Consider the following 144,179-nt stretch of genomic DNA (forward strand, 5'->3'; position numbering starts at 1 on the left):
TTTTAGTGGCCACACCACTCGACGCGGTATACGACGGTCGCTGTAAGTGCGAAGGCATTTTGAACAATACCTCACCCACCAAACAAAAAAAACAAAAACAAATTGCTTGTTGTGTTGTAGTTGTATCTGCACGGGTTTCAACTGCATAGGTTAGTATGGTCGAACGCATGTTTTATAAATTCGGACTTTGACTTTTAAGCTGAGGTGCTTATTTCGTCATATTACATCGCGTAAGCATCCTGAAATTCATGGTGCTTTATTCATGCGGTTGTTTACAGCAGCTGTTATCTCGTCCATAATCAGATTGAATAGTGTAGGACTTAAGCTGACGCCTTGTCTTATCCCTATTGCCACCGGTATTGGGGTTGGTATTTCATTATTAGTCTTGTCTCATGGTGTACTATTCCGAAAACACTATGGCCTCAATACGATAGAAACAGAACGCTTAAGGTGATGGGAATCCCCGGCCATTCAATTTCTAAACCCATTGCGGTATTCAATTGTCACTGGGTGATCGGTACTCATGCAGAGAAGCTTGGAATTCCGTATAACCCCTATTGCAGTAGCTGTGGGAATCGTGCAGAGGAAGATACTGTTGAACACTTTCTCTGCAAATGTCCGGCTCTGGCAACTAGGCGCTTGAGATTCCTTAGCGTGCCCTTTGAGGATAACTTGAAGAAATTTTCAGCCTAGATCCTTTTTCTTTCCTCCGCTACATCAACAGCACTGGATGGCTCTAGACGGTTTTGCTCTCCCCTAAACGTTTTCATAGGTAGTGGCCCACATTATGGTATCAAAACGGCACGTAAGTGCTACTTGTAGTGTACTTGGGGGGTACTCTTGCCATCTAACCTACCTACCTACCTTGACAGAAGTGGTGTTTTCGGATTTGAGATTCCATTCGGTAAACGTAACAAAGCTGGTTGTTTATATTCAATAGTCTTTTCGATGAGTTGGCGCAAGATAAAGAGGGCATCTACTGTCGAAATGTTCCGTCTGAATCCTTGTTGTTCTTCTGCAATGCCAGTTTCCGCAATATAGTCAGCTGGTATTTTAGTAAAAAGTTTTAGCACGGAGCTAGGCAAGGTAACTAACTCCCTTATAGTTGTCTAGCAGATTCTTTTCGCAGAAAGAACGCTTTAGAAAGCGTTTAGCTGTGCTTCCAGGCTGAAGGGACTGTGCGAATTCGCAAAATGGGGTTAAAAAATCAGCAAGACCGAAAAAAGACTTCCTCCACTGTACTTTATAATTTGATTTGCAATTTGATCTGGCCCCGGGGACTTTCTATTTCTAAACTTGGCGGTACTACGTTCTACGTCCTCTTCCACTTATGTTTTGTGTGTTTGTTGCTCTGATTTCAAGGTCTTCTGATGCTGTATTTTATTAAGCTCAAAATTTATGTAGGCACATATTTACACGCACCGAAAAAAGTATTGGCGGTGTGTATATGCATTTTCGTATTTATTTAAAAAAAATTATTTTTTATTTTTAGAACACTACAACTTAGTGTTATGTTATTTATTAAAAAATTGATCAACTTTTTGCGGAAAAAAATTCTAAATTAATTCCAAATATTTTTTTTTTTTTTGAAGAAAAAGAAGATTTAAATCAAAATGTCAGAAACATCTCAATGGTGCCGTCACACCAATGGAATGTGGGGCACGCTCCCACTAATACTATAGCTGTCCTCCCACCTCGACTAATTCTACCCTGGGACCACAAAAGTATAACATCTGGATAGAGCCGCGTTTATGTATGATACGAAGACACAACAACTATCTGCGTCAAGGTTCCTCTCCTGTAGGCATATGAGGTTATACGCCGTCGATAGTCCCAATTACTTCCACTGTGTTTATAGGAAGTTCTAAAGTAAAGGAGACATCGGAAAAGCTGCAGTTGTGTTATATTAACCCACTACGGTCTTATCTTCTGTACGATATTGTTTTGAGTGTTTCACTCAAAAGTCTGTGCTTGTCGTCGGTTCGTCAGAAACTAACCGCCTTCGCTGCTGCTGCTGCAACTGTTGCTGCTTTACGCTCCCAATCGTCGAAGTCGCGTCATGATCTCACTTGCGAACGTTTGGGCTGCCTCCGCCTTACTGCTAGTTGCGCACATATCTCGTATGAGGGTGCTGAAGGACGGTTGATGACCCAGCGCTTGTTTGAGAATAGCTCTTTCCTCCCTAAAGCGGACGCAATAAAAAGTCACGTGTTCTGCGCTTTCGTCAGTATTCGGGCAGTTCGGATAGAAAGCGCTGTCTGCCAGCTTAAAACGATGCAGGTATTCCCGAAAACAGCCATGTCTGCTGAGCAACTGCGACAGGTGATAGTCGGTGTCTCCATATTTTCTTAGTAGCTACTAATCAACACGTGGTATGAGTTTGTAGGTCCAACGCCCGTTTTGTGACTGATCCCACCGCTGCTGCCACCAGCCTATTATCAGCATTCGCTCAGTAGCTTTTTGTACTGGTGTTAGCCGTGCTCCCTGCACGTTATAGAGCCGATTTATTTCATCTACCAAGAGCTTCAGAGGTAGCTTTCCAGCTACTACACATTTTGCATCATCAGTCGCCGTTCTGTACGCGCAAGCTACATGCGGGTGACTCCCGTAGATTCGACTTGTTGACCCCCGCCTGGGCTGGTGCACATACGTGCAAAGTTGCGAGTGCCTTCTAGCCACGGCTAGATCGGGGACGCTCGAGGAAACTTCTAATGCTGACAAAGCCGTAGCTCACGAATTTGGTAGGTGTCCTTATCGGGCATTGTCTGTTAGGTTTCTATTCGCAGAAGCTTGTGATTGCTTCAGGTTCTTTCTGCAGAACTGTCTGGAGAGCAGGTGGAATTATTTTACCACCTTCCTCTCAGCTGCCCGTTCTCGTAGAACAAAGGTCCAGGCATCTGGGCTCTCACTTTTTCGTTACACCTGCGGATCTTACGGGTTTAAATATCACAAAGCTGGCCAAATTCATCAGTAGTAGTAGTAGTCGTAAATCACCACTATTGGTCGTCATCCTATAATCCAAAGACCCTTCATCGTTTTTTTCCACCTGTTTGGTTCTTTTCGAATTTAGAATTTTGTCAAACTCGGCCCTGGTTGTTTGGTTGATTTGAGTGGTGATTGTTGCCGAATCAAGTGCCTGAATTGCAGCTTGGCTAACCGAAAGCATAGCGATATTAGCCTTAAAAGAGAAATCTGCGATTAGTAGCCTACAGGCTTCCCCAATTGCCAGTACTTCCGCCTGGAAGACACTGCTGGTATTAGGGAGACGCACAGATTTCTCAATTTTAAGTCTATGAGAATATATACCAGATCCAATACCACAATCCATTTTACTGTCATCTGTATAGACTGTAGTATCGTAGTTGTTTAGTGAGAATCCCTTATTCCATTCCTCCTTAGGTGGGAAGAGAGTGGCAAAATTCCTATTGAATGTTATCTTCGGACGATGTAGTCAGACCTCACCGAGGTTAACTGAGTTTGCCGCAATAGTAGTCGGCCCTTCTACAATAGGAAAATTTTTTTGAAAAATAACAAAATGGCGGACTTTTGAAAAAAAAGGTATGTTTTTTCGGGTGGAAATCAGACTGTAGTATGGAAAGTTAGGGCTGAAAAGAAACGAAAAAAGCTCCTGCCAAAATTGCAAGCCTACAGAATAATAATCAGTTTAACTTTTGTGTTTCAGATGTCCTGAAGAGCCAAAATCCTGTTGATAAGTCACCTATCGTTTTTTAAGACTCTTACTTTTGAGCCACACTACTACAAAAAATATGCCAAAAAAAATTGTTTTTGTATACTATTTGATGTCAATAATAACATACTATAAAATCAAAACGATTGCATTTTATTTTCTTAAAACAAAAATTCCTAAAAAATATCTATAAAAACTGAGTATTTGACCATCTTATCCTAAGTAAAACAAAATTTACATGCAATCGAACTGTTCTCGCATGCCACATATTTCAAGCACGCGACCATGTCAGATCGGCCTAAATGGTGCATATCAAACCTTCTCCTAAGGGGTTGCCAAATACAAATCTACTTTTATATAAGAATAGCCTCTATAAATCTAAAATACCGTACATTGTTTTATAAGGCAGTTGTTACACATACATGTAAACTGTATACATACAAATATATTGCATTAGTAGTTGTAGTGGTAACGGAGTTAATAAAATATACGAAAGTCGTGTGTATCCACCGGTAGAACAACTGCTTAAACAAGCGTTAGCAATATTTGGCAACTTGTTGCTGCCACATGTAATCGCTTAGGCTCTTGGACCTGTTTTACTCAAATGGCACACACACACACAAACACATACTCAACCGCCTATTACTATTCTGCTGCTTCTAAGTGTTGGTGTCAGTCATCGTAGTGCCGGCCAAAGAAGTGTGACGGAAGGGCTGGACGTGTAGTCTACAATACCAGATTTTTCGTCTTTTTGTCTACGTATTTAGTTTTGTCTTTTATTTATTTGCCTTCCTACGTGACTGCACTGACATTCCTCGCAAACAGAAGTAACAAAAAACACGCACAGCCCAGCGAAAGACAACTGTTGAATGTTAATCGTTTTTGTACACATTTGGCCCATCGAATAGGTTTACCGATTGGTATTTATTGATTTCGTTTCTGTTTTGGTCTAAAGCATACGGGTCTGCTACGTTACAACTACACCTCGTAAACTGTGTATTTTGGAAAAACAGACAGCACCAGTAGATTTTACACGCATGACTTCATAGGTTTGTGTTCATATAGAGTTTGCTGCAAGACGAAGGGAAGTTTGGTGAATTGCATTTAAAAGGGTGTACATTTAGGAACTTTGTCAACTAAAGTGTTTTTCAATTGGAGCGGGTCGATTTTGGCGCCCTGTGGCAGCCATTTTGTTTTGGTGACATCTGTCACATCTTTTGTTTATTATTCAGTTGTTTATGCCAAATCATCATGGCAAGTTACACGATTGAACAGCACGTTCCAATGATACAACTTTATTGTCAAAATGAGTGTTCATTAACGCAAACGTTGCGCGCATTGCGCCCATTTTTCGGTAGACGTGGTGGCCCTTCCAATTTCTTATGGCCCAAATTGAACCATATGGACCTAGACGACATGTGGTTCCAGCAGGACGGCGCTACGTGCCACACAGCAAACGCCATTTTATTCCATTTCAACATCTACCCGCCCTTATTGAAAAACCCTTTAGTAATAAACCAAAGCATATATGAACCACCCTGTATAAGTAATGAAAGTCATAGACACAGCAAACGCCATTTTATTCCATTTCAACATCTACCCGCCCTTATTGAAAAACCCTTTAGTAATAAACCAAAGCATATATGAACCACCCTGTGTAAGTAATGAAAGTCATATTGTATAATTCCAACTTGCCGTCTACTTCTAAGCAAGTAAAGAAATATGGTTTATTTCAAGTTAAAACGTGCGCCGGGTACAAAAAGTTCTGATTCATTGTGACATTAATTTTTCCTGTATAAAATTCCATACTTTTGCTTGCTTTTGCGCTTTTTGTTTTTTACATAAAAAATTTGGTTATCAACAAGATGGTTTCAACTTTTTTTGATTATTCCAAACTATTGCCATAGTCGAGTGGGTTTGTACGTAATTACCACTCGGTACGTTCGGGTCTACTGTGGACATGAAATATGAAATTATGAGAAAAGAGTTTTCCAATTACGGTCCATGCTCGCCGTTTTGATGGCATTATGAGACCTGCAACACCTCTACTGCCAGCCAGAGCTGTTGATGTAAAGGAGAAGATTGGTGGATTTGGGTTGGCGCACTGCCCCAGGCTGTCAGAGAAAGGAGCTCCCAGTGACCTTAGACGTCTAGCTGCCAAACCCGAATATTTACAGAGAAAATGCCCTACAGTCTCCTTCTGTCGTCACAGCTTCTGCAATGGGGTTAAATGGTAAGCCTAGCTTTTCTAGTTTGTAAATTGAAAGGCTTGGAGTTCCCGTCTGCTGTACTGAGTCCTTTGTCTATTATCATTGGGCCATAGAAATTTGGAAATATCACACGAGGAAATGGAGCTCCACCTGTTCTGCCCTTTCCTGAGAAATAAGTTGTGAATTCCCTTTTAACAACAGTCCGGGGGATGCCGATGACCGGGTCGGAGGTCTCTCAAATCAATTCAGGGGTCGACTTCCTGGCAAGTTCTTCAGCAATTTCATTTCCTTCCCATCTCCTGGAACCCAATTCACAAAAATGTTACCTGCGTACCCAAGAGATTTGATCTCCTCCTTACAGGAGTTGACTAGTTTGGATCTGCACCATGGCGTCGTTAAAGCCTTGATCGCGACTTAACATATCTCATTCGCTCCCACGTTCCCTAAGCATTTTGTTTGCGTGTAGGATCGTAAAGACTTTCGCGTGAAAAATACTAGCAATATAGGGAATTTTAAGGAAATCAATAAGTTGGCTGGATAGAGAAAACTCCTGCTCCGACTCCCGATAAATTCTTAGTGTCGTGAGTGAAAACAGAGGTACCAGCTATCTCTATTATTTGACGATTGCAGATTCAACATAAAACTGTAGGCGGCTCCACGTTGTAGGACAATTTCAAGACACTCAACATAACTTAGCAGAATCAAAATCCTAGAACCCAACCGAGTTTATTCACAGGGTTGCCCATATTCGACGGACCCGACGGATTTCAATGACTCTTTGGGCCCATTCCAATCGACGAGGCTTGTCCGCAGGCAACAATCTTTGCGTCAATTGAATCTTATACGGGAATAAATACAAATCAATGCGGATAATTCGTTGTAAAGTGGTTAGAGCAATGCCCAACTGCTGAGAACGGCGATTTTGGGATGTCCTTGGCGACGCCTTGGTCGGTTTTGATTTGGCCTCTTTGGATTAGAAAGAGCATCACCAGTCGAAAAACTTTCGTACAAACGTTTAATGGTGTTCGTAGAAGGCGCACTTTTCACATTATTTAATTTTTTATACGCACGTTGAGCTTTCACATTTGACTTCTTTTGTTGAATGTAAATTTCAACAATGTAAAAATCTGCTTGGACTGACGCTTCCAACGCAGGGTTGCCAGATGGGTCCGTCGAATATTGGCAATCCTGTATGAATTTAAACCATTCAGGGACCCACTCAAGCTAGCCCAAAAATTTCATAGCAATCGGTCCAGCCGTTTAAGAGGAGTTCAGCTTCATAGCCATACGAGTATTAAGCAGAACATTTCTTAAGCAACACATATACCGGTACAGGTACGGGTACAGATATAAGCTTGTGATAGCACAGCTACGAGTATTCGCAAAAATTCTACACCAAAATGAGATCAAACCTCTCACAATGTGTGTGATGTATGAAAAGCGTAAATCACTCCAATTTATTTTACGCCAGCCGAAAAGGTTACGGGAAGAGCGGCTGTAAGGCGATAGGGAAGAATAAAAAATGTCTCACCGCTTCTGTAACTTTCCCCGCTTTCGCGCTCAAAAAAGTGACAGAAACTTAGTATTATATTTCCGAAATATTGATTACTTGTGTCGAATATTTGAAAACATGCCTCTGAAATCAAATTATGGGAATAAAAGGATAAAAGAGAAACGTAGCAGATGATATCGATATTAGCCGAGCTCTTCCTGTGATAGAACCAAAAATCGTCAATATGGTTTTGAAAACCTAAATATGTTGGAGGGATACTATCATACAAGTGATTCAAGTATTTTGGACAGTGTTGTGCGTATTTGAAAATAAATCAAAAATTTGTAGGATTTCAATTATAAAACTTTCAGAAATTACTGAGCATAGTCTCAGCTATTAAAATTAGAAAAAAAACTGTCTTTCAAAAATAACCAAACAACTGTTATTCCCAAAAATATTGAAAAAAATAACTAAAAAACATTAAACAATCTGAGCGAGATCTTTTTGAAAAATGCCTAAAAATATTGACTAAGAGGACTAAAAACCCTTCTTCCAAAAAATTTTGAGCACTGAAATTAGTTTTTGAAATTACTTTAAAACCCTTAAAAATGTATAAAAAAATTACTAACAAATAAGTTTTGTTTTGACAAATGTTTCTTTAAAGGTAAACTTTTTGATGACCAAGAAAGCCTTCTTCGCAAAAATTACTAAAAAACGTCTTCCAAAAAATTTTAAACACACACAATTAATTTTTGAAGTTACTCAAAATCAAACATCAAAAAAAAAATTTTTTTTTTCGATAAATTTTTTGATGGCCAAGAAAACTTTCTTTCCACGAATGTTTCAAAAAATTACTAAACAAAACTTCAAAATTAATATAAAACAAAAGTTTCAAAAAATTATTCCTAAAAGGTAAAAAAAAAAATGACTAAAAACAGTTTAAAAAATCAGTTCCATATCTTTTTCAAAAATTACTAAAAACAATTTCTTCCCAAAAATATTGAAAAATTGACTAAAAAACTTTTATCCCAAAAAATTTGGAACACAAAAACTTTGTTTTGAATTAATTGAAATGACATAGAAACTCTTAAAAATATTAAAGGAAAATAATTAAAAAATTCTTCTTCCCAAAAATGTTGCAAAAAAAGACTAAAACAATCTTCAAAAAAATAAATTTTTTTTGGCAGTTTTTTCTTAAAGGTAAGCTTTTTGATGACCCAAACGAGTTCTTCTCAAAAATGTTGCAAAAAATAAAAGAAAAAACCCTTCAAAAAAATTAATTTTGACGTGATATCGTCTTATAATTATAATTATAATTCGATGTAGCCGGCTGCACGCACCAAAAAATGCGTCGTTATGTTATGTTATGTTATGTTATGTTGTTATGTTATGTTATGTTATGTTATGTTATGTTATGTTATGTTATGTTATGTTATGTTATGTTATGTTATGTTATGTTATGTTATATTATGTTATGTTATGTTATGTTATGTTATGTTATGTTATGTTATGTTATGTTATGTTATGTTATGCTATGTTATGTTATGTTATGTTATGTTATGTTATGTTATGTTATGTTATGTTATGTTATGTTATGTTATGTTATGTTATGTTATGTTATGTTATCTTATGTTATCTTATGTTATGTTACGTTTGTGTAAATGTAACTTGATCAATTCCATTGCGATTCCATTTACCTCCTCTATATCCATACAAAATATCTATCAAACAAATAAAATTAAAATTTTCTTTTGAAAAATGCAACAATTCCATCAGTATTTTCTTATGACGTTGTGACGTTAAACTATCGTCAGTAAACCGACTTTACAGACAACCTCTTTTTTTCGAAAAATTTGTTTATCCAAAAATTTGTTTAAATATTAAAACGAACCGAAAATATTTCACTTTAAAAATATTTAAACGAACAGAAGACATTTCACTCAAAAAACTCTTTATATAATTGTCATCATTGAATAAATGTCAAAATAATTCCATTTTTTTTTTTTAGTTTTTATTTTTCAATCACAGCTTCAGCCTACAATTAAACCAGGTTTTAGGAGAATCGACGACAATGTCCTAAATACTTGGAGCATGCCACACGGAATGTCTCCATTGGCTGGCAGTATAGATTCCTGCAGGGCCAGTCAAGTTATGTCAGTTATATTCCACAATAGAACCGAAAGTTTTTTCTTTCCAATGAAACAAAAATCATTTAGATTAATCACCTTAAAAATGAAACCAACCTCGAAGTACAGTTAAGGAGTGAATGAATGTATAATCCACCATTAATCGGAAAGTATTCCTCGCTCTAATAAGTAAAGTAAGAGTCTTTGAAAGACGATTTTTATAGTATTTTTAACGGTTTTTTTTGGTATTTAAAAAAAAAGAACCAACCACACGCACACCCAAAGGTATAGGGTATATAAAACCAAATACATACTTATATATTTCATGCACTTTTCGCTGCTTATCTCGCAACAACTGCTGCTGCCTGCTTTTCTTCCCTGATTGAACGAAATCTGTGTTGCTCACTTGAATGTATTGGTGTGGCTGAAGACAGATCGCGTGGCCGGTTCTGTTCATGATTTTATACACGAAAAGTTCAATAAACTATCTAAACGAACGCCATGTACAAAGTTTTCTTGTTTCGATTTTCTTAGAATGCACACACACACATATGTATGTGTGCATACATGTAAAGATGAAAATTATACCTATTACAACGTATGTATGTATGTATGTATGTGTGCTGTGAAAGCTGCCATTTGTTGTCACTTGGGCGCGTGCAGCATCTAACGTTCGAAAGAACTCTTCCAAGAAGCATCTGGGTTGCTGTTATTGCTGGCTTTGGAGTTTGGCGATTGTCTCCGATTGCCATTGCCGGGAGTTGTTGCTGTTATTGTTGCTATTACTGCAATTGCAGCTACAATTGGCCGTGGGTGAATCTTGTTTTTCTTGTTTTCACTCAATAGGTACTTTTTGGTTTTTTTTTTGCTTCTTCATATTCATGTATGTGTTTGTGAATATGTGCTTCCATGCAAACATATGTGTACATATATACATACATACATACATACTTATACATACATACTTACACATACACACACACACCCATACCTATATTCAGTACAGCGGCGTTACATCTTTGCTGGCCATCGTTTGACAATTCCTTTGTTTTAAGCAATTTGGAGTTTTCGCTTGCCACGCCACTGTACACTGAGTCGAATATGAACGTTTATTTGTTGTAATTGCTTTTTATTATTCAAAATACACACCATTTGTGCTGCCGCACCGATGAGGTTCAAATTCATCACAATGCAGCAGCCTGCATATGCGGACAGCCACATCACACGCGATACATATATACACATGCACATACATACATACATACATACACACATACATACATACACACATACATACATACACATATGTATTTCACTTTGAATTCATCCCGAGGGCTCATCAACAACAACAGCACATCAACAATCAGCCCTGCAGTTGGCCAGCCACGCCGCAAGCCTTCTTGCTTGCCTTCTACAGCATCTCGTTTGGCTTGGTTTGTTTTTTCCCTTACTATATGTCCTCCGTCTATCCGGCTGTCTGGCTTTGCGTCTGCGTACTTTGTATTGTACTACTTCTGCATTGCATGTGGCAAGTTCATTTGTATACGCGAAACATGTTGAAGCATACCCATGCTCATGTGGGTATACGTTGCCCCCACTTCCGTTGCAAGCATTACTGCTAATCGTGTTGTTGTTCGTGCGCTTATAATTTACTTTATGCTCGATATGCTCATTCATGCAACATTTTAATTCTTGTTTATTGCATCTGCTGTGAGTTCTGCATTTTTGTTGTTCTTTTTTTTTTTTGTTTTATGCATCCGTCATTGAAGTGAGAGGGGAGTTTCGAGAGTAGAATCGACTCAACAGTTCGAATTTATGACGCAAGATGGCATGGTGGAGAGTGGAGTGGATTATTTGGTGAGTTCTGAAATGTTAGCTGAGTGAAACTTGTGAGTGATATTTCGTGAGTGACATTATTTTCTCGATGTTTCTTTGTAAGTTTGTATCACCTTTTGCGTCATGTATACCTTTTTGCGTCATGTTCTCCTAGAATGGGTCTTCAGGTGATGGGACCAACAGTTTTACGTCGCCTCCAAACGGTAGATGGTTTATTACGAGAAACTTTTTCATGACAGAAATACACTCGGTGGTTTCCCATTGACTGTGGAGGGGCGACCGCTGTTAGGGAAAACTTTTTTTTAATTGGTGTTTCGTGCCCGGGGTTTTGAATTCGTGCAGTTTCGAATGATAGTCACGCACCAACCCATTCGGCTAAAGCCTTAACCGCGCTTTTTAATCTTTTCCGACAATATAAAGTATTCAATAGGGGTATTCAGACCCAGTGCAGTAACATTACATAGATTTATTGGCGGTTTGCATTCGACCATTCCCTTAAGATAGAGTTGGGTTGGACTGAGCGTAGGTGCCTTTCTGCTGCCTGCAAATTTCCGAGATGTCTCAACTTTCTCCGGATAAGGTGCATTGGAACATCCGGGGATTAGTCGTAGAAACGGCAAGAACCACTAATCCATATCCCAAGTATGTGCAGATGACTGCGCAGTCTGCAATGTCCTGTGAGAATACATTTTCAGTTCATCAGAGAGTTATGAGATTTCTAAACTTTTGGTTGAACCCCCCAGTAAGGATTTTGCCTGGCGTTTTTGGTGCCAGCTAATCTCCCTTAGCCTTAGCACTTCATTCCTAAGCTTCTACTTGATGGTGTGTTGTCCCGTAGCAAGGAAGGGCTCGCGTCCACTTAATGACGAGGCCGCAAGCTTTCCTGTCAATGCGTTCGCTACTTCGTTCCTGTATTCTGAGACCCAAATGAGTTGGGTGCGACTATGCCTACCTAACATATTCAGTTTATTGATACACTCAAGGACCTATGAGCACTTAATCTGAGAGGACAATTAGGCCTTGGGTGTCTTCGAGCCTTCTGTGTACCTGTGCAGTGTACACTCCTGAAGTTTCCTTTGAAATGCAGGTCTACTACAGTTCACCTTGTCGTCCAGTTCAATTCTGAACTTCTTTTTTATGAATTTAATGATTCAACTTTGAGTAACTGGTCACCTCTGAGTAACTGGGTAAGGAGGGGCTGTAGGCTCAGTAATTCGTTGTGCTTAGATGGCATCACTTTTCCTTTACCGAAGATTTCTGATAGGAAAGACTTGGAGGAAAATTTCCAACTTTTAGTAACATTTAAGTCGGTAGCACGGTAAACTTTTTAAGTCTGGTCATTCTAATACTTAAAGCAGCAGGCTGGATAATTGGCAAATGGTGACGAGGATATACGATCAGGGTCTGCAGTATCTGCCAAGCTGCTCCGAAGGCCCTAGAAACCGCTCGTATTTCTTCAAACATAGTCCACGAATGTAAATTGAGGCTAGACTTCGTTACAAGTTTGAATGAGCCTTGGCTTATATAGGTGCAGCGACACTATGAGGGTTAAAGGCAACGAACTGGCCATTTAATTAGCTAACTGCGTTTACTTGGAGCGTCCAATTGGAACAGATCATAAATAAAGCTCATGCGAGCCGTTGGTGCAGTATTGACACCTGCAAACAAACCAAGTGCTTCCTGAAAGGGATGGCAGGATGGTAACGAAATTTCACCATAGGCAGAGAAGAAGCAAACAACGAGCCCTATAGGGCACAATCAAAAGGATGATCCACTGTGCAGATCTTGTTTGAGGGATGAGAATAGTACGTAAACCGTAATCTCATTTCTCAAGACTTAGATGCTATATGTTTGAATTGGATGTATTAGTGAAATAGTTGAAGTTTCAGTATGACACTTCCCAAGTAAAGAGCCGTTTTGGTACCATTATGAGACCTCCAACAGGCAGATATCTCCAGGCAGCCAGGGCTGTTGATATAACGGAGAAGATTGAGTGAATTTAGCTTCGCGCGCTGCCTCAGACTCTCGCAGAGAGGAGCACCCTAGTCTAGTTGCCAAAAAAGAACGTTTACAGAGAAAGTGCTCGACAATCTCCTTCTTTGAAAGGTCCCCACAACTTCTGCAATGGGGATTAAATGGTATACCTAGATTTTACGCCGATTGTTCAATGACCGGCACGCAGAGCCACGAGTTTGGAAATTGAATGACGTGGAGTTTCCAAGGCTTTCTGCGTGCTTCATTTATTGTTCTGATGTGAAAGGCTCCATCTTTTCAGCGCTTTCCTGAGAAGTAAGTTGTGCAATTCCTCCTTAACAACAGCCAGAGGGATGCCGATGGAACCCAGCTCAGAGATATTTTACCTGCATACCCAAGAGATTTGATCTCCTCCTTACAGAAGTTGACTAGTTTGGATCTGCATCATGGCATCGTCAGAGCCTTGATTGCTGCTTGACTATCGGAAAAATAAATATTAATATTGGCGAGCGAGGGGCTCCCACGTTCCCTAACCTTTTTTATGCCTGCACGATCGCACAGACTTCTGCCTGAAAAACACTAGCAATACTCGGCAATTTTAACGAAATAGATAAATTGGCTGAATTACAGAAAACTCCTGCTCGAAAACCCTATTCCATCTTGGAACCGTCGGTGAAGACAAAGGTACCAGCATTGGTGCAGATTTTTCTCTCGCTCCAATTCTGTTCTCCAGACTTAGATGATGCATTTTTGAATTGGATGTATTGAGAATGGACAGCTACTTTTCTTTTTTAAGAAAAAAATCTGTAAAGTTTTAGTCTTTTCCTCTATCTTTTTAATCCTCTCTCTGGGCAATATTGCTTGAGTGCTTAGAGAACTTTGGTCATCCACAATTCCATTCCATTTCCGAATACCGAACGGTAACGAACTCCTCTCGAACTCCTCTAGTATACAACGTTTGATTGTTTTTATATTGTTTTTATTATCTCATTAGAGAGAGTCGACTCAATAAGACGAAGGGAGTCAGTTAATGCTATCGCAAAGAACCTTCAACCGAAAAATATCAGATTTTGTTATCTCAAACTAATTGCACTTAGATAAAGACGCCCTAATATGTAAATCAACGGGAGGACTACTGTTCTTGTGGATAACCTCCTGCAGTATGCATTTACCCAACGAATTAAGAATGATAAGAAAACGAGGTCTGCTCTGCATGCCGATTCCTTTTAAAAAGCAAATCGGTACAGTTCTTTCTCCTTCTGGAGAATTCGTATCAACGCAGGCCTCCGACTAGACTTGTCTTATCTTATGGCAATGAAAAGAAGGACAATAACAACATCCGATGAAAGGGTCCTTGGAGTCTTCAAAGAAATCCTCTGCTGTAATGTCATCGACCTTTAATCTCTACGCTTTGGCTACAACGAGTACTGCAGAGGTTGGAAGAATGAGCTGTATGAGCATTTCACAGCCATCGAACTAAGAGGATGTAAACCGAAGCGGATTCTTATAAGGTGAAGTTAATAAAGCAGCTGATTTGCTTTTTTCTTGCGATTAGGTTATTTGAATGTGAAAGAAACCTAGGTTTTTGTTGTTGCTTTGTTTGGTTGTTTCAATTCTGTTGCAAAATATGTATAAATGTTTTGTTTTTGTAATAGTGACTTACAGAACTAGTTTGTTTTAGCCGTGAAAGAGACATCCTTTGTTGAAGACGGACCAAATCCCTATAAGTGGAAATAAACCTTAGATGGCGTAGGCCAAACTTCCAACTTCGTTGGGAGATTTCAAAATTTTTTCCGATAGTCAAGCTGCGATCATGCTTCCGACGACGCCATGGTGCAAATCTAAACTGGTCAACTCCTGTAAGGAAAAGATCAAATATTTTGGGTGAGTAGGTAACATTTCTCTGACCTGGGTTCTTAGGAACATAGAAAGAATTGAAATTGCTGATGAGTCTGCCAGGAAGGGGTCAACTGGATTGATCTCAGAGGTCTCCCGTCCGGCAACCCTTGACTGTTGTTAGAGGGGAACCCAATCTGGCACTTTCCAGATAGCACTAAAGCGCCGTTTTCATACCATTAAGAGACCTCCAACAAGCAGATATCGACAGCTAATCAGAGCTGAAGGTTGGAGCATTGCTTCCGGCTGTCGAAGAAAGAAGCACACAGTGACCTTAATCGTCTAGCTGCCAAACCCGCACATTTACAGAGAAAGAGCTCAATAGTATCCTTCCCTGAAAGTTCCCCGCAGCTTCTGCAACGGGAATTGAATGGTAAACCTAGGTTTTGTGCGTGTGCGTCGGTCGCCTAATGACCAGTAAACATAGCTACGAGTTTGGAAATCGAATGGCGAGGACTCAAGGGACTCTCTGCATCCTGCGTCTATTGCACTGGGGCCTAAGAGTTCCAAAATAGCACACAGAGAAAAGGAGCTCCATCTGATCTCTGATTTATTGAGAAATAACTTGTGCAACAGTCCCTTTAACAGCAGTCAGATGGATGCCGATAATCGGATGGAGATCTCTGAGACCAATTCAGTCGATCTCTTCCTGACAAGCTCATCAGCAATTTAATTTCCTTTTATGTTCCTATGACCTGAAACCCAAATCAGAAAAATGTTACCAGCGCATCCAAAAAATTTGATTACCTCCTTACAGGCCAATTTGGATCTCCATTGAGCAGTTTGGATCTGCACCATGGCGAGCTATAAACACGGCTTAATTATGGGACAAAATATTAATATCTCTCTTACTCCCACGCTCGCTAAGCATTCTGCACGCCTGCAGGAGCGCAAAGACTTCTGCCTGAAAACCACTATTCGATATTCCATCAACTATTTTTCAATTTTACTACCTTTTCAGAAGGTTCATTACTTCCAAGTTGCATCAATGGATTGAGTAGCATCCGATATCAGTTATCAAACTTTACACGGCCTTTTATTATTGAGTCATGACGAACTTTCGGAACTTGTCATTAACCCTCTGCTTTGGACGTGGATTTAACAAATTTCTCCCAAAAACGAGTGAGTAGAGAGAGAGAAAAGAGAGAATCTGGGGTAATTTTATTGTAAAAGGAGCCCAATTTGGTGACGGAGACCATCTGGCTACGTGACCGGACAAAATCCATCCAAACTCTGTCTTCTGGGCTAAGAGTGAACCTTACATATTGCATTTAACTCTTCCTAGAATAATAGTAATTGATACGAATTCTTCGTGTGTGGCAAGATGTTCCCTAACCCTCCGTTGAGAACCCCGGGTCTGACCAGACTGTTTTTTTCGACTTTGAATGTGAATTTAACATATTTATAAAGGGTTTTTCAATAAGAGGTGTTATTTTAATATTCAAAGAAAAATGCTGTTTTTTCATATAATACAATATAATTCGGATTGATTCGGCCGCCGTAGCCGAATGGGTTGGTGCGTGATTACCATTCGGAATTCACAGAGAGGTCGTTGGTTCGAATCTCGGTGAAAGCAAAATTAATAAAAACATTTTTCTAATAGCGGTCGCCCCTCGGCAGGCAATGGCAAACCTCCGAGTGTATTCCTGCCATGAAAAAGCTCCTCATAAAAATATCTGCCGTTCGGAGTCGACTTGAAACTGTAGGTCCCTCCATTTGTGGAACAACATCAAGACGCACACCACAAATAGGAGGAGGAGCTCGGCCAAACACCTAACAGAAGTGTACGCGCCAATTATTTATTTTATTTTTTAATTCGGATGTTTATTTCGTTATAAAGAAGAAAGCAAATGACCACCACGACCACGCTTACAGGACAATATCCTTTTCATGAAATTTTCCATAACCGAATTGCAAAGTGGCTGCCCTATGTCCTCGATAGCCCCACAAATTCCATCTTTAAGGCCTTGAATCGACCCTAGGCTGCTGGCGTAGACCTTCTCTTTCACGTGGCCCCAAACAAAAAGTCACAAGGTGTTAAATCAGAAGATCTCGGTTGCCAATTGTGATCATCTCTTGAAGAGATAACACGGTCCGGAAACTTTTCCCGTAAAAGATCAATGATTTCGTTGCTTGTGTGGCACGCAGCGCCGTCTTGTTGAAAATAAACGTTGTACAGATCAATACCATCCAATTCCAGCCATAAAAAATCGTTTATCATTTCTCGATCACGTAATCCATTCACCAATAACACCTGTTATTAGAAAACCCTTTATTAAAGCTGACGACTTGTGCTTCCAGTTAGCTTCCTAAAATTTAAGTTTCTATAGATTTATGGATATAACCTTTTAAAAAGGATACTCGAACAGGACGAAAAAAGGCCAGACCCGGCTGAACAATAGAAGGTTTTAAGATGTCTAACGGAGGGTTAAGTGTTAAGCATATGAAAAATTCATTAGTTCTATTTCTGCTCTAAACGGCAAATGACCTTTGTAAAAGATTTTTCTAAGTTTTATCATTGCTGTCGAAGGCTGACAATTTTAAAAATAAAAACTTGTACCTTTCGACCTCATAAAATTCCATCGAACTGACAGGCTTGCGCCGCCCTTGCACTAAATTGCATTCTCTTACTTTTTGAGTGCTTATGATTCATGTTTCCTGCGCAGTAATCTGGTGGGTGCTCGCTTAAAACATTTAATAAAAAGTAAGACCGGATCGTGACACTTCCTAGTTTGGTTTTCTATTCCCAAACGACAGGAAATTAGAAACAAAGTTAAGCTAAATTGATTGATGTTAGCCTCCGTAGCAAGTACAGCAACCCTCCTAAAATATGCCTACACACACACATGCATACATATGAACATGTGAGTGTAGGTTGCATTTTGCTGCCTACCAAGAGCGACCATATTATCCTTTCTCGCTTCAAATGTGTACGTGCGCCTCAACACGACGACACGCGTGGATAAGCCCATTGCAACATGCTGAGTAATTGATAAATGCATTTCGGATACGATCAGGCACTACGTGGCAATGCATCCAGCAGTCGGAGCTAAGCAGCAATAAGGCGGCCACATCAGCGTCATTAACGGCGGCGTATTACGTTACATGCCGCACATAGCCATTGAACCAACGCAGCAACAACACAAAATTGCAGAAGTCAAAGTGAAAGACAATACAAAACAAAACACAGACCAAACACCGATGGCACGAACGCAAGACAAATGAGGAGCAGATAACAGAACAAGAAGAAAATACAGAAAGCCAAAACAAAGATGAGAATGGGAATGAAATAAACGAAGCAGCAAATGCAAGAAGAGACTCTCTAACAACACAAATTGTTTAGAACGCTTGCATCGGTAAAATGTGTGGCAATAAAAATGACTTCAACTTTGACATAACAGTAATTTAAAACCTGACTTTGAGCGCTCCCCGCATATTGGATATTTTATTTATGGAAGACGCAGAAGATGGAAGAAGAAGAAAAATGAAAACAAAGCCGTCTTGGGTGAGATAAATTGAACAAAGAGAAGAGATATATACAAACATATATACATGCATACATACATGCAGACACACAGACGTACATACATACATACATACAGCCATACAGCCATACATACATACATACATACATACATACATACATACATATATACATATGTAAGTATTTGTAAGTAATCTGAGTTGGCCCAAGCGTTAGAAACCGGATTTTTTCTGCAAGCGAAATTGATGAGATGAATGCACTGATTTAAGTGAAAAGTAAATGCAGAGTTTCCCAAACTGTGAGCACCGCGACACTCTAGAATAAGATGTCATATGCCGGTGATGCTAATCCTATGGGCGTGACGAGGCAGCAGGCGCAGGTCGCGAATGCATGACGTAAAATTAAAAAATGTTTACTATTTTTGTTGTTACTTCTTTTTTTGTTGCTATTGTAACAACTGACACAGAGCCTATAAACGTTTGAGGAATGCTGCTGTATTGACAGTCCATAAGCGGATATAAATTCGGGTCGGGTCGGGTCGTTTCGGTAAGGTAAAAACGGTAAGTAGTGGGAAAATGTTATATATTTATAAATAAAAATAAATATTATCCTGTATTGAATAAAAAAATAAACAAAGCTCACTTTCTACAGTAGGATAAAATTGCAGAAAAATCGATTAAAGTGCAGCAATAAATTATCCCCTTGCATTTTCCAGTTTCGAAAGGCTTCATGCACAAAAAGTCTGATCAAGAATTGAGCCTATGTTTGCGGCTTATATTAGTCATAAGGTAAATATTTTCCAGAAAATATAGAGCAATTCGACTGGATTAAAAATCCATTCAGTTCTAATAAACGAAGAGGTGCGATTATGCTGCGAGAAACAGTGGCGAGCATAACTGAGCGCAAGGACCTTTACCATTTACAATGGTTTGTGAGTTTGTCGCGAATTTTTCTTCAATTTTTGCACATATATTTTTCTTTTGGTATAGACCAACCATGAATCGTCTTTCAAACGAACAACGCTTGCAAATCATTGAATTTTATTATAAAAATGCGTGTTCTGTTAAGAAAGTTTATCGCGCGCTTCTTCCATTTTATGGTCAGTTTAATCGACCCACTGAAGCGGCTATTCGAGCTATTGTGACTAAATTTAGAACCAAATTTACATTATTGGACATCAAACTACCAACACGCTTACGTAGAATGCGAACTGAAGAAAATATCGCAGCTGTATCGGCCAGGCGAGTTCTGTGAACATTTTATTTTACGTTCGGGACCTGTCAATTGGCCACCCAGATCGTGCGATATAACGCCTTTAGATTATTTTGTGTGGCCATGTTAAAGCTCGTGTCTATTCAGACAAGCCTGCTTCAATTAACGCATTGGAATACAACATTAAAGCATTTATATGTGAGATATCGGCCGAAACATTGGGAAGAGTATGCCTAATTGGATGCTAAGCGGATGGACCATTTGAGGCGCAGTCGCGGTCAACATTTGCATGAAATAATCTTCAAACATTAAATTGAATAAAAATGGACTCTACTATCGATTTAAATAAAAATTTCATGCATTTTTCTGAATTTTGCGTGTGTTTTTTTGAAAAACTTTTCTATAGCTCTTAAAAAATCACCCTTTATTTTAGCCGTCATAAAATATATTTGCCGTTCGGAGTCGGCAATTTAATTTAGTTGAGTTTAAGTTGAATTAAGGGAACTTTGTTTAATTTAATTTAATTTAATACAAATTAATTTAATATTTTTTCACTCTAATTATTATATTTTATGTCATATAAATTAAATTAATTTATTTTATATTATTTTATTTTTCATGGTTCGTTGGTTGGTGGGTTTAAGGGTGACCCCGCATCGGAGTGCCACATAGACCGCAAGTTGGGTCCGTTGTGTCGCCCTAGAGCTCATTATATTATATGATTTCCCCACCTAACCGAGATTTTTATTGTAGATTTTGGTCAAAGCTATTAATTCGTTTCGAGAATTTAATGAGAGATTCGATTTTCAGGTCAGAGAGTGCTGAAAGATTGTCAATTGTTGGAGAGTCTAGAAGAGCGAGTCGACTTTTGGCTAGGCCGGGACAACTGCACAGCAAATGTCTGCTCGATACTTCCTCATCTTCGTCCTCGCAGTATCTGCACAGGTCGTTTTGAGGAACACCGAGCCGACGTGCGTGAGTGCCCAAAAGGCAGAGGCCGGTGATAAGAGATATTATATGCCTTAGTTCGTGTTTCGAAAGACTTATAAGGGTTTTTGTCTGTTTCAGATTGTAGGATGGCCAGATTTGTCTGGTAGTAACGCAATTAGTTTCCACTCGCCACCTCCGATCAGCAATTTTTCATAGTATTTTATTTTTATTTTTTTAGTTTTAATTAAATCTTACTTTTGTCATGCTTAACTTTATTTCTAATTTATATTATTTTTACTTTTATTGATTAACTTATTTTTTCTCTCTTTTTACTTTGTTTTGTTTTATGAACATTTTTATCTTTCATTTTATTTTATTTTCTTTTTACTACCTACTATTCTTTTTTTATATGCGTTTCTTATTGTTTTTAATTTAAATTATTTTGTTATTGTTTACTTTTTTATTTAATTTTATTTTATTTTTTATATTTTAAGTTAATTATTTATATTTTTTTTATATTTTAAGTTAATTACTTATATTTTATTTTTTATAATTTTGTTTTTCTTACTATTTTATTTAATTTTTTTTTACATTTAATTTTTTTTTTTTTTTTTTTAATTTCATTTATTTTTTTTTCTCTATATTTTTATTTTATTTTGTTTTTTTTTTCTCATTAACTTTTCTATCTTTCATTTTATTTTGTTTCAGTTGTTATTTTTTTACTGTATTTTATTTTATTTTGTTTTTTTATAATATTTTTTTTGTATTTCACTATATTGTTTTATATTTTATGTAAAATAAATTAAAGGTTTATTTTGCTTTTCATTTATTCATTATATTATTTTTCTCTTTCTGTCTAATTTATTTTGTTTTGTTTCATTTTATTTTGTTTTACTTTTTATTTTTATTTTTTATAATTACTACTTTTAATGATTATTTTATTTTTTCTCTTCCTTTTAACGTTATTTTTTCATTTTATTTTATTTTTACTATTTTTGGTTTTATTTATTTCATATAATTTTTTAATTATTTTATTTTGTTATTTTTCTGCTGTATTCTATTTTTTTATTGCCCTTTAATTTTTTATTTTAATAATAATAATAATTATAATGTTTTTTGTTTTTAATTTATTTAATATTTTATTTTTCTCTTTTTTCTAATTTATTTTGTTTTATTTCGTTTTCTTTTGTTTTACTTCATATTTTTTCCTTTATTTTATATTACCTTTTCCTTTGTCTATAATTTATTCCCTCTTAATTTTTTATATTTCATTTTTAATAACTCTTATTTTATTTTTTGTAGTATTTTATTTACATCTTTTCCTAATTTATCCTTTTCTTTATTTTATATTTTTTATATATATTTTTATATTATCTTTTATTTTATTATTTTTGTCTTACTTCATTCCATTTCTCATTTATATTACTTTTTGTATTTATTATTTTATCTCCTCTTTCTTTTGCTTTATTTTGTTCTATTTGATTTCACTTCGATTTTTTATATTTGATGTTAATTAATTTTTATTTTATTTTTTTTGGGTACTTTATTTATATTTTTTAATTTAAATAAATTTTCATTTAATCTTGTTTAATTTAATTTTTAATTTATGTTATTTTTTTTATTTTGTATTATTTCATTTGTTACAGTATTTTATTTATAAAGTTTGAAGTTTAGTAAAATTTTGTTTTATCTTATTTAATTTTATTTTTTATTTATATTTGTATCTTATTTTTATTATTTATTTATTTTATTTTATTTATTTTTAATTTATTCCATAATTTTACTTTTATTTGCTAGTTTAGCAAGCTTTCCTCTTGCTTTCTTTTTGCTTCGTTTTATAAATTCTCTTTATCCTTTTACTTTATTTTATTCTAATTTATTCCGCTTAAATTTTAATATTGTTAATTAATATTTCTTTTATTTTGTATTATTTCATTTGTTACAGTATTTTATTTATAGAGTTTGAAGTTTAGTAAAATTTTTGAGTTATCTTATTTAATTTTATTTTTTATTTATATTTTTATCTTATTTTTATTATTTATTTATTTTATTTTATTTTATTTTATTTATTTTTAATTTATTCTATTTATTTTTAATTTATTGCATAATTTTACTTTTATTTGCTGGTTTAGCAAACTTTCCTCTTGCTTTCTTTTTGCTTGGTTTTATAAATTCTCTTTATCTTACTTTATTTTATTTTATTTTGATTTTACATAATTTTCGTAATTTGATTTTCTTTAATTTTATTTAGTTTGATTTTAGAATATTTTATCTCATACGCGTTTTTTATCTTTTATTTGATTTTTACTTTATTTTCTTTAATTTCTTTAATTTATTTTATAATTATTTTATTATATGGTTTTTTTATTTGTTTTACTTTACTTAAATTTATTTCATATTTTCTTATTTCACTTTAATTTTTCATATGTTTACTCTATATTATTTTTTTTTTTTTTGGAATATTTTATTTAGTTGTATTTATTTATAATGTAATTTATAATTTAAAAATTTAATTTTATAATTTTACTTCATTTATATATTTATTTTATTTTATTTTACTTCATTTTTTTCTGTTTTTACTTTACATTTCTTAATTTTTTTTTATGTTTTTATTTAATTTAATTTTATTTTATTTTTATTATTTTTTTTTTATTTTTTATTTTTTTTATTTTATACTACTTTTTCTGATATTGTTTAAATATTATTGAGTAACCCGTCAAATATCACTCATTGAGCGACCCATTCAGCGAGCAACTTTGTATGCTCACTTAGAGCGCAGAGCGCAGTTACCAACCGAAGAGCGGCTCAAAACGTTGGTTTGGGGTAAAATTTCGCATATTTCCAAATCTATGCACACTGCGCTACTAAAAGTTCTATAAAACAACAGATGTTGTGCTTATTTATGCATACATTCGCATTTGGCTGTCAGCGTATATATGTATGCATGTGTGTGTGTGTGTGTGTAGCTGCATGGTGTCTCAGCTGTTTCCACCCTCCATTAATCGCCAGCGACAGCAGCCATTGAGCGGCTTCTATTGCTGACAGGCGGTTGTTTGATACTTGAGTGTTTTCAAGCGCACGCATACAAACATACTTAACGCTCATACATACATACATGCATGCGTGTAAATACACCCTTATAGAAAGAGCATACAATGTTGGTCGCCGTTTGAAGTACTACGTAGTGAATATACTCGCGCTCAACTTAATCCTAAACAAAAACAACAAATATTTGTAAGCATGAATTTTCGAGTTTGACGTTGCGATTACTCTTCGTCTCCGCATTTGTGTACTGTATGGATGTATGTATGTGTGTATGTATGGATGCATGTGTGTGTGTATGTATGTATGTATATGTATGCTTAATATGTTGTGTTCTCATCACTGCATTTGGCGCTGTTTTAGTCGTCGTCGTTGTTGTTGTTCTTGTTTGTCAGCGATTTTTGTAGTACGTTTTGTGTTATTTCTCGTCTCGTTTCGAGCTTCTTCCACACCAGCCACTGTACAAGCAAATTAGTGTAGTATTTGTGTTGCACAGTACTCAGAGCTAGCCAGCACAAGACGGCGCGTGAATACACAGTGTCGAGCCAGCGTATGAAACAAGCTCACCGCAGCAGTCGTCAGACTAGCCAGCGAGACTCTAGCACAAAAATAGTGAACGATTACGAGATTTTTGTTTTTTTCTCATAATACAATAATAAGAATGATTATATTTTAGAAAATCTTTGTACAACGAATTTACCACAAGCAAAAAAAAAAAAAAAACAAAATATCAGTGTTCCAAAAACATGTTCAAATATTCAAATAAATAAATACGAAATATTGTGTTTTGAGGCGTAAAATGTTGCCATGGATTTTCGTGGTATTTAACGCGGCGATCAAGTGAAAGAAAAACTATAAAAGGTGTGTATTTGTATTCATAGTTATTTACAGCAGCTGTCTTGATTAACAGCTACGAAGTGTCAAAAATCGCAGCATGCAGCTTCTTACTGCCTTTGATCCGGAGTGAAAGCAATTGCGCCTTTTCGGCTACGAATGTTTGAGGAAGTCGCGCAACTTAATCCTTATCAGCCAAACAGCTTAGCTATCTACCAGCTTACACACACATACATACATATGTGGACGGTGCGTGCATGCATAGAAAGTTGTGAGTGAGTGCTTGTGTTTTGAACAACAAACAAACATACATACATACATACATACCTACAAAAGTGCAAGAAGATAAAGAAACGGTTGTGCGCGGTAAATAAATAATAAATAAATTGCATAGGCAAGGATTTATAGCTGCTGTAGAAATAGGAGAATCCCAAGCGCCAATATTTGTGCGGACAGCTGTTGTGTAAGTATGTTTACATGCTATATAAAGGGTGGTTAAATTTCACGGGCCGATGTTGAATGTGAACCACACCTAAACGTTTGCATTGCATTTTATTCCAAATCAACACCGGCCCTTGAAACTAACCAGCCTTTAGATAAGGAACTATTTGCATTTGGTGGTCTTTGGAGGTGTGCCGCCGAGGCCGTGGCCGCCATTTGGCCGATTATTGTTTCATACGTAATTGAGCCATACCAATATTATCATAATACAGAGAAATGACAATAATTTCCTGAAAAAATTGTATTTTATTCAAAATCAACACCGGCCCTTGAATCTTAACCACCCTTTACATACATACCGTAGGAGCCATATGTACATATGTACATATGTGTCATTATACAATATATTTAGCAAGCACTATGTGAAATATTTTAGCACCCAAAATGAGATATTTTTTACTCGCAATTTAATGCTACTAATAGGAATTCTGTATTTTAATGTTTATTCAAAGTTTTCTCATTCTCAAATGTCGGTTACTAAATCGTAATACGTTTATAAAAGGTGGCGCAAAATGAATCATCCCATAGGAAGATTTACAAGTAAATGAAGTCGCACGTCAATCATATTTGACACTTATGAGTAGACAGTTGCAGTATACATACATACAAACAGACAAGCAATTGAGCGCCTGAAGGTCAAAATAAAGATTTCCATTACTCAAAATTATTTCATTTTTTATATTATTTTTATATTTTTTATATATTTTTTTATACATTGTTTTACTCTTTCATCGGAAGTCAAGTATCTTGGTGTAATACTTGACCCCAAGCTCCACTGGAAGGTGCACATAGAAAATCGAGTTAAGAAGGCGAGTATTGCCTTCTACGCCTGTAAATCTATGTTTGGCAAAAAATGGGGTCTCAAGCCACGTGTCGTACTTTGGATGTACAACTTAGTGGTTCTTCCAATTTTGACATACGGTTGCCTAGTTTGGTGGGCAACTCTTCAGAAGGGCTACAACACCACTAAACTAGAGAGAGTGCAGAGAACTGCATGTGTGGGCATCATTGGTGCTTGTATAACATCTCCCACTGCTGGCCTCAACGTCATTCTGCACTTACTTCCTGTGGATCTGCAGGTTAAATCCATTGCTGCTCAGAGCGCTATTAAGTTGAAGGATATTAGCCTCTGGAGACAAATTCCTCTAGGACATAGTAGCATCTTGAAGCAGATCTCCCCTTCCTTCGCTGTGATTCGCAATTACCCCTCCATCCGCAAACTGTGCTTTGAGAGTTGTGCTAGGGCTATCTTTCCGAGCAGGCGGGACTGGAAGGAGGGGAGAGTCGGTACGGATATAGATACCTCTGGATCCAAAATGGAGTCTGGAGTGGGAGCGGCGGTTTATTCTAAATCAGCCAGCATTTCGGTATCCTTTAATCTGCCGGAAACGAGCAGCGTTTTTCAAGCAGAGGTCTTCGCGATCCTGCAGCCATGCAAAATGGTTCGGGATCGCTGTTGGGAGTGTTGGGTGATCGGTACTCATGCGGAGAAGCTTGCAATTCCGTACAACCCCTATTGCAGAAGCTCTGGGGATCCTGCAGAGAGAGAGACTGTTGAACACTTTCTCTGCAAATGTCCGGCTCTATCGGATAGGCGCTTCAGATTCCTTAGCATGCCCTTTGGGATGGCTTGAAGAAATTCTCCAGCCTAGATCCCTTTTCTCTCTTCCACTACATCAGCAGCACTGGATGGCTGTAGAAGGTTTTCTTTCCCCAATCATTTTTTTTTGCACAGGTAATGGTCCACATTATGGTATCAAAACGGCACGTAAGTGCTACTTGAAGTGTACCTGGGGTACTCTTGCCATCTTACCTACCTACCTGCCTTATTTTTTTTTTTATATAATGTTTTTTTTTTTTTTTTATTTTTTTTTTTTTTGTTTTTATTTATTTATTTTTTTTTTTTATATTTATTTTATTTTTTTATATTTATTTTTTATTTTTTTATATTTATTTATTTTTTTATTTAGTAAAAACTTTTCCAAAAACCAAATTGCATGATTAATTTTACGCCACTTTGAATTCCACATAGTTTACATTTTTTACATTTCACCCCTCGCATGTTTGCCGGCTGTCAATTTGAGCGACTGTCGATCTCTTTGTTGAGTTGTTTTAAAATGGCCGAAGAGCAATTAATATTAATTTTTGAAATTTTTTGAGAGCCAAAATTCCCACAGCAAAAGCGGCTAATACGAGGTATGATCAGAAAGTACCGGGAATGTTTACATAAAACAAAACAGAGTTAAATTTCATGCAAATCTATTTCATCTCCTTCAAAATATGACCCGTCTGAAGTAACACACAAATGACAACGTTTAACCCAGTCCTCCATGCCGGTAAGGTAAGTTTAGAAAAGTGCGAGAACCGTGCTTTACGTGTGATTCGAACCCTCTGGGATGGCAGGCTAGTGCACATACGCTAGACTACCGAGACCGCTTCTCGCTCACATGAGCTGAAAAGTCCCGGACCTAACAAAGAAAACATTTTTTTTTTTGCTCAAAATTAGCTTTATACATCAACGTAATTTCCATTAAGGACAATGCAATCATTACAACGCCGCTCCAACACTTCAATGCCACTTTTGTAGAAAGATTTATCTCTTGCCTCAAAATCCTCAAAGGGCTCAGTTTCAGCGATAACCTCTTCATTCGAGCGAAATTTCTTATCGGCGCGCAAAATTTTTCCTAGGTCTGCGAACAGCCAATAGTCGCTGGGAGTGAAATCTGGCGAATACCGGGGATGTGGGAGCAATACAAAGTTCAATTAATGTAATTTGTGTAACTTGGCCACCAACACCTTTTTGTTTTTGGTCAACAGTGCACAAACGCGGCACTCACTTAGAACAGCGCTTTTTCATAGACAAATGCTCATACAACATAAAGCCAACACGTTTTTTTTTTTGATATCTTTACTATGTCAGCCAACTCACGCAACTTCACTTTTCGATCACTCAAAACGATTTTGACGATTTTTTTGATGTTTCCTGGTGTTACCACCTCATTTGGATTCTACTGCCTTGCACATCATCGGCGTTTCTACGACCTTTTCTGAAGTCAGCAAACCATCGTTTTATTGTTGTTTCTGATGGAATACAGTCGCCATAACACTTTTCAAGCCATTCCTCCACTTGAACGGTAATTTTCCCCATCAAGAAGCAGTGTAAGGAAATTCTTTTTGATCCCTTGTTTGAGTAATAACATAAGTAGCGTCACTCTTAGCACAACAACTCACGAACTAATGAATAGAATATCATGAAATTTTTGCAACTGTCTTTTTAAGGTTAGAACTAACTAAAAAAGAGGTGAATGCAATGCAAGGCAAGTGCCATCTATGTGCTAGACCTGGGACTTTTCAGCCCATGTGTTATTACGATCAAAGCTGTTTTTTTTTTTTTTTAATTAATCTACAGCGAAGGCGAGCTCCACAATGTCTTTAATTTGCGGTCACCAGCCCCTCACTTCTCAGTTTGATTTTTTCCTATTTCATTTTCCACTGCCAATTCATTACATATTCAAATCTCTGTTACTCACTTCTATTATAGAATTATTTATTCACTTCAATCACCGGCAACGAGCTATAATTAATCATCATTCCAGCTGCAGTTGTTATTATTGCATATTTTATTTTTGTTTTAGCCCCTTTCCAGTCATACTTGAACAACTTAAGAGTTGGAGAAACACAGGAAATCAGCTGCATATTTGTGCCAAATTATTTGCCATTTTTTGTAAAATCCAAATTGAACCAAAAATTAAAGCGCTCCAATCACATTCACGAATATCTAAGATCATAAGTTTATATGTATGTATGTATGTATGTGTAATACTTATATTTGAATGTGCATACAAGTACATGTAAATTTATATTGGTTACACATACGCGCGCACAAACATTTTTATATACGCCCAGTGGGAAATTGACTTTGTTAGTAGATGAGGTCAGTTGAAAGAAGTTTCTAAACAAGATAATTGACCGACTCTACGAATTATTCAACACCAGTTAACGGTAATGCCTTGATGGTTACTCCAAACAATATTTCATAGTCCAGAATCATTTCTCAAGCTTAAGACTTAGAGTAACTGGAATGACAAAATTTTGAAGCATTTCTTTATTATCCAGAAAGTGCAGCGAAAGGGGGTGACGTAAGCGTTATAGTCATATCAAAAGGAGAATCAAACAGACTCATCAAATTAGGCAGAGCGGTCTTCGAAACCTGTATACTGAGTTCTCTATTATCATTTTACTATATAAAAATATATTCAGATGAAATTTTGCCCACCTTCTTCGAGTGACTCTCAGAAAATGCCAAATATGGAACAAATTCAGGCAAACTCACGAGATAAATGCGCCATACAAATTAAGTGAGAGGTTCCAGCGTATAAATTATGCCCTCACAGTCCTTCATTCGATGCGGTACCAGCTGGAAGGGAGAAAAGGAAAGACGTTGGAGAGATCAGGTGAAGAAAGACTTGGCTTCATTTGCTGTGTCCCACACATAACACGCACCGATTAGCACGAGAAAGAAACGATTGGCGCGCTTCGTTTAATCCAGTCAAAATCTCGTAAGCGATTATCGCTCTAATCAAGAAGCAGAAGAAGTCCTTCATCATCATCATCAATCACAGCACTACAGCTCGTTGTGAGCCTTAGCTTCCCCCACAATTCTTCTCCATGTATGTATCTCAGTTCATAGCCATACTATGATAGGTAGTCTCTCTTGTGCTTCTTAGATGTCGTCATCAATGTCGGCTAAACATCACTTAAGCGGCCGTTCTCTTCGCTTTTCACTATGCATGCGCGCTAGAGCTTTAAAAGATATTCCTTCATTTGATATTCTGCAAACGTGTTCTAGCCATCGGATGCGCTGTCATTTGTCAAACTCCATAATATTTGCCCCTTGTAGAAATTTCTTTAGCTCGCTGTTGTGTTTGACGCGATAGAGCCCTTGTTTTGCTCGTACTGGACCCAATATTATCCTCAGTATTCTTCTTTCGAGTATACTTAACTGTTTCATTCTATCCGCTTTCAATGTCCACTTTTCGCATCCATACGTTGCCAGTGTTGTATATACTTTGATTTTCTTTTTCCTACTCAAAAGCTTGCTTGCCACAGTGTCACGTGGGCAAAATATGTTCCGTTCACAGCCTGTACCTGGTCTTGAATAGAAATCGTTGTATCATCTGTTCTACTGAGTGGCAGTCCGAGGTATTTAATTTCATCCATGGTTTCAAATTCAGGATCCCAAAATCTAAGTTCTGCCGCTCAACGTGTTAAGTCATGCGAGATACTATGTATTATTTTCGTTGATCTTTGATCCGAAGAATTTTGTTTTTAATAGAAGTGCTTGGAACCCGTTTTCTGACAACATTTACATTTCTCACAAAGACGACCAGTTCATCAGCAAAGTCACATATTTGCGAAACTTTGTTGAATATAGTCTCTGATGGATCAACCTCTTTAGTAAAGGAGTCCTTCACTATGCAGTTTTATAAAAAAGTCATAGAAAGTTTATTATGATAACACCAAAAAAAAACACAATTTATAGTCATGTCTGTACCGCACGACAGACGAAGAAAAAGGTCAAAGCATTGAAAAGCGAGCAGGTGGGATGTACAACTCATGAATCTTACAACCTGGTGCCTTTTTTTCTAAAAAATTAGTACAGTATTCTCCTGTAAATTCACACCTTTTTCTTTGTAAATGTTCAGATGCCTGCTGAATCCCGAAAACCAGTAGCCGTCATATTTTCAGCCGATTTTGACACCTTAAACTTTTTGAGCGGAGGGGCACCGTTTTTGTGCTACAGCAAAGATTCCTGATTCTGGTCAGATTCATAGTGATGAAGGAAAGTTTATTCTCAAGTAAAGGGTTTTCCAATAAGAGGTGTTACTCCCGTAAAAAATCAATGGCTTCGTTGGTTGTGTGGCACGTAGCGCCATCTTGTTGAAAATAAACGTTGTCCAGATCAATACCATCCAATTCCGGCCATAAAAATTCGTTAATCATCTCTCAACAGCGCAATCCATTCACCATAACTGTGTGAAGCTGGAGCATCATTTTCGAAAAAGTAAGATCCAATGACTCCGCCGAACCATAAACCGCACCAAATAGTCACACATTGAGGATAGAGAGGCTTTTCAACAATAACTATTGGATTTTCTGAGCCCCAGATCCGACAATTTTGCTTGTTGACGAAGCCACCGAGGTGGAAATGGGCCTCACCACTCAAGATGAATTTTCGATGGAATTCCGGATCATTTTCATGCATTTCAACGACCCAGCAACGAATCAGCAAAGACACGACGTTGTTGATGATTGAGCTCTTGTGTTAACTGAACTTAATAAGCCTTAAGACCCAAATCTTTATGCAAAGTACCGTGTAGTGACGATTGTGGAGTGCCTAACTCTAAGGAACCACGAGGAATGGACAAACCTGGGGTTTCTTCAACACTTTCGGCTACAATAGTAATATTTTCGATTTTCGACTGTTCTTGAGCGAAGTGCACGGATTTTATTCCTCACATCACTAACTTGTCCCAACAGCTCGAGTTTTCGAATTTGTTCACTAATTTCTGTATTGCGGTCCGACAAGGTGCTTCATGATGACCCAAAAATGTTCGAGTTTTACGAACCATCTCTGCCAAATTTTCACCATTTTTATAATGAAGTTAAATAATTTCAATGCATTGTTTAAGCGTGAATCGTTCCATTTTTATTAATGGCGTAGTTTCTACTTGTCAAATATCAAAAAATAAGAGCTTCAAAGGTGACATCTACCGAAATAGCGGGCTATTCAAAATAACACTTGTTATTGGAGAACCCGTTACTTTACATTTATAGTTATTTTTGTTTATTTCTTGCTCAATGGAGGCAATGCATTATAAAAAAAAATTGTATACTTTACCGACATTTCATCTATTGGGTCTCGTTAGATCCCTTCTCGCATTAGCAGTTCCTCAACACGAATGAAGTAAATTATTAATAATGGATTGTCTTTACTGTGGAAATATCCATAGTGATAATATTTATTGAAGTGGGCCCAAAATCAGTCCGCTAGCCAGCTGTAAGCCATCTCGAAGGAACAGCTGACTTGTTGACGTCATACGAATTATGACAACGATTTGATTAAAAAAACTGAGATTGTGTTGGTGATCAAACATCATTCATGTTGGAAAATCACTCTTGAAAATATCTATTTATAGTGAAGGATCCAGTGTAGAAGCGCTCTGAAGTTTTAAATGCGCTGATACTATATTATCCGTTTACACAAATTTTCCGAGTGGGATGTAAAATACATACCATTGATATATATTTACACTCGGTATCAGGTATTGAATTTCCAAACAATTCTCTCATACATTTGCAACGAATCTAAAAAATGCAGGGTAATTATTTCTATATAATTACATAATTACTCATTTGGTAGCTTATCAAAGCATAAAATCATACCAGCTATGCATATTCATATGTATGTATATAAACATATGTGTGTATATGTGGACATATATTATATTCATACATACAAATCTTGGGGCAAACTAAGGCAAATAAGCAGACATTTCCAGTGAGTAGATATGCAAACTACAGTTGCACTAAGTTGCAAATATTTCAAAATTTGCTACTTCCGTCATACTTACACACACACGTTCTTGGCTATATCTGCACATACATACATACATACATGCATACACACATGCATTCTATATTATATTCCTATCTGCCTAATACCTCTGTTGGGTGTTTGCCATTGCCTGTCGATGAGCGACTGATATTGGAAAAAAAGTTTTCTATCAATTGGTGTTTCGTAACCGGGGTTTCGAACTCGGTCACTAGCGCATAGTAGTCATTCGCGCAACGAAAAAATTCGATATTCGACTACAACAATTATTGGATGACGACGCATGTCGAACCCTTGATGATATGTCTACAGAATTGAATGTTGTCAGATCAACCGTCGGTAAACGTTTGCACGTGATGGAAATGGTCCAAATAGCAGGTAGCTGGGTGCCACATCAATTGAAGGATAGAAAGGAGAGATATCGAGAGACGTTTGGTGACGTGTGAGAGGCTTCTTGAATGGCAGAAGAAGAAAAGAAAAGGCTTTTTGCATCGCATCGTCACTGGCAATGAAAAATGGATCTATTATGATAACCCCAAGCATCAAAAACGTTGAAGCCTGCTAGGAGAACCAGGTTCATCGATAACGGAAAAAAATGTTCATGCTTCAAAGATTATTTGGAGTATCTAGTGGAATCAGAAAGGGCGCCATCTATTATGAACTCCTTAAACCATCTGAAACCATCACTGACTGCAGCTAAAGCATTTGAATGGGGCTGTCAAAGAAAAGCGGCCGGAATGGGACGGTAGACATGACAAACTGATTTTACTGCATAACAAACCCAGGCCACACGTTGCTAAATCGCTCCAGCAATATTTAGAGGGACTGAATTGGAAAATCTTGCCCCACCCGCCGTATTCCCTAGACATTGCATCTTCGAATTACCATCTGTTCCGAGCAATGCAGTCAGCCCTTATTGGAGGGCAGTTCACTACTTACGAGAGCATTGCAAACTGGCTCAATGAATGGAATAAGTCAAAAGAACTCGAATTTTTCATCAGAGGAATCCGTATGCTGCCTGAAAGATGGAGGAGAGTTGTAGCTTCTAATGGCGCATACTCAACATAATATCATTTTTCATTGGTTGGAAATGGAAACTTATTCCTTACTTATTTTCTAAACTCTAAATTCTGACGGCCGCCGTAGCCGAATGGGTTGGTGCGTGACTCCCATTCGGAATCCACAGAGAGAACGTAGGTTCGAATCTCGGTGAAATACCAAAATTAAGAAAAACATTTTTCTAAAAGCGGTCACCCCTCGGCAGGCAATGGCAAACCTCCGAGTGTATTTCAGCCATGAAAAAGCTCCTCATAAAAATATTTGCCGTTCGGAGTCGACTTGAAACTGTAGGTCCCTCCATTTGTGGAACAACATCAAGACGCACGCCACAAATAGGAGGAGGAGCTCGGTCCAACACCCAAAGCTGATGTACGCGCCAATCATATATATATATAAATTCTGACTTAAAAGGTTTCAAATTTTGATGAGTATTTTCCGATTTTTGAATAAATATTTTATTTAATTTTTCAAAGTTCTAAATTCTGACTTAAAAGTTTGAAATTTTGATGAGAATTTTCCGATTTTTGAAAACCTTTTTCAATTATTTTTTCTACATTCTAAATTCTGACTTAAAAGTTTGAAATTTCGAGGAGCATTTTTTGATTTTTGAATAACTTTTTAAATTATTCTTTTATTTTTAAAAATTTTTTTTATTTTTAAATTATTTTTTCTAAATTCTAAATTCTGACAATAAAGTTTTAAATTTTGATAAATATTTTTTGATTTTTGAATAACTTTTTAATTTAAGTTTTCTAAATTCTAAATTCTGACTTAAAAGTTTGATGAAATTTTTTGGATTTTTAAATCACTGTTTTAATTATTTTTTCTCTAAATTCTAAATTCTGACTAAAAGGTTTGAAATCTTGATGAGTATTTTTGGATTTTTGATTAACTTTTTAAATTATTTTTTCTAAATTCTAAATCCTAATTGAAAAACCCGAAATTTTGATGAGAATTTTTAGAGAATTTTTGTTTTTTGAATAACTTTTTAAATATTTTTTCTACATTCTAACTTTTGACTAAAAACTTTGAATATTTTATGAAAATTCTTTGAATTTTGCTAAACAAAAAAGCATTATTTTGAATGATGGAAACCTCTATTTTCACCGTTTCTTGCTCCATTGCTTGTCTGCAGCTCTCAAGCTCACAGGTGTCTAATTTGATTGACGTGCCATTGATTGACGCCATTCGCAAAAATTATAAGTTTTCCGATACGATGATTAATTTTGCGCCACCTTGTATATATATATATATTTCTTTTTTCAACTTGACTCAGATCAGTAATATCGTCTTTGAACTCTAAATTTATCAAATACTAGTAATATTTTCCCTGTTGTCACTTACCCCGCTCTTGTCAATTTAAAGAATTTTCACACCTGCAAGATACCAAAGAAGTTTTATTTTTTCTAATTATTCAAATATTACATTTATTATAGTTGTTAAGCACTGCATTTTTATATACATACATAAATATTTACTTGCTGTTGTTATAAAAAATTGTAATTAAAATTTTCTTGAAAAAAAAAAACAGAAAACATATTATATTACCCTAAAGATGGGTACAAGAAAAGCCCATAAATGCACGGCAGCAATAGTGACTGACTACCTTAGTATAGACCAAAAAAACATAAATGAAAAAAGAACAACAAAAGAGATAGCAGTAACAACGCGAGCGCAACAACAACAGCGCAGACATTCCAAATTCCAAACAAAACAGCAACCCAAACATGATTTGGGAGTGGATGTAGTGCGCGTATTAAATATCAACAGCAGCTGCTGCTGCCGTCGATCGTTGTTTTTGTTGCTAACTTGATTTTAGTTTTCGTTGTTAACTTTACCATTAACGTTGTTCTTGTTGTTCCTATTATTAGTTGCTATGCTTCATCGCTGTTTGGCTGCTGTGCTGTCCAGCCAACATTAAATGCTACCTTTACAATTCATTTCCTTTGTTGTTGCTATTTTTGGTTTTTGTTGCTGTTGCTGCCGCTCTTTTCAAGCTTTTATTTTTTTTTTTTTGTTTTTCTACTTCATTTAGTGCAAGTTGGAGCAGCAGCATTTGTGGTCAATTATACACAGAATTCATACAGTAACTACAACAACAATAGGAATTGCAAAAACAAAAACAAAACCAGATAATGTAAGTTTGTATGTCCTAAAATGAAAAATGAGTGCAGCAAACTAAAAATGGAAAACAAAAAAAAGTTCATCACCAAAGACACAGCATTCGAAAAATGAGTACAACAACGACAACAACACGCTCGTTTTTGATAGACATGCAATACATTTCCGTTCCATTACCAAACGTTCGCTGGCGCAGCACACAATGAGGCCAGGTGGCTTGAAAGTTGCCAAAGGTGTAGTAGAAGAGAAAGGAATTTGAATTTATCTGCTTCAATGAATAAAATCGGTTGAAGGGGCAAATATTATAAGATTTCAAAACCGCATCCTGTTTTGTGTCTGCAAAGCATCCTTCAAAGCAGCCGTCAGCCGTCTAAACCACAAAAATCTTAAAAGCTATGCTGGTGCAAGCAAAATCAATTACCGATATGAAGAAATTTCCAAAGTTTGAATAGAAAAATATTTGTATTACTTACAAAACTGGCCAACTTCCTTGCCCCGGAGCCCGTTCTGCCACTCTTTTCTGCAGCCACCAAAGCCACGGTTAGTAAACGGGTTACTCTAACCTACAAAGCCAGCTTGGCAGGCTGAGAGAGGCTGCAGATGGACCAAACTAATGTTACCTGTCATGTCCGACCAACTGTCGCAGTGCCTCCTGTCAGTAAGCTGAGGGAACTGCAGGCAGCTGGTTGGACTGGTGACGGACTGAGTAGATCTTGTGGTGCCAAGGAGCCAAGGTGGTCTTAACACATCAGTGCCAAAGACCTTAAGCCATATATTGTAAAATTTAAAATATTTTACTCCATCTGTAGCCTCTCTCAACCTGCCATGCTTGCTTGTGGGTTGTAGTAACCCATTTGCTAACCGTGGCTTTGGTGGCTGCGGAAGGGAGTGGCAGAACGGGATCCGGGCCAAAGAAGTTAGCCTCAGAGCTCATCCTAGCTAAGGAGTCCGAGGTCGTATTACGCACGTGTCCCAGGAAACATGTTAGTATCAGGTTAACAGCACATTACCAGCTTTATCCGAGAGTTTCTAATCAAAAACAAAACGCATACTCATAGAATCCATCTGATATGACTATCTGCTATTTTTTCTGTTTGATCGAGTCCAAAAACCTACTACGGACAACGGGTTTTAACAGCCGAAAGGAAGCAATGGAAAAATCGAAGTCTGTTCTGATGGCTATACCGAAACATTTTTCCCCCCTGTTCGCTCCTCTCGGGAGCATAGGGCCTCGACAAGACTCCTCCATGGTACACGGTTCTGTGCTGTTGTTTTTTCACCGTCCCATAAGATGACGGCATCTGCTAGTTTGCGCAGCATCGACCTTCTCCAAGTGTTTTTTGGTCGACCGTGACCTCTGCTCCCTTGCGGGTTCCAGTCCAATGCCATTGTCGTGATTCTATCTGGTGGTTTTCTCAATGTGTGGCCTATCCATCGCATCTCTCTATGTTTGATTTGCCTAAGGATGGGTTCCTCGTTCGTTAATCTCCACAGTGCGTCGTCACTGATGGTGTTTGGCCAGAATATTCTGCAGATGATGCGGAGCCATTTGTTGATGAAGGATTGTTTTCTCTGTGTGATGGTGTTAGAGACACATGGCTGGTCGCTTCCATACAACAATACTGACTTGAACCGAATATTCGTAGTTTAGTGCGCCATATGCCGATGATGGAGCGGAGGTAGCAATATCGGCCTTGAGTTATTGTGGTTAACTCTCATAGCCTTGGTCTTGGCGATGTTGACCAGTGCGTGCTAGCGCGACTAGTTTGTCCGCCTTCGCTTGCATGTCAGAGAGTTTGAGAGAGATGACAACAAGGACGACATGACGACAACAAGGACGATGGCTAATAGAAGGGGTAACAGGGGACAACCTTGCCTTACGCCTGCGTTGGTAGTGAATAGATCGCTGATATCGCCTTTGCAAAGCACTGGCAGTTCGGTGTTCTCGTACCGAAAATAGAGTTCCAGAAATGCATTGAGACATGGATCAAACAATGGCATAAGTGCGTTGCGTTGATGGGGAGTACTCTGAAGGCGATAATATCACATTAGAAGAATTACCTTGTTTTTTGAATTTTTTTAATATAGTTGGGAACTTTTTGATCAAGGTGACATACATACAAAAAAAAATAATAATTGGCGCGTTCACTCCTCTTTCTAACTATTTGTGGTGTATGTCTTGATGTGGTTTCACAAAGGGAGGGACCTACAGTTTCAAGCCGACTCCGAACGACAGATATTTTTATGAGGAGCTTTTTCATGGCAGAAATACGCTCGGAGGTTTGCCATTGTCTGACGAAGGGCGAAAGCTATTAGAAGAACCTTTTCTTAATTTTGGTATTTCACCGAGACTCGAACCTACGTTCCCACTGAATTCCGAATGGTAGTCATGCCCCAAGGGGCTACGTATACCATATATAAAATAATCTGGAAAGTTGGACATGGTGCCACGTAGGCTTGTAGAGGAAATCATGAACCTTTGATGAATCTCTTCTGTGAGTATCCTACTTTGCTTACCCAAAACAAAAGTCCAACAAAGAAAATTTTACGCAAATTTAATTGGTTACCAACAGAGTTCAAGACATAGCAATAAAAACAATAACAATTTCCAATTTGCGAGTTCAAAAAAATTTGTTAATTAACAGTTTAAAAAATTTAATTACAAATGGCACACACACACAAATGCACTTATGTATGTGCCATAAAGACAATAACACAAATAAAAAACAAAAATGTTACAAAAAACCAAAATTTGTTTTTCTTTGCACAACTCATCGCGACAAGAATTCCATTACATCGATGCCCATAAAATGAAACCAACTAAATTTAGCAAAAATCAATTTAAAATAAAATAAATGCATTAAAGAAGCAGCAAAGCATGCATATGTATGTATGTATGTGTGTATGCAGTGGATAGTAAAAGCGAACATAAATTGCATATTCAATTGATTTCAATTAACCTTTAGGTGAGTCACTTGACCACATCATAACCATCTCTAGTCATTACTGGCCTAGCAAAGAGGGCACAGTTTTACTTTGCATGCAGCCACATAGATATTAATGAATGTTTAATAAAATGTGAATAAATAAAAATAATAAAATTAGTCACACGTGTGAAACGTTGGTGGTCAACATAAATTGTCAATTATGAAATAAACAAACAAATTGTCACAGGCATTTTATGATTTACCTAAAGAGTTGCATTTCATTTGTTTATAAATTAAATAACAGTAGTTCAACCGCAGGAACGAGCCATGCAAATGCCGAATCGCATGCCGGTATTGTAATGATTAAATAAATTTTGTGGTTTGCTTCGAAGGCAATTTGCGGATATGAATTCATACCTATGTGAGAAATAAAAGACGGTGGGCACTTTATTAGTTATGGTAATGGATATATATATGTATGACCATATGTGTGTGTGTAAAATATATATGCATGTATAAGTAGCTATGTAAGCACTTAAAACATAAGCGAAAAACAGCTCTCAGCTCACATTCTAAAGTGCGCTTCCCAACTACAGCGCAGGAACTGATTGACAAATTTTGATCATTTATTTGTTTCTTATTTAATTTTAATATTTTTGTAGATAAATATAGCTTACTCTAATACAAAAACTTCACGAAGTCAAGTTCCTAAGTTTGTGTACATTTGAAAAAAAAAAAATCAGCAACTTTTCAGCATTCCAAACTTTAGGTTAGGTTAGCCTGATTGGCAATAGCCACGCATGGACCTTTTGGTCCCTAGCGATACCAGATGGAGACCGACCTCTATGAATACCTAAAATAGACATCATGTAGAATGTCAGCGCTTCTGGTGAATCTAAGCAAAGCTGGGAGATCCGCTTTTGAGACATCCCCCAGACCCTCAAACAAAGGGGCTCCAAGGCATTTTGAACGCGTTTTTAATAATGCCGGATAAACGCACAGAAGGTGTTCTAAAGTTTCCTTAACCGCCTCTCTGCATTTTCTGCATTTCTCCGTGTTAGCAATCCTTATCTTGTACGTAGGTGCATCCAATAGATTATGACCTGTTAGCATACCTGTAATAGCTCTACGAATTGAGTCAGTTTGTTGTCGTTAGTTCTACACATAACTTTTGCTGTTTTGCAAGTGATAAAAGTAGTCCACCTAGCTTCCACTCGCTTTTTCATATAGTCGTCCATTTCGTTGTATATTGTATTTAGCGGATTTGGTATCTTCTCTTGTTCAAATGGTAGTCTAATAGCACTTTTTGCTATCTCATCTACTATTTCGTTCCCCATAATGCCTTTGTGACCAGGTACGCAATAGATATGCAACCTACTGTTTGCGGCTAGCCTTTCTATGGCCTCCCTGCTCCGTCGAACATTTTCGGACTTAATACAATATGATCTTATTGCTTTTATTGCTTCTTGACTGTCCACGTATATATTAATTATTGAGTTCTTTCTTGTTCTTGTGTAGGCTAGCTCCGCAGCTTTCCCCACAGCAAAAACTTCCGCTTGGAAAATACTGCTGTGGTCTGGCAGCTTAATAGGTAGCCTTATCCCTAGTTTTGAACAGTAAATACCCGCTCCCAATCCATCCCACTCCGTCTGTATAGATGTGAAAAGTTCTATGGCCAGGCTTCATGCCTTTGTGCCATCCCTCCTCTTCAATTGTAGTGCGAAACCTTCTCTCCCAATTAAAGTACGGCGTCATGTAGTCTGTGCAATCTGAGCTCCACTTTCCTATTGAGCTGTGACCGAAGGTTCGCTGCCAGGTTTTCCGCCATAAGGTCAATAGGCGGCATGCTGAGTATCATTTCCAGCGCCGCCGTTGGAGTGGTTTTCATCCCTCCTGTTATTCACAGAGCAGCGAGTCGTTGAATCCTTTCCAGTGGCATTAAGTATGCCAGTTTTCTTGTCGCAGTCCACCATACTAAGGCCCCATACAGCAATATCGGTTTAACTACTGCCGTGTAGCACCAATGCATCAGAGAGGGTGATAGACCCCAAGTAACGCCTAGCATTCTTTTACATGCGTACAATGCATTACTGGTCTTTTTTACCCTCTCCTCAGCATTTTGCTTCCACAGCAATTTGCTGTCCCGTATTACTCCGATGTACCTCGGTACCCAAACTTTAACTTCAATTTAAAAAAGATACTCAACAAATTTCCATAAATATTTCAAACTTTTTTATTAGAATTTTCAGAAAAATTTCTAGTATGTAGAATTATACTCCATTGAATTTTGTTTTAATAAAATGCAAGTTTTAAGTGGCTCATAAATCGCGTTGATTTTTGGCAATTTTTTTTCTTGGCCGTGTAGCGCATTTTTTCCATATAAAAAACTCTCCAGGTGAAAATGCGCAAGACGGGGAGCAAAAAAAATTGTGAAAAATCAACGCGATTTTTGAGCTACTTAAAGCTTGCACTTTATTGAACCAAAATTTAATAGACTACAACTCTGCATACTCGAAAGTTTTCTAAAAATTCTGAATAAAAAATTTGGACTGGTGTTAAAAATTGGTGGGATTTATTCTTTCAAATTTTTACAAACTTAGGAACTTAGGTTTATAGGATTTTTATAGTAGAATTAACTGTATTTTCATAAAAAAATATTAAGAAAGTGAAAAATAATTATATGCTCAAAACTTGTCAATAACTCCCTGTTCTATGGTAATAAAATCACACCAGAAATCTCAAAAAAACTGCAATATTCGTCGTATGGAGAAAATGCACAAGACGACGGTGAGGAAAAAAATGTGAAAAATCAACGCGATTTTTCAGCCACTTCAAACTATTACTTCGTTATAACAAAATTTAAAGGGTTATAAAACTACATACTCAATTTTTTTCACAAAATCTTAAAAAAATTCGAAATTTTTATGAAAATTTTGAGAATTTTTTTTCAAATCTAAATCAATTTAGGAATCTAGATTTATATAGTTTTTATAATAGAATTAGCTATATTTTCATTAAAAAAATATTAAGATTAAATAAAAAATAATTAAATGCTCAAAACTTGTCAATAAGTCCCCATTCTATGTAATAAAATCACTGAAGGAATCTCAAATCAAAAACTCCGGCTTTTGTTGTATGGAGAAAATCAGCAAGACGATGGGCTCAAAAAAGTTTTCAAAATTCGACGGAATTTTTGAGCCACTTCTAACTTGCACTTTAAGTGGCTAAAAATTCTTGTATATTTTTTGGTTTTTTTTTTCTTAACTGTGTGGCGCATTTTTTTCATTTAAAAAAATCTCAAGCAATCGTCACATGGAGAAAATGCAAAAGACATTGAGCAAAAAAAAAATCGTAAAAAATCAACGCGACTCTTTAGCTATTTAAAACTTACACTATCTTACACATTACCAAAATTCAAAGGGCTATAAAACTGCATACTCAATTTTTTTTTTACAAAATCTCAAAAAACTTCGAAATTTTTATGAAAATTTCTTGAATTTTTTTTTTTTTTCAAATTTTCACGAGCCTAGGAACTTAGACTTATATAGTTTTTGTAGTAAAAAGAACTATATTTTCATAAAAACATACTAAAATTAAATAAAAAACAAATCAATAAACTTCTCAGTAAGTCGCTGTTCTATAGTAGTAAAATGCACTCAAATTTCTTTTCACAACTTTTTAAATGTACGTAAGCATAAAAAAGTGGAACTAAAAACCCTAAAAAAGTACGCACATTGTAAAATATAAACCTATACATATTTGCACCTAAGTTTCAATATGCTCATACATACATATGGATATACATACATTCATTCGCAGTTGGCATGCGATTGCGTAACCTTGACATTGATCGGCGTTTAAACCAGTTTAGCGACAGCAACGGTTGCTAATCTGTTATACATATAAACATATAATATTATATGTTGTATAATAAAACTAATTTGTAAATTGCTGCTGTTTTTTTTTCATCATTCTCTGGCAACCTGATTGCACACCCACATAGCTGAGATAAATCAATGACATATGAAAGCTTGCACGGGGTAGATTAGCGTCTAAATGCATTGCTACGATCTACAGGTGCTTAAATACATACATGTGGATGTATAGGAATATGAGTGGAAACATTCATACATAAATTTATATTGCATAAGTATTTACTTGCATTACATAGTAGCAAGTACCCTGCAGGAAATTCACTAGTACTCAACTGGTGCGTTTCTAGTTGGTTAAGATCACAGTTAGTTCCCATTTTTTTCTATTTTCCGAGTAAACGCGATTGAGAAATATTTAGTACTAAATTCAGTGGATGAAATCGCATAAGCTGCGCAACCTCTTTTCAATAGTTGGGCACCCCAGCGCTAAATTCGATAAATTTTATCCTATTATCAAAAAACCGTCACCAAGTTCGCATCGATGCCATACTTATTTATCGAACCACTTATTTATTACTAGCGAATCAAGCAACCTTTGACGATGCAAAAGAAAACTTTTCATTTTTTTTTACTAACATTTTTTTTTGTATTCGAAAAAATTGTATTATTTTTGTATTCAAAAATTTTTTTTAATTTTGAAGAGAAACTTCTTAGGCGTCGATGGACGAGCGAGAATAGAGAGTAAAGTTTCAAGGTCATGCAACGTTTAAGGCATTTTCGTTCCGCGAGAGAGAAAAAAGATATAACGTAGAGGCAAAGGAGAGAGCGAGCTATACCTCATATACATATATCTTAAATACACTTTAGGCTTTTTTCCTGAGATTTTTCCTTGTGGTTGCTAATTTCTAGTGAGAAATAACATTGCCTACTTTTTGGCGCTTGTTTGTTGGTGCAAAGTTGTAAGAAATATATTTTTGGTGCCTACTTTTTGGCGTTATATTTCCTTGGTGCCTACTGTTTGGGGCGTTTTTTGATCGAAGTTTTTTGGGGTTTTTTTGTGTCGACTTTTTGACGCTTATTTCCGTTTCCTGGCTAGTGCTTGTGCGTACTGTAAAATGCTATCATTCCGGCGTCGGATTTATTGGTATTGCCTTGCGGTAATTTGTGCCGTTGCTGCGATCCTGGAAAAGCTGCGTTTGTGCGGGTGATAAACGCTCGGAGTAGTGCATACCTAATCCGGTAGACCCTTCTCCGTTTCTTGTAAATTTTGTCTGTTTGTATTCTCTGCAAATGTTGAGAAGTTACTTAGATATACATTCTTTCACTCTCTCTCATTCTCTCTCGGTTCTCTCCCTCTTTCTTTATCTGCCTTGAAAGTTTCACTTCTGTTATGTGTACTACGCTACACGCACTTTTTTTATTAAAAAAAAATGTTTGTATGTTTTTGTTTTTTTGAAGAAATATATTCTTATATTTCGGCTACGGTGACCGCCGTTTATATTTAATAACTCAAATTTGCTTTAAGCATTTAAATTTTAACCGATGTTTAATAAAAGAAAAATAGCTGTTCTCATAGTTCTTTTATAGCCTAGTGACTTAAGACTTCACGCTCGTAGGCAGATTTTTTTACTCGCCCTTAGCCCCCACAGATTCCACTGGCTACATTTTCATCAAAACTGGAAGCCTATCGATTAACACTCCGCAATATATTCCACTTTATTTCAAGGTTAAGTGTGCGCGAGACTATCAAAGATTTCAGGATGCGCCCTAAAAAGTTGCTCTGTTTAAAGCATAAAGCCGAATGTGCAGCAGAATCTGCATAGACGTATGCTCTTCAAGTGTGCTCTTATTTTTTCCGTGATTGTGCCACGTAATACCTACAACAGACAAAATCTCTCTTAAATCCCTACAAAACATGAACGCAACAACATCCCCAATGAAGTGTACTCAGAGGCATGAAGAAAATTAGTTTAATAATACAGGATCATTACAACCAATAAACAAAGGAAATAGTTTTGGACGAAGCTATAGCCATTTTGAGGAATGCTTCACTATCCTCAATACCCTGGGGATAAGGAAGACCATCTTACTGGCCTGGGTACTAGGACATGAAGGTCATGAAGGCAACGAACAGACGGACTGCCTAGCTAATTAAGCGTAATTTCGAAATTCCATAAACCAGAACCATTCTCGAAACCACACAGAAGTCATATGGTACGTTAGGTTAGGTTAGGTAGTAATGGGCCCACTTGGACGAAAGAAGTTTGGTTCATCCTTTGTGATACAATTGCAAGAGGGAAAAAAGAGGTGAAGGAAAAAAACAATTAAGTCGAAAAGTAGAGGGGTGGGGAGGGTTGAGTATGTGTGGAACATGTACGGTGACTAATTCACGGTTGTGTTAGCCTCTTTATGCTGCTGATGAAGTTCATCAGAGTTCGTACGACGCTGAATAAAAAAATCCAGGGCAGAGGCGAAGAAAATAACTCATCCCTCCTTCTATAGGACCATCAAGTAGGTTCTTAAATATGGATAAAGAAAATCTACGAACTCTTACTAGATACCAAAGGGGGCATTTCAGGAAACTAGGAGCAGTAGAATCAAGCATCTGTCATTTTTGAGAGCTGTACAATGAAACACCACAGCACATCCTCTACGAATGTGCAACTCTAAACAAAATTTAAATTTCAATTTAAGGGTAACTTTGACAGCTTCTACCACTGCTTGGTAATAGCTTGTTTTTGAAAATTACCAAAATGGAACGACTTTTAGTAAAAGCTCACAACCGAGAAAAAAAAATGAAAAATGTATGTTTAAAAAATCGCGGTTTCCAGCGAAAATATAAAATTTACTTGAAATACAGGGGTCACCGACTTCAAAAACTTAGAAAAACGCTTTTAAAGTTTATTCTTGGACATCTAGGGTTCGTGAGCTTCTCCCAAATTATCGGATATCCTTCAACATATTCAATTAATCGAATTTTTGAGGAAGGTTCAAAGAATCATAAGTGCATAGCTAAAATCGTTTAGAATCCTGGTTTCCCTGATAACCTGGTATAAGGCTTCGCTACATACCATGTGTTCAATGATAACCGAGTGTATCGGGATGCAAAACATTTCATTAAGATATCGCAAGCTCCACTCTTCAGTTCTATTTTTAATCCGTGTAAAAGGGACACGTTTTAATTAATAATTCGTTAATGACTTTAATATAATTTAGAGGAAATGTAGTAACTCATACAGTTCGGGATTTATTGAGTTCTGGAAAGTCAAAAAGAAGAAAGAAAGTCCATTTAGGTTCGAATCAATACTCAGCCTCGTGTGAACACAGCCTTAATGCGCGAAAAACGTGTCTACACTTTTTGGTTCTGACACTGGCTTCATCTAGGCGAAGTTTTGCTTCCTCAAGCCCCAGCAGGGAATGTTTGCCGCAACCTGTTGCTTGCACTATCATATCAAAATTGCACAATCTACTCATAACATTATTTGTTGCTATTAAATACTGTACGAGGGTCACTCAATAAGTCCTTAGAAACTCCAAGAGGTGTTAGTAGCATCAACGACGATCAGTTTTTAATGCTTATTCCCTAGATAGCACCTCTAATATTTTTATTACCGATTGAAGCAGAAGCTTTTGCTTATTTATAGGAATGCAAATAGTGAGTTTCCATGGTGAAAATCATGTAATTTTAGTTTGAACGATTACAACATCTATCGTAATCACTGAGTTTGACCCCTAGCGACTTCTTTTATTTCTAAACATGGCTCAGCATACAACGGCTGACGGTCAAATGCGGAGATCATCGCCCAAACAAATACCAATTTCGAGTACCTTTCGAATATCTTTCAAAGGTTCTTAGGATAAGGGAAGCTTGCAAGATAATAAGAAATCAACCACAACAACTACGGCAGTATATATTTTTTCAATTAGTCAAACAGCCATCTTAGCTTTAAAGTCACCTGCAATAAATTCAAAAATCATCAGACAATGCAAAGAAGAATTAAATGCCTTAGTGCGAATGTCAGACATCACCCTCCTCTGGGTACTTGACCATAGAAACATAGAAGAAAATAAGAAAGCTGATGGGCAGGCAAGACAGGGGGCTCTACAGGCTCTAGAGTATCCGAAGTGGGAACAGTGGGCTGCGTCTAGGAAGATGGAGTGGCCGTATAACGATAGATGTAAAAGCTGAAATCAAGAAGATTCTAGCGAGACAGTCTTCCTTTATCTGTGTGAGTGCCCAAGTCTAGGGTGCTCTACGCCGTACAATGCCAGGGGAAATTCTCAATGACCAAATTGATAGAAATTGCAGGAAAGAAAATAGATGGCATAGGCAGATTTATAGTCAAATCAAGTTGGTGTGATATAATAATGGCAGTGGTTCTACTAGTGGTGTCCCAAAATGGTACCTTTTGTGCTAATTGAGTCTAGGATGTGTCACTCAGACGGCACCTCCACCAACCAACCAAGCAACCGTCCTAAGTCTTACTTTTGGAAACATGTTTGGGGTAGTGTACAGAGCTTAAAAGAGTTTATGCTAAAAAATATAAAAATAAAAAATTCTATTGTAAAATATTTTTTTTTTAATTTTTAAAATAATTTTTTTGCTTCTAGCTTTTCATTAGAACTTATTGAACCGCTCGCGTACTTAAACATTTAATATCTATGCAAACATATTATCGCACTCCCGGCTTTGAATTCACTCTACCACCTATTACATACACACATACATACAAATATGACATGGATGTGTGTACTCGCACCTTCAAAATGCAACGCTGTCAGCACGCCAGACCCTATAACAATAGAATTTATATTATAATTAGCCTGTCTTCACTAACGTCACGCCTCATGCTTGGGCAGCATCACTTTAAAGCTGCAATTACTTAAATTTATACTCATACAGTGAAGCCTCGATATAACGAGAAAGTCTATAGAACAAAATTTTTGCCGAGTTCCTTGGTAAAACCTTGTTATTGCAAAATTTCAATAAATTTACATAAAAATTCTCCATAAATATTATAATAACGAAGAAATTTTGAGCATGAAGACCTTTTGGAATATATTGACAGTTAAAGTTCCGTTAGCAAAAGCCTCTACATGACGAAGTTTTGTGCGTTTTTTCTTTAGCTTTGGCAAGCTTCGGGTAAATGAGCATAAGAACGATATACCCCCTCAATAGACTGTAAACAGTTCTCATCCGAGGTTTCGTTGTGTCTTTCATTGGAGAAGGATTTTTACGTGGCGGGTCCCAAACCGAGCGCACAGCCAGATATCCTGGGTTGATTCGCATTCTCACATTAGCTCGCTCCGAAACGGATGTTTGGCAGCTATGCAGAGGATTCTTGGGCGAAGTCCGGAAGTTGTGAGATGCTTGGACGGTATGCAGAATAATCGTCCTGGCCACATCCAAGTGAATGACAATGAGGTACTCTCGGAATCATCCTCTGTAAGGCGCGGAAGCTTGGACGATAACAATATCCCAAGAGGCGTTCCTTGGGTTGTTTGAAAGAAAGATTCTGCGGAACATTCAATGGGTACCAGCTTGTGGTAGCAAAGGAAGAAGAAGGCTTCCTCTGCGTTGGAAAAATCCGGTGAAGAAGGACTTAGCTGCACTTGATGTTTTACAAAACTCGGCCAAAATCGCGTAAGCGGTTATCGCGTCAATCAAGAAGAAAAATACCGTAAACAACCCAGAAGCACTGAAACACAAAAACACAATTTCTTAATGGAAATAAACCATCAAAATTATTTTTTTTTTTTTATTCCTAAGTTTAGTTCCTCTTCTTCTCACACAAACCAGTTGGAAATCTAATTTGACAATTTCCGCAAACTCATCCGAACTATTTCTTGGTGTCTTCGAGCCAGTGAGAAATAAAATTACTTTGTCAAAGTAGCTCTGAGTAGAGAATAGCCACGGAGAACGAACAAAAGAAACATAAAATGGGCAGTTTCGGGCAAGGATGATAGATTACCACGGTTGACCTTCAGCTAGGGTGAACAACGAAACTGAGCGAGTAACTTTGGCTACTATCATACATCACCAGGTATTCGGCAGCAGAATGCTGCACGCTCATTTCTCACGTATTGACACCCGCGTCCAATCAGCCATTGTTCAGACGACAACAAAGCAACGAGTTAGCGAAGACTGTCTTAATTTGTTTCGTACATCACTAATACAAGCTCAGTTTATTCGTAAGCAAGCTGCTGTTATGACACCGGTAACGTCCAAAGATGATAGAATACAAGGTTGCGCCTTCCGAGTTCGCTGTGTCGTCAGGGTCCATGTCGAAATTGCGAAAAATAAAGTAAGTATTTTGCGAAGACGCCACCTTCAGTAGTCAATTTCTCTTTGGTTGCGTCAGCCAGTCAGCTGTTTCCTTCAAATTCGCTGAGAGCGGGTTAACGGTTTGATATTGGTCACACCTTCTGAATTTTTTCATGCGGTTTCGGGAAACTGCGGGCATTGCATATTTTTCTTTATTGTTTGATTTGGAAATAAAAACCAAAAAACCAATTATGGCCGTAAAACACTTGAACAAATTTAGCATTTTTCGTTGTATCGATATATTCTATAAATATAACGGCACTATTGTTAGATAAAACGAAGCATTTCTCCAACTCCTTCGAGGTTTCACTGTACTCTACATTATACTATACCGACGCAATTGCTTCAACTACAAGCGTTAGGGTGTGCATACAAGGTGGCGCAAAATTAATCATCCATTTTTGTTTTTTTGAAAAGTTTTTATTAAATAAAAAAAAATTATTTTGAGTGTCGGAAATCTTTATTTTCAAGCTTTACACGCTCCATTGCTTGTCTGTTTGTAAACTTTTTTTTGTCAGCGGAGGTTAAAATCTAAAATGTTAGAAGTATCATCAAAGGTGCCGTCACACCACTCCCACAATAACACACTATAACATTCCTCCCTCTCGGCTGATTCCACCCTGGGACTTCTGAAAGCAGTTTATCAAGATGGTGCCGCGTTTGTACTTTTCAAACACACCAGGTACCTACGTCCAGGTACCTCTTTTAGTTGCGTATGGGGGTTATACGCTATCGAAAGCCTCCAATACTAATTTGTGACCAATGAGACATCGGATATTTGCAATATCGTTGCTCGATTTCGACTCTGCGTTTGTTTGGGTTCGTCTTGATGCTTGCCTCAGGCGTTAGTGCTTGTCGTCTGTTCGTAAGTACAGTCACCCCCGCAGGAGATCTGCCTCAACATAGCTTGTTTGACGCATCTGTTGGATGTTCTCACTTGGTCGCTTTTGCCTAGCTTCCGCTTTGCGCTCTCATTCTCAGTTTTGGAGTTTTATTACGGTCCTTGCTGCAAACTCTTTTACTGCCTCCCATTTCCCATTCGAACTCAGCATTTGCGTTATCTGGCGTGGAGATGACACCGAGGACATTTGAGAGTTCGGAGCGATCTTCGTAAAATCTAGCACAGAGAAAAGTCTCATGTGCTGCACTCTCTTCTTCGCTGGCATTCTGGACAGATCGAATTATCTGCTAGATTAATACGGTTGAGGTACACAAAAAATCCACCATATCCGCTAAGAATCTGGGTTGGACAAAAATCTTTTTCGCCATGTTTTCTACTTATCTATTCATCTAAATTACAAATTTTCAAATTTTTTAGTCAGAATTTGTGTAGAATTTAGAAAAATTAAATAAGAAAGTTAAGAATTTAGCAAAAGTAAATAAAAAAGGTATTCAAAAACCATTCAAGCTTCATCAAAATTTCAAACTTTTCAGTCAGAATTTATTACAGAATTTAGAAAAAATTAATAAAATAGTTATTCAAAAATCAAAAAATCTCCATCAAAATTTATAATTTTTTTTGTCAGATTTTAGAAAAAATAAATAAAAAAACACTATTCAAAAATAAAAAATTCTCTCAAAATTTCAAACTTTTTATTAAGAATTTAGAATTTAGAAAAAAAAATTAAAAAGTTATTTAAAAATAAAAAAATCAAATTTTTTATTCAGAATTCAGAAAAAAAATAAAAAACATCTTGATCAAAATTTCAAATTTTTTAGTCAGAATTTGTTGTAGAATTTGGAAAAATTAAATAAAAAAGTTAAGAATTTAGAAAAAATAAATAAAAAAAGGTAATCAAAAACCAAAACATCTCCATAAAAATTGCAAACTTTTCAGTCAGAAATTATCGCAGAATTTAGAAAAATTAAATGAAAAGGTTATTCAAAAATCAAAAAAAAAAACTCCATCAAAATTTCTAATTTTTAGTCAGAATTTAGAAAAATAAAATAAAAAAAACACTATTCAAAAATAAAAAAATCTCTCAAAATTTCAAACTTTTTATTCAAAATTTAGAATTAAAAAAAAATAAAAAAGTTATTCAAAAATCAAAAAATCTTTATCAAAATTTCAAACTTTTTATTCAGAATTTAGAAAAAAAATAAAAAAGTTATTTAAAAATAAAAAAATCTTGATCAAAATTTCAAATTTTTTATTCAGAATTTAGAATTTAGAGTTAAAAAGTTATTTAAAAATCAAAAAATTATCATCAAAATTTCAAACTTTTTAGTTATTATTCGAGTGCGTCGTAAAGAGCACTTTTTTATGTAATAAAACAGTTATTCAAAAACATCATTGGTTTATTAGTTTTGCACCACCTTGCATGATATTGTTTAAAGTAACACAAAGTGCGTGCTGGAATTTTAGAACTTTTTTTGAAAATTGTTTGTTGTTGGCGACTTTTTGCATTTTCTCCATATAAAAAAAATGTTTTTCTAAAAACCTCAGAAAAAGTTTTAATGCAAATTTATTGATTTTTTGTTTTTAATTCTGTGCAAAATTCGAAACTTATTTATTTGGTTTCATGATTTTTGTTGTAGTATGAACTATATTTGCATAAAAACACTAAAAAAAAAATTAAAAAATAACAAAAATAAAAATTGTTTAAAAATTTTGCAATAAATCGCGTTGCACTGTGGAGACATCTTCTTCCGCGTCATATCTAGTTCTTGTTTATGACTACTTTCGATTTTCCAAAAGGAAAATTTTTGGAATTTATAGAACATTTTTTTCTAATGACTCACTATCACTATTTTAAGCTTAACAGTTAGGTTTTCTAACAAAATGAAATTAACACATGCTGTCAAATTTATTCGATCAGCGTGAGTAATAACGCGCCAACGCTTCATCGCCTTATTTGCATAAGACATTAACAGCTGGTGTATGTGGGATTTTCTCAGAATCACTTTCAGCATCGATTTTTTGTCACTTTCAACACAGATTTTTTGTCACTTTGAGCACAGATTTTTTGTCACTTAGGTCTGCAATGACACTTAGGTCCGCGAGTTCAAGTTCTGTTTTCCCTGAAATTGTTTTTGCTTTTCGTTTTTATGATTAATAAACTTTCTTATTATGCATACATACATACGTAGAACTTAAGCAGAAATAACTGCTGGTCGCCTACATAAACGAACATGCTCTCTACTGTGCAACTAGCGCACATCATACACATACAACTCTAAAGCATACCATGCAGTAACAGTGCAAGTGTGAGTCCACTGCTGTGAGAGCCACTGCAGTTAACACCAAAGATTATATGAATCGCTTGCAGTTACTAGGCAAGTATGAGTCGACTGCTGGGAGTTCTTTTCAAATGCACCAGCTTGGAGATGACTACGATTGCTAGCTTTGCTGAGCTTACAAGTTTTTTGTAAATTCTTTTGTTAAGAAATAAATATTTTATAATTTACATAGTTACAAACATCATTCGAAATTTTCATTTAATGCGCCTTAGCTTCCTCCTATTTCTTTCAGGTTAAATTATGTATATTTGTGGGGTTGTAACTAAACAGCCTATTTGACTTTAGCAGGTTTTGATTTTTGGATAATTAAATCACTTTCTTTCACAATATGTTTCACATTTTTATTAAATTTAATTTCAAATGATTTTCAACCTGGAACTATGAATAACAAATACTTTAAATATTGCATAAGAACCCATTAACACAATTACCCATGACTTAAGGGGATATTCTAGTGTAGAATTTTGAAAAAATCCAAATTTTTTTTAAATACTTTCAAAGTTTAGACATTTAAGAATATGTCATTAAGAGGATTTTTTAAAATTCCTATTGTTTCATGAGTTATAGCCATGACATGACATCGGTTTCGATCTGCCCGCTTTAACTCAACAAACGCGTTTTTCTCAAAACTCTCTTTTCGAGCTGGCGGTAAGGATATCTCAAGGTCTAATAGACCGATTCACTTCAAACTTCGGGAGAATGTTCTTTAAACATTTCTTCTTCGGATGACCTTAGCACGAAACTATAACTTTTCATTTAATATTTTCAAAAAAAAAAACGAAATTGTCAAAAAAATGGAATATTCAAAAAAACAAACCTTTTTTTCAAACAGCTGCCATATTGTGAAATTTTTTTTTTAACTTGTCCAAGGCTCTTTCGATAGCGGCATCTATAACAATTAAGGATCCGTTTGGTTTTTATTTTTCAGATCACCAGGAGGGTTGAAATCATGCACGCCAGGACACCCTCTTATTTTTTGACCCCTACTTTGCGGATGAATATAGAATACTTTATAAAAAAAAATCGTATCTGTATCAAATAAGGTGTGCGCGACTGTAAGTTGTTTGTCTAGTGGTTGTTGTAACAGTTTTGCGAATACTCATTACAAAACTTCTTTACGCACAGACTTCCTTCAAGACTGTAATTAGTTTTTACACACCCGATCTATTTGTATGTAACGGGAGATCAGATTGGAGGTAATGTTTTCCGATAGGGTACTTTTAATAGATCACGCGTGACTACTGTCACACTAAATACCTACTTTTTCCGTATATATATTGTGGCCGTAAAAGAGAGTTTTGCCGAAGATTCGAAAGAGTCGATTCGGTGCCGATCTCAACAACTTGGCCTATCTTATGGCACTACTTGGGCGATTTTCTGTAAAGGCATTGGTTTGAAAGCGTAAAAGATCCAGCTAGTCCAAGATTTGAAACCAGCCGATCTTCCAAAGCGTCATAATTACAGTCGCGGGCGCTTGAATAACTCGCCGAAGATCCGCATTTTGGTACTCGAATTTCGTTCAGCGATTAGGCCCACTTTTGGCTTCATGGCTACGTCAATAAGCAAAATTGCCGTATTTGGTCAGAAGAGCAACCCGGAGTCATTCAAGAACAGCCATTACACCATGGAAAACAACCGTTTGGTGTGATCTGTGAGCTGGAGGAATCATCGTTGTAGTTACGTTGTAGCGAACGTTATCGCGCCATAATAAATGACTTTTTGATGCCAAGAATTGAAGCCCTTAATCTCCACAACTTTTGGTAGTTGGTTCCAACAAAACGGCGCTACTTTTCATACAGCTCATCTCGAAGCAGTGGATTAGCCACTAAGAACGTGTGATATCACACCTTTGGACTTTTATCGTGAGGTATTTAAAGTCTAAATGCTTTGTGGGTAAACCAGCTTCTATTGAGGCATTGGAAGACAACACACGAAAGTTATTCACGAGACACCGACCGAAGTCCTCCAGCGAGGCGCGAGTCATTCAAAATTGGTGTTTACGGATGGCGGAATTAGGGCGCAGTTGCGGTCAACATTTGAAAGAGATTATCTTTAATAACAAAATTTCATGAATGGTTCCAAACAAAAATATTGTATATTAATAAAGATTGAATTTTCAATTTCAATTTGAACATTCGGTAACTCTAAATTGATCACCCTTTATTAACAGCAAATTTCTAATAACCTTGTGCACAAGTAAGTGGGTAAAAAAATTCACAGATATGCACCCTCACCCAAAAGTTTGAAACCAGTGGGTCCTGCACCGGTAGAACTACAACCTGACGCACAGCAGCGATTAGAGAAGAAATTCGTCCAAACACTTAAAAAAAGGATATATGAGCATATATGTTAATATGTGTATGTATATGCATGCGTATGTATTATATGTATGTGTGTATGTGTGATGTACGCATTTTATCCAAATTTCTTGGAATTTCTTTCGCAACTCATGAGAAGCCGCAGCAGCCAATTAATTTAAGACAATTTTTCATATGCAATCATTGATTACTCAGACATAAATTTTCCCTTTTTTCCCGCATGCACTGCTAAAAAGCGACTTTAAAAAATAATAAATATTAAATTAACTGCAATTTGCTGCAGAAAACGCAAAAGTAAAAAATTAAAAAAAAAAACAAAGTACCAGACGCGCTAAATTAATAAATTCATCCGAAAAAGGTGGAAAAAAACACGAAATTCTGATTCAATTTGCCATTCAGTTATGCGCAATCGCAACAATTCACTCTCGCCTGCCATTTCATGACAACAAAGTGCAATGCACTTTCGACTGAGACGCTACTGGAATTTTAGGCGCGCGAGTAAATTAAAAATGTTTAACGCGTTTCGCGTTTTTCTCTTCCTCTTCTCAATTCAATCATTCATTATTTATTTGCCGCATTGTTGTTGTTTTATGAAGTAATAAGTGCGAATTGCGGCAATAGAGCAGCCAAGTCGACCATAGCCGGCTGATTTGCATAGGAAAAAAGCCGGCAGTTGTTGTAGTAATAATTTTAATTGAATTCAGTTCGTATTTTCCAGTGAATTTCGCAAAAACACAGCGAAACGTGTCAGCCGTACGGCTTCGACTTTGACTTTGTCAACTGCTGCTTTTCGCATGGCAACCCACATATGTGTGTATGTATGTATGTATGTATGAGAGTGACTAAGTTGTACAATAATATTTTTAGTGTCATAATGACTTGCAGGTTTTTCTTTTTTAATGTTATAAGAGTACTCATTTTTGCCATTATTACAGTATTACATGCATGGGTACATGCATACATACATACATACATACATACATACTTATATAATATATATATTTTTAAAATATCTACATACATACTTATATAAAATATAAAAGCACATACAGTTTTCAAGAATATCTTTGCATAGTGAAGAAAAATTTTAAATTTTAGCTTTGATCGAGAACTCCAACAACAAATAAAAAAGCAAACAAAAATGTATACACACATTCCATTACTGTACTTATCTACGACTTATTATCCTTGAAAAACATACTTTTTTTAATACCACAGATGGTTCAAAATTAGATAATAAAGTTGGTGGAGGAGTCTAGTCCGAAAAACTGGAGATAAAGTAATCATTCCGCCTACTCGATAACTGTAGTGTATTTCAAGCGGTTACTGCTATTAAGGAAAGACTTACAGTGATAAGCACGAAAGTATTATCCAAACAGCCAGGCAGCAATAAAAGCGCTAGAGTCCAAAATGCCCTTGTCAAAAACAGCCATAGTATCTTATAAACTCCGAAACGAAAGCATTGATGCCCATGCCCATAGCCACTTGTAAATTACTGATAGACAGAGAAACTTTTAAATTAGTAATTTAAAAATGGTAAAACCTAACAACATGTGAATTAAGCAAATTGGCATGGCCGAAACTTAACAGTGGTCGTTCAAAATGCTTGCTAAAACTCAACAGAGAGAATACAAGAACTTTTATAGGTGTATTAACCGGTCACCAAGCTATAAAGCTGGGAGTTCCATACTACTGTAGAAGTTATACAATACACCTCTTTTGTGGGTGTGAAGGGTTAGCTAGAAGAAGACTTTACATGCTTGGTAGTACATTTTCAGCAGATGTAGCGGATATAAAGCATCTTAAACTAATGTAGTTAAGCTCGTTTATAAAAGCCAGTGTAAGGAAAAAGTTACAGTGGTATCGCAATGGGCCTACGACAGGTATAAGAGTGTCATATTGGCAGCTACCAGACTTGCCCTACCTACCAACCAGAGTAAATACTTAGAAAAGCATTATATTTCAGACTCTATTTCATAACTGACGAAATAATGAGTACTTTTCTGACGCTAAAATGAGTTAGAATATTTACAGGGATGGCTGTTTCTCCTTACGCTAGCATTCCACATGGCACTGTATAGAAATTTTTCTTTCACGATTTCTAGCAGACAAAACAATTTTAGACTGTTAAGATTTTCAAAAATATGTATGTATATGTATATGTGTATATGTATGTGTATGCAATATGTATGTAGTTGGAGCGTCGCATTTAGTAGCTGTGACATCCATGCATATGTGCGTAAGTGGTAATGGCGCCGAAGACATATGAATGTGACTCATTGTACTTAATCTGCTGAAAATATTTATTTTCGAAATGATGGCAGTGTGACTTAAATTCTTTGGAAATGTCTTACAAACTTGGCTTTAGACATAGATAAGTGCTGGAATTTTTATTACTTAATTGAATAGTATTTTTTTTTTTTTTTTCTTATCTACTTCATCGGATGTACGCATTTGTCTGAAGGGACAGCCCTCAAGTACTTTGAAGACGTGAAACGCAAGCATGGCGTCTTTTTCTGCTGCCACCACCAGCAGGCACCACATCGAGTACTTGCAGAGCTATAGCATTTGTTGCCATTCCAAGTTTCAACTATATTAGATTTCTAATATTTATGTAAAATCAGCTTTATAGCTCATCAGAGTATTAGAAAATCTACATATGTATGAGGGACTTCTATAATGTAGACAGAAGGAATAAAGTCATCTTACCAAGAACAAAACTACCATTGCCCACTTAGTCAAAGGTGTAAAATACTGGTCTGGCGAAGCGCTCGTATATTACGTCCAGAGTTGGGCATTTTGCACTATCACAAATTTTTTTAGTGTTAGTTAAAATAGGGGTTTGTTTTTTCACTAAGTCCTCAGTTTTTCAGTGTTTTAGCTATCCGCTTACTGCATTAATTATTTAGTACTCTATGCCCAACCTTGATTACGTCCCTTTGCAAATAGATCGAAGCGTCGCTCGTACATTAGCGAGCAGATGCAAGGTGTTTTCACTGGTTCGCTGTGCGTATTTGAGTATAACTGGGAAAGTTAGGGGAATCCTGCTATGCAACTTTCAGGGTTTATCAAGCATAGCCTCAGCTATTAATAAAAAAAATAAGAGCAAATCTGAGAAGTGGTGTTTTTCAGAGATGACTAAAAACAATTCCTACAAATTTTAAACAGGAACATAAAATTTGTTTCTAAATATTTTTTTTTAAGTATATTTCACCTAATAAAAATCTAAAAAAAAATGTACATAATATTTTTTTGGAAAATTTTTTTTAAATTATTTTTTAATCTAAAAAATTCCAAAAAAAATTTAACTACACATTAAAAAACTTTATACTGAAATTGGAGGTATGGGTTTTTTAAAAAAATTACAAGCAAAATATTCGTTCTCCAAAAATTTTGAACAATGACATAAAATTTTTTCCAATTTTTTTAAAATTATTTTTTAATCTAAAAAATTCCAAAAAAAATTTAACTACACATTAAAAAACTTTATACTGAAATTGGAGGTATGGGTTTTTTAAAAAAATTGCAAGCAAAATATTCGTTCTCCAAAAATTTTGAACAATGACATAAAATTTTTTCCAAAAAAATATGTTCAGAAAGTTTTTCTTATCTTAAAAATTAAAAAGAAACTTATAAAATTATATATAAAAAAAAATTGTAAATTTCCAAAAGTGTTACAAGCAACAACTTATAAAAGTGTATTTTATGGAACAAATTTTTTAAATGTTATTTTTATCCTAAAAAATAAAAATAAAAATATTAAACTACACCCTGAAAAATTGTATACCAAAATGGCAGGTGTAGTTTCAGATTTTTTTTTCAAAACTGACAAGCAAAATATTTGTTCTCCAAAAATTTTGAACAATAACATAAAATTTTTTCGAAAAAAAACGTTCTCAAAAAGTATTTCTTATCCTAAAAAATAAAAAAAAACCTTATAAAAATATTTTGTTGGAAAAAAATTCGTAAATTTCCAAAAGTGTTAAAAAAAACTTATAAAAGTGTACCTTCTGCTCAAATATGAACGAGACTTTATCAATAAAACGGTCCGCGGTTGACATATGGCAAAAATAAATTTTTTGTTGGATGGTAGGACTGTTATAAGCTTGCATGGCAAATTTCAGCGTGATATGTCACATAGTTTGTTTTCTGTGCTACTGTAAACAAGTCAAGCTCGAGTGTGTTCTTCGAATTTAACGATGGAAATTCAAGTTGAACAAAGAATTTGTTTGAAATTTTGTTATTCCAACAAAATTTCGGCTTCAGACGCCTTAAAAATGTAGCAGACAACCTATGGGACTCTGCTCTATCGCGTGCACGTGTTTTCCAGTGGTACAAATCGTTCAAAGAGGGCCGTACATCAACCCAAAAAACCACCCCAAAGTCGCTCAAAAATTAAGGTTATGCTGACTGTTTTTTCGATTACGAAGGTGTTGTGCACTCAGAGTTCCTTCCGCAAGGCCGATCGGTTAACGCTAAATATTATTTAGACGTTTTAAAGCGTTTGCGCGAGAATATTCGTCTTAAAAGGAAGGAATTGTGGGACAACAAGTCATGGTTCTTGCATCACGATAATGCACCAGCTCACACATCACGTCTTGTTCGCGATTATTTGAACAAAAAGAATGTTAATATCATTCCGCAAGCACCGTATTCGCCTGATATGGCTCCATGTGACTTTTTCCTGTTTCCCAAGCTCAAGTTGCCGCTCCGTGGAAAACATTATGAGACAATTGAAGTCATAAAAGAGAATTCGAAGAACACACTCGAGCTTGACTTGTTTACAGTAGCACAGAAAACAAACTATGTGACATATCACGCTGAAATTTGCCATGCAAGCTTATAACAGTCCTACCATCCAACAAAAAATTTATTTTTGCCATATGTCATCCGCGGACCGTTTTATTGATAACGTCTCGTTCATTTTTGAGCAGAAGGTAAATCTGTAATTGCATTCTCTCTGGGACTTATGTTGCTCAAGTTGATCTCTGTTTTTAAGTGAGAGTCTGTATTTGGATACTGACGAATAAAGTACTTTCATGCAAAATATCTCCTACTTCGTTACAATATTTTTTAGCTTATATTTGTTTAAGAACCAAAAACAACATTCACTCTGCATATGTTACAACTGCTATTTGTACATGGTGTTAAAAAGAATATAAAATATTTAAGTAGGTAATAGTGCGGATCAAAAGAAGCAAAAGAAAATTAAAGGTCTTGTAGATATTAAAAAAAAAATGGTCTATAATATTCCCGTAGAGCCACAGCTGCAAATTAATCAAAAATGCGAACCAAATATATGCTACGGAGAGGTTTTTTAAAAATTACTAAAATTGCAACTTCTCATACATATATCCAAAGCCGATCGTTTGCGAATCTATGTTTATTAAGACTTTTCTGCTTATTTTACCTCATAGCTACTGCTACTGTTGTTTATAAAAAAAAATGTTTAAAAGTACAATATATTTTATCCTAGGAAAGTAAAACAAAAATGTATAAACATTTAAGCTACTCTTTAAAAAACTTTATACTAAAATTGGAAATTTCAAAAATGACAATCAAAATATTTGTTATCCCAAAAATTTGTTTCTAAAAAATAAAAAAATAAAATTATTAAAATATTTTTTTTGAAAAAAATTTTTAAAACGTTTTTTCACTGTAAAAAATTACAAAAAAAGGTATTTTTATCCTAAAAAATTTCAAAAACAGGTATTTTTTATCCTAAAATATTTTGAAAGATATTTTTTATTCTAAAAAACAGTTTAACTACAAAATATTTGGTCTCCTAATAATTTTTTCCCTAAACAATTATAAAAAACAATTAATAAAAATATTTTTTTGAAAAACAACTAAAAAAATATTTTTTTGAAGGCTTTTCATCCTAAAAAATTACAAAAACAGGTATTTTTAATCCTAAAATATTTTGAAAGATATTTTTTATTCTAAAAAAAAATTTTACCTACAAAATATTTGGCTCCCAATAACTTTTTTCCTAAACAATTATGAAAAACACTTAATAAACAATTATGAAAAACACCTAATAAATATATTTAAAAAAAAAAAAAATTTTAAAGGTTCTTCATCCTAAAAAATTACAAAAACAGGTATTTTTTATCACAAAAAAATTTTAAAAGGTGAAAAAAATGTTTTAAAAAGTATTTCTTATCTTTAAAAACAAAACAAATTCAACTACAAACTACAAAATATTTACTCTCCCAAAAACAAAATAATAAAAATATATTTTTGGAAAAGAATTTTTAAAAGGTGTTTTCATCCTAAAAAATTGCAAAAAAGTGATTTTTATCCTAAAATATTAAAAAAAAAATTGCAACTACTACACTTACTGTTGCCTTAGTAAGTCTTTTACATTCGTGCTTTAACACCCTGTACATACTTGTCCTAACCACTATTGATACGAACACTTACGATTTCTTCTCATATACAGCCGTTGCAAAATTATAAGCACACCTCTTTTTTTATTTGAGAATATACACAGTTTATTTTACAATAAAAACCGCGTAAAAAACATAGTTTCAAAAGGTGAACAACATTTTTCAAAATTTTATCAAAACTTTCAACTTTTTAACCAGAATTTTAAAAATTTTTCTAGGTAAGCAGCGAGAAAAGAGTTGTGAAAAATTAACGGTACTTTGTAGTGACTTGAAACTTACATTTTGTTACACTAAAATTCAATGGGCTATAAAACTGCATACCCAAACAAATTCTAAAAACTCGGGTTAAAATGTTGAAATATTTGATTTGATTTGAAAAATTTTGTACAAAGTTTAAAACTATGCGTTTTGAGGTTTTTGTTGTAATATGAAATATATTTTTATAAAAATTAAGTAGGGCAATGGCACGAATTAATAGTAATTAGGGCAATAATAAATACTTCTAAGTACTCATTTATGCATTTAAGAAAATCATTTGCAAAACAAATCAATTAGTCATTGTTTCCGAGATTATTTTTCCGCTTCATGCCAATTAAATTAAAACGATATATTTTCTTCTTTTACAGCTGATATGAATTTGCAAGATCGTTTGATGTTTCTACGTCTGCCTACATACAACCATACTTCGATAGTGACTCATTTAACATTCGACTCATACAACAACAACGATTGACCTTCAGAATATTGCACTAAGAAACGAGGAAATTCATTACTTTGATTTATTTAGTTACTCACTGCCATTTGAGTTGGCGCTGCTGATTACAAGGACAAATATTCCAAGGATTTGCATTTACACACTGCCAATTTGCTATTCTATTTTATACGTAATCTACATTGAGAGAGAGCGAGAGACAGCTAGAGAGAGACCGAGAGAGATCGCAGAACATTACGTCACTAAATTGAAATTAATGCAACAAAATGTATAAGTTACTGGTCGGTTTGAAATCTTATCTGAAATGGCAGCCCGTTCAGACGGACAATGCCATCTTTCGACTGCACAACTCATTTACGACCGTGTTGTTGCTCACCTGCAGTATGATCATTACGGCCACACAATTTGTAGGTCAGCCGATTAGTTGCATTGTGAGCGGCATACCGACGCACGTGGTGAATACGTTCTGTTGGATTCACAGCACGTTTACGATGCCAGACGCATTCAAGCGACAGGTGAGTGCGAACAATTTTAAGTTGCATAAATGCTTATCTACCCACTTACTTCTATATATTTTTATTTGCTTTTGTGTGTGTGTGTGTTTGTGGGTAGTTGGTAAGCACCGCGACGATATTAAATTACCGTCACTCATAACAGGCTTCTCGAATTTAAACATAAAATTCGTATGCATTTCATAACACACACAGAGGTATTGAGTTGGATGTGTGTATGTGTGCCTTTACTCAAAAATATATTTATGTATGAAAAGGGTGATTCTCCGAGTCACAGAGAGCTTTTTCTTTCGGCCTGCAAAGTAAGTTCTTCAAGCATTGGCATCCCTACTACCAGGTTTCTTTTGGAATAACATTTTTACTAAATCAAGAGAAATGAGTTTGAGTGACAGAAATCTTTATTTTAACCTATACATTCATTGTCTGTATGTATACTACTGGTATCGAGTTGGCAAGTGTCAAATATGATTGACGTCTTGTGCCGTTTGCAAAAATTATAAATCAACCGATTGGGTGATTAATTTTGCGCCCCTCAAAAACACTTTTATTCATAAAAGCACTTTTATTCAAAATTAATAAAGGATTTTTCCAAAACAAAATAGACACTAATAAAAAAAAAATAAGAAAATAAAAAAAAAATAAGGAAATAAAAAAAAATTTTATTAAATTCATAAACCAATTAAAAGAAATTATTTTTAATTATAGCAAACCAAAGTTGGAAATGCATTGATTACCAGTTATTACCATTAAAATTAACAGTTAATAAATTCTCCACAATTACAAATAATACATTCCTACTTGTAGTGGTTGCATTTAATACTTAATCATTTTATATCTGTTAATTGTCGCTACAATTAAAATATTCCCAAGACTGACAAGCATATTTTTGCATTGAAAACGTTTCGCAAAAAACCATCTGTCGCTCAATGGCGTCTTATAAGATTAGGAGTCTGCATTTTGTAAACAAATTAACACAACTCGACCACAAATTTGGGGAAGGCTTGACCAAAACATGCTCATAAAAACCCTTTGCCATTCGGAGTCGAGCGCTGTAGGGCGCTCTATTTTTGGAACAACGCCAAGACGGTTGCCACAAATAGGAGGAGGAGGAGCGCGGCCAAGCACCTAACAGAAGTATACGAGCCACTTATTTATTTATTTATTTTTTTAGCCAAAACAGTATCGATTTATCAACTCATCAACTTCCATAGCCGATAGTAAGGAGAATGACATGAATGTTAATATAGGTAAATAAAAAATACAAATCTGCCTGCAATATTGTGTCGTCATTTTATTGCAGGCAAATTTGTATTTTTTATTTTATTATCAGAAAGTAAAATCAATTTTCAGATAAAAAAGTAATAGTTATAGTTACGCGAAAAAGAATAAAATTGAATGACAACTTTTTTTTTTATTACTTAGAGCTTTCAATAAAGGACTTATGTATGAGAATTTTTTAAAAATATTTTTCGGCCCACAACCTAATCTAACCACAAAATATTTAAATATCTACACATGATCAAATAACAACCTGGTGTTTATTTTTAATTTTAGGTTAACTGTAAACGAAATACTCTACTATATTTATGTAGTATACAAACATTTTTGGTTTTTTTCATAAAGCTGAGTAAATAAAAATATTTTCTCTTATCCGATTTTTGCCGAGTTCAACAAAGCACGCCAGCCGTCTCTTTCGCATGCTAACCCCCACCAGTTGGACACACCAAGTGCAACCAAGTCCTTCTCCACCTGATCTTTGCAACGCAGAGAAGGACTTCTTCTTCCTCTGCTACCGCCAACTCTTATCTTTCTCTTGTCGGTAGTCCTAAATGTTGCGACTCTGTAGTAAAGAGAGAATACAAATTTTTTGTGAACATACACACTAACATATACATATGTATACAAATTCATATTGTCTTAACTTTGACATGTCATTATTCTATTTTCAAAATTTTAAGTCGGTTACCTATAAAGCGATTTCAACACTAAAAAACTAATTATACAGCCTGATCACAAATATTACCGGGGACTTGTATTCTCTTGGATTTATTTTATGTTTACCCCCCAAAAAAAGTCCTCCAATTCTATACTCCCTCCATGATTTCGTGGGCTCAAAAAATTTATTTTTTTCTTATTAATTTCTACAACACCTCAAGAATATTATGCAAAATTTTCAAGTCGATTCGAATAATAGTTTCGGAGATGCAGCCAATGGAAGGTGTGCGCTCCAAGCCACTTTTATTGTTACTCAAAACTTTAAACGCGTTTTTCTCGGAACCTTGTTTTCAAAGTCGGTTGTCAAATGTTCTCGAAAACTACTCAACCGATCTTGGTTAAATTTTACACAGGTGTTCGAGATACAATTTACTCGTGCTTGGGCGAAGGATTTTTTTTTCAATTGTAACTATTTAAAAAAAAAAAAAATGTTAAGCAAATTTGACCGAAATTTTCATTTTTTTGGAAAAATGTCTGCCGAAATTTCAATTTTTTTTTCAATCGTTCAAGCACGAGTTTATTTTCTTAACTAAAACACTTAATTTTGTTTTTTCATTTTGGTTGATCCTGTCAGGAGTTATGCTGACAACGCGGACGCACCTTCTTTTCGGGGGGTCACCGGAAATGACGCCACAATGGAAGAGTTTTAATTTTTTTTTTTTTTTTGAAATTTCAGAAATTATTCTTTAAATATGTATCTACGAGTGTAAGACAGAAAAAAGTTTTAATTAAATAAATAATTTTTTACATAGAAAAAAATAATATTTAAAATTACCCTTTTTTTACCCGACGAAACCCATGTAACCCCTTAATTTTGGTTTTTCACCGAGATCCGTATGGTAGTCACGCACCCACCCATTCGACTACGGCGGCCGCGGTTAATGTAAAATTAACAAAAAAAGTCCTTTTAAATTATTCCTTTTTTACCATTGCATTGATTTTAAATATAAAAGAATAAATTAAACAAAACTTTCTCAGAAAAAAATATTATTACTAAAAAATTCAAATCTATTATTCTTAGTAATACTATATAACACATGTACAAAGATTAGGCAAATTTTACAATGCTTAATTTCCTGCTAATCTCCTCATTGCTGACTTCATAAAACCCTAACGCAATTCTAGTATTTCCCTGCCTCATGGTTGATTCTTGTTGTTATTTTTTGACTTAGAAAGCAATTTTTAGCATTCAATTCTATTGAAAAGTTTAAATTCTTACACTTTTATGGACTGCTTCCTCGCACTTTGCTGACGGAAAATTCCTTTGAAAATGCCTTCACATTCTCTCACACAATTTCTCTTTGTCGCAATTCCTTTGTGATAAGCATAAGGAGAAAGTGGAAAAAATTCCTTAGGAATTTTCATTTATATTAGAAAGAAAGGGCACAGGGAAAAATCTGCGGCAAAGTTTCTATTCAGAATCGGGCTGATAGCAAATAAGCTAATAAGTTGACTATGACATAATTTCTAATTCCTTTATAGTATAGTCACAAGGCATTGAGGTGGTACTTGACAGCTCAAACTTTACCTCAATGGCTTAGAAGTCAAAAATAGTTTCTTTCTTCAAGTCTTCAAGAAAAATGGAACCAAAAATTTCTTTCATTAATTGTTTATAAATAAAGCATTGGCTTTAATATTTATGAATTATTAAAAACACGTCGTCGTAGTCCACTGGTCAAGCACCGCGCACACTTAGTTACTTAGTACGTACGTATGCATGCATGCAAGAATATCTATAAATATATTCACATTAAGTATCGCTAGACGGAAACGAGCTGAATTTAAAACAGCTACACCGGCATGCCCCCATGAATGCGCCGCCGATAACAACAGTCGCTTGGTTAGGAGGCCGATTTTCGCCAACTATTCATGATTTTTTCCACAACGTCAGAAGTGCGCATACATACATGCATACTTATGTAAATATATATGTATACAATAAATATAGTAAAGAAACATGTGCAGCAGAAACATGAGAAGAAGAAAATATGAAAAGAGAGTTGTAGGCGGGTCGACATAAAAGCATTAATTTAAATTTTGCACGGCGCGCATTCTATGCCGGCACACAGCTACTGCGCATGCGCAATGATTCGTTTTGCAGAAAGTCGGTTCACTTGTTTTGTGCCTCCTTTTTTTACTTTACTTTAATAAATCGAAGAAGTTTGCAAAAATACAATACTTACACATAAAAAAATGTATAAAGCATTGCGGGTACATATGTACATATAAATATTCTTTTCAGCAACTTGGTTTTTTTTATTCAATGTCTGCAAGAGGAAACGTTAAACCGACAAGCAGTGGCCAGAATCGTAGGTTGTAGCAGTGAATGCTTCGCAGAATAGGAAATTGGAGAACTTTCAAACGTGCTTTTGTGGCGCGCATGCGTCTGGAGTTGAAAGGAACACATTTTTTTTTTATGTATATATGTATGTACAACTGTGTGCAAAATAATAGCAGTGACATGTATGTGAAAATTTTGTTATTTAAAAAAAAAATGTATATATATAATACACTCGGCTTGGCATATAAGAAATTGTAGCTTTACCAAAAAAGCCTGCAGTGGACGGCACTAGGTTGTTAAATAAATTTTGCAATTCGATAAGAAAAACAAAATTGTGTGGTTTGAAATGCACTTTGTTTCTCAGTATGGTCTCCCTGATCATCAATACAGTTCTCCACCCAAAGAGATTCCAATTTATGAACTGCATCGCTGAAGTGAGAATCTGGAAGCGCTGCAAAATACGCTTCCACAGCTGTTGTGAGCTCATCATTTGATGAAAAACGCTTTCCATGCATACATTTTTTTTATGTCTGGATACAGATGGAAGTCGCTAGGCGCCAAATCTGGTGAATGCGGAGGATGCTCCAACAATTCGAACTTTAATTTAAGGAATTTAGCCATTGCAAAAATGCGATGGAGACAAGGCGCATAGTTCTGATGAAAAAGCATTTCTTTTCTTTTGCAGCTGAGTCTTTCTTCACGAATTATTTTCTTGAGCTCATCTAAAACGTTACAATAATTTTCAGAATTTATTGCTTTACCAGTTTGCAACTAATCCACAAACAAAATTCCTTTCACATCCCAAAGAACTGATAACAAGATTCACACCACTCTTAAGCGTCTTGTTTTGATTTAAGATCATGGCGATAGACCCAAGTCTCATCCATAGTGATGAATCGACGCACAAAATATTGAAAATTTTTTTGGTTTTTATAAAACTTGGTATGATAAGGGATTTCGGATCGCTGATTACGAATGTGAAGTCATGTTATTGAAACTCAAAATGGTGGATCTAATACGGCGTTGCTGTTTATGAAATTTTTTATCTGAGGTCTTTGTAGTTCACTAATTATAAATCTGAAGTTAGATTTTAAAATTTCAAAACGGTGGATCCAATATGGCTGATGTTTTTTGTTCGGTTTTAAGTGTTTGAATTTATATGAAATTAATTATTAACATATTTATTTTTGAAAGAGCTGTACTTGGGCCATTGGTTTTTTTTTTATTTGGCGCGTACACCCTTTTTGGGTGTTTGGCCGAGCTCCTCTTCCTATTTGTGATGTGCGTCTTGATGTTGTTCCTGGAAGAGGATCACCACCTTTAAACCGATTCCGAACGGCAGATATTTTTTTTTTTTTTTGTTTATGAGGAGCTTTAATGGTACAAACATACTCGGCCATTGCCTGCCGAGTTTCCTTTATACAAATATTGAGGGTACACGCAGTGAAAAAAGTGAATTTAATTTAGTTTTAAAAGTTTTTAAATTTTCATTCCTTAAATGAGTAAGTTTGGGTTTTATTATTTTAAATAAAAATGTAGTGAAAGTGATGAAGTGAAGTTTGATGAATTGAAAAATCTCGAAATACTGATTTCTCAAAAAAAAAAAAAAAATAGTTCGGCAACCCTGTACACATACAGTGCCGGTGAAAATAATAGCACCAAAACAAGCAGCTCACTTTATTTCACAGTAAAACTTGACCAAAAGGAATTTGGTTTGCAGATACTTTTCTCTTGTCTTACTGACACTCTCTCTGATTTGGGAGAGTAAAAAATAGAAAGAAAATGATAACGGCTCTTTTCAGAAGAAGCAAAGCAGCCTCTTTCGTTGAGGGCTGTTGCCGGCCAATGCTTATCTGATTTCTTGGAAAGTGAGAGTCCATCAGCAAGCTGAATGTCTTACTTTGCTTCTCCGTGAAGGAGCCATCAGATTTCACAAGTGACCCCAGATTTGCGGTTGAATCCCTTTTCAGGATCCAAACCAATTTTGCCGTGTCACTCAGAGATTGAATACCGCCGCAGAATTCCCTAAAAGAAGCCCTTTTCGACTCACGAATTAGCTTCTTGTAGTTCCTCTGAATATGATGGTATCGCTCCCAGTCCTCAGCAAGATTAGTCGTGAGGGCCCGGTTTAGAAGTTTTCTCGACTCACGCCTCAATGTTTGGAGCACTCGGTTTCACCACGCAACAGGAGTCCGATCAAGGAGAGGTCGAATTGGGCAGGCTGACTCAAAACATTCAACTAAGGCAACGCTGAGTTTCTCAACTGCCACCTCAATCCCCTGCTCTTTCCTAAGTCTTGGTGGCGTCACGTCGAAGCACCGCAACGCCTCCCTAAACTTCTGCGAGTCTGTTTTTCTGGGGTTTCTGGAGGGCAATGGCATTTGTGCCTCCTCGCTACACTGAAACTCAATATACCTGTGGTCCGAGCACAAATCTTCGGCAAGGACTCTCCAGTTCCTGATTGACCACCCAAATTTTAAATTTGATAAGTGGAGATCAATCACCTCCTGCCTTCTAGCAGTAAAAAACGTGAGCTGTCTGCCCTTGTTGTGTATGTTTAGGCAAGAGGAAGCGAAAAACTCGAATAGCCGAGAGCCCCGCTCATTGCATTTGATGCTGCCGCAGATTGTATGCTGGGCAGTAGCATCGCAGCAGGGAACGAGGCCCAGACTGCGACGCTCATAGAACCTTACGAGACTGGTGGCCTTCCCAGGTGGTGGCATCGTAAGGAAAATAAGCAGATGCAATCACAAATCTCACCCATCCGCTTCTACCTTATAAGACACCTCAGCAGCTACCAGGTCCTGACAACAGAATTGCTCAAGACTCGTCACAGTGAGATGGGATAATACTATAAGACTGGTCCTACGTCTACTCGAACTCCTGTCATATAATACCGTGGCCCCTTTCAACGCGCTAAAGCCACAGAGGCGGCCCCTAAAGACCCAGGGCTCTATCTAATAAAGGATACTCAACAAAGTATGGATTAAAAGTACTATTGTTTTACATTTTTAAGTGAATTTTTTGTTTTCGTCATTTGTTACCGCCTTATTTTGAATAAAATAACTTATTAATTGAATATATTTTAAACTATATGCAAGAAATATGGAGCCTCGTCTTTTTTAAAATATGTTAATAGATTAATTAATTAAGTAAAATTATTTTATGTTCGAAAAATTGAGTTCTTTTCCAACTTTTTAAAGTTTGAATTTCGCAACACCCTGTGGAACTATATTATTATTTTCAGCGCAGCTGTATGTACATGAAGTACCATAAATGTACTTGCAAAGATTTGTATTTCACTTGAATTCACGCAGTTGACAGCTGCAAGTGCCTGCTTTCCCTATGTTAAATGACTTGTAATTTTTTATGATTAGCTTTATTCTTTGTCTCATACCTAGAAACTATTTCTAAAGTACAAGCATTCATATTTTATAGGTTTCTTTGTGCTTTGTGGCTTGGCACTCTACAAAATTTCTGTTTGCCGCTGAGCGCACGCAGACTTTTGCGATTCTAATAAAAATAATATATAAAAAAAAAATTATCTGCTTGCTTTTGATATACATTTTTTTTAAATTAAAAAAAAAACGTTTATTTATTGGAATTTTGATGTCGGGTAGAGAACCTCACCCTAAAAATCGCTTCAGCAAAACAGAATGCAGTCGATGTATTGCATGCCAGCCACGAAATAAACAAAAAATGTGTGCGCCCTAATTAAAGACGAGGCGCGCATGCGTAACTGATTGCGCGTATATAGAAAAAAAAACGAAAATAAAAAAGAAGACCAACGGGGATAGGCATGTCAATGCAATGGAGCCAGCAGACTAGTAATTATTATGCCACACAACAAATTCCCGCTGTCAAGCAAACACACAAGCAAATAAAGCCCTATAATTTCCCCTACGATGGGCGGATCATAGTATTTCTTTTTTAAATTTTTTTTTTTTAATTTTTTTTTTCTTTTTTAAATTTTTTTTTTTTTAGTTTTTTTTTATTTCTTTTTTAATTTTTTGTTTTAAACTTTTTTTTTAATTTTTTTTTTATTTTTATTTTTTTAATTTTATTTTTAATAAATTTTTTTTTTTAATTTTTTTTTTTATTTTTTTATTTTATTTTATTTTTTTTTTTATTTTTTTATTTTTTTTTATTTTTTTTTATTTCTTTTTAATTTCTTTTTATTTTTTTTTTTATAATTTTTTTTTTACAATTTTTTTTAATTTTTCTTTTATAATTTTTGTTTTTTTTGTATTTATTTATTTATTTTAATTTTTATTTTTTTTTTTTTTTGATTTCACACAAAATAGATTGCCCAAACTTCTAAGCCTCTAAATCACTTATTTACAAAATAAAAGCTCATAAATTTCCTTCCTCTCACCAACAGGTCGGCCGCGAAGTTGCTCATCCCGGTGTTGCCAACGATTTCAACGACGAGGATGCCAAGAAATATTACACGTACTACCAATGGGTCTGCTTCGTACTCTTCTTCCAGGTAAGCGAGTGCAAAAAAAAAGTTTAACAAAATAAATAAAGCAATGAAGTGAAGTGAATTGCATCCAACAATGCCCCAAATGTTGAATACAACATCTCTAGTAGCCAAACCACATCAGCTGCATCATCAAGAGAGTTTACCTTTTAAAGCTCTGGAAATTTTGTGTGCCTGCCAGCTAAGTGAGACGCCTCGTCCACCTCTTCAGTCACATTTTGTCTATCTAGAAAGCGCAACGAAACGATCTTGCCTCAATAATGGCCTGTCAAGTGGTCTGGTTGATTAGTTGAAGCGCTTGTTGTTGCCTTTTGTGGCTATTTGAAGTAAAAATATATCGCATGTCGTCAGTGCTGTTGTTGCTGCTGGCCATTTACTTACTTTGCTGTCACTGGTGAGTTGTTAGAAAATATCATCGGCATATTTGGTTAGCGTACACCAGCTGTGCATGTGCAACAAGTCGTGTTGATCAGGAGAAATGTGGTTGGCGAGGTACATAAATTATTTATACTTTGGCTGAAGGCAGTGCTGGAGGCAACTGTCCAATGACTTACTTGCTTAGAAAAAGAGCTAAAAAAAGATATGGAATTTTTTATGAATAAATATTCAATTTTTTTTCTGTGAATTCGTGAGCGATCGCGTCAGAGAAAGCAAATGAAAGTTTTGGAATCAAATCCTATTCAAATTCCATTCAAATGGTAATGGTAATGGAATAATCACATCCTCGATGCATTTGTTGCACCTGCGTATTCAAAAATAAGGCTTGACTTTCGAAAACTACAAATTTCCTAAATTATATAAGGAATTAAAATCAGAGACTTCTCTCTTTAGTCGATTGTTAAGTCTGTTCCGCTCCCTATCTCGGCCTGCCACGATTTATTTTTTCCTCCTCTAAACTAGTTTTTCTCTGATTAGACAAAAGTACGGCAAAAAATATGAGCGTTGCCTTTTAGATTTTGCGTCTAATATTGAAAAATTATCATGAAACAATTATGAAAATGAGTTTAGGTTAAGTTAGGTTAGGTTGACCTGGCTGGCTAACAGCCATCACATACACCTATTGGTCCTTAGTGTTACCAGATGGTGCTAGACCTTTACGTTTCTTTGTAGTAGACATCTTGTGATACGTCTGCGTCTTTTGCGTATCTAAGTAAACTCTGAAGCTCTAACCCTGAAACACATTCTAACCTCTCGTATTGTAGAGCTCCTAAACATTTCAATCGGGTTCTAGCTAACGCAGGACAGGAACATAGAAATTGTTCTAGCGTTTCCCTCTCTTCCAGTTCACTGCAAAATCTGCAGCTATGAAAATGGGTTTATTGTTTTTCAAAATATTCTCCTTGGAAGTCACTACGCTCGTGCGTTCGCTTGAACCAAATTGCAATTCACTTTTCTCTCTCAGACGAGGATACCTCCAAAACGAGTAGTATGAAGGCCTCAGAGGCTTCTTCACGCGTTGAAAAATGTTGACTTTGCATTTTATTTGTGATGATCGGGAATAAAAAAAACATTAGGTACCAAATCAGCGCTGTGAAGTGGATAAACCATTAATTCAAACTTTTGAGTGCTCAAAGAATCTCTTGTGTGAGCCGATACGTAGGAGCTCGCACTGTTTGTTCCCACGGCAGTTGGTACATTACCGGAACGACCCGGATTTATATCCGCCAAAAGACTGTCACTCCAGCAGCCTTCCCCGCACATGTATGGGGAATGTTTATGGCTACTATAACAAGAACAAAAAGTTCCCTTTGTTTTGGTAAAGGATGACTCGTTTTTGGCGATTGATTTACCTCCTGATTCTCCGAAAACTTCTGGCAAACAAATCGTTGTGTACCATTTAAAATCCGGGATCAAATTTTGTAGTAATTTCACATGAGACCCTATCCTGCGCTTTCATGGGACTTTGGAGGGTATTTTTTATATTTTTAGAGAAGCCTGATATTTCAAAATATTTTTGGACCTATGTTTAGCGCCCTACCGTATAAAAGCATGAGCCACACAAATACCTGCTTGACCTCCAGTGAATATTTTCCCTAAATCCGCTTGATAGTCAATGTGTTAAAACGTTTTCGACTACAAAAACCCGAATAGTGATCCGAATCTAGAAGATTGTACCAGTATAATTCCCTTAGAGCTTCTTCCTATTCTTTTGATAGCGTAGATGGTACCGGCTTGCCTACATACATCACAGAAAAGCTCTGCACCGATAAAGTGAATTGATGATGCTTTCTTTGCCAATTCATCAATCTCATTTCCTTCAATACCCACGTGACATTAGACCCAGAGAATCAATGTTAGGCTGAAAAAGCCAAGTGTGTTGAACTCGCTAAGATACTTCATCTTAAGTTTAAAGATTGTCTGATGGAATCTGAGGGTCTGAATAGCTGTCCGACAAAATTGCAACGTCAGGTGCATATTTTTCTATTGTGCATATTTCTGTGAGAAACTCGTTTTCCCATAGTTTCAAAGTATCTTAGTTTTAATCTAATTCCTCCAACTTCTACCTTCTTTCACCTTCTAACTCCAACCTCTGTTACTTCTTCATTTCCTGACCCATTTGTGTACGATAAAGTATTATAACTAGTAGGAAACCTGTTCTGCTACCACCAGCTTGTTCCGCCTCGAATATGATACTTTCACAGCCGGAATGTTTCGGACTACAAGTCGCAGCCAACGAAGCCGCTGGAACTTTTTTTCGCTGCACTATGCCTATGCCGCGGCCGCCGTAGCCGAATGGGTTAGTGCGTAACTACCATTCGCAATTCACAGAGAGAACGCCGGTTCGAGTCTCGGTGAAACACCAAAATTAAGAAAAACATTTTTCAAATAGCGGTCGCCCCTCGGCAGGCAATGGCAAGCCTCCGAGTGTATCTCTGCCATGAAAAAGCTCCTCATAAAAATATCTGCCGTTCGGAGTCGACTTAAGACTGTAGGTCCCTCCATTTGTGGAACAACATCAAGACGCAGGAGCTGGGTCAAACACTCAAAAAGGGTGTACGCGCCAATTATATAAGTATATATGTATATATACCTATATATGCCTATGCCGCCATAAAAGTCATACAACTCATGTTCCATCACCTACTATACTCGCCGTCGCCAACGTGCAAAGGCCCATAAATGTTTCGCAGAATCTTTTTCTCAAACATCCCAAGGGACGACTCAAATGCCTGCTTTACTACTCAAATGCCTACTTAGTCCAACGCAGCACTTGTTGGCAAGAAATATTCTACGTTGGATTTCAAGGCTGGCATTCTTTTCGGTGTTAATGCTAGTTCCTAGATAAACGAAGTGTCTTACAACCTCGAAATCATAACTCTAAACAGGGTCGTGAGTGCCGATACGCGAGTGCGCCGACTGTTTGTTTGATGACAAGAGATACTTCGTTTTGTCAGAACGACAGAACGAGACAGAACTAACAGCGTGTATATGATGAAGACACCCGAACAATAGCTGATTTACGGTGGTGTTAGCCGCTACGTATTACTGTTGAAATTCATCAGGTTTTAAGTATCAATGTCTGCTATATCAGCAGGCGTAGCAAGGAGATGAAACCGAAGATACTTAAATCTTAGCCCTGCGAAAGCAGGACAGTTAAGGAAAAAAGCTCAAATGATTCCACCTCATCTTCCGCACAACTGACGCAAAAAGGGCTCACAGCGTGTATGCCACGCGGCCAATGTCCCGTAAAGGTACCCACGAACTTTGAGAGCTCAGATTTTGTTAACCTCAGAAGATCTCTCTAGCGCCTCCGATCCACTCGTGGCCAGATTTCGCGTCGTTACAAGTTTGTGTACTTGCCCAGCGTGCGCTGAGTTGACACTAAGCACACCTCCACAGGAGCAGACCGTAAATAGGCAACGGGATTCCGATCCTCTCGTTTCGTGGATTAACTACTTCACAGGTCTCCTATCTACCCAGCTCATCTGCCTCGCCGCTTGGCTGTCGGAGTAGTATTATTACACAAGTGAGCAGCCAATCAGATTTTCTTTAATTGAAATGGTGTTTTTTTCGTGTTTCTTTAAAAGCGTGTAAAATGGAAACGAAAAAAGATTTTTGTTTTTGATTTCAGAGGTTTATTTTTTGATTCATTGTTAAAAAAAATAAAAATTTTTGTTTAGCCATACGAGGTTCGTTCAAAAAGTTGTCAGCCTTAAAAAGTTGCCACTGGCGATACAGAGTCCGGGACTAACAGGACAAACACCATTTCAATTGAGGCGAGGGGCTTAAATGCGGCTACCTCTGTTTGGAATACACTGCTGTGGTCTGGTAACCTGAACTTGCGTCTGATGAGGAGCTCTTTACAGAATACTCCTTCGCCAATCCTTCCCCTGTTCGTTTCTGCTCACTCTGATTTCAGTTTTCTTCTCTGTTTTTTCCTCTGTATGGTATCGCAATGGACGAATTGAATAATCAGCCATTTACCCTACCCTAAACTATAGGAACGCTGAAAGCCGCCTTAAATTTAGAATTTAAAAATTAAAAATTAAAAGAAAATGTATCTCGTTTTTTTTATTTTTGAACTAAGCAATTTTTAATAGTAAAGTAAAGTTGTTAAACAATTGAACCAATTTAGAAGGTACAATAAAATTTTGTTTTTTTTTGGAGTCAACCTAATGGGTCACGCAAGTGTTTGAAGAAAATTTAAATCAAATTAATATTTCTGTATTGTTTTTTTTTTCTGATTTTCCTGAAGGCTGTTGGACGGTATTTTCGGTGTCTGATGATCGTGGCGTTGACCGCTAAATACACTTGGTAGAAAAATAATAGTCAGCGTTTTGCGCACAAGTACTCGTAGATTTCACGCTGACAGTAACACTTTAGCAGACAAATGGAGTACGCGAAGAAATCAGAGTAACAAAAAAAAAACAAAAAAAAGGAAAAAAATAGGACACGAGCGCGGCATTTTTTTTTTCATTTTTTTGGTTATGAAGGCCTTTTAATTTTAATTTCCAATATGAAGAAAAAAATTAAGAGACGAGAAGAATGCGCATAAGGTTAATAGACAAAAAGCGTAATTCAAATAAAAAATAGAAAAGACATTAAAGCTCAACTTTTTCTATAATTTTCTATAAGTAGGTGATCCACCGCTTACAATTCATTACCTATTCCATGGTAGCTTTCAAATGTCTGTCAAGTTTTTTCATTTTTGATTGATCACGCATAAAAAATACGCCACAATCATTTGGTAATAAAGAAGCAAAAGAAGGTAGAAAAAATGGAAAAAATTAAATCGAGATAAATTGAAATTTAATTTGAAAGTAGCGTTCGAGACTCTTTTAACTACCCACGATTGTTCGTAAGTAATCAGAGGTGAACGCTGATCATTGCTGTGAATATATTAAATCAAATTAAAAAAAATTTAAATCAAAACATTTAGAGCGCACCCATACATGCAAGCTCACCGAGACATGGACAATACTTTTATTATTTTGCTTAAAAGGTAATAATTTTTGTATGATCCACTAACGACCGCACATTGGCGATTTTTATAGAGGACCTGGTTGAAGACTTAGCAGCAGCATACACACATACATACATGTAAAATACATGCATATGTGTGTTTAGTTGCTTTCAAAGCTCGTACTTTGCTGGTTGCCTGTAGAGTACAAAAGCAACTCAATCGTCTCATTTAAAAAAAGAAAAAAGTTTCAATTTCATATCAATTGAATTTAATTGAGTGCGTACAGTGACTCCGAATCTTTGTCAGTCAAAGAACACACACACGCATACATGCATGTGTACACACACAATACAATACGTGAATGCCTTTGGGTGTGCACCCAACAAACCTTTTTATTTCGATATCGACTTGAGATGTATTTGATGTGAAGTGGACTTTTCTAATCACCAAAGAGCAACTAAACGAAGCGGATTGTAGTGTTTTCAACTTAGAGGGCAATTTTTTTGCTTGAAGATTTTCTTAGTTATCAAGCTGAGAAAATAGTAATTCTCCACTTGACCTCAAAGGGATTTCTCCCATCGGCAGGTTAGGTTAGCTTAGGATAAATGGCTGCCCTAGCGAGTAGACTACTTGGAACAAAATTCGTTCGTTGTAATACCATACAGGGGAAGGGGGAAAAGGAGAGGGAACGGAACCAGACAGGTGAAAAAAGGAAGAAGGGGCTTTGGATTAGAGGATGACGGCCAACGGTGGCGATTTACGTTCATACTAACCGCTTCAAGCTGCTGATGAATTTCACCAGGTGTATGATATTTAAACTCGCAATATCCGCAGGCGCAGCGAAAAAGTGAGAGCCCAGATATCTAAACTTTTACCCGACGAAAGCAGAACATCCGAGAAGAAGGTTCCGAAATGATTCCGCCTCGTCCTCTAGACAACTTCTGCAGAACGGACTTGAAGCAATTCCAAGTCTCACCACACGGACACCTAACGGACAATATCCGATACGGACACCTACCAAATTCGAGAGCTGTGGCTTTGTTAGCATTAAAAGTTCCCTCGAGCGCCTCCGAACTACCCGTGACCAGAAGGATCTCGCGACTTTGGACGTTTGCGCACTAGCCCAGCGCTCGCTGAGTTGATGCGAGGCCAATCTTTCCAGGAGAAATCACAGGTTCTCAAGGGAATCCCGATCATCTCATTTTCCGACGAAACCGTCTCCAGAGTCTCCTGTCTAGCCAGTTCATCAGCCTAGCAGTTTTCCAAAGTTAAAAACGTCTTCCCAAATGAGCTTAATATCGAAGAATTCGGATGCAATCGAGGGAGAAGTCAGGCATTGCCCGATTAATTTCAAACGCACAAACAACCCAAGACCCTAATTACCGTTTGGCTGTCGAAGCAGATATTTACATCTTCTAAAGTAATTACAGAAGTAAGCAATCAATCCTCTGCTTCCTTAATTGCGGCTACTTCTGCTTGGAAAATACTACAGTAGTCCAGAAACCTAAATTAGAACTTGATGGGCGGCGCCTCGCAGAATGCTCCCGCACCAACTGTTTTACTTAATATTTGCGATTGCAATAATGTCACTGACGAATCGACCGTTACTAATGTCAGCCTTGAAACCCAACACAAAATCTCTGCTGAGCCATTAAGTGCTACTTTGGACTAAGTAGGCAATTGAATAGTAGAGGACTTAACTCTACTCGACGGACAAAACTAATACTTTATAGGGCACTCATCATGCCCGTCCTATTGCCATATGGCGTAGCAGCTTGGACGTTGACAACATCCGATAAGATGTCTCTTTCGTCCAATTTCGACCCATCCGTAAACATATTTGCCATGCCCTGCCTCCAAATGTTGCACACCGTCCACTCCTCCCAAATGAAATATTTTAAGATCAGCAGGAAACAGGTCGCATTCCGGCCGAAATTCTCAAAAAAGCTACATACCTCCTCACCCTATAATTGCATTACTCATTCGTGCAACAGACAGCAACAGAAGCCTCTTCTAAGCTCCAAATCGGCATAAATAAAATCTTCAAATAGCTCCGGAGCTGGCGCTTGAAAGTGAACAAAACTAATTCTCCACATGCAGCCTTTAACCCACAAACTTTACCACCTGCCCAAAAATCAACTTAAATCTTATCACAACCAAGTAAGGAAATGCAATTGCGGCTCAATTAGATAATTGCGGATCAGCTGTTAACCCACAGGGACCAGAGCCAATAATCGGAATCAGTTCTATAGGAATCATGAATTGGATCAGCGATTATGTTCGCCATTTACATAAAAAGCGATGGTCTAGTCCAGAAGGCTGCAGAACTGCAAAGTGTTTTGTGACAAGCCCGAACAGGAAACGGTCGAACTCTCTGCTACAACTTGGAAGGAAAGGCGTTCGGTTGATCGTCTTTAATATAATAAGACACAACCGATGGGGTCAGCATATGACCACCATTGGAATCATTGAGGACCCTATGTGCCTGTCTTGCTTAGAGGAGGTGGATAGCGCTGAGCCTTTTCTCTGTGAGTGTCCTAGAGAATGAATAAATTTGGTTCTCTCAAACTGGAGGATATTTTCAGATTTGCCAAAGAATCTGGAAAATTCTCACAAGATTTGCTATCTCTGTCTCTATTCTATACTATCTCCTTCTCTCTGCCACGTATCTTCTTGCCTCCTTGACTATCTATCCTTTCACTTTGCAGAGCCTTGAATACAATAGGATTTTCTACCTGAGTACCTGAGTAGTTACCATTCTCCCGGTGCTTCTTGACTCGCCTTTTCGACCAATCTTAACGTATGATTGTGAGGTATGCACTCTTAAGGTTGATGACTGCGTGCAGATAGCTAGCATGGAAATAAAAAATTTATGAAAGATCTTTGGTCCAATAAGATTGGATAATGGTACCTATAGAATTCGATTGAACTCTGAACTGAACGATCTAACTCAGAACGAGACTGTGCGTTGTTGCAGCGCAGCGCATATAATGGCTAGGTCATGTGATCCATATGCCTGCTGACTGTACTTTGAAGAAAGCCTTGACAGGAAAGCTAATGGGCGTGAAGGCCAAGGGCAGACCGAGGAACCGTTAGATAGACGCAGTGGAGTACGATCTTAAGAAGTTGGGAATACGTAACTACGAAACAACAGCTCAAGATAGACCGATTTGGAAGAGCATTTTGAAATTTTTACAAGACCTGCGAAGAATTTTTCGAAACATCTATTGGCTGTTAAGCCGTAAATACCCCCCTTCTCAATGGACAATTAGCTTATCCTTTACAAATCTGCGCTCAAACCAGTCTGAACTTATGGACTCCATCCAACTTGTGGCGCAGCATCAAATTCAAATTTGGAAATTCTGCAACGTTTACACTCCAAGTCTCTACGCACCCTGGTAAACGTTCGCTGGTACGTGACGAATATCCAAATTCATTGGGACTTAAAAATTCCTTCAATAAAAGAGGAAATAAAAAATGTGATCAGCAAATTCCGAGATCGTCGTCAATCATACCCAAATTAACTGTATTTTTTAAGTGGAAAAGGAAAACACCGATCGAACTTTTCGAGCTACCTATAAAATGTTAAATTTATTTACTTGAACGGAAATTTCATGGGTCGGAGGAAATATGCCTTTAATACTTAAATCAAAGGCACTTTTTAAACGAATTCAAAGTTTAGAAAAAAATTTCCTATGCATTAAAAGTATAGACAGAATGCAAAACAAACAAAACAACAGAACAAAAACTCTTTTATATAAAATAAAATTGCAAAGAAAACTTAAGTATTGTCGTAGAGTTGTTAAAGATTTAATCATATCAAATGATAAGAAATGCTGAAGCTCATCTTATCTTCAGCACTGAAGGTTAATCAAATGCTAAGCATATTTTCTCTTGTGTTTGCTGGGCATCTACGTAATTTTTATTTTTATTTATTTTTTTTTCTTTTGAGGTATGTACATATATGCTTGCGCGTGGTACGGCGTACAGAATTTTGTGTGCCTCTCTGTTCATTTGACACAATAATAAAATTTTACTAAGTAACCAAGTTGAAGAAAATGCTATTGTAGTTACTTACCCGTACACACATTTCAGAAAAAAAAAACACAAAAAATACAACATAATGAGGCTATCATCCGGATGAAATGAAGTAAAGTGCTCGCAGACCACAAATAAAAGGCAAGCAAACCCCGCAGGAAAAGCCTGAGCAAGTGTAACAAGTTTCTAATTTTCCTCCTCACCTACTGAAGAGGACTTTACTATTGCATGCTATATCACTATTGGGCTATAGCAGTGCATACCTCAGGTGGAAATCCGCTAGTAGCAAAATAGTGCCATAGATGCCACGAAAGATTTATACTATTCCGCTCAGAGTGAATTTTAGTTTGAGTTTCATTTACAAGCAACTTTTACCTTATGGTAGTGGGAGGTGTTTGGCCATTTGGAGGCAGGGCCTGGCGAATCTATTCACGGCTGGTTAAAATTTTGATGACAGGGTTGGCGAAGGAGTATTCTACAAGGAGCTCCCCATCAAACTCAAGTTCAGGTTACCGGACCACTGCATTGGCCAAGCAGAGGTAGCCGCAATTGAGGCCCTCGCCTAATTTGCAATGGTATTTGTCCTGTGAATCCCGGAATCCGTATCGCCAGCGACATACCTGTTTTTGGAAGAACATTGTTTTAAGGCTGACAACTTTTTGAACGAACCTCGCATGACCAAAAAAAAAATTTTATTTTTTAACAATGGATCAAAAAATAAAACAAAACACTGAAATCAAAAATTATTTTTTTCTTTTCCGTTATACACACTTTGAAAGAAACACTCAAAAAAACCGTTTTAAATGAGACGAGGACCCTTTGCACTCGGAGACCATTTTCACATTTCCTTCAAACAACTCGATAATGATATTATATATATATTTTATTATCAAAAATGTTGTTGTGGTTATTATCATCAAATGCGTTTTTAGTTAAAAATATAAAACATTAAAATATATAATTTTTTCATGAATTTATTGAGAAAATTTATAAAATTTCACATCTTATAGTTTTCTAGAGTCTGCATTTCGAATTACCGAAAAAAATGCTCATGCCAGCAGTGCTGGCATTCCGAGTTGCCGGAATAAAACTTCATGCCAGCAGTGTTGGCATTCCGAGTGCAAAGGGTTAAAGAAGCTGCTGATTGGCTGCGCATTTGTGTACTAACTGTCACGGAGATTGGGAAGAGTGGGAACGGGACGATGTAAGACAGGGAGAGTCTATCCATGTATACACAGATGGCTCAAAGCTCGAGGAAAGGGAGGGCGGAGGTGTACAGGGTGTACCTGAGATGTACATCTGGAGATCTCCTTCAGTTTTTGGCTCCCCGACTACTGTAGTGTCTTTCAGGCCGAACTGATGGCAATAATAAAAGCCGCGACACTGCTACAGTGTGATGCTATACCTGAAGATGATATCTACATTTGCACTGATGACCACACGGTGATAAAATCTCTCACAAAGCAGTCGACAACCTCTGAGGTAGCCACGAAATGCCATACATCTCTTAACGAGATGGCTGAGTAATTTCACTTAAAGGTAACCTTGGTCCCTGGCCATTGTGACATTGAGCGTAACTGGGGAGCCGATGAACTAGCGAGACTCGCCACCAATTTGACCCATGAGTACATAGACAATGACATAGGCATACCCTTGCAAACATGTAAGCTACATATCCTTGAAGAAATCGTAAGGAAAGCGAACGAAAGATGGCGTAATGAAGCCACCTGCAAAATCGCCCATCAACTGTGGCCGACTCTCAATGCTATACGCACAGAATCTTTGCTAAGCCAAAATAAGCAAAGTCTTGGCTCACTGGTTTCAGTCATAACGGGACATTGTCTAATAGGTAGGCACGCCCAAAGGATGGGTGCAAGCGCATGACTTCTGAAGAAGTTGTCTTGATGAGGAAGAGGATGAGACAATCTTACACCTTCTGTGCCTTTGTCCCGCTCTATCCAGACGGAGATTTGCTATTCTAGGCAGAACATTTTTTAACGAATTGGAAGATCTCAGTTCTGCAGAAATAGGAAGTATTCTAAAATTTTTGAAAAGCACATAAATTGGTTTTAGGAGAAATAGGGAAAGCTCCCCATGCGGCATCATAATGGGCTATGAGCCTGAGTGGGTCCCACAGACAACCGCTTCAACCTAACTTAACCTAACCTTGAATACCTGTGGTCTGCTTCTGGAGAGGTGAGCTTCACGTCAACTCTGCAAACGCTGGGTAGTACACAAACTTGTAAGATCGCGAAATCTGGCCTCGAGTGGATCGGAGGCACTAAAGACATCTCCTAAGATTAACGAAATATCAGCTCTCAAAGTTCGTGGGTGCCCTTACAGGACATTACCGCGACGTATACATGCTGTGAGACTCGGCATTACTACGACCCATTTCTACGTCAGTTGTACAGAAGTAGAGGTGGGATCATCTCTGCACTTTCTCCTTAAATATCCTACTTTATCAGGGCTAAGATTTAAGTATCTTGGCTATCATCTCCTTGCTACACCTGCTGATATATCAGGCATTGATATTAAAAACCTGATGAATTTCATCAGTAGTACGAAGCGGTTAATACCCCCTTAAATCAGTTGTCGTTCGAGTGTATTCACCAAATACAATAGGGCATCAACAACTGGAAGGGCTCCAAGTTCATTCCAAGTCTTATTCAAAGACCGCATTTCTACCTCCACTGAACGGCGCCAGGTGGTTTGCGGTCTGCCTACATTTCGTCCTATGTATTTCCCTACTGGGTAGATATACTTATGTAATTCTATACTACATATTCGAATATTATACTTAATTTGATAACACGTTTCTTTCTTCATTTTCGAAAATTAGATTTTGTGTAGCTTTATGTAGTTGGCAAATGAAATGATCTTTATGTCATAAAGCGAAAATAAATTCATTAAGGTGAGGTGGCGGCCAAGTAAAAAATTGCTGCTTCACAGAAAAGAACTCACGATTGGAGATCTAAAGAATTTGCTCTTTGGATCATTTTGGGAGAAAAATAATCATAACTATTCTCGTCGCATTTTAGCGTGCAATTACCTCGTTAATTAATTGACATGCAAATTGACAGGCCTTGGAATCAGTCGAGTCTTTGAGCAGATAATTTAAGTTGAATAGTTGTGTCAATATTCCCTGCAGCAGACTTAGTTGGGTTGAAGTCCCGGCCATAGGCTTTTGATGCTTCCCCACAAAAAAAAATTGCTTGATGGACTGTTTCAAAAGCAACACTCATATTTAGGTCCAATTGTTAACGAATCGAATTTCTTCAAACCGAGACCTCTTCAGCATCAACACAATGAAATTACGGCACTTGTGCCTAATTCTAAATTCCAAGCAGGTTAATTGGAGGAAAAAAGACTCCAGCAAAATAACCGCGATATAGACAAATAAGAGACACCGAAAATAGAAATAAGTTTAATTAAATTACTAGCTAATCAAAACGAATTAACAAATAAGAAAAAAATTACAACAAAATAAATTTTATACTCATGCGCTCACGAAGTCGAGACGTTAGTTGAATTTTTTAGTTATTCGCTGGCGGGATGTGGCCAGTTGCGTGTATATCGAAAACAGACAAACTCTGGTGAGGCAGTCAAGTGAGTGGACAGACAGATGTGTGGCGAGACATTCAAGGCATGTTTTGATTTTAATTGCTCCAAAAATCAAGGCAAACCGAAAAGCACGAAATCAGTGCCATAAAAGCGGCGGCAATATGTGAAAAAGTAACACTGGTCAAACCATTCACATCCCATACTTGGCCAGATCAATGACCACATTTGGGGCACAATGGTGTTGTCATGTGTCAAATGCAGGACAGCACCACTATTCATGGCAGGCGTCCATTGGAAGTCAGCGCAACGAAGTGATTAATAAGCGTGGCAATGGCATGTGGGAAATGTTGCCTTCGGTTGTTGATAAACGGCAACGATCAGTTGAGTAGTGAAAGACTATCTTCTAAGAGCGATGAGAGGAGTTAAATTTAAGTGTATGTGACCTGAATTTACAAGGTGCTCTGCAGGAATCATGAATTGGATCAGCGATTATGTATGCCATTTACATAGAGAGCGATGGTCTAGTCTAGAAGGCTGCAGAACTGCAAAGTGTTTTGTGACAAGCCCGAACAGAAAACTGTCGAACTTTCTTATCGAACTTAGTAAAAAAGACGGAATCATTGAGGACTTGACTTGCTTGTCTTGCTTAGAGGAGATGGATAGCATTGACATTCTGTGAGTGTCTTGCCTTTACTAGAGTATGGTTACTAAATTTGGGTTTCGATGTCAAGAGAATGAGTAAAATTGGTTCTCTCAAACTGGAGAATATTTGCAGATTTGCCGAAAAATCTAGAAAATTCTCACAGGATTCGCTATCTCTGACTCTATTCTATACTATTTCTTTGTCTCTGTCACTTTTCTCCTTTCTTTCTAGCCTATCCCTTCGCATTTTAACCTGAATGTTTAGTCTCCTAGTGTTTATGAGATACCATTCTTTTCAAATTTAATTTTCTATAAATTAGAAGCGCTACCAAAGTAACTTGATTTCATGCGCGCTGGAGTACATAACTATAAGGTGGCGCAAAATGAATCACCCTATCTGAAGACTTATAATTTCTGCGTCGGATGTCAGTCACTTGTGAACTCGACAGCTGCAGTATACAAACAGACAAGCAGTGGAGCGCGACAAATGGTGACGTTATTTGGGATTAACGACTTAATTCGGAATTGTGTCAGGTATTAAATGCAACTAATGCGGATTGACCCTGTTCTAAATCTGATAGGAAAACACGTGACCGGCGCTTCAGCGCTTAGACTTAAGAGTATGGCACTAGGGAAAGGCCGGCGGTTTGGCCACACCTCTCTCTCTCGCAAACACTCTTTTGACTCTCTTACGGAACTACCCAGTGTTGAGATAAAACCTATTCTACGCTTCAAAGAAGAGTGAAGGCGCTCCTTCAAGGTCAGCCTTATTTGGGATCCGGCAAAGATATATTGAGGGAAATTTTAAAGCTGATGAGCTAGCCAGAAAAGGTACTGCTCTTCAACTGCTCAGTGATAAAAGTACCATTGGAATACCTTTGGCCACGAGTAAACTAATAATAAAAAACAACATTATCGAAGAGGCCAATAGGTCATGGAGAGATGAAGATACTTGCGTAACAGCTAGGCTCAAATAAACAAGAAAAGAACAAAGGAATTGCTTAGTCTCTCAAGAGACAATATCTCGAAGGTCGTGGCTTGTTTAACCGGTCACTGGCTATTTGGCAGGCATTCCTTATGACTAGGAGTTTTCTCCCATGAATATTGCAGAAGTTGCAGAGATGAGGAAGAAGAAGAAACAGTGGAGCACTACCTTTGCAATTGTTCACCCCTAGCTAAAATCAGAGCAGGTTGTCTAGGTAAATACTTTTTTAGTTCTCTTACAGAGTTGTCTGGCGTGGGGTTGGGATCAATACTTCGCTTCATAAGAGCCACAAAATGGTTCCACGAAGGAAAGTAAATGGGGTTTCCGTGCAGCACAGCGGTATCACAACGGACCTGTAAGGTCTAAGTGAGTTGGTCGTGCAGACCGACTACCACCATAACCTAACCTAACCTAAGGGCATAAATTAAATAGGAATCGGCCAATGATATACAGGTATGTATTTCCTTCTGAGCCACAGCCTTTAGTCACCGCGACAAGAATACAATTGCTAATGGAATATTCTTCATCTGGCAGGGATATTGAAATAGATCAAATTATTGTGGACAATATAAAATCTTGTTGTGCTAAGCTCGTTATTTTGCATTTTAATTGCTTTATTTTCTTTCAATTTATTACGAGGTAGTTCAACTTTTTTTCATTTTTGTGATTTTTTGCACCAACAACTTAATCAGCTGTTTGTAAAATTTGCAAATTGTTACTGGTTTTGCGTTCATGTATTTTTTTATTTTTTATATTTTTCTCTTTGAGAGCGAATTCACGGAAATTAAGAGGTTATATTTATATAGTTGGAAGGCCGAAAAAAAGCGTTTTCGAGGGTTTTTTCTGAGGAAACTTTTAAATTTCTTGATCTAAAAATGTGTACACATTTTTTTTGTCTTGCAAGCGGTCGGCTAACCACTACCCTGCCAGAAATGAAATAGATCAACGAAACCAACGCAAAACAAGTCTTGTCGAGGCCCTATGCTGCCGAGAGGAGTGAGCAAGGAAAAAAATCTGTATTTTAAGACTTAGTAAAAATATTTATTTTAAAATGAGCCACAGCTGATCTCCGGCAGCTCCTCTCAAAAAATATGTTTGCGGTGGCCACTATATCTCTGAACTGGATCCTCTGAAATTAAAAAACCAAACAGATTTCGTTAAAGTAATATTAAATCTAGTAATTAATCGAAGAAATAAGCAAAATAAATTTTTTAACAAAATGGCGGCTTCTAAAAAAAATCGATTGTTGACCAAAATTTCGGCCTTAAATTGTTTATAAAAAAAACTATTTATCGGTGAGAAAAAATTTTCGATTAGTTACTAAAAAAATACCTTTAAGAAGCTCGTATTAAAATTTCAGACTAATTGGTTTAGCCGTTTTCGAGTAATGTTGGTCACCCACTTTCAAAAAAACACTTTGAGAAAAACGCGCTGCCGCTCCAGGTTTGTACTTTCAAGCACTCTGAAACGCCTTTTCCAATTTGCGTGTAACTTCGAAAATATTCACCGGAACGATATTAAATTTTCTGCGTGTGTTCTTAAATAAATGTACATTAAGAAAAAAGAAATAGGATAAAATCGATTTTTCAAAATTCTAACTGTTTATAACTGCTTAAGTTATTGGCAAGTTACTGGATCATTTTTACATGAACAAAACAGACCTACTTTGTAATACAAGTAATTGTCATAACGGTTTTCAATCACCCATTGACGCACTTGTAATTTTCTTTGCATATTTTTAGGCCATTGCTTGCTACACGCCCAAGTTTTTGTGGGACAAATTCGAAGGCGGACTCATGCGCATGATCGTAATGGGCTTAAATCTGACGATTTGTACGCGCCAGGAGAAGGAAGCCAAACGTGACGCATTGCTGGACTATTTAATCAAGCACGTTAAGGTAATTTGAATGCAATTTTCCAACAGTTTACAACATTTGCTAAATGTTTGTGTTTTTTATTTTTTGTATTTACTCCCACCTCTAGCGTCACAAGCTATACGCTATCCGCTACTGGGCCTGCGAGGCACTGTGCTTCATCAATATCATCATTCAAATGTATTTGATGAATCGTTTCTTCGATGGCGAATTCATGTCGTACGGCACTCGCATCATGCAGCTATCCGATGTGCCACAGGAACAGCGCGTCGATCCCATGGTTTACATATTCCCACGTGTCACCAAGTGTATCTTCCATAAATATGGTGCTTCCGGCTCGCTGCAAAAGCACGATTCACTCTGCATACTGCCACTGAATATTGTTAATGAAAAGACTTATGTATTCATTTGGTTCTGGTATATGATTCTGCTGGGGCTGCTTATTGGCCTAATGATATTCCGGTGAGTGCGAATATTTTTTTATTATTTTTATTTTATATTTTTTATTATTATTATTTTTTATATATTTTTTTATCTTTTATTTTTATATTATTTTTATTTTTTATTATTTTTATTTTATATTTTTATATTATTTTAACTTAATTTTTTTTTTAATATTTTTTTATATTTTTCTATTTTTTATTTTATTTTATATTATTTTATTATTTTTATTTTATATTTTTTATTATTTTTATTTAATATTTTTTATTTTATATTTTTTATTATTTTTATTTTACCTTTTTTTATTATTATTATTTAATAATTTTTTATTATTTTTATTTTCTATTTTTTACTATTCTTATTTTATATTTTTTATTTTCTTTATTTAATTTTTTTCTTTATTATTTTTATATTATTTTTATTTTATATTTTTTATTATTTTTATTTTATATTTTTTTATATTTTTATATTATTTTAACTTAATTTTTTTTTAATATTTTTCTATTTTTTATTTTATTTTATATTATTTTATTATTTTTATTTTATATTTTTTATTATTTTTATTTAATATTTTTTATTTTATATTTTTTATTATTTTTATTACATATTTTTTTATTTTATATTTTTTATTATTTTTATTTTACCTTTTTTCATTATTATTGTTTAATAATTTTTTATTATTTTTATTTTCTATTTTTTATTATTCCTATTTTATATTTTTTATTTTCTTTATTTAATTTTTTTTTATTATTTTTATTTTATATTTTTTTTTATTATTATTTTTTATATATTTTTTTATCTTTTATTTTTATATTATTTTTATTTTATATTTTTTATTATTTTTATTTTATATTTTTTTATTTTTTTATTTTATATTTTTATATTATTTTAACTTAATTTTTTTTTTAAATATTTTTTTATATTTTTCTATTTTTTATTTTATTTTATATTATTTTATTATTTTTATTTTATATTTTTTATTATTTTTATTTAATATTTTTTATTTTATATTTTTTATTATTTTTATTACATATTTTTTTATTTTATATTTTTTATTATTTTTATTACATATTTTTTTATTATTTTTATTTTACCTTTTTTTATTATTATTATTTATTGTAATAATTTTTTATTATTTTTATTTTATATTTTTATATTATTTTAACTTAATTTTTTTTTTTAATATTTTTTTATATTTTTCTATTTTTTATTTTATTTTATATTATTTTATTATTTTTATTTTATATTTTTTATTATTTTTATTTAATATTTTTTATTTAATATTTTTTATTTTATATTTTTTATTATTTTTATTACATATTTTTTTATTTTATATTTTTTATTATTTTTATTACATATTTTTTTACTTTTATTTTATATTTTTTTATTATTTTTGTTTTATCTTTTTTTATTATTTTTATTTTATATTTTTTATTATTCTTATTTTATATTTTTTATTTTTTTAATTTAATTTTTTGTTTTATTATTTTTATTTTATATTTTTTATTATTTTTATTTAATATTTTTAATTTTTTTTTTTTATTTTTTTTTTTTTTTATTATTTTTATTTTATATTTTTTATTACTTTTATTTTATATTTTTTTATTATTTTTATTTTATATTTTTTATTACTTTTATTTTATATATTTTTATTTTATATTTTTTTATTGTTTTTATTTTATATTTTTTTATTATTTTTTTTTAAATATTTTTTTATTATTTTTATTTTATATTTCTTATTATTTTTATTTTTAAATTTTTTATTATTTTAATTTTATATTTTTTATTTTATATTTTTGTATTATTTTTATTTTATATTTTTGTATTATTTTTATTTTATATTTTTTTATTGTTTTTATTTTATATTTTTTTATTATTTTTTTTTAATTTTTTTGTTTAATATTTTTTTATTATTTTTATTTTATGTAATTTTACTATTTTTATTTTATAATTTTTATTATTTCTATTTTATATATTTGCATTATTTTTATTTTACATTTTTTACTATTTTTATTTTATATTTTGTTACTATTTTTATTTAAAATTTTTACAATTATTTAACATGCACATATTATTTTTCTTCAGCGCCTGCATCATCTTCTTGCCCAAATTCCGACCTCGCCTACTCAATGCTCGCAATCGTATGGTACCTATGGAGATCTGCCGATCGCTCTCACGCAAACTGGACATCGGCGATTGGTGGCTCATCTACATGCTGGGTCGCAATTTGGATCCCGCCATCTACAAGGACGTGATGAGTGAATTTGCCAAGCAGGTCGAACCTTCGAAACATGATCGCACCAAATAAGGTGTGAGTTCAAGGAATTTGCGAGCAGTCAGGAGGAGGAGTAGTAGTGTTAATTAAGCGACTCTGTCAAAGTGGAAAAATCTGCCTGAACCCCAATACGGAATATATTGATGGTCTAGTTTTTTTTTCAAATACATACATACATACGTATATAGAGATGTGTATTGCAATGGCAATGAAGGATGATAGATTTCTTTTGATTAGATTGATAAACATCTTTTCACCATAAATGGCACCCAATGAACCCAAAAAAAAAATGACAATCTGATGTAGTTCTGTGATTAAGATATTTTCTACAATTCTAATTAGTAATTTATAAAGAAAAATGAATTTTATGAAAACCATGAAAGCAGTAAAACCGTTAAAAACCCAATGATCACAACTCGCATCATTAACAAAAACAAAAACTATGAACTTTATGTACAAGTGTGAAAAACAAAAAGCATTGCAAATTAGCTTATGACCTGATATATAAAACAGTATATGTATGTATGTATATCGTACATAAATAAAACATATATATGTAATTACTTGTAAGATTTGAAATTTAGTGCATCTTTACTTTATTCAAATGTTCGCTTTTGAGTCTTTAAATTTTTATATACTTATAATATAAAAGTTGGCGTAAATACGAGTATGTTTTACATAACATTAAGTGTAGTTAAGTAATAAAAGAAAGAATTTACATATTTTTTTAAAAATATGCAATAAATATTATTTTAAGAAAAATCGGTGAATTTGATAATCAAATTGGATTTTATAAGCCTGTATACTAAAATGCATAAACGATATTTTTGTAGACTCTGCTAAACGTGTGTTTTATTTGAATTTGAGCAAAAGGATAAGTCAAAAAAAATATATCTGCTGCATATACCCGTACACTGGTGGAAAAAATAATAGCAATAAAAGCGATTTGTAGCTCTTTTTTCCCCTTGTTCACTCTTCTCGGGAGCATAGGGCCTCGACAAGACATCGTACACGGTTCTGTACTGTTGTTTTTGCACCGTCCCCTGAGATGTCGGCATCTGCTAGTTCGCGCAGCATCGACCTTCTCCAAGTGTTTTTGGTCGACCGCGACCTCTGCTCCATTGGGGAGTTCCAGTGCAGTGCCATTCTCGTGATGCTATCTGGTGGTTTACTCAATGTGTGAGCTATCTATCGCCACTTTCTGCGTTTGATTTGCCCAAGGATGGGCTCCTCGTTCGTTAATCTCCAGTGTGCGTAGTTACTGATGGTGTTTGGCCAGAATATTCTGCAGATGATGCGGAGGCATTTGTTGACGAAGGATTATAGAGACCAGCCATGTTTCGCTTCCGTACAGCAATACTTACTTCACGCATGAGCCGAATATTCGTAGTTTAGTGCGCCTGGAGATTTGCGAACTCCCCCATACCCCTCCGAGATAGCAGAAGCTTTCGACGAATTTCACCGGGCATCCGTCCAATATATGCCTTGCGTTGTTGTGGTTAACTTTCATAGCCTTGGTTTTGGCGATGCTGATCTCCAGTCCGACAGTGCATTCCAACGCGACTAGTTTGACCGCCTTCGCTTGCATGTCAAAGAGTTTTTGAGAGAGGAGGCAGATGTCATCGGTTGGTCCATGACGTCATCAAGAACGATGGCGAAGAGAAGGGGCGACAGTGGACAACCTTACCTTACACCTGCGTTGGTAGTGAATGGATGTTGTTGTTGTTGTAGCAGCATAAACATTCCTCGTGCATATACGAGGAATACTGCTGAAGTGGCAGTCCTTGGCCGGATATAAATTCGGGTCGTTCCGGTTACGTAGAACCCACTGTCGTGGGAACGTAGTGAATGGATCGCTGATATCGCCTTTTTGAAGCACTGCCAGTTCGTAGTTCTCGTAGAGGGTTTTGATGAGGCGGATTATCTTGACGGTAACTGCCTTTCTACTCAGTGCCAGCCATATTGCGTCTCGTTTGATAGTTCGAAAGCCTTTTTAACGAACAGCATGTAGAGCGGGGAGCGTCACTCAACTGATTGTTTTACTGATGGTCAAAACAGCTTCGGTCAAGGCGAAAACCACCTTACTCATCCCTTAAGGACAAATGAATTTTACATTTTTCATTAGACATGTAAGTAAGCCATTAGGTCTGTTCATGAAGCAAATAGTTTGCAACAATTGTCGGCGACAGTCGGTTCTGTGTATAGCCAATATACGATAGATGGGGAAAGACCCCAACTTAGTCCTATTAGTTGTTTACAAGAGTAGAGTGCTATTGTTGCTATTTCTACTTTAGTATCTTCGACATTTGACTTCCATCTTAGTTTCCTGTCTAGTAATATACCCAAGTAGCGGGCCTCATCACTAAATGGCAAGGCTAGGTGGCTAGAGTCGGAGGAGTTATTCTTGGACTTCTATGTTTCCTGGTAAATAAGATCAGTTTAGTTTTGCGTTGATGCATTTTTTTTTTTTTTTTTTTGATATTTTTCTCTTTGAGAGAAAATTCTGGAAAAAGTTACTGGCAAGTTACTGCATAAATTTTACATGGTCTGTTCATTTATTTTGCATTTAAACACAATTGTTCTTGCTGTTTTAGTATAAAACTTTATACAAACAATAGCAAACACTTATGAAAATGGACCGAGGAAAGCATTCCACTGACCCGGAGCAGAAATTGATGAAATGCTTATGGAATGAGGGCAAAAACATGGAACATTAACGGAACGACCCGTTACCGCTACTGGATTCATGAAATGCTCCAAGAAAAATGTGTTCACAGCTGTCCATGGACATATAAAAAAAGAAACGAGAGGCAGGAAAACCACAGTTCGTCAGGACAAATCAGGATCATACGACAAATTAAAAAGGATCCGAGCAGCTCGTCAGAGGAAATAAAAAGAAAAAAATGCAATTAGAAGTGTCAAGCCGCACAATCAGATATAAGTTGAAAGAGGCAAGTTTGCCGGCAAGAAGTCCAAGAAAAGTACCATTACTTTAAAAAAAAAAACATCAACCAGAGACTTTCCTTTGCGTTACGACATTTGCATGTTGTTGTTGTTGTTGTAGCAGCATACTTAAACCTGTCGGTGTAATGTAGATCACTGGTAATCTTCGTCTAGCTCATCTAACGGTAGGCCCAGGAAACTTGCTGTTTCGACAGGTTGGATCCAACGGTAGAAGGGTGTTAGATGAATGGGTTTGTCCCATGGCAGACGCTTCTACGTTACCGGAATGACTTGTGTTTTTCCCGACCAAGGGCTGCCACCCCAGTAAACTAGTTCTCTCTAGTGCACCGTACGACATTTGCATCGCGTACACTGAAACCAAGACAAAAATATTTTCGGATCCGATGGAAAATGTTACGTGCGACGTCCAAAAAGGACAGCGTGCGCTTCTTTTCACCAATTCACAAAAAAAAAAAAAATTAAACATGGTAGTGGATCAATAATGTTATGGAGATGATTTTCTGCACTCGGTGTAGTTCCAATTTCTTTGATTGAAACCAAGGTGCGCGCTACGGACTACAGAAATATTTTAAATACAGCCATGCTTCCATTTGCTAGAGAGGAGATGCCTATAAAGTGAGAGTTTATGCAGGATAATGGCCCCAAACATTCGTCAGCGGTTGTTAAGGCCTGGGTGACTCAAAATAAGGTTAAAGTTGGGCAGTGGCCTTCACAATCAGCAGACCTTAACCATATAGAACATCTATGGGAAATACAAAAAAAAAAGGATTGGGGGATATAGGGATGAGGGATGCACGAAACCAGCAAGAACTTTGGGAAAGGGTTAAGAGAGAGTGGTAATCTATAACTCCTGACTCTTGTGCTAAACTCGTCAATTACATGAATATGAGATGCTTATATTTTCCAACTACCATACTAAAAATGAATAGATACAGTGATAGATAGATATCTCACGTTTGGACTTCGACCTTGTGATCTTTTGTACCCTCTACTCATCACGATACCACATCCCGGCCCAGTTCCCTTATTAAATCCTGGATAGAGCTAGTTAAGATTGGATGGAGCGTAGGTGCCTTTCTTCTGACTGCAATTGGCCAAGATGTCTCAACCTTCTCCTCACTTTAGCGCTGCATTCCAGGAGAAAGTGCATTGGAGTCTCCTGAGATTGTTCGCAGAAATGACAAAAGTCAGTGGATCATATCTCGATCATGTACAGATGACTTCGCAGTCTGCAGTGGCCTGTGAGGATGACCGTGAACTTTCTCTGATTATCTTTTGGTTGTACCCTACCAGTAAGGATTTACCCTGGCATAGCCCCATAGTTTGGTGGTTAGCTCTTCACTCCTGAGCTGTTGTTGCTTTTATAGCAGCAATACAAGCCCTGTCAGTGGAGTGTATATCACCGGTCGTCTTCGTTTAACTCATCTAACGGTAGGCCCAGGAAACTTGCTGTTTCGACAGGTTTGGTCCAGAGAGGGAGGGGTGTTATATGAGTGGGTTTAAAGGGACATGTGAAAAGGTGGTTAGTGTCGTGCAGGGTGCCTTCAAATGCAGGACATCATTTAGTGTGTCGAGGTCAATTCTGGATAGGTAGGAGTTTAACCTGCTACAGTATCCAGAACGTATAAAGTTGTGCCAAGGTTACGCGGGACTCTCGGGGAAGTTGGAGCTCTTCATCTGCTGTAGGTGGTGGTTGGATTTCGATTACGGTATTCGGTAGTCGGGAGCTTAATAAGGTGGTGATGGTCTCCCGATGAATGTCGTTTATTGTCTGTCTAAACAATGTCTGGTCCAGTAGGTGTATGTTCGTTTTGTCCTGGATCTCGTCGACATAATTTAGGAGGTGTTGTTGCTGTTGTAGCAGCTTAAACATTCCCCATACATATACGGAGGAATGCTGCTGCTGACAGTCCTTGGCCGGATATAAATCCGGGTCGTTCCGGTAACGTAGAACCGAGTGTCGTGGGAACGGAGGTGTCTCTTGACGTGCCTGGGAGGCTGCTGTGGCTCAAGCAGGTGTCTGCAAGGGTGAAACCTGCAGCAGCACCCAAGTAGAAACTGTTTGCTGAGTAGTTTATTGTGTACTCCTGAGCTTCGCCTTGATGGTGTTTTGTCTCTCGGGTCCTATGTATTAAAGGTGAGGCAGCAGCCTCTCTCGCCAATACGTCCGTAGCGGACCTGTATACGAGGACCCAAATTAGCGGAATGCAATTGTGCATTATCCTAAAAATGAATACTCTCTCTTTAAGTTGTTTATATTATCTTTTGATTTTTTAAATTTTCAATCATGAATGCGTTCATAATTAACGGCTCATATACACTTTCTTCAAAAAATAAGAAATAAAAAGTAAATACTAAAAATTCATTGTTTCTATTATTTTTTCCACCACTGTATATTAAGTATAGGTATTTATGTTCATCTGAACAGGCTGTTTGTAAAGGTAAACAATACTTGTAGCATTCATTTTGGGCAGAGTTATTGAATATTGTTTTTATAATTTCCACTTGACGCACATAAACAAAAAAGCAATAATAAGAAATCGACTTGCCCAAAAGCTTCACAATCACTTAGACCGACAATGTTGTGCTGCTCATGCAGATATCTATACTCCAAATACCTACCCAATAACAATGATAAGAATGAGATAAGCGTACGGATATGTTTCTCAATTCAAGAGTTGCATGATTCATAGTCTTTGGTGCCTTTTTTTCGCAACTGCTATCCGACTACAACGAATATCATGCATCAAAGTGCAAATTAAATAAAAGTATGCCCACTTTTTTAGGTCCTTTTAAACTTTAATTGCATTACAATATAACAACAAATAAAAGCGTATTAAAAATAACAAAAAAATTAATTATATTGAAGTAGGTAATTAGACAGCTATATGTCTATAGCGCATAATTGAAGTAAGTTTTAGTTTTGTTCGGACAGTAGTAGAATAAATGGAATTAAATTTTAAAGTAGCATACAATGTTAAAGCACTTTTATACAAAAAAGTATTTACATTTACACGTTACAATGAGTTTATCACAATTTAATCTAGCGGCGGCTTCATCGGCGTTGGCGTTGGCGTTGTCGTCGTCGTCATCTTGGTTACTTCCTACTTTCAGTATTTGCATTTTTAAACACCCAAATTCGCAAAATTTTACTACTACTACTACTAGCCTAAAACTCTCTTACCAATCTGCTCTTCTCACTTTGTTTGGATGTTTACAATGCAATTAAATTAGTAACAATTTTTTAACCAGCCCCACAGCACGACCGATTAGTTGCAGGCGCTTGCCTCCCTTCTTCATCGCCATCCTGTGAATCATCTTCAACGACCAACCGTTGTGACGTACGTCCACCCTGCATCAGTCGCAAAGAACTAGTCTCTTGTTCGCGTTGCGCATGGCGCTGTATCATTAGCTGCGTTAAAGCTGTGAATAACTCTTCAATGCCCTCGTTGGCTTTGGCCGAAGTCTCAAAGTAGTGTGCCCCTACACTTTCCGTATACTCTAACGCCACATCTTGCGGTACAGTGCGTTGAGCATCCAAGTCTGTTTTGTTGCCCACAATTGTGATGACAATTTCAGCACCCAACATACGCTTCAGTTCTTTCACCCAATTCTTGACTTTCGCAAAGGAATCTTCATCGGTTATGTCGTAGACGAGTATGGCGCCGTGTGAACCGCGATAGTAGATGGGCCCAAGTGCATGGAAACGTTCCTGGCCAGCAGTGTCCCAAATGTTGAGATGTGCTCGGTTGCCATCTTCTAAAGCAAGCTTTTTTGTGAGAAATGATGCTTGCAAGGTGCTTATGTGTTGGGGATTGAATTTGTCTTCAACATAGCGCAGAACTATTGATGTTTTGCCAACACAGCCTTCGCCCAGTAGAACCACTTTGAAAGTCTTAAAATTTGAACTGGTGTTATTCACAGGCATTTTTTAGCCTTGGATGCTTCTACGTAGCACAGCTACGTAATTAAGTAAATGTTAAAGTCACCCCTAGCACTTCGTTAAATTAATTAAATTGCTTTGTCAACAAATTGGATTCCGATATCCGACACCTCCTTTTTAGTATTGTACTTTCTTTTCTCGTCCACCAAGTATATTTCCATCTGTTTTATTTATTTTCCTATTTCAGGCTTCGACTGTTCAAAAAATGACAAATGTAATAGAATCATTGTTGCCATCTCCTAGAATTTTATCAAAATGAGTTGATTTATTTTTGTCGCAGTACTGCGGTAAATTGATAGGCACGTTTATGCACTGCTAAATTTGAAATATGAAAACTAATTTCAATTACTTGAAGAAGTAGAGTAAATACAACGCCAATGAATTTTGCTTTAAAACCAATAAACCAGTCCACAGGGGTCTACAGTTAATGGACTGTAGAAGCTATAATATTGGGAATTTCCGCATCAAAATTTCAGTGTATTCTTAAGATACAATAATTTTGAAATATCGAAAAAACAAAAACCCGATTTTTTGAAATTTCTAGTCCACCGGGTCCCCTTAACTGTAATATTAATATGCAAATGAGGTACAAAATGTAAGCAGCTGTTTGTAACCACAACATCTGAAGTGTTGTTGTTTTCCATACAAAATTGTAATATCACGCCGTCATAATTATACAACACTCGAAAGCATCATAATTTTCTAACAACATGACAGAGTTGCATTAGGCAACATCTTTGAAATTTTCGAAATCCGTAGAAAAAAAATGGAACGAAAAGCTTAAATTTAGTGTTTATTTGTATTACATATTTATTTAACAAAATTCAAATTAGAAGGCATTCAATAGTCGGTGGTTCAGAGCAAAGTGCGGGAAACTCGACGTTTCAAGGCAAATATTTCATTTCGGCGACCCCTGTGCCCGATTGGGTTGGAAGTGTGTAGGTTCAAATGTCCGTGTATGAAACAGCAAAGTGATAAAAAAAAAAGTTTTTCTAATAGCGTTCACCCTCGGCAAGCAATGGCAAACCTCCGAGTGTATTTCTGTCATGAAAAAGCTCCTCATCAAAAATATCTGTCGTTCGGAGTTGGCTTAATACTGTAGGTCCCTCCATGGGCGGAGCAACACCAAGACACTCATCACAAATAAGAGGAGGAGCTCGGCCAAAAACGCAAAAGGGTTTATAAAAGTTGCTGTACAAAAAAAGAAACAGATTTTCAACGGAATTATCGATTTTCATTGATTTACCTGAACAGTTCGGTAACAGTTAGGATATTTAAGATTTTGCCGTGATAACGTCTTATAATTCGATTTAGCCGGCTGCACGTACGAAAAAATGTGTCGTTATCTTGCTCAATCGTCGTTATCTTGCTCAATCGCCGTTATCTTGCTCATTCGTCGTTATCTTGCTCGTGCGTCGTTACCTTGCACAATCGGCCCCCGCATTCGGCAACGTTCGACATCTGCACACCTACTTGAGTGAGCATATGTATGTATGTATATGCGCATTTGTATATAAATTCACATATTTGTATTTGCATATGCCTTCTTCCCGTGGGCATGGTAATGAACCATTTCTCTGTTGAGAATAGGACGATGATAGAAAAAGTAGGAAATGAAAGGGAGTGTTTCGAGTGTAAAGTGTCTTGAAAAAGGCAAATCGATGATGTTGTCTCTTAGTGTTGTTGACTTATTAACGTCTGATGCACAATCGAAATTGAACATATCTTTCATGAATTTGATAAATGTTTCGTCATTTTTCACGTGTTAATGTAACTTGATCAATTCCCTTGCGATTCCATTTAACTCCTTCTCTATATCCATACAAAATATCTATCAAAGAAATAAAATTAAAATTTTGTTTTGAAAATTGCAACCATTACATTAGTATTTTCTTATGACGTTGTCACGTTAAACTATCGCCAGTAAACCGACTTTACAGACAACCTCTTTTTTTCCAGCTTTTTCACATAAGTAGTCTACACGTTCAGTAAATTTCAACTCAATATCCATTATTACGCGCAAAGATTTGATATTTTGTATTTATTCAATAGTGTTGGTTCAATGTGCTTTGATTCATCGAACGTTTTAGGGCATTTATGTAATTTGCTAACCGTTCGTAGTATTTAGATAGACAAGCATTTTCTGATCTGGCAACACTAAGAACAGTGTTGTTAGCCTTGTGGTTAGTTGTTGTATGGGGCGCTGTCACTTTGGGTGTTCAAGATCAACCAGAATAGTTTTTTCTGAATCGATTGCTTGAAATATTGATTGGTGTGATGAATTTTCGCGTAAATATTAATATTTGTCGTGTTTGTATGAAGACGAATGATGGCACATCACTCCTGGAGAATAAGGAATTGGGCGAGATGTTTGTGTTTACAACGGGCTTGAAGGTAAATATTTTGTTTATTTACTGCTTATTCTAGTACATGAAATCGAAGCTGTACTAGAGAAGATGGCCGCAACCGATACTCTTTTACTTGTTACGTCAGTGCTGATTAAATTGCTACATACTTGCACGTATTCGGTACAATTATTTTAAGTGAATTCAGACAAATAAAAAATTTATTAACGAAACAATTCTATTCTGCCTACGCGGAAATGGGTTTTATGTACATTCATCATAGTGTACAACAACATAGAGAACAAGAGCACGTTGTACGCTCCTATCATTGACACTAATTTGAGTATAAGCTCATACATATGCAACTGTTCTGCTACAAAAAATTGTATTCCCATATAGACGAAGAATCAGTAAAAGCAATCTAGTAAACATAAACAAAAGCACCGGTGATAATAAAAGCTATTTAAGGAATTGCTCCAAGTTGGACTTGTTTAATAGCCGCACCGCAAATGCAAATATTTAGACATTGCACTGTGTGTTTCCGATATTTGCCATTGCATTTTACTACACGTAAATTGCTTGTGACTTTTGTAGCTGCTGTGAATATTTTAAACTCTGCTGCTTCGATAGAAGGCATAGGCGACAAGACCTGCAGTCGTAGCTTATCTTCCAATTGTAAAGACATGAGTACTGCCTCTGAAGATTCTTATACTGCAGGTAGCAGCTCGGTGGCATTCGTAACAACACCAGATGAAAAGTTGGCTAAAAAATTAGCACAAGGCTTGGTGGAAAAGAAATTGGCCGCTTGTGTTAACATAATTCCACAAATACAATCGATTTACATGTGGGAGGGCAAGGTGAATGAGGATAATGAATATCTAATGATGATTAAGACACGGACAAGCCGTTTGGACGATTTGATAAAGTTCGTACGTGAGAATCATTCGTACAGTGTAGCTGAGATTATAACCTTGCCCATTGAAAAGGGCAATGTACCATATTTGAGTTGGATTGCGCAGACTGTGCCAGATAAGAAATGAAATGCTACAAATGAGAAAAAAAGTGCATGGTAATTTTTAGAACGCATTAAGATTTGTATGATGCAAATTAAGAAATAAATCTAAACTTACTTCATTGTTATCTGTGTGTTTTTGTCTTACAAATTCATTGTCGAAATGTATCAGAGGTCAAGTCAATTTCTTATCGATGATATAGTCGTCACCTGTACTAAGCGAGATGTTAATATTGAGAAATAAAGTTTTTAATTGGATGCCGGCTTATTAATATAATAGCGGAATCGACAATCAGGGGTATGGAAGATATGCGTTAATTAAAGAATACACAACAATGGAATTTTTTTTTTTTATTACATATTTTCGGTCGCCGCCGTAGCCGAATTGCTTGGTGCGTGACTACCATTCGGGAATGTGTATGTTCGAAATTCCGTGTGTGAAACAGCAAAATGATAGAACGATTTTTTTTTTAGATTTTCAATTTTCACCACCTGGATAAAGGAAATGAAACTGCAACTGAGGGTAAAAGTCAATGACATACCAATTCCGACTGTTAACAGCCCCAAAAACCTGGGAGTTACCTTCGACGGTTTGCTCTCCTTCTCAGCACATACAACCGCTATGCCACTAAAATACAAAATCACAACAAAGTCAAAGAAATTTTGCTATCGACATTTAAGGCAATAGGCCGGCCGGCCGGTTTTAAACTATTCAATGGAATCAATGATTCGCGGTCGAAGACGAAGCTACAGACTTGTCAAAGCACTGCCATTAAAACTGCGACAGGATGTCTTCTGATCGCCCCACTACAATATCTACATGACGAGGCCCATATGCTGCCTGTGAAGGAGCATAATACACGGCTCAGCAAGCAGTGTCTGTTAGAGTGTTACCGCAAGCCCCACCCATGCACACACCTGCTTGAGCCTAAGCCGCCTTCCAGGCACATCAGCAGGAACCTCCTCAACTACGCAGACGAGATCCAGGACAAAACAGATCGACAGTTACTGGAGCGGACAGTGTACAGACAGACAATTAACGACATTCAGCGGGAGACAATCACCACCTTAAGCTCCCGACCGCCGAAAGCCGTAATCGGAATCCAACCACCACCTACAGCTTCCCCGTGAGATCCGCATAACACTGGCACAATAACGTTCTTGATATTGTAGTAAGTTAAACTCCTACTTATCCAGAATTAACCCCGACATACCAAACATACATATATCCTGCATGTAAAGGCACCCAGCACGACGCTAACCAGTCGTTCCCCCAACAGTCGGTTCTACGTTACCGGAACGACCCGGATTTACTATATATTCGGCCAAGGACTGTCACTCCAGGAACACTCCCCGTACATGTATGGGGAATTTTTTTGCTACTACAACAACAACAACGTTAACCACCTTTTCTCATGTCCCTCTAAACCCACTCATCTAACACCCCTCTCCCTCTGTACCCAACCTGTCGAAACAGCTAGTTTCCTGGGCCTACCGTTAGATGAGCTAGACAAAGACGACTGGTGATTTGCACTACATTGGCAGGGCTACTGCTACCAAAACAACTTTTTTCGAATAGCGGTCGCCTCTCGGCAACCTATGGCACACCTCCGAGTGTATTTCTGTCATGAAAAAGCTCCTCATAAAAAGTATCTGCCGTTCGTAGTCGGTTTAAAACTTTAGGTCCCTCCATTTGCGGAACAACATCAAGACGCACTCCACAAATAGTAGGAGGAGCGCGTCCAAACACCTAACAGAGGTGTACGCGCCAATTATTTAATAATATTTTTACATTAAGTTGTACTACCATAATTATGTAATCAAAATTATTTACTTTACAGCTGAACGGGAGTGATGACATGCCCGCCCTAATATGTAGCAAATGCTCAAAGCGTCTCCACATAGCCAATGATTTTGTAAAGTTGGCTCATGAGACAGAGAAAAATTTGAAAGCATTTCTTTCGAAGATTAGTAAAGATTTTCAATTGGTTACAAACAACATTTCTGATAAAAGTAAAATCAACGAAGACGACGAAGATGACGATTTGTTGTCAGCGATTCTTGAAGATGAAAGTATCGATAAAACACCCGAAGAATCAAAACAGACCCCCTCAAAGTGTGTGCTTGTGCAAAAGACTAACGGTGCTGTTTGCGCTTCCCAGGTATCCAGTAACAGAAAAATAACTATCAGGGATAAGTCAAAAAATGAGATGCAAGAAAGTCAACTGCTAACAGAATTAAAGAATGCAAAACGCGCTGCTGGAGATATGTCACCCGAGAGCGGCGTAGATATGGACAGTAACTTGATGGGAGTAAACGCTAAAACAGTAGATACAAATATTGGCATACAACAGTTTAAGTTATACAAACCCGATGTGCAAATGAAAATAGAGTCACAGGAGGTGGGGAACACATCAAATTTGAATATTAAATGCAGCATAGATTTCAGTGGAGTCGGGAATGGGCAGACTGCTGCGAATGATGAACTTCAAAATGAAGATTCTCCAAGTCATGAAATACAAATTCTTGACTACACCGATGAAGAATCTCAAACAGAATTGGAAATTTTAGAAGAGAATCTACAGCCAAGTGACGATACACGCAGTTGTTCCGGTGCAGTGGAAGAGCAAGCGGCTAGAAGTGATGGTTTTTTCAAGGAATATCAAGCGATGCTACAGGAGGGTGACGAGTACTTAGAAGATAACAGTTCAGAGCATAGCAAAGCGACAACATCCAATGACTTACATTTGGATGATGACACTGACGAATTATCGGACAATGGATATCTCGCTGTGAAAAACGTTGAGGAGGCGCACATTGATGAAGAACATCTTGTCGATTCGCCATCACATACGCAGCCAGTAACTGAAAATATTACAATCGCTGAAAAGGAAGTTAAGCTCAAACCGCGCAAAACTCAAAGTAGAACAAATGGCCGTGGTGCAAGTTCCAGGTCAGCGAAACAAGATGACGGATTAAGTAGTTCAAAGCGCTTCCTCTGTTTTAAATGTAATCGCGACTTTAGCACCAAAACCAATCTTACACGGCATATGGCAACACATGAAGGCAATCGGCCATTTCAGTGCAATGTGTGCAATAAGAGTTTCACGCAGAATGTATCACTCAAACAGCACATGTACACGCACACTGGTGAGAAGCCATACCGGTGCGAGGTTTGTAATCGTGGCTTTACGCAATGCAAGAGCCTGGTGTTCCACATTCGTAGGCACACCGGAGAAAAACCGTTTCCTTGTGAAAAATGCGGAGCACTCTTTAGACAAAAGGATGGTCTAAAGGTAAGATTATATACCATATATGGCATTTCGCACTGCAAATGATAATTAATTCTTCCAATTTCTCTTCCAAACAGACTCATATACTTAAAAGGCATACGATCAAGTCACAAGATGAGCTAACTACATGCGCCATCTGTAAGGAGTTGCTGCCTGACAACACCGTTCAAGAACACATGAAAAAACATCTCAATGACTATGTGCGTGTTGACTCGGTAATGTCATGCGCGAACCGTGAGGCAAATACAGACGACGATTCGGATATGCTACTCGAGTATATAGACGATGACCCACTACATGAAAAATCAACCGTCTTTGTAGGAGGCGATTCTGTGCCAGAGAGTGCAGATGATATAGGTTCAGCAGCGCATGTGGTAGATTTAATGACAACGTCGGCGTTGGAACCAAGTCGTGCCAAGAAATACCAGTGCCGCAAATGCTTCAAATGCTTTGCCATCAAGTAAGTACAAATTGTATGGACAAATTCGAAGTAAGTGCTGCGACGTATTATTTTCATTTTAGAAAAAATCTTATTCGCCATTTAACAACCCACAACGTACCAGTTAGTTTGGATATGGGAGGCAGCGACGAGTTACGTGCCCCTACGTCGAAGGAGGCCGATACCCCTGAAGAAGTCTATCAGTGCGAACTATGTGAATTGATGTTCGCCAGCGCAGAAGAAATGCGTAAGCACAGTAATTTAGATCACACTTTTAAATGCCATGAATGTCCACAACTGCAATTCACATCACGTCGGCTACTCTCCGAGCACATGATGAAGCATGGATTAAGTGGCATTCAGTAATGTATGCGCAACAATACGAAGAAGAGTGATTAAGTATTTATAAAAAAAAAATCTTAAATATTTATAAAAAAGTTACCTGCATTTTAATTCATTCAATAACAAAGTGGGAGGAAAACACATAAACATCGAGTGTCCAATATGTTAAGAGATATTCATATGTACAGGCATATATCACTACAATATCAACATTTGTGGTTACAGTTAAAATGAGCTAATTGCATTGATTGGTTATAATTACTATGAATTCGAAATCAAAACTTCCATAAGTGATCACGACGCTTTGCAATCGCCATTTGTAAACAAAAAAACAGCTGACGAAAATATGCAGTCTATCAAAATTATAGTAATACCACTTTGACGCCAGACAACACCTGTCACATATTAAAATACACTTTTTTATGAACGCACTTAGTTTGACCACAGCCAACTTCAGGCCAAAGTAGAGGTGCCGCTACCATAACGCCATAAATTTGCTGATCGAACCACGACATGGGCAACACTATAATCCATTAGAGGTGACATGTCATAATTCAGTTGTCATAACCATAACCGTAGAGACCACCTCTGAAAGTTTAACCTGGAAGAAAGTGAGGCCTTTGAAAAATTCATGCTAACTTGTGTATACTTTTTTTTATAAAATATCCTACATTCTGTCAAAAAAATATAGGGAACTGCTCATTTAAAAAGCGCGCATTACACATATGTCTAAATTTTTGTTTGCTGGAATGCTGGTACAACTCTCGGCACTATAGATCGCAGAGTTTGAGCGTGATCTGCCAATTAGCTGGTTTTTTTGGCATTTAATTATATCAGTTAATCGGAGGTGTGCTCTGGATGGATAAAAATATCGAACAAAAGATTTGTCTTGAAATTTTTGTTTTGAACGGGATTTCGTATGTCGAATCATTGAAAATGTTGCCGAAAGTTTATGACGTGGGTACTTTATCAAAAACACGGGTCTACGAGTTGTATAAGGCTTTTGCACAGGGCCGAGAAGTCGTGGAAGATTTGCCCCGATCTGGTCGCCCATCAACGTTTTCAAAAAATGAAAACGTCGACAAAGTCAAGGAAATGGTACTGCAAAACCAGCTTTTAAGTTTGAGGGAGGTAGCTCGTGACATTAGCGTGTCTCACGAATCAATTCGCAACATTATACACCATCCATTGGGCATGAGACGCGTGGCTGCTCGACTCTTTCCAAGAGAGTTGAATTTCTTGCAAAAAATTCATCGGATGAAGGTGGCTGAAGATACGTCTGGGCAAGTGTATTCGGACCCAACCAAAACCCAATTGCAGCTCATCATAACAGGTGATGAGACGTGGGTATATGAGTTTGACATGCAAACCAGTCAACAGGCATCTGAGTGGCGCTATACACATAGGCGAAACCCAAAAAACCACGTCAAAGTCGGTTAAAAGTGGCAGCCATGCTACTCATTTTCTTTGGTTATCATGGTGTTGTGCACTCGGAATTCGTTCCAAATGATTCTACGGTAAATAAAGAATATTATTTGGAAGTTATGTGACGTTTGATAGAGAATGTGCGAAAGAAAATTTATGGATCTTGCACCATTATAACGCATCGTCTCACAAGGCTCATATTGTGAACACGTTTTTGACCAAAAACTCGACAAATATCATCGAACAATCACCGGGGCTCACCGGATATATCCCCCTGTGACTTTTTCCTTCTTCGATAGAGGCCATTAAGGAGAATTCGTTGAGGAAGCTGAAGAAGATCTCTTCAAACGCGTTTAAAAGGTGCTTTGATGACTAGACTAATTGTTGGCATACTTGTATTGCCTCGAATGGAGCCTATTTTGAAGGCGGCAAAAAAAAAAATTTAATGATTAAACAATTATTTTGCGTTTTATTGAACAATTCCCGGTACTTAAAATATTTTAGGATCGAACTCTATCCTTCTGAGAGCAACGTTGCCAACGCGCTAATGAATTTCGCGGATGTGCTAAAGATTTTTTTGTATACATTTTGGCGATTATAAAATAAAGTAAAATCTTGTCTCCGATATTCACAGCAAATGATATAACTCTTCATTTCGCCAAGCGTTAGTAATTGGCGAATAAATGAAGCAACTGGTATTAATGAACATATATTGGCAACGCGGGAACAGAGCTGCTTAAGATACGTTCACATATAAGTAGATGATCTACTTTTTCTTGCTTAATTCCCAATCAGTAATAAAAAGCGAGGTTTCCCATATAAAATTTCTCTCCCAAAATCTGAGATTATAAAATAATCTTAGATAATAGCCATACTTTTTGACATACAACCCTGTGTTTTTTGTGTAATAGATCGTTATTTTTATGAGTGTAAAGAACAACGTCGAAATAACAACTAAATAAAATGGATGCCGGCAAAGAAAAATGGGCTGTAGACATAATTCTAATAAAACGTTTGTTAGGTATTATTAACTATGCATTCATGTAACAGAAAAAAAGCGTGTGTCCATAAACGCTTCGTTCACTTATTATTTGTTTAAAATGTAGTATCGAATTTTGAATGCGTATTGCTGCCATAATTTTTTACAACCTCAGTAAACGTCGTTTACGGATTTCCTCCAACTGTTTATTATTAGCAGCCAATGTTAATAATAATTAAACAAACCGAAAACACCGAAATATTCCACCAAAATAATTTCTATGAAGAAAAACCTTTCACAACAGTATTGACAGCTGATTGTCAATTTTGCAGGTAATCTTATTGGTAATTAATGCATATGTGAACGTACTTTTAAATTACATGTATATGACAGTGAGTTATACCAGTCTAATGGGATATGACCATACATGCGAGCAGCGAATCTTACACAATAACTTTGTTGTTGCTTTCGCATGCAAATTTTTCATCAAGTTAATCGAGCATAAAGGTAGCGGGCGAGAAGGTGGCAAATAAAAGAGGAGTATTCTAGCACGGGAATGTTTGCCTTGTTCAACTAGCCACTTTTGTAGTGTATATCGCGTCTCATACCGTTATATTTGGTTGTTTACTTCCTTTTTCGTTGCATTGAAACTTTTTTCATATTGTATTTTAATTGGTTGCGTTCGGCAGAGTGAAAAGTTTTTGTCTACAGTAAATTAAATTCTATTCTTTTTTTTCAATATTGGGTAAACAAACTTCGACTGATGTTAGAGAATTGGTACTCAAGTTTAGCAATGCAGGTAAAACTTTTCGTGAAATTGGCTATATTGTCAACAGAAGCCATAATATTGTGAATCAAATAGTTGACAAATACAAAAAATTCGGGCAAAGTAGAAAATCGCCCAAGTGCAGGCCGTCCAAAAGTTTAAAATGACACTCAAGTAAGGCCTATAGTGCGTGATATGAAGAAAAGTCGCTTTAAAAGTGCGGTCAAAATATCACAAGAAGTCTCAACTGCATCAGATACTAGCGTAAATGCCAGTACAATACGTCGAGCGTTGCCCGCAAATGGGCTACATGGTCGTCTCCCACGAAAAAAGCCGCTAATATCGACAGTTTAGCAAAAAAAAAACGTCTTGATTATGCATAAACATACGAAAATCGGGATCTTTCTTTCTGGAATAGTGTCCTGTTTAGTAAGTTCGAGGTATTTGGGCAGAAAAAACCGGTTAAAGTCTGGAGAACCAAAAAAAGTGAGTATGCCGACCAAAATTTGATAACCACAGTTAAGCACGGTGGGGGATCAGTGATGGTGTGGGGATGTATGGCAGCAAGCGGAGTTGGCAATTTGGTTTTTATTGAAAGTACCATGAACAGAACAGATTATCTGAATATTTTACAAAATAATTTACTAACCAGTGTGCAGAAATTAGACTTGCAAGGATCTTGGATCTTTCAACAAGATAATGATTCCAAGCCCACAGCAAAAATAGTAAAAGAATGGCTGCTTTATCGTACTCCTAAGACATTGGATCATCCTCCACAGTCACCGGACTTAAACCCTATTGAACATTTGTGGGAGCATTTAGACCACCAAATCTGCAAAAGGACAATCACCAATATGGATATGCTGAAACTCGTTATAAAGGAATAGTGGGATAAAATTTCATCTGACGTAAAAAAAAACGAGTTGAGTCGATGCCCCGAAGACTGTCTTCCGTTATCAAAGCAAAAGGGAAATCAACAAAATACTAAATCGATATCAGTTTTGTAAAATATATCTCTGTACACTTTATTTTGACGCGTAAAATATGCACTAAATTTTGTTTTTGTCTTAAAATTTTTGTTGTTGTAATTTATTTTTTTGTTGTTTTCTAGTAATTAGTAGAGAATCAAATACTAATTTGAAAAACTTGAAATTAAAATATATTTTTTTGTTATAAAAGGCTGAAATAAAATCCATACTATAACAAAATGCTTTGTACACTTTATTTTGACGCTCACATTACATATAGGCTTTTCACCTTTACTCAACACTGCTTTTCAGAATTGTCGTTAGCGCCACTTTGGCTTGGTTTTTCGATTATAGATGCTAATTCGAACAGCTGTTAGGTGACAGAATCAAATTATTTACAAATTGTTGGTTTATTCAATAAACAAATTTTTTGTTGCCCGATTCGGATAAAGTTAAAAAATTTACAATTACATACATAAAGTATGGATGTATGTCGTATCTGCGCAGGATCTAAGCATCTGAAATGTTTTCAAGGCAACGAGCAGTTGACAGAATTATTGAAAGTTTGCGCCAACGTAACGGTATTGAAATTGTAATTTTCTTTATAAATAATCTTTTAACTAAATTATTACTTCGTTTTAAGGTAAAAGAAGATGATATCTTACCAAAGCATATCTGTGAACAGTGCGAGTTTGGGTTGCGTTTCTCATACAGTCTCCGGAAACAAAGTGAAGCAACGGAGAGGCGTCTACGGCAAGGAATGGTAATGCCAGCTATTAGTACCACCGCTCATGTTCAAGATACGATTGTTTTGGATGATGATGAACCGGAACCGCCCTCATTGACTGTAAACAGCAACAGCCAAGAGCGAACAGCATCCGATTTGAGTATAAATATTTGCACTTCAACAAATGAAGTACGCGAAGATTATTCCACTGCAAATGCGGTGCCATCGGCACAGGAAATACTTGCAGCTAAACGTTTACGACTGGATATTGATGACCAGCAGGTGAGTACTTCTACAAGTGAGATTGTTGATGAAAGACGAGTGGAAGTACTGAGTGAAGACGATTCGCATGAATCATTAGGCGAAGAACGTCTGCAGTTGGAGCTGCGGCAGCATGAAGTATTTATGTGTACCCGAGTGGTAACCGAAAATAAGGGTTTGGTATATACTCAACAGGTAATAGCCGAAAAGCGTATACAATTGGAGTATGATGCGCAAGGCCTGGATGAATATACGAATGAAGAAATACAATTAGACGAAGAAGTGGAGAACGCACATTTTGATTTGAATGAAGCGATGAACGATTGCGATGATGTGATTGAACTAATCGATGATGATGATTCGCTTATGTTAGAATCACCACGGGAAGAAAATCCACAAGAAAGCGACTATGACAAGTTGAATGCAAATGATGGTCAAACCCAGGACTTAATTGAAGAAATATTGTCGTCGGGTGATGACGAGGCAAATCGAAAAGAATTCGATGAAAATGCAACTGTAGAGTTGAAGCCTCAAGGAGGTCAAGCGGATATAGTGTATGAGACTTTAGATGATGACGGTGAAGAATCAATTGATATCGACGAATGTCAAATAGATTTTACGAAAGAAGAGCGCGAAGATGACGATTGCGATACGTATTTGGAAAATGAATCGAATAAAACACAGGAAACTGAGGTCGCAATGGATGACGGCGATTCTAGTTCACAAGAAAAGCAAGCGGAACAAGAAGAGGAAGTAGCTAGTGGGACAACGTTTAAAATGCACAAAGGAAAGGTACGAATTTATTATACCAGCCACATCAGTAACATTTAGTTTCATACCACAATTCTATTTCAGGTCTTATCCTACAACTGCGACACCTGTAATTTGGATTTCGATTCACATCGAGAATATCGCGACCATATAAAAACGCATGGTGATAAACGTTTTTGTTGCAAGCAATGCGACAAGTGGTTCCCACACATTTCTCGACTTGAAAGACACGCAAAATCACATAAAATGGATGGCGAGCGACTGTCGTGCCCGCACTGCGACCGCACCTATCGATCACGTGACAACTTGACACGACATCTGCGTAGTGCACACGACGTAAATACTGCGCTATGTCCCGTTTGCGGCGAGGCATTTGGACGCGGTGATATTCTGAAGAACCACATGGCCACTCACTCAAACGATCGCGAATATCAGTGCGATAAATGTCCCATTCGGTAATTGTAAAATGAACTAACTCGTATTTGAAACACCATTTATATTATCATCCATTTTGTTTATGGCAGATTCAAAACGAAAATCTCTTTCACTAAGCACGTTCGTATGCACGCAAAAGTTGAGGATGTGGAAAAATCAAAACCTGACGATGATACGACGGCGAAAAAGTCCTTCTGCTGTCACTTTTGTGGCAAGATATCCAAACACTATTTTACCCACAAAATGCACATGCGCATACATGCGCACGAGCGGCCTCACAAGTGCGACGCATGCGGTAAATCATTTTGCACTGTGGCCGCGCTAATCACGCACGAACGTATCCACGACAACGTGCGGCCATATCAATGTGAACACTGTCTGCTCTCCTTTCGACAGCAGGCGCATCTGAAGGAGCATCGCATGATACACGAAGGTATTACGCCACATGTCTGTAGTATTTGTAAACTGGCTTTTACGAAAAAGAACAATATGCTGGTGCATATGCGCATTCACTCGGGAGAAAATCCGTACAAGTGCGTCAGTTGTGGTGAACAATTTAAGAAATCAGCGCAGCTACGAAAACACAATAAATCTGTGCACAACAAAGAAGTTGATGATCAAGTTAAGGAAACCGAGAAGTTAGATAAAGCTGGGAATGACGAAGAAGTTAAAGAAAAAGAAGACGAAGAAGAAGAGGAAGAAGAAGGAGAGGAAGAAGAAGGAGAAGAAAAAGGGGAAGACGAACAAGAAAATCAGCAAGAAAATCTGCACGAAAATGATCATAATAGTCGCTTTGCTGATTTAGCTTCAGAGCAGCTGTTCAGCGACAGCAATAGTCTTGAGGTAATAGAAGCGGAAAATGGGCCAGCCATACAAGAGGGCATTGCCGCAGAAATATCTGACGTGACGAAGAGTGCTGAGCTGGTTTCATCTATTAGCAATAATTTTTCGGATGATTTTAATGTCGATGATGACAATGGTGTTGTACTGGTAGTGGACGACAACGCTAAATTCAATAGCCTGTTTATAATGGACGATTAATATTTATGTGCACATTAATTTACTATATAGGCCTCTTCTTTTCGCCAAGCGTTCGCAAGTGGCGAATAGATGCAGCAACTGGTTAAAATAAACATATCTGGGCAGCGCTGGAATAGAGCGGCCTGAAATTCCATTTGTTTGTAAAATAGAGGGTGATACCAGTTTAATGAGTTATACCAGTTAAATGAGTTATACCAGTTAAATGAGTTATACCAGTTAAATGAGTTATACCAGTGTAACGAGTTATACCAGCTTAATGAGTTAGACCAGATTAATGAGTTATACCAGAGTAATGAGTTATACCAGTTTGATGAGTTATACCAGTTAAATGAGTTATACCAGTGTAACGAGTTATACCAGCTTAATGAGTTAGACCAGATTAATGAGTTATACCAGAGTAACGAGTTATACCAGTTTGATGAGTTAGACCAGTTTAACGAGTTATACCAGTTTAATGAGTTAGCCCAGTTTAATGAGTTATACCAGTTTAATGAGTTATACTAGTTTAATGAGTTATACCAGTTTAATGAGTTAGACCAGTTTAATGAGTTATACCAGTCGAATGAGTTATACCAGTTTAATGAGTTAGACCAGTTTAATGAGTTATACCAGTTTAATGAGTTATACCAGTTTAATGAGTTACACCAGTTTAGTGCGTTACACCAGTTTAAGGAGTTATACCAGTTCAATGAGGTATAACCATTCTCGCTAGCGGCGACTCTCACTCGTTAACTTTGTTGTTGCTTGCACATGCAAATTTTTCGTCAAGTTTAGTCGAGCAGAGGGATAGCGAGCAGAGAAGTGGCGAATGGAAGGCGCCTAATATTATGTAAGGTACATATCGCTGTTAACATTTAGTTGGTTGTTTTTCAATTTTTACTCTATCGATGGTATAAATATTAGGTTAATTCAAATGTTTACATTTTTTAACTACAAAAAAAAATTAAGAAAAAAACCATACATATTGTATATTCATATCTCCACAATTTTATATTTAATATAATAAAAACTGAATGTTGTCCTCCATAATTGTCGTAAGTGCGTATTTTTTAAATTCATAGATTCATTTATATTGCAGTGCTTCGGCGTCTTACTGCTTGTACACAATTCACATTCGACAGTGTGGCGAAATTATGGTCATAAATAAGCAGAAATTCATGGGTAATGAACATTTTGTTGTTCTTCTTCTTCAGGTCCTTAATCCCTAGTGGGACATAGGGCATCAAGCACGCCTGCGCCCCATCTTGTGCGATTTGTGGCAATGCACTTCAATTGGTTCTGGCTCTTTCCGATGCTTCCAGTTTCCCTTTCAACTGTGCGTCTCCAAATTTCCCTTGGTCACCCTGGTATGCGACCAACATTCGTGAGAGAGTTCCACTGCAATGCCTTTCGTGCAATGCTCGCATCGTATCTCCATCTCCATCTCCATTTTTGGCGTTTTATGAGCGAGCATTTCTACTGGCTCCATTTGTGCCTTTTTCAGTAGGCCTAAAAATGCGGAAGAGGTTCCTCAAGCAGCGATTTATGAAAACCTGAAGTAACGTAGTGATGGACTTTCCATGCACAGCAACCATAAAGTAGAACCGATTCTGCATTGGATTTGAAAATTCTAATTTTTGGGTGAACTCTGATGTTGTTATTGCGCCACACAGAAGACAGGATACCCAAGGTGGCTCTAGCTTTATCAACGCGAGATCTGACATCTTCGTCTGTACTACAAAACAGTCCTACCTCGACGCGGTATTATGGCAGCTTCCAAGACATCACCAAGAACAAGTAAAAACAGCACAGGCGATGGATGGGTGTATCCCTTGGCGAACGCCGGATGGGTGTATTACTTGGGGTCAGACAGTTTCCCTTTATGTAGCACGCGGCAGCAAGCATTTTCGTATGCTATATATATGTATATATAGTATATATATATGAGGTTTGGACTTCCATCCCGTGGTCTTTTGCGCCCTCTACTCATCACAGTACCTCATCCAGACCCAGTTCCCTTATTAAACTCAGGATAGAGCTGGGTTGTACTCTGCCTTTCTTCTGACTGCATTTCGCCAAGACGTCTCTACCTTCTTCGCGCTATAGCGCTGCATTCCAGGAGAAGGAGCATTGGAGCCTCCTGGGATTGGTCGCAGAAACGTCAAAAGTCAGTGGATCATATCCCGATCATGTGCAGATGGCTACGCATTTTATTCTAGGTTAGGGTTATGAGTCTTTTAAACAGCTTTTAGTTGTACCGTCCCAGTAGGGACTTCACCTGGCGTAGCCCCATAGTTTGGTGCCAGCAAACATCCCTTAGCCCTTGCTTTTCACTCATAAACTTCTCCGTAATGGCGTTAATGACGAGGCCGCAGTCTCTCTCGCCAATGGTCCGCTATTTCGTTCCCAGTTACATATATCTCTGCGCCCAGAGACCTTAATTAGCTAGATGCAATTGTGCGTTCCAAGGACATTCAGTTCCAAGTACGATACACAAGGTTCAGTGAGGACTTGATCTCACAGGACGATAAGGCCTTGAGTGCCGCCTGACTGTCGCTCAGAATGACAATTCGCTCATTGCGGACATTCCTGTATAAGTTTATCTCTCCAGCTGGCATACATCTCTGCGTAAATGCTTGGAAAACTACCCATCGGCACAAAGCGCTTGGTTCTGGGGCCGTAAATTCCAGCGTCTATGCCTGCTGGGGTGTTCGAGCCATCTGTGTACCAATACAGGATACACTCCTGGAGTTTCCTTTCAAATGCAGGCCTACCCCAGTTCAACGTATCGCCCAGTTCAATTCTGAACTTCTTTTCGAATTTGATGACTTTAGTGATATCATCTTTGAGTAGTTGGATAAGTGGGAGCTGCAGCCTCAGCAATTTCATGTTTTTAGATGGCATTACTTTTCCTCACCCGAAGCCTTTCCTGGTAATATTCAACGGGGTACGTTTGGCTGATTGCTGAATAACTGTAAGAATCACCTTCATCGCAACTGTAGAGCAGACTCGCATCGTCCCCGTGATGCACACGCATGAAGCTTAGTTAGCACTCTCCCTACTGTCGAGAGAGTTGCTCTAGATACTCAAGCGACCGCTCCATTTGTCACCATTTGTCTTATTATCAAGATGCACATCCGTCTTCGGATTCTTGGGCTACAGCCCTAGGACTTTCCTGATAGACGTTTGCCGATCATGAGAGCCTTTGTGGGTTTGGGCAAGGTTGCCAGTTAAGCTTCTCATTCAGGACAAAGCCAAGATAATTAACTTCGCTGACTAATTCAATGAAAACCCCGTCCATGCTGATCTCTCTCATTCCTGGTAAAACTCTTTTTCTGGTTTACGGAATTATGGCTATTTTGGACGGGTTTATATTCAGACCACCACACCATCTTTTCGTCAGGTTTAAAGCTGTTTGCAGTATGTCGCAAAGAGTGTCCTCGAACTTGCCTCTCCTTATAATTACATCGTCATCTGCGTATCCCTGACAGCAGATTCCGTTGCTTGGCAGCGGGTGAAGCAGGCCGTAAACTACTAGGCTCCTCGAGGGGTGATAAGAAGAAAGAGGGCGCAACACCCTCGAGTGAGAGACGTTGTCGAAAGCTTCCCCGATATCGAGAAAGGCACAGAGAACTGTTTCCTCACAGTCAAAGGCACTCTGGATCTTCGTACATAGCTAATATACCGCCGCAGTGCCCGTAGACCTTCCGTACCGCCATTTTTTTCCTTTTTCCTTTATCGAGGATGTGGCAACAAAATGGTGCAGAAGCGCTAGTTGGATTCTGGATGAATCACCACTCTAACCAACCAACCAACCTCTCGGGAGCTTAAAGCCTCGACAAGGCTTGTCTTGCGGTGGTTTCGTTAATCTATTATATTTCTGACAGGGTAGGTAATTAGCCTGCCGCTACAGTGATTGCCTTACCGCCATTAACAATTGGAATTTCTGCCAACAATTTTAAAATTTTTTTCTGTATTAAGACGTTCAAAGCGGATTACCGGAATAGTGCTATGATTTACACACAAAAGAAGAAGAAGGCCATTCAGCATTTTGTATTAAAATCGCAACACAAAGGAACTTCCCGGTCTGTTGCAAATATGGAAATATCTGGCCGAAACAGAAAAAAAAAAAAAAAAACAAAAAAAAAAACAAAAAAAAAACACGAAACAGAAAGCAATTTCTCTTTTAAAAAATAATGAAATACATATAATAAATAAAATTATAATTTATAAAACAAAAATTATATAAAATAAATAAAAAATAAAAATAGTCATAAAATTTATATTTATTTAAATATTTTATATATTTTTTTATTATTTTTCATAATTTATATATAATTTTATTTTTTTATTTATTTTATATAATTTTTTTTATAAATTTTAATTTTTATTTATTATATTTAATTATTTTTAAAAAGAGAAATTGCTTTTTATTTTTTTTTTATTTTTAAAAGAGTATAAAGCACTTTAGCAGACGAAATGAATCAAATTTTATAATTTTTTCCTGATTTCGAAGTAAATGTCACGAGTAACTCTTATTTTGAGTTGTCACTTATTAACTAATTGATTTTAAATAGTCAAAAGAAGTTAACTGTTATTTGAAAATTTTGCGTTGTCAGCTATAAAAGCAAATTATTTTTATATTGTTGTTGTTGTTGTAGCAGCTTACTAAACCCTCACTTACTTTTCATACTCTAAGCCGGTGATGCTTAAATACCTTGTAAATACCTTTCCTACGCTACTTTCCATACGCCAAAAAAGTAACTGTACTTCTAAGAGCCGCCGGTCGACAAGTAGTCAACCACGCCAACGGCAGTATTTTCTGTATACTTGTTTCCACATATGGGGATGTGTAGTAAAAAAATGCTGCTTGCTTCAAATGGGTAGCATGCATTTAGGCGCATTTTTTCATCACCTACCCACCAACTTGCCAAACTTAAATATAATCATAAATTGACGTGGCATAAATGCAAAAATAAATTTCAGATACACACAAAACACAAAAATAAACACATCAGGCGTCGATACGCACACACACACACACACACGCATACCTAGGTACATAAATGAGACATACATAGGTACATACGTGTGGGTTGGAAGAGTGATTCAATAAGTCATTAAGTGAATGAAAGTCGATTTACCAATTGACTGACCAACTGTGAAAATGCGCACAGCACAAATACATACATATGTACGTACATATATACATACATACAAAGGAGAAAGCTTGTCGTTTTTTAGCAACTAGATAAACATTGACGCGCTGTTGTTGTTATTTTTCTTGTCCCATTTTGTTAGAATGCGATTGGCGCCAAATTCTTATCGACTTGTTTGCGCGCATGCGCCAACTTACACGCCCACTTTAGGATGTTTGTTGACAAAACAAAAATCAGCTGTGCTGCATTTGTTTTGGGAAATTCTCAAACACTGTTTTGGGAATTTTTCCACTCACAACGCCAAAGCGGGGGGCTACAAAAATGTACCGCCGAAGCGAATGGCGCTCAGTTGACAACGGGCAATCGAACAAATTGTACACGAACGCAGCGGAAAACATATAAATTTAGAGTGATATGCGGAGACGCGCGGTTTCAAAGTATCATGAAAAATTAAGTTTTTGAATGGAAAAAAATATTAATAAAAAAAAGTGTTAAAAAATAGTTGAAAATAATTTTTGTAATTTTTTTTTGCAATTAAAATTTAATTTTGTAGTCCGAAAAAAAAATATAATAAAAGTAGAAATTTTAAATAATAAGTAAAAGTTCACAATTATTTCTTAATCAAAATTCAAAGTAAAAATAATAAAAAATCGACGACAAACATTTCTTATGCGATTTCCATTAAAAAAAAAGTGAGTTGTTTACCGTTAGCTCTCACATAAAAAATAAAAAGTGCTTACAAATTTTAGTTCAAAATAAAAATACACTCATCATAATTAAATCGCCCAAAATGATGCAGCTTATTGAGTTGCTCGAAATTGTGTTAAAGTTCTTCTGACTGCAATTCCCTTTTAATTTTTCTTCATTCCACTTTATCCCTCAACTAAGTTGACGACTTTCTTATGCTGTCAAGCGACAAAGTTTGAGTAGTTTTTTTGTTAGCGCCACAAGCGGAAAGCTGCATTTTGTACGAAGTGCCAGAAAGTGTGGTTGAGTGTCTACTCGAAGAAGCTGGTGCGCGGGAGATTAAGTGAAAATAGAAGCAAAAGTAAAGGCAGCAGCAGCAGCAGAAGCAGAAGCATTTTGCATTGCCACCAACACTTCGTTGCCTTCCTTATGAATTAATTCGATTACTTGTCAAGACAAAGTTCCGTGCAAGAGTAGTAGGAAAAAATCCAAAAACTATAACAATAGTTACAACAACATTCTACACATATTGTATTATCCACAACACACTCACAAAAAATAAAAATAAAAAACACAAAAGTCTAACCTCGCACAGGAAACTGAACTTTTTGCCCTCTTTGTCCGTCTAACCAAATCGATTCCATTCAAGTAATTTCGGTACTTTAGATTAGTTTGTCTGACAGTGGCTTGGGGAAATTAGTGAAAATCATAATTTAAGTGAAACTTGAGCGTCAAATACGCTTGTGCGTGTATGCCGATTCCATATAAAGTTACTACTGGCAAAATAATAATAACAACAACAGCGAAAAGCGGCATTTTGGGATTTTCCGCCTATTTGGTTGCAGAGGTTTTCAATTGGCCTAAATTGTTTGCGTAAAGGTAAGTTAAAATTTGTGGCTTGATTTGTTTGAATTTGTTAAGAAATATTCTCAACAATTTGTACTTGTGGCTGAAGAAAATTGAGGTGATTTGGGTTGGCGATGCGTATGAGCGACCTTTCATCGGTTTTGATGAGCTTCTGGGAACTTGCGCTTAGTGGCTGCTGTGTTCGATAGAACTGAGTGATCGATTGATCAAAGTTTACAAATTAGTAGATTTTTTGAAAACTTTTCAGTTTCGGCAATAATCTAGTTTATAGTGCGTGTTCTGGGTACTAATCGATGTGTTTCGAACGCAGTGTCAATATTCTGAAAACGGAGCATAATTCTGTTAAACCATTTAAATGTTATTAGCAAAAAACCATTTCGTAAAAACCTTTTATACAAATTATTTTTCAAAAGAGAAATGAAAGAAATTATTTTCAAAATTAAAAAATTTTTTAATATTTAATTTGTTAGTTACAAAATTTGTAATGAAAATTATTTTTCAAAATCATAAAATTTATTTTCAAAACTATTTTTCAATATTATAAAAAATCCTTTTTCAAAATTTTACAAATTATTTTTCAAAATTATTAAAGTTATTTTTGTCAAAACTATAAATTTGTTTTTCAAACTTATACAAATAATTTTTTTAAACTATAAAAGTTTTTTTTTTCAAAGCTAATAGGACTATGAATAAGTTCGTGCGGTTTTACAACAGATGGCGTAACTTGATTATTATTCCATCGATCCACATTTCCAAACATTCATTGGAGAGCTACTGTCGTAAGGCACAAACGTCAGTATAAGTTTTTTATTTGAAGCGTAAACAACAATATTTTTACCACACTTGAAAATGTCGAATTTCGTGCCAAATAATGTGTTTTTGCGGGGAATTCTTCTTCATTATTTTAATATGAAGAAAAAAGCAGCCGAAAGTCATCGTATCTTGGTGGAAGTTTATGGTGAGCATGCTCTATCTGAGCGAACGTGCCAGAAGTGGTTTGCACGCTTTAAAAGTGGTGATTTTGGCTTGGAAGACGAAGAACGCGAGGGTGCGCCGCCAAAGTTCATGGATACCGAATTGGAGGAATTGCTCGATCAAGATCCGGCTCAAACGCAAGAAGAGGTTGCAAAAACTTTGGGAGTTGATCAATCAACCATTTCCAAACGTTTAAAAGCCATGGGAATGATCCGAAAGGTAGGCCATTGGGTGCCGTATGAATTGAAGCCAAGAGACGTTGAACGCCGTTTTATGGCATGCGAACAACTGCTTCAACGGCACAAAAGAAAGGGTTTTTTGCATCGAATTGTGACTGGCGATGAAAAGTGGGTCCATTACGACAATCCAAAACGTCGGGCAACGTATGGATACGCTGGCCATGCTTCAACATCGACGTCGGCGCAGAATATTCATGGCCTGAAGGTTATGCTGTGTATCTGGTGGGACCAGCTGGGTGTTGTGTATTATGAGCTACTGAAACCGAATGAAACGATTACGGGGGATGTCTACCGACGACAATTGATGCGTTTGAGCCGAGCACTGCGAGAAAAACGGCCGCAATACGCCGATAGACACGACAAAGTTATTTTGCAACATGACAATGCTCGGCCACATGTTGCACAAGTGGTCAAAACATACTTAGAAACGCTCAAATGGGATGTCCTACCCCACCCGCCGTATAGTCCAGACCTTGCGCCATCCGATTACTATCTCTTCCGATCGATGCAACATGGCCTGGCTGACCAGCACTTCCGTAATTACGATGAAGTCAAAAAATGGATCGATTCGTGGATTGCGGCAAAACCGACCGAATTTTTCACAAAGGGAATCCGTGAATTGCCAGAAAGATGGGAAAAAGTAGTAGTAAGCGATGGACAATATTTTGAATATTAAATTTGTAACCATTTTACGTCAATAAAGTTTCAAATTTCGAAAAAAAACCGCACGAACTTATTCATAGCCCTATTACAAAAACTATTTTTCAAGTCACCAAAAAGCTCAAAGAACTTTTGTAAATGAATTTAGTGACTCATGTCAAAAAAAAAACAAAATATATTATAAAAAGTTATTTTTCAAAACAACAAAAATTATTTTTCAAACTTATAAAAATTATTTTTGAAAATTATAGAAATTATTTTCGAAATTAAAAAAAAAATTTTTCCAAATCATAAAGGCTACTTTCTCAAAATTATAAAAGTTATTTTTCAAAATAATAAAGGATACTTTCTCTAAGCTATAACACATTTTATTTTTCAAAATTATAAAAGGTCTTCTTCAAAATTATAAAAGTTATTTTTTCGAATTTATAAAAATTATTCTTCAAAATTATTTTTAAAATTTTCAAAATTATAGGAATTATTCTTCAAAACTAAGAAAACTATTGTATTTTTCAAAATCATAAAAAAGTAATTTTTTCAAAATTATACAAATTAGTTTTTAAAAGTATAAAAATTATTTTTTCAATCTTATAAAAATAATTTGTGAAAATTATAGAAATTATTTTCGAAATTAAAAAAAAATAATATTTCACTTTCTCAAAATTGTAAAAGTTATTTTTCAAAATTATAAAAATTATATTTCAAAATTATATTGTAAAAGTTATTTTTTAAAATAACAAAAAAAAAATTTTAAAATAACAAAAATTACAATCAAAAATTATTCTTCAAAATTACAAAAACTATTTTCGAAATTACAAAAACTATTTTTCAAAATCAAAGAAAAAGTTTTTTTTTTTCAAAACTGTAAAAATTATTCCTCAACATTTTAAATATTATTTTTCAAAAGTATAGAAATTATCATTTTTCTAATAGCGGTCGCCCCTCGGCAGGCAATGGCAAACCTCCGAGTGTATTTCTGCCATGAAAAAAGCTCGCCATAAAAATCATTTGCCGTTCGTAGTCGGCTTGAAACTGTGGGTCCCTCCATTTGTGTAACAACATCAAGACTCATGCCACAGCCAAACACCTAAAAAGGGTGTACGCGCCAAATATATATACAGCCACGGTCATATAAATATCACATTTAGACTTTGAAAGCAAAGAGTTGAATATGTTTTTAAATAATTATTTTTTATTGGGAAAAAAGTAACATAAAAAATAAAATACTTATTTACTTCCACTTTAAAGCAAAAAATTGGTGAAAAAGAATTTCAGTTCTGATTTAATTTACGAGACCGTTGATAACTCACGAAACCTCCTGGACACATAAATAGAACATTTTAAAAAATTCATTCCAAATCAAAGCAAAAATAGTAAACAAATCAGATAGCTAAGTAATAATATTGTTTTACCAGATTAGTATTTTGTACTACAGGGTGGCTGATGAATTTTGCTACATTAAGAAACTCAAATAACTTTTTTTTTAGTGTATGGAATTCATTTATTTTTTTTTTTTTCAAGTTGAAGGTCATTAAATTTTATTAAATGTAGCTTAACTAGTTTTAAAAATAATTGAATTTAAATGCCCCCCATGCTCGTTGACACAAGTGCGGCATCTTAGTAAAAAGTTGTTCATTGCTGCTTTGAGAGTTGCGACAGGAATAGCCGCAATTGTTGCCCGAATGGATTGTTTTAGTTCATCCACATTTGTTGGCTTTGTTTTATAAACTTCTTGTTTACATAAACCCCACAAGAAAAAGTCAGGTGCAGTAAGGTCAGGCGACCTGGGGGGCCAACGAAATTCGGAGTTTCTTGAAATCAGTTTATTGGGAAATTTTCGTCGCATCTCTGTCATAACAGTCTGGGCTATGTGAGACGTTGCCCCATCTTGTTGAAACCACACAGGGTTGAAAGGAATTCTCTTTCGGCGTAGTTCTGGATAGAAAAATTCTTTCAGCATTTTCAAATAACGGTCTCCAATAACCGTAACGGTGTGACCATTTTCTTCAAAAAAATAAGGCCCGACAATACAGCGTGAAGAAACCGCACACCACACTGTCACGCGAAGAGGATGCAATTCCGTCTCGTGGAGTATCTGTGGGTTAGAAGTACTCCATATTCGACAATTTTGTTTGTTCACATTGCCGTTTAAATCGAAATGGGCCTCATCAGACGTGAAAAGGCAGTTTAACATGTTTTGGTCTTCTTCCACCATTTGCAGGATCTTCTGGCAAAATTCCAAGCGAATCGGCAAGTCTGCTGCATTCAGTTTGTTAACCATTTGAATTTTGTAGGGAAATAAGTCTAAATCTTTGTGCATAATTGTTTGCAAAGACTGTCGGCTGACACCAAGTTGAGCAGATAAGCTTCTTGTTGAAACCCTTGGATTGCTTTTATAGCTGCAGCTACAGCAGCGATCGTTTCCTCCGTCCGAACTGGTGGGTTTCGATGATAAGGCCTTCTTGCGACTGTTCCTTGCTCAGCAAAATTATTCACCAGTCTCATTATGGTCCATCTGCTCGGGGGATCGCCGCCAAACATCCGCCTGTACTCTCTCTGTACCAAAACTACGGACTCCAGTGCGTGATAGCGGCGGACTATCCAAATTCTTGTTTGCGTGTCCCAGTTAACCATTTTAATAAATTTTAAAGATCAATCTGCAAATTAAAACAAAAATGGAATAGATAACTTAAAAAGAAAAAAAGTTATTCAATTTTTTTTTGGTAGCGGCTTTCATCAGCCACCCTGTATATCCACCGTTTTTGAGTACTTCTTCAAGCTCCATGCTTTCTACAAGCTTGTGGCATCTTTCCATTGGAATCGAGTACCAAGTCTCCTCAACTGCGGCCAACAAATCATTAAAATTTTTAAAATTTTTGTTAGCGATTTTGACCTTAACGTCATTCCACAAATTTTCTATTGGATTGAGATCAGGGCTCTGCGCCGGCCAATCCAGTATATTATTTTTTTCTCATTGCTTCACTGTCTTTGCAGTATGCTTTGGATCACTGCATAAATGTCCAATTTAATGGCATAAACTCAAACACAAATGGCTCCATTTTATTCTGGAGTATATCCAGACTCTGAAATCTATGCATTTTACCAACCACGCGAACAATCGGCCCAACACCACGCCAGGAAAAAGCTCCGCAAACCATGATGCTTCCGCTGCCGTGTTTAATCGTCTTTTTTGTGAACCTGGGATTTAGCGCTTGATTTTTTGGACTACGTACAATAGTTTTCCCATCTGGATATATTGGAGTCGTCGATCCAAAGTACGTTTTCCCAAAACTGAATAGATATGTTTTTGTGGGCTTTTGCAAAGGCAAGTCGGTGTTTGATATGCCTTTTTGAGAGGAGTGGTTTTTTTCTGCTTATGCAGCCCAGGTTAAGTCGCTTTCCTACAAGCTTTACGGATATCTGTAGACTAGATTCTTAGTATATTTCAAACATTATTTGTCATGCCGACTTAAAAGAATCTGCTTTGCTCTTGCGCATTATAGCTCTATCCACATTAACATCAGGTTTTCGCGGCTTTGGTTTCATTTCCGTTTTTTTGCTTAGGTAGGTTGAATCTTTCTTAACTAAATTAAGAACATTATAAACTAGTTTCCGAGAGCACATCATCATTTCAGCTATTTCTGCATAGCTTTTTCCCTTTGGACTCATACGGTATATAGGATCTCTTTTCTCCGACGTGCAATGCTTTCCACGTCCCATTTTTAGTAATTACTTTAACATTTTATTTAATTAAAAATTATACTAAAAATCGCTGAAACAATATTAAAGTCTTACTCTACGCTGCACAAGTTAAAATGTGCTTTTACTGTGTCCACTTCAAAACAGCAATAAGCATAAATAAAATAGAACGCAAAAAATTCCATCGAAAAAAAAACGGTAAGTTCCTCGCATAAATGTAAGCTTAATAATGATAATAAATGCAAACAAACAAATTTATTTGATCAAAGCAGAGTTCGTACTAAGGTAGTCGCAAAACTTCAACTCATTTTCTTTTATATTTATAATAAATCTTATTTGTATATATATACCATTTTGGTCGACCACCTTTTGCCATTTTTCTTCTAGAGACATTATTCCATCGGTGTAAAACTTCAGTGGTTTCTCGGCGAAAAACTGCGACAAGTAATTTTCACAGGCTTCTCTTGAAGCCAACTTTACTCCATTAAGGGAGTTCTGCATTGACCGAAACAAATGGTAGTCCGATGGTGCAAGGTCAGGGCTATATGGTGGATGCATCAAAACTTCCCAGCCAAGCTCTCCCAGTTTTTGCCGAGTCATCAAAGATGTGTGTGCCCTAGCGTTGTCCTGATGGAAGACGACGCCCTTTCTGCTGATCAGTTCTGGCCGTTTTTTTTTCGATTGCTTGCTTCATCTCATCAGTTGTTGACAGTAAAGTGTATAAACAATCGTTTGAGCAGGCTGGAGCAGCTCATAGTGGATGATTCCTTTCCAATCCTACCAAACACACAGCATAACCTTTCGAGGCGTCAATCCTGGCTTTGCGACCATTTGCTGAGCTTCACCACCCTTGCACCATGATCTTTTTCGCACATTATTGTCGTATTTGATCCACTTTTCGTCTCCTGTTACCATTCGCTTCAGAAATGGTTCGATTTCATTTCGTTTCAGCAAAGAATCGCAGATGTTAATTCGGTCCATGAAATTTTTCACAGGCAAGTCATGGGGTACCCAAACATCGAGCTTCTTTTTGTAACCAGCCTTTTTTATATGGTTCAAAATCATTTGATGGTGAATGTTTAGTACCTTGGCGATGTCAGCTTATGTGACGGTCCTGGTCAATCTTTTCCATAATTTCATCGCGTTTTTCAACGATAGGTCGACCGGAGCGAGGTGCATCTTTCACATCGAAATTTCCAGAACGGAAGAGAGCGAACCATTGTTGTGCTACACGAACTGATACAGCATCGTCTCCGTAAACTTCACAAATTTCATTGGTGGCTTGCGGGCACTCTTTCCTTTTTTATACAAAAATTTCAAAATGTAGCGAATTTCTTCATTATTTTCACTCATTTTTGAACAGCTATAAATTTTTTTCATCTTCTCCGAATGTAACTTTTTTTTTGGTTAAAGGAAGCTTAAAATGTCACCTTTCTAACACCATATGATATGACACAATGTGATTGGTAGCACTGGAGATAGATGACTCCAACGACATCTATTGACAAAATACGAAAAGACTTTTTCGACTACCCAATATATATAAAAATTATGGAAATCATAAAAAAAGTAAATCTTTCAAAATTAAGAAAATTATTATTCGAAATTATAAAAATTATTTTTAAAATTTTAAAATCTATCTGGCATTAAATTGTCTAAAAATAAAATCAATGGTTTCTATTCGTTGGGTTTATCGGTCAGCGTTAGTTCGCATTGTCTCTGTCAAAATGATGTTTTTAGATGGGGGCTCTCCTTTAAATTTTCGACTGTCCTCTTTATGATGGGAAACAAGCGTTAGAAAACATCCCGTAAAAAACCTATCCGGTAAAAAACCTAACCGATTTCTGGTAATCTGGGGTTATACGCTGTTCGAAGAAGTAAATAAATTTCAGCGTTATTTTATTAAAAGAATTTTGAAATTACTTGACTTCACCCCAAATTATGCAATAACGCTAGAAACTATCGTAGAAGATAGCTACTTATATTCGTTAGAACTACATATGAAATATATTTGGAAAACTATCTATAAATACAACAGCAGTAGACTTCCGCACAAACTTACACAGTGCATATTACGAAAAAACGTGTTCTGTCTCAAACAACTTAATGACTTAGGGATGAAGTTTTGCCTAAAGCTTGAAGAAAGTATAACTGCTACGGACTGGCAAGATCGCTGTACCCAGATTTTATAAAACAATAAACTACAAAATTTAAACACGGCAAAGCAAAAAGCACTATCAAGCACCACAAGTATATATAAACACTTAGATCACTCAAAAGAAGAATCATATTTTAGAGAAGATATGCGGTTAGCTGACATACCAACAATATTTAAAGAAAGATGTGGTTTGTTACAACTGAATGCAATAGCTTATGGAAATGCTGTAAAAATTTGCACACTATGCTACTCAAACGAAGAAGAAGACATGTATCACTTCTTAGGAAGGTGCCCTATACTGAAGGAAATCAGACAAAGATACTTAAATGCAGAGAAGCTAAACGACGCTGAAGTAATATTTTATATACTAAATGGCCAAAATTGGAGAACACTAACTGGTTTCAAATACTCAGCCTGGCACTATAGAGATTTTCTTATAGCAGAGTTCAATTATTAATTCAGTTTAGAGCTGTGACAGACAACATCGTTATTGTCACAAACATTTTTATTTATTTATTTATTCACTTTAATATATTAAATGAATTAATGTATGAATCAAATCAATTGTTAGCCATAATTTTTTATAAATTAAATAAAGAATTACCTACCAATTACCAACCTACCCTATCCGGCTTACAAAACGTCAAACAGTGTTTTCGCGTATTACTATTTCTTCCGACTATATCGCTTTTTGACTGCGATAATTTTGACAATGCAATCTTTTGCTGAGTTGGAATGTAGACTGGAGTGTTACTAAATAGAATAAAGTAAACAATTTTCAGTGGAGCTTCAATATTTATATGAAATGCAGCACAGGAGCGTATAGAAAAATAGTCTACTATTATTTGCATTTCTCTTGCGCTGGTTATTAACAGTGAGCTTGACAATAATTTTGAGTCACCCAAAAATACGAGTAAACGCATACGAGAAATGTCTTCTGAATTCAGCTGAAATTTTATTTTACTCGGAGTAGATATGTACGAGTATGTATGTATGTGTGTATCAATGCAAATATCTAAAAGATTATCGAACATACTTATATAGATATTTTATATGGATTTAAATTTGATTGATGACTTAAAAAAATCTGGTACTTTCCAAAAACAAATACAAGTACTTAGATAAGACTACAGCGAATTTAAATCAAAGTACGTATGGATGTATGTATGCGGGTATGTATGTGGGTATGTATGTATGTATGTACATATGTATGTAGGGATGTATGTATGCATGTGTATATGCATATATGTGTGTATGTTAAAGCGTTAAGCTCCCCAGCAAGCTTACTTACTAGGTAAATATACAAATGTATGTGTGTATATGTGCAATAAAAATATTTTTTATCACTTAAACTAGTGATGGGCAAACTAAGCACATTTGCACTGTGCAGCAGCGTGTGCTTCTGCGTGCTTAAAAGTGCTAGGTGAAGGGGGATAACAAAGCACAGGGAAGAAACGGAAAAATTGAGCGAGTTGTGTCTGTGTTTGTATCCTGAATGAGAGAGCAATTATTCAGGAATTCTTCCCAGGGATGCCAACTTTTAACTTCATATCAACAAATTTCTAAAAAAATAGGTTTTTTTGGTAGATTTTTCTTCAATAACTAAATTTAATACATACTAAACTTTCTATTATAATAATGAATTAAGATAATGAACAACAATAAACAAGCAATTAAACATTTCAAAAGTTCGCGTAATACTGTTTTTTAATTGCTAGATGTAAAGAAGATTAAGACCTCTGAAAATATTTAATTTGAGATTAAATTAAAATCTTACATATTGGAAAGCAATGACAGTTAAATCTTCAATATTGATCACTGCATATACTGACGAATCTGTAAATTATTCACACTTATCTTATGAAAATCAAATTTTTTAGCAAATTACTTTATAAAACTGCAAACTCTCTTCAGCTACCGAAGTTTGTCAAATGTTTCAGAATTTTTAGCTACTATATGATACCATTTCTTCTTTTATTTTTCATAAAAAGTGGACGTGATTGACAACTAATTTCGCCCATCTAAATCCAATACACTCTGAAATGCACAACTGCGTATAAAAATAAACAACCAAGAGTATATCCATATGTATATAAATCATAAATAATAAAATCAACAATGCCCAAAATTGATTCCCACATTTAACTACTGCGGCAACTCTTACTCATAAGTTTTGACATTTCATAAATAAAATCCGTTTTTTCGTAATTTCTGCACTTTTTGACGATATTTTTTAAGACCGTAAGTTACGTATTATTTTCGCATAAAAAACCACTAATATTAAGTGTATTTGTATGGTGTGGATGCAGTGAAAGCGCTGAAAATTCTATTTAAAAATTTGAAACGGCGAACGGCAAAACAAAGTGCACAGTGTTCGACTGCCGACAAAAACATAATTTTATTTCTAATGTGTAATATATTACTCTGTTTTAACTTTTAATTTAGATAAATAAAGTTAAATAAAATATGCAATATAAAACATTTGGTTCAGCATGACCTCAAATAAAAGAACAATGTTAAATTTGAGTCCCAAGTGGAGTGTAACTTTTTTATGCAAATATGTAGACGGAGAATCATAATGCCTTGTATGTGAAAAACGTGTGGTGTGTAAGGTTTTTAACATAAAGAGACATTATGAGCTGTACAGGAGTGAATATGATGAATATGTAGGAGAAGAAAGGAAAAGTATATACAAATCCTTAAGTCTAAACGAAGAGCCCGATTCGATGTGCCAAATTACAGAAGGTCGGAAAAATTCAAATTATTCAAATTTTGTTTTTTAATTTCTTAGGAAGGCGAAGATTACGTTGTAGATGCAAAGCGTGCAACTTATGAAATCGGGTTAAACCTTGTTCGTGAGAATCGTGCATTTCCGGATGGCGAATTGGTGAAGTTTTGTATATTAAAAGCAGTAGGAATTTTGTCCCCCTATCTCGTAAAACTTAAGCAGACGAGTAGATGAAATGGCGGAAATTACAGAATCGCAGTTAAAAGAGCGTATAAAATCATTCACAGCGATTTCATTGACAATTGACAAAGGTACAGATATATCCGACATAGCCCAATTAGCGATTTTTATCCGAGGAGTTGATGCCCACCTAAATATATGTGAAGAACTTTTGGACATTATTCCAGTGTCAGGGACGACTAAAGGTGAAGATTTATTTCAATGTGTTAATGAACATGGTATTGAACGCATGGGTGTATCATGGCGAAAAGTGGTTTGCGTTGTCATCGATGGTGCGAAATCCATGAGCGCATTCAAACAAATTTCTCTAATCATTTTTGTGTACTTTGTCATACTGTGCGCATTGTCATATGCGTGTGATTTGAATTTGAGAGCAACTAAGTACTCGCCAAGAATACCCACTCTGCTATGATAATTTCCTCAATGTTTTTTGAAAAAATCCTCTATTTTTTTAATGGGAACATGTATAAATTGTCCTTTTTAACAAAATAAAATGTATAACATGCATTGTTTAAATAAAACATGGCTGGTTGAGATTACTGTTCGCTGTTCTGACCAGCATTCTTTAAAAAAATGCACTAACATAAAAACATACGATATACATACATACTTATATGTAAACGAAGACAATTTTTTCATTCAGAAAAATATAAACCGATTTGTCAGTACAAATTTTTCTCCACATAGTTTGAAACTATGAAACTTTGACATGCGAATGTTCAAACTTCTTGATTATAAAATCGCCTATGCTTCTTGATTACAAAAATTATAAAAGTAAATAAAATAGAAATTTGCAAAGATGATGTTAATATTCAAAGAAGCGTTTCCAATAAAAAAAATGAAAAGCATTTTATTATTTAATATGAACGATCTAGCAAATCCCAACACTTCAAAATCCCCTAACATGGAATGAAGTCCCCTTATCTGGTAACTTTGCTATTGGCAAAGCTTCACTCTCTTTTTTACAAACACATATGCGTTGCTCAGAACTGATTAATATACGTACACGCCTATTGCTTACCCTCCTGATGTAAGTTTGTCGCCCCCTCATCTAGCACTTTGCTAGCACGCTCTGCTGCGAGCGTGCCACTCTGCTGCCCGTCCCTATTCTAGATGATATAAAAATCTTGAAAATTTTTTTTTTATCTATTTTGTTGGTTCAAATAGAAGAGAATTTAATACTGAAGGGAACAAGCTATGATTAATTTCAAAAGGTTCATTAGTTTTTTTTCATTCATGTACGCCAATTCAAAGAAATCATAAAAATGAAAAGTCGAGATAAGAAGATAAAGTTTGTACTATAGCTGTCCGATCACAGCGTAACTACCTAACGCTCGCCTACCTTTGGCTTTGTATCTACGGAAATATTGAGAATTAGGCTCTGTAACTTTGTGTGAATATTCTGAAATATATTAGGAATCGCTTAAAACGAAAAAAAACATTGATTTTTTTGACCTTATAAACCAGGCTCCCCCCTTAAGTGAAGAAAAGCACGATTTTATGATTTGAAATACACTTAATTATTCAGTATAGTCTCTCTAAACATGAATTCACGTGTTCCAACGAGATTCCATTTTATTAATTCCATCCCTGCTTATGCTTATAGTATTGTACTTTTTAATAAAAAGTTATAAAAACTTTACGAAAATAATAATTTATATTTTTTTTTATTTTAAAAGCATTACGTTTCACGAATAATTTTCTTGTTAAACATTACTTTTTCAAAAACTTTTACTAAAAAAAAATCATAAATTTGTTTTTTTTATTATTTTAAAAGTAGTAGTATATTTTTTTTTTAATTTTAACCCTCTATCCAGTAAAACCGTCTACAGACGGCCATCATAAAACCATCCTTGGTTTTATATGGAATTTTATTTTTCGTGTGAGCCGGTACGGCTGCCTTGAAACGGCTACGACGAAACCATTCCAAATCCTTTTTAGGGTGCATTTGTTTCATTTGGATGTTTACCGTCAGTTTAGTAATGGCCGTTGTTGAAATCAGTCGAAAAAATTACAGTTGAAACATTTAATCTCTTCGTTTGTGAAAAAGTGACCAAACATTGCAGAAATTTTCTCAAAAATTCAAAACAAAACATTTTTTTAATAACTTGTTTAGCAACTTTGTTTTGCTAATTTTATAAAATGAACACTGTGCCACAGAATCACAATTTTATGCCTTCAGTGTGGGCGGCATTTAAGACGTGCCGCCTATTGTTTTGTCTACACTGCCAATAATTTTATATTCTTTAGTATTATTTCTACTAAACACCGAATCCTTTTGGTGCATTTTTCTCTCTCCTTTCTTTCTCAAAAAAACAATTACTTTGCGATTTTATGATCCGCCTACCGCGCCACTGAGCAGCTAAACTGTTTGGGAAGGCAATCAAACCGAAGTGAAACCTTATTATTAGCTCCTTTATATGCAGCCATTTCTCTAAAAGACTTTTGGTTACTTCGATGTTGCCAGTCCCAGTAATGAACGGTTAAAAGTGCCCTATTCCAGTATGGTTCATAAATATTTAAATTCCTTAGAATGTTAATGTGAAAAAACACTAACTATTTGAAATATAGAAGAACAAAGGTTTTGTAAAAGCGGAGGCTTCTCAGCAGGCAGTGGCAAATCTAAACGGGTGTTTCTGTAAAACAATAAAAAAATTTTTTTTTTATTAATTTGCGTCTTCAAAATGTAGGATCATAAGTAGGGAATACAGTAGGTATTTATATAATAGGACTATGAATAAGTTCGTGCGGTTTTTTTCGAAATTTGAAACTTTATTGACGTAAAATGGTTACAAATTTAATATTCAAAATATTGTCCATCGCTTACTACTACTTTTTCCCATCTTTCTGGCAATTCACGGATTCCCTTTGTGAAAAATTCGGTCGGTTTTGCCGCAATCCACGAATCGATCCATTTTTTGACTTCATCGTAATTACGGAAGTGCTGGTCAGCCAGGCCATGTTGCATCGATCGGAAGAGATAGTAATCGGATGGCGCAAGGTCTGGACTATACGGCGGGTGGGGTAGGACATCCCATTTGAGCGTTTCTAAGTATGTTTTGACCACTTGTGCAACATGTGGCCGAGCATTGTCATGTTGCAAAATAACTTTGTCGTGTCTATCGGCGTATTGCGGCCGTTTTTCTCGCAGTGCTCGGCTCAAACGCATCAATTGTCGTCGGTAGACATCCCCCGTAATCGTTTCATTCGGTTTCAGTAGCTCATAATACACAACACCCAGCTGGTCCCACCAGATACACAGCATAACCTTCAGGCCATGAATATTCTGCGCCGACGTCGATGTTGAAGCATGGCCAGGGTATCCATACGTTGCCCGACGTTTTGGATTGTCGTAATGGACCCACTTTTCATCGCCAGTCACAATTCGATGCAAAAAACCCTTTCTTTTGTGCCGTTGAAGCAGTTGTTCGCATGCCATAAAACGGCGTTCAACGTCTCTTGGCTTCAATTCATACGGCACCCAATGGCCTACCTTTCGGATCATTCCCATGGCTTTTAAACGTTTGGAAATGGTTGATTGATCAACTCCCAAAGTTTTTGCAACCTCTTCTTGCGTTTGAGCCGGATCTTGATCGAGCAATTCCTCCAATTCGGTATCCATGAACTTTGGCGGCGCACCCTCGCGTTCTTCGTCTTCCAAGCCAAAATCACCACTTTTAAAGCGTGCAAACCACTTCTGGCACGTTCGCTCAGATAGAGCATGCTCACCATAAACTTCCACCAAGATACGATGACTTTCGGCTGCTTTTTTCTTCATATTAAAATAATGAAGAAGAATTCCCCGCAAAAACACATTATTTGGCACGAAATTCGACATTTTCAAGTGTGGTAAAAATATTGTTGTTTACGCTTCAAATAAAAAACTTATACTGACGTTTGTGCCTTACGACAGTAGCTCTCCAATGAATGTTTGGAAATGTGGATCGATGGAATAATAATCAAGTTACGCCATCTGTTGTAAAACCGCACGAACTTATTCATAGTCCTATTATTTATGCATTGTGGACAGTATTCAATATTAAAACAGCACAAATAATACAAATGTAATAACAACAACCAGTTTATTAGTATTACCTAGAAGATATTGCTATAGATGAGAAACAGCAAAACAAAAGAAAAAGTTGTAGTCCCACATACAGCTTTTGTGAATAAGCGCATAGTTGTTGTTATTCGAATAATTAGCTCGGCGACACGCCAACGCACTATCACAAAAATACGATTTGTTTAGAGGTTTTGTCTTGTCTGCTGTTAAGCGATTTGAGATACTTCCCTGCCTTGCCTTGCTGTGCAAACATAATTAGGTCTAATTGAAATTTCTACCCACCAGCCTTTAGGTATTTGGGACTGCATCACAAAGGTGAAAGGATACACAAATATTTATGTATATTATATAATTTCTTATTGTCTAAAAATATTTTAAGAAAAATGTGTGTGAGTATTGAATCAGAAATGCTTTCGGAGAAAAGGCAAAGAATTCATGTTAAATTCCAGCCAGGCATGCAAAACTAGTAGTAAATTTAATTTAGGGCCGGTTTAAATGTGCGTGCCTTAATAAACTGAAATAGCTTCAAATACATACATACATAAACAATTTTCATTTACTCACTTAAGCTGAGTTGGCTTAAAAATTTTGAATACAAATTAAGCTGAGGCTTGGAACAAAATGGCATGGAATTGGATGTATGACCGCAAGCTCCTCAGAGCTCAGGTAATATTGTCCATTGCACTTAAGGCCTAGAGGGAGGTTGGCTTATTTTGGTTGTATTTATTTTTTTAAGTAAATCTAGAACCTCACTTTACATTGTCCTCATTGAACCAACCTGTGGATTGATATATTACTGATAATGACATTCACATGAAAGTTGGCCCAGATGTTATTAACAGTGCTGCCAACTCATGAAAACAATAACTAGAGCGAAATTTTAATCCCGCGAAGTTTGACAAATAAATTCACCTTACTTTTTGCCCACAGTAGTATGTAACAAGGCTTGTTATTTTTATATTGGCTACTTCTGCCAAGTTATTCAGGGAACATTTTCCTAAAATATTAAACCTTCTTCTATCCAGAGCCGAGCACCCGCATAGAAAGTGTTCTATAGTCTCTTCTTCTTCGATGTCGTTACAGGTATAGGTATGTTCGCTTTGTTTAGTTGGATGGGTAATGTGGTACCCAATTTCGCCAGTTCATCTGCTTCGCGGTTGCCTTCTATGTCTCTATGACCCGTCACCCAGAGCAGGTTTATTACAAAGTACTTTGATAGTTCTGTCAAAACGTCGATACATTCTTTTACTGTCTTCGAGTGAATGTTAGGTGATTTTAAAGCTTTCAGGGCCGATTGACTGTCTGTTTATATCTCTTGTTGTGAGGACACTTTTATTTAGGGCTAGCAGGCTTTCTCTGATAGCCAATATTTCAGCTTGAAATACGCTGCACAGATCCAGCAACCGGAATGAGATGTTGGCATTCATTCCTTCGGAGTGAAGGCCTCCGCCTACTTGATCATTTAGCTTGGAACCATCAGTATAGATGCTGATTCCGCTTCTATTGTCCATTCCCCCATTGTCCCAATCTTCTCTCGTTGGCAAAGTTGTGGAAAAGGATGTGTTTAAATGCAACTCCACTGAGCTACAAAGGTCTGTCGTTTGATGTAGGAAGGGGTATTCGTCTAGTATTCTTGCGTGACCTCTTCTGTTAGTGGCTAAGTTGGAAGATTCTCTTAGGTTAGGTTAAGTGACAATTTCGCCGTAGTACGTTCTTGATGTATCCCTTTACCGTACTGCATTCGTTCCCGGGCCTTGAGGTCGACTGAAAGATGCTTGGAGATACTCAATAGTACATACTTATCTCTATAATTCATTCAGTTAAAAGTTTCCTTAGAAGGCGAAAAATAAAAAGCCAAATAATTTGAAGTTTTATTAAATTATCTTGGCCAGGTGTGAGACTCTTCTATGCAGAGCGGAAGAGAATGTAGCTTAGGCACTCTCAATACATCCGAACCAAAAATGTATTATACAAGTATGGCAAAAATTGGACCGTGATAGAACATCTTGGACCAGAGCAACCAGGTACGCTTTCTATAGGTTCCAGGGCACATAGGAATTATTGAGAATGAAATGGCAGATAAATTAGTCAAGAAAGGGAGAGGAGAACACCTTGCTATGGGTCAACACACCATCAAGGAGATGCATAGAAGAGAAGAGCTAGGGAGGATTGCTGACATGAAACTATGGGACTACGCCAGGCGAAACTTTTCATTGAACAATCGGCACCCATGCAGAAAACCTTGGCTGTGGGGACCTTTCAGAGAAGGAGACTATTGAGCACTTTATCTGTAATCGTCCGGGTTTGTCAGCCAGACGGTTAAGGTCATAGGCCCATAAACCTTCTCTATTACGTCAACAGATCTGGCTGGCTGTAGATATCTGCCTGTCGGAAGTCTCAAAATGGTATCAAAAGGGCGCTTTAGTGCTACTTGGCTACGGAACAAACATCTAGGTAAACATATTTTATCTGAGCAGAAAACAAAACTCATAAAATAGGAAAAATACTTTATTGAGGTAGTTGGGCTTAGAAAAATACTCTGCATTCATAAAGGGGGCACAATAGATATGTATTTCAGGACGCAGAGCTAATTGCACTGAATAATAATATTTCAATATTACTAATCTTCATCCTCCAAGATGCACAGAGTGGATCGTTGATGATGTCTATGGCCGTATGTCGTCATCATGAATTGTATCCCTTAAAGCAGTTAGTCATATGAGGGTTCGTCGCTCAATTCTACTCTGCCTTAGAAGAAAATCTGGTACCACCCAGTTAGTAAGCCTTCTTCTGCCAGCTCTTTAATCACACGCACAAATTTTCATTGAAATCTCATACTTGCTGGCCCAACATACCTCTGGATATATTGGTGTAGTGGAAACTCAATTCCAATGCATTTCAAGTCAATGGTCCGACGTAGCGGAAACTACGTCATTAACAAGGTCTGTCCTGCAGTCGAAAGATAACGAGGGAATAGAGTAGGAGGATATAAAAATTTTCAAAAATTAAAAAAAAAGAGAGTAAATAGCAGAGAGATGACTGTTTACCAGTAGAGTTTTTTAAAAGCTGAGAAATTGCGGGATTTTAGTTTAAACTGGAAATACTGCGTCATTCGAGAACATATGTCTGAGGAGACTGTCCCTTAGCTCCAGTAAAGGATTGAAATTAATAGCACGTTTTCTTTGTGTTTTACGCATGTTTTTTTAAGGGAAATTGTTTCAATGAGGTCGTGAAAACGAAGGACTCACACCGAAAATCGATCTGGAACTATTTGTTGTTCAGCATTCAGAGCGACAGAACTTCGTAAGTTGGGTAGTCAGATAAGATGACATCTGAGTCTTTACTTATAATCACGAGACCGTCAACGAAGACATTAAGTTGTAAAATAGTGCAGGGAGCGGCCAACTAAAGGGAGAATCGCCCAGTAGCGACTGAAGCATACATTTTAATCTTTTCTAATCGGCATTCGAGGCATCATTCAACTGGAGTTTGCTCTTACCGGAAATACAGTGATTGGATAGTTCTATGCTGGCGTTCTGAGCCCAGTGTGGACCCGCACTTTCTGCGTATGACCCGAATTCCGGGGAGAGCGGCTACATCTTGCACCACGACAATGCGTTGGAACATTTCTCGTTAATTATGTAAGATTTTTTTACGAATATGGCATTTCGATGTCGGCGCATCTACCCTATTGAGCCCGATGTCCCTTGCAGGAACTTTTTCTAATTCATCAAGATTAAGAAGTACCTGAAAGGAACTCATCTTGGCGGCGGATAGAAGCCCAGAAAAGTACAAACGCAGTGTTTATTGGGTTAACTTTGGAGGTTAGCTAAAAGGACTTCTAATAACGGGAGCAACGTTGGAGTCATTGTGTAGCGATGGAGAAGACGATTGTGAAGGTGTCGAAACTTAATTGCCCAACCTCGTATAAACTTGGTAAGATTATCGGAGCTGCCAAATTTATGGCATATTCAGGCCATCGACTCATTTGAAATGGTCTTTTTGGGTGTTTCTTTAAGGGGTTACATGGGTTTCGTCGGGTAAAAAAAGGCCTATTTTCAATATTTTTTTTCTATGTAAAAAATTATTTATTTAATTCAAACTTTTTTCTGCCTTATAGATACATATTTAAAGAATAATTTCTGAAATTTTCAAAAAAAAAAAATTAAAACTCCTCCATTGTGACGTCATTTCCGGTGACCCCTTGAAGCATAACTCCTGACAAGCTCATCAAAAATGGAAAAACAAGAATAATTAATAATCCAAAAAAAATTAAAATTTCGGTCAAACTTGCTTGATATTTTGTTTTTTTTTTTAGATTAAAAACACGGTTCCGAGAAAAACGCGTTTAAAGTTTTGAGTAACAATAAAAGTGGCTTGGAGCGCACACCTTCCAAAGGCTGTATCTCCGAAACTATTATTCGGATCGACTTGAAAATTTCGGATAATATTCTTGAGATGTTGTAGAAATTAATAAGCAAAAAAAATCGATTTTTGAACCCACGAAACCCATGTAACCTCTTAAAAGAGTGTAAAACGTAAATGAAAAAGTATTTTTTCTTTTTGTTCTGAGTATTTGATTTTTTGATCCATTGTTAAATAATGTTTGTTTGGCTATGGCCAAGGTTCGTTCAAAAAGTTGTAAGGTTTCGAATATGGTCTTCCGAAAAAAAGTATGTTACTCGCGACACAGATATCCAAAAATACAAAGGTTTTTTTTCAGTATAAATGTCGTAAACGTGTGAACTACGATCTCAAAAAAAAAAAAAAGGAAAAATATGTGACAAAATGGTGGGCGCTCAACCGTTTTCTTTCTGGCTTTAAAGGTCCGAAAAAATACTAAAAAATACTTTTTCCGAGTTATCGTACTTCGCAAGATAATGACATCAATTCCGCGTCATTTAAATTTTATTTCATCAAAATCGGTTAAGAGGAACCGGCTATATATGTGTCCATTGCTCATGTGAAGACCAGTTTTTGAAGGCTACTTGGTTAACGAACCTTGTATAGCCAAAATTTTTTTTTATTTTTTAATAATGGGTCAAAAAATAAAATACTGAAAACAAAAATAAAAAAATGTTTTTTGTTTCCATTTTTACACGCTTTTAAAGAAACACCCAAAAAATACCATTTCAAATGAGGTGGGGGCGCTCAGTTAAAATTTTACCTCTCAACTTACTGAGCAAACTTTTCACCTTGACGAACTAAATTAAATACGTAATGCGGACAAAACTTTCAACATGCAAAGGCGTTGAAGTTGCCTAGCTTCTTTAATCGAATTAAAACTTACACGCATATATGTATAGAAAATAGTTGTGACTTACATACATATCTACCTATATACATATAAATGAAGGCTTATATACATTCATGTATAAATTTATTTATTTAAAGAATTCAAAGCAGGAAAAAGACACATGCAAATACCTCTTTCCAAAGTGGTTGATCAAATTTTAAAATAAGCTTTTGTTTTGCATAAATTTTAAATAAGATTTTTTGCATAATTTATTTTAATAAATACTTGAGTATTGTGCAGGAATTTATTTGAAAATTCAGTTCAATGATTTTCATGAAATGAATAATAACCAATGCAAGCGCCGCTCGTCTTTCTTCTCCTTTCTCCCTGATGTTCAGCTGCCAAGCACAAAATGATTTTGAGTTTTACGAAAATTTATATGCGAAAAGTGTATTAAAACTTGCTTTCGCAATTTATTTTATTTGTACCAAATTTGCATAGAACATATCCACTTAAGTCCAAAATATTCATAAAGTAATTGGTGTTTTGTTTAGTGGCAGAAAACTTAATAAAAAATATGCATGGCGTTTCCATGCAACAAAATCAGATTGTCATACCTACTGTCCCATTCTGGTCGCTTTTCTTTGAGAGCTCGATTCAAACGCATTAGCTGCAGTCGGTAATGAGCGCCAGTGATGGTTTTAGATGGTTAAAGGAGTTCATAATAGATGACACCCTTCCAATCCCACTAATCCCACCAGATGCAGAACATATCTTTGAAGCATGAATAGTTTTTTTCGCTGTTGGTGGACCTGGTTCACCTGGCTGGCTCCATTTCGACGCTTAGGATTACCATAATATATCCATTTTTCATCGCCGGTGTCGATGTGATGCAGAAAACCTTTTCTTTTCTTCTTCTACCGTTCAAGAAGCATCTTACACGTTACCGAACGACTCTCAATATACATCACATTCAATTGATATGGCGCCCAGTTACCTGTTTTTTGGACCATTCACAAACGTTTACTGACGGTTGATCTGATACCATTCAACTCTTTAGACATATCATCAAGGGTTCGACATGTGTCTTCTTCCAATAATTGGTTTAGTTGAGTATCTTTGAATTTTTTCGGTGCCCCTTCGCGATTCTTATCACTCACGTCGAAATTCCCATTTTGGAAGCGTCGAAACTACTCTTTACAAGTTGTATTTGATGGAGCGTGATTACCGTAAATATTGATCAATATACGACACGTTTCAGCTACACTTTTCTTGAAAAGACAACAATTAAGATTGACTTCCCGCAAATGCGATTTTTGCGGGATGAATGTAGACATTTTTGACGTCAGATCAAAAAGGATCTCTACGCTTCAAACGAATGTCAACTACTGCGATCGAGACCTCACAAATACATCTTCAAATCACCAGTATATTACTAGAGTGAACACAAAAATAGTATCAGCAGCACCTCTTTTACGAGGGCGGAAACTTATTCTCATACCAATAAATAAAAATTTACTTTCGCTACCCGAGCAAATTAATTTAATATTCCTCAGCGAAGCTTACGGACTGAGGATATTTTCTGCTTAGGGATGGTTAGAAATAATTATGCTTCCAATGTTCCGATTTCTAGAACTGTGAGAGAATTTAATTCAAATCATATTGGTCCAGATTTTTCTTCAACAAAGAACCACTTCAAATTGGTATTAAATGAATTGTTGAACTAAATTCTTAGTATTATCTGATATTCTTTCGCTGTAAATTATAAGAAATGTCACCTTTTCTTTCATTCATCACAATGAAATAAGTAAATTTTAAGTTTAATTTATTTTTGATTGGATTATTTGGCATAAATTTGTTTTTCGTAGACTGTAAGAAGAGCTGCATATTTAGGCTGTTAAATAAATAAATAAATTTCCGCAATTTGTAAACTCTGCTCGAATACAAGGCTTTTGAAATTTCCATAGCAAAGATCTCAAAAATTTATATTTACTGCACTGGCAGCTATTGAAATTTCCATACATCGAAAACCATCACTACACTAAATAGTGAAACTCCTAAATATAATATATCCCCGCCCACTTGCGTTTGAATTCAAGTGCCAGTGTGCATATAAAGTGGCAATTTTGCAAAACACGCATCTCTTATGTATGTATGTGTGCGTAATAGACGCATGCCACTTGAAGGCAATTTACGAATAATATATTAAATTGTCTCACTAGCGATTTGTTAGGGCTTTTCATTTCAATTGCTGCGAAAGTAATTGAAACTAAAAACAAAACTTGTCTAATGCCCCGTTGAGTGTCGCATAAAATCTGCAATACAAACAACAGCTCACGCACATACACAAAGCTCAACTTTAATCTCGGTGATTTTCCATTTGCCATATTAAATTTGTATGGGTATAAGAGCGGTACGGCAAGAAAGAGAGGGAGAGAGAGGGTGAGCAAGAGAGGGGATCGTTTTGTATTCTGCCGGTGGCCTGGTGACAGTTTCGTAGTGCGTTATTTCGTATGGCTTATAGCATGCTTTCAGGCGCATACGATGTTTACGCAAATACCAAGGGGCTATTCACTGCAAATGTCACACACACACATCTTTGCTCACCAATATAAGTACGCAATATCTCAAGCTGCGTCTCTGCATGCAAATCCCGTACTCAAATTTCGATGTCTAAACGCTTCAAACTTAAGCTTTTTACTTGGTATTTTAGTCGTACGCATGGAGTTGTGTGTGGCAAATGCCTTGCGGATTAATTTGCTTCACGACTTATAGGATTTAAATGTGTCCCAACATTTAGCAGAAATGCAGAGAAGTTTACGACCTTCGCAAGTTATTAATTTCTTCATATATGAAAGTGCTTCTTCGCTTTTCGTCGTAGGCTATTAGGTAGGCAGACAAATGTGGCACGTAATCGATGTGCGCACGCACTCATGTAGATGATATAAATTTATAATATGGAAAATTGAATTTGTTTTAATTCGGTTAGAGTCACTTTGAGGAGAAATGTGTGAGTTTAGCGTAAAAGAGTATTAAGAGATTAAAATTTATTAATTATTTATAGTCTTTACCTAAGCTATAGATAAATTGGGCATACGATTTTAGTGCTAACTAGGCTTTCGTTATAAAAAGCATAAAATTGCCAAAAATGTACATATTGACATCCTTAGAAATCAAATCATTGTATACTCGAATTCGGAAGCGTAAAACTAAGACTGCACTGAACAGAAAATACCATATTAGGAGAAGTAAAAAGTTCTAAGCTTTTTCGATTAGAGGGCTTTACTGAGCCATATTTCAAGATGTATACATTATATCGCGACATATTGTACCGCATTTTAACGGTGATATTACGCTTCACAAGTAAATCTTTGACAGTTCTGTGTTTGGGGAGGTCATTTTTGTCGTACCCATACGGCTAAGGCAGAGTAGATGACCAAAACAATGTGTGGTATTTATTAATTATTTCATTTATTCATTACACAAATCTTTTCTCTATGTCACAACATACCCACACGAAAGGAAAATCGGTGGAGACAGCTCCACATAACCTTATTTACACGGCAGAGAGTTCACTGCACAAACAAGAATTTACTTTAGCCACTTTCCTTGATATTGAAGGGCCTTTAAAAATGTTGAAGGGGGGCAATTACTGCAGCACTCACTGATCTTGGGGTAGAACCGGGCTTGGTAGGCTTCATTGGAAAAATGCTAAATAGCAGAATCATTGAAGCAAGGTGGAGTCCTCTCACCGTTTTTATGGAACGCAGTTGTAAATAAACTTCTGTTAATACTGGAATCGGTGGGCTGTAAGGTGATAGCTTACGCCGACGATGTTGTCATTGCTGTCTCTGGTAAATTTGTATCTACATTAAGAGACCTAATACAAAATGCTCTAGAAATACTTTCTAGGTGGGCAGGAAAGTGTGGTCTAGGAGTTAACCCAGACAAAACACAACTTATATTGTTCACTAGGAAACACAAAATCCCTCAACTAAGTCCAATTATGGTCAAGGGGGAAGCTCTTGTGATTTCGGAAGAAACCAAGTACTTGGGACTAATCATAGATAGGAAACTAACTTGGAAGTCAAACATCTTAGAAAGAGTCAGGAAAGCGAACCTAGCTTTTTATGCCTGTAAGAGAGCTTTAGGTAAGACCTGGGGAATTAAACCTAAGGTTGCTCATTGGCTTTACACTGCTGTCGTCAGACCCATTCTTCTATATGGAAATATTGTCTGGTGGTGTGCTATGCAGAAAAAAACCTATTCTAATTTATTGAATAAGGTGCAGAGATCAGCGGGATTAGCAATATGTGGCGTCATGAAAGCCACGCCATCCATGGCTTCGGACATCATGCTACATCTGCCACCCCTAGATCTCTCCTGTAAATACTCAGCGGCCTGCTTCGCTTTGAGGCTCATAGCGAGCTCACAATGGAGAACTGTCACACATTGAAATTCAACCATCTTAGACTCCTACACAGATATACCCAGTCACTGTGATTATCACCCTCCCATTCTTTGTCTCGAAAGGAATTTCCTAATGAAAATCCTTTCAAGACTGGAATGGCTTGAAGAAAATCCAATACCTAACACACCCGTTAAGATCTACACGGACGGATCTAAAATGGACACCGGTGTAGGATCAGGGTTATTTTGCAAAGAGCTTTCTATTACTGAATCCTTTAAACTACCGTACCACTGTAGCGTTTTTCAAGCGGAAATAAACGCTATCCATGAAGCCTTAAAATGGCTAAAGATAAACAGAATATCATCAACAGATATCTGCATTCTATCCGACAGCCAAGCTGCCCTACGAGCCCTGGATGCATTCCAAAAGACATCACATGAGTGTCTTACGTTGTTGCCAATCTTTAAATGAGATGGGCAAACAATATCCTATAATCTTATGCTGGGTTCCAGGCCACAGGGATGTACCAGGGAACTGTAGGGCAGACCAACTTGCAAGAGAAGGTATCTGTATGCCAAACATAAGTAATTTTATGGAGATACCACTCGTAACTTGTAAGCTTCTTATTAAGGACGCACTAATCACTTCTGCAAATCAAAGATGGATTAGCGTTAACACCTGCAAAATTGCTAGACAAACATGGCCAAGGCTAAACTTACGCCTGTCCAAGACTATTATAAAACTGAGTAGACCTCAAATCAGGACCTTTGTAGGGGCGCTCATAGGACATTGTCTCATAGGAAAGCATGCAAGGAGATAAGGCGTTTACACGGATGATTTCTGTCGTAGCTACAGAAATGAGGAGGAGTTGGAAACAATTCAACACCTTTTTTTTCATATGCCCAGCTCTAACCAGAAGCAGGAACCGATTTTTAAAATCCTACTTCTTAACGAATATATATAGATAATCTACACACTTTAGGTATCAACAACCTTTTACGCTTTGTCAAAAGCTCAGGATGGTTCAATATGGAGAGGGGAATGTAGCCCAGCCCCCGCGGCTCACA

At 36.4% G+C, this 144,179-nt stretch overlaps 5 protein-coding genes and 1 long non-coding RNA gene across 9 annotated transcripts; 4 read left to right on the top strand and 2 right to left on the bottom strand.

Annotated features, from left to right (window-relative positions):
• Window positions 1-24,355: 24,355 nt before the first annotated feature.
• Window positions 24,356-91,144, top strand: LOC128857074 (innexin inx1). Of its 4 annotated transcripts, none has more exons than XM_054092639.1 (6): window positions 24,356-25,191; window positions 61,721-62,321; window positions 70,976-71,083; window positions 87,453-87,608; window positions 87,694-88,046; window positions 90,111-91,144. In XM_054092639.1, exons 2-6 carry the CDS (start codon window positions 62,073-62,075, stop codon window positions 90,331-90,333), a joined length of 1,089 nt encoding a protein of 362 aa, XP_053948614.1. In that variant the 5' UTR covers window positions 24,356-25,191; window positions 61,721-62,072; the 3' UTR covers window positions 90,334-91,144. The 4 variants fall into 4 exon arrangements, with proteins under 4 accessions (XP_053948614.1, XP_053948613.1, XP_053948615.1 ...); XM_054092638.1 differs by having other exon boundaries at window positions 24,356-25,187; XM_054092640.1 differs by having other exon boundaries at window positions 24,356-24,751.
• A 4,891-nt stretch (window positions 91,145-96,035) lies between these two features.
• Window positions 96,036-97,721, bottom strand: LOC128857075 (ras-related protein Rab-21). The gene has a single exon (XM_054092642.1). The coding sequence runs from the start codon at window positions 97,190-97,192 to the stop codon at window positions 96,509-96,511; it is 684 nt and encodes a 227-aa protein (XP_053948617.1). The 5' UTR covers window positions 97,193-97,721; the 3' UTR covers window positions 96,036-96,508.
• Window positions 97,722-98,054: 333 nt separating this feature from the next.
• LOC128857078 (uncharacterized) lies at window positions 98,055-105,255 on the bottom strand. Its single transcript, XR_008453896.1, has 3 exons — window positions 104,739-105,255; window positions 98,454-99,038; window positions 98,055-98,398 (listed from the first exon to the last, which is right to left on the bottom strand). It is a non-coding gene; the product is annotated as an uncharacterized LOC128857078 (long non-coding RNA).
• On the top strand, window positions 99,375-104,715 carry LOC128857076 (myoneurin-like). The gene is made up of 4 exons (XM_054092643.1): window positions 99,375-99,601; window positions 102,406-103,860; window positions 103,935-104,317; window positions 104,380-104,715. Exons 1-4 carry the CDS (start codon window positions 99,485-99,487, stop codon window positions 104,660-104,662), a joined length of 2,238 nt encoding a protein of 745 aa, XP_053948618.1. The 5' UTR covers window positions 99,375-99,484; the 3' UTR covers window positions 104,663-104,715.
• On the top strand, window positions 99,682-100,692 carry LOC128857077 (protein CutA homolog). The gene has a single exon (XM_054092644.1). It carries the CDS (start codon window positions 100,062-100,064, stop codon window positions 100,590-100,592), a length of 531 nt encoding a protein of 176 aa, XP_053948619.1. The 5' UTR covers window positions 99,682-100,061; the 3' UTR covers window positions 100,593-100,692.
• A 3,850-nt stretch (window positions 105,256-109,105) lies between the features above and the next one.
• LOC128857080 (zinc finger protein 502-like) lies at window positions 109,106-112,144 on the top strand. Its single transcript, XM_054092645.1, has 5 exons — window positions 109,106-109,357; window positions 109,420-109,785; window positions 109,960-110,556; window positions 110,620-110,990; window positions 111,060-112,144. Exons 1-5 carry the CDS (start codon window positions 109,259-109,261, stop codon window positions 112,009-112,011), a joined length of 2,385 nt encoding a protein of 794 aa, XP_053948620.1. The 5' UTR covers window positions 109,106-109,258; the 3' UTR covers window positions 112,012-112,144.
• Window positions 112,145-144,179: the final 32,035 nt, after the last annotated feature.

The sequence above is a fragment of the Anastrepha ludens genome, chromosome 3 (genome assembly GCF_028408465.1).
Source record: "Anastrepha ludens isolate Willacy chromosome 3, idAnaLude1.1, whole genome shotgun sequence".
NCBI classification, from domain to species: Eukaryota; Metazoa; Arthropoda; class Insecta; order Diptera; family Tephritidae; genus Anastrepha; species Anastrepha ludens.

Bases quoted from the DNA above. Each gene is read 5' to 3' on its own strand.
- LOC128857080 (XM_054092645.1), top strand. From the start codon at position 109,259: ATGGATGTATGTCGTATCTGCGCAGGATCTAAGCATCTGAAATGTTTT. The intron at 109,358-109,419 runs GTATTGAAATTG...CTTCGTTTTAAG, and splicing joins AAGTTTGCGCCAACGTAACG to GTAAAAGAAGATGATATCTT. The intron at 110,557-110,619 runs GTACGAATTTAT...ATTCTATTTCAG, and splicing joins TTAAAATGCACAAAGGAAAG to GTCTTATCCTACAACTGCGA.
- LOC128857074 (XM_054092639.1), top strand. From the start codon at position 62,073: ATGTATAAGTTACTGGTCGGTTTGAAATCTTATCTGAAATGGCAGCCC. The intron at 62,322-70,975 runs GTGAGTGCGAAC...TCTCACCAACAG, and splicing joins CAGACGCATTCAAGCGACAG to GTCGGCCGCGAAGTTGCTCA. The intron at 87,609-87,693 runs GTAATTTGAATG...TCCCACCTCTAG, and splicing joins ATTTAATCAAGCACGTTAAG to CGTCACAAGCTATACGCTAT.
- LOC128857077 (XM_054092644.1), top strand. From the start codon at position 100,062: ATGCAAATATTTAGACATTGCACTGTGTGTTTCCGATATTTGCCATTG.
- LOC128857076 (XM_054092643.1), top strand. From the start codon at position 99,485: ATGAATTTTCGCGTAAATATTAATATTTGTCGTGTTTGTATGAAGACG. The intron at 103,861-103,934 runs GTAAGATTATAT...TCTTCCAAACAG, and splicing joins GACAAAAGGATGGTCTAAAG to ACTCATATACTTAAAAGGCA. The intron at 104,318-104,379 runs GTAAGTACAAAT...TTTTCATTTTAG, and splicing joins TTCAAATGCTTTGCCATCAA to AAAAAATCTTATTCGCCATT.
- LOC128857075 (XM_054092642.1), bottom strand. From the start codon at position 97,192: ATGCCTGTGAATAACACCAGTTCAAATTTTAAGACTTTCAAAGTGGTT.